The 137,828-nt window shown below is 42.2% G+C and overlaps 2 protein-coding genes, 1 long non-coding RNA gene and 1 pseudogene across 3 annotated transcripts; 2 read left to right on the top strand and 2 right to left on the bottom strand.

The window, feature by feature from the left end:
- The first annotated feature begins 25,202 nt into the window (after window positions 1-25,202).
- Window positions 25,203-26,204, top strand: LOC115101575 (melanocortin receptor 4-like). Its single transcript, XM_029621042.2, has one exon. It carries the CDS (start codon window positions 25,203-25,205, stop codon window positions 26,202-26,204), a length of 1,002 nt encoding a protein of 333 aa, XP_029476902.1.
- Window positions 26,205-39,978: 13,774 nt separating this feature from the next.
- LOC135563111 (UPF0489 protein C5orf22 homolog) lies at window positions 39,979-43,030 on the bottom strand (annotated as a pseudogene).
- Window positions 43,031-53,601: 10,571 nt separating this feature from the next.
- Window positions 53,602-61,916, top strand: LOC135562718 (uncharacterized). Its single transcript, XR_010460069.1, has 3 exons — window positions 53,602-54,210; window positions 55,930-56,079; window positions 61,464-61,916. It is a non-coding gene; the product is annotated as an uncharacterized LOC135562718 (long non-coding RNA).
- Window positions 61,917-95,185: 33,269 nt separating this feature from the next.
- Window positions 95,186-121,552, bottom strand: LOC115103068 (cadherin-10-like). Its single transcript, XM_029623676.2, has 12 exons — window positions 121,424-121,552; window positions 112,924-113,259; window positions 102,825-103,119; window positions 102,500-102,619; window positions 101,431-101,604; window positions 100,306-100,493; window positions 99,867-100,123; window positions 99,025-99,161; window positions 98,728-98,849; window positions 97,933-98,050; window positions 97,165-97,416; window positions 95,186-95,996 (listed from the first exon to the last, which is right to left on the bottom strand). Exons 2-12 carry the CDS (start codon window positions 113,140-113,142, stop codon window positions 95,497-95,499), a joined length of 2,382 nt encoding a protein of 793 aa, XP_029479536.1. The 5' UTR covers window positions 113,143-113,259; window positions 121,424-121,552; the 3' UTR covers window positions 95,186-95,496.
- Between the last annotated feature and the right edge of the window lie 16,276 nt (window positions 121,553-137,828).

Below are 137,828 nucleotides of genomic sequence, written 5' to 3'. Positions count from 1 at the left end.
TATTCACCAAACCCTGATTCATAAAGTGGTCTCAACCCTATTCACCAAACCCAGATTCATAAAGTGGTCTCAACCCTATTCACCAAACCCTGATTCATAAAGTGGTCTCAATCCTTATTCACCAAACCCTGATTCATAAAGTGGTCTCAACCTTATTCACCAAACCCTGATTCATAAAGTGGTCTCAACCTTATTCACCAAACCCTGATTCATAAAGTGGTCTCAACCTTATTCACCAAACCCTGATTTATAAAGTGGTCTCAACCTTATTCACCAAACCCTGATTCATAAAGTGGTCTCAACCTTATTCACCAAACCCTGATTCATAAAGTGGTCTCAACCTTATTCACCAAACCCTGATTCATAAAGTGGTCTCAACCTTATTCACCAAACCCTGATTCATAAAGTGGTCTCAACCTTATTCACCAAACCCTGATTCATAAAGTGGTCTCAACCTTATTCACCAAACCCTGATTCATAAAGTGGTCTCAACCTTATTCACCAAACCCTGATTCATAAAGTGGTCTCAACCTTATTCACCAAACCCTGATTCATAAAGTGGTCTCAATCCTTATTCACCAAACCCTGATTCATAAAGTGGTCTCAACCTTATTCACCAAACCCTGATTCATAAAGTGGTCTCAACCTTATTCACCAAACCCTGATTCATAAAGTGGTCTCAACCCTATTCACCAAACCCAGATTCATAAAGTGGTCTCAACCCTATTCACCAAACCCTGATTCATAAAGTGGTCTCAATCCTTATTCACCAAACCCTGATTCATAAAGTGGTCTCAACCTTATTCACCAAACCCTGATTCATAAAGTGGTCTCAACCTTATTCACCAAACCCTGATTCATAAAGTGGTCTCAACCCTATTCACCAAACCCTGATTCATAAAGTGGTCTCAACCCTATTCACCAAACCCTGATTCATAAAGTGGTCTCAACCTTATTCACCAAACCCTGATTCATAAAGTGGTCTCAATCCTTATTCACCAAACCCTGATTCATAAAGTGGTCTCAATCCTTATTCACCAAACCCTGATTCATAAAGTGGTCTCAATCCTTGTTCACCAAACCCGGATTCATAAATTGGTCTCAATCCTGATGTATATATCATGACCACCACGACCAATCTCCTCCAACAGGTAGTCCACATCCTCTGTCTGAGTGGCTGGATGGAGAAGACATCGGAAGAAGCATCCCCTGCTCCATATTGGCTTTGATATTTGGTGCCACCTTAGAAACCAAACAGTTATTTAGCTATAGCTTTATAGTTTATAGCTTTATAGATGAAGTCATGATGTGTTGCTGCTAGTTATGAGTACAGATGCAGTATCTAATGGATAAAGGACCACTAAGGATGAATTAAGACACAACTAATATATCACATGGTGTTTCCCTTTGTTCATTTAGCAACAGTTCACTGCACTTTTAAAGGGAAAGGGAGATTTAGGCAATTAAGCCCTTTTCTTAGTACCCATAGTCAGGTAAACTTTTGGATACCATTTTTATGTCTCTGCATGCAGTTTGAAGGAAGTTGCTAACTAGCATTAGCACAATTTCTAACTAGCGTTAGCACAAATTCTAACTAGTGTTAGTCATACTAGCTGTTCCTGTAGACTTCCAGTCATTGCGCTAATGCTTGTTAGCAATGTCTAGCAAAACTAAACTTCCTTGCTCATAGAGACAACTGCTCATAGAGACATACTGTATAAATTGTATCCATGAGCTCATCTGACTCTGGGACAGTAGAACATCTTGTACTATCCCTTTAAGGTCAGAGTGAGAAGTTATAACACATATTTGTAGCAAACGGAGCGAGCAGTGGCACAGCGCCACGAGTGCACAGCCACTGCTTGCTCCTCATCATCTCCCTACTGTGCAGTGGCGTGCATCAGTTATATTTCAGATGGTGTCAACGTAATTTACACTCACCCATTATGCAGCTGAACCTCACTCCACTTGAGAACTGTGAACCCACCAAGGAGAGACATGATGATCTTAACCGCTGCTGTAATGAGTACTGTGTGTGGACCAGACCAATGCTGTCCCAACTTCCCTGCCTGGTGTATCTTTTTTTTTTTGATGTACACTCAATCTCCAGAATTCAGCCTATGCCCTCGGTTATCTCCTGCTCCTCATGTGCTGCTTTCACCTGAGGATATACTCACTGCAACGCATGGGTCATTTCCTGACAACATAGACTCCCCCTTTATAGCCAAATCACTCATTTGTGACATTTGAATAACAGCCTCCGGTAATCTGTCTCCCAGATACCAGCTACCAAGCCATGTGGCATGAGTCCTCTTAAACTGATATTCCAACAATGCTACTAAAGTAACCCCTACTACTACTGACAATGCCCATGATGCCTACCTCAAACTCCATAATTTGCGCCTTAGTCCAATTACATGCTTTACTATAGCCTCCTTTAATTACTGTCCCTACAGCGACTGCCGTGAGTAACTACTTCATGGAATCTGTCAAGTGTTCACTGGCTGTTAGAAATTGTTAAAGAGATTAATGAAGTTGGAAGAATATCCAACCTAACAAAAGTCTGAGTCAAAGGTTTCTTGAAGGTTTACCATGGTCTGAAATGCAACCATTACATTTACATTTAAGTCATTTAGCAGACGCTCTTATCCAGAGCGACTTACAAATTGGTGCGTTCACCTTATGACATCTAGTGGAACAGCCACTTTACAATAGTGCATCTAAATCTTTTAAGGGGGGGTGAGAAGGATTACTTTATCCTATCCTAGGTATTCCTTAAAGAGGTGGGGTTTCAGGTGTCTCCGGAAGGTGGTGATTGACTCCGCTGTCCTGGCGTCGTGAGGGAGTTTGTTCCACCATTGGGGGGCCAGAGCAGCGAACAGTTTTGACTGGGCTGAGCGGGAACTGTACTTCCTCAGTGGTAGGGAGGCGAGCAGGCCAGAGGTGGATGAACGCAGTGCCCTTGTTTGGGTGTAGGGCCTGATCAGAGCCTGGAGGTACTGAGGTGCCGTTCCCCTCACAGCTCCGTAGGCAAGCACCATGGTCTTGTAGCGGATGCGAGCTTCAACTGGAAGCCAGTGGAGGGAGCGGAGGAGCGGGGTGACGTGAGAGAACTTGGGAAGGTTGAACACCAGACGGGCTGCGGCGTTCTGGATGAGTTGTAGGGGTTTAATGGCACAGGCAGGGAGCCCAGCCAACAGCGAGTTGCAGTAATCCAGACGGGAGATGACAAGTGCCTGGATTAGGACCTGCGCCGCTTCCTGTGTGAGGCAGGGTCGTACTCTGCGGATGTTGTAGAGCATGAACCTACAGGAACGGGCCACCGCCTTGATGTTAGTTGAGAACGACAGGGTGTTGTCCAGGATCACGCCAAGGTTCTTAGAGCTCTGGGAGGAGGACACAATGGAGTTGTCAACCGTGATGGCGAGATCATGGAACGGGCAGTCCTCCCCCGGGAGGAAGAGCAGCTCCGTCTTGCCGAGGTTCAGCTTGAGGTGGTGATCCGTCATCCACACTGATATGTCTGCCAGACATGCAGAGATGCGATTCGCCACCTGGTCATCAGAAGGGGGAAAGGAGAAGATTAATTGTGTGTCGTCTGCATAGCAATGATAGGAGAGACCATGTGAGGTTATGACAGAGCCAAGTGACTTGGTGTATAGCGAGAATAGGAGAGGGCCTAGAACAGAGCCCTGGGGGACGCCAGTGGTGAGAGCGCGTGGTGAGGAGACAGATTCTCGCCACGCCACCTGGTAGGAGCGACCTGTCAGGTAGGACGCAATCCAAGCGTGGGCCGCGCCGGAGATGCCCAACTCGGAGAGGGTGGAGAGGAGGATCTGATGGTTCACAGTATCGAAGGCAGCCGATAGGTCTAGAAGGATGAGAGCAGCCAGTATCTCTTCTACTCTCACCATGATCTGGGTATGTGTAACGTTCAATTTAACTTCATAATAGTCACTATATTGTGCAGTTAGCTCAGAGGAGAGGGAGGACAGTTGTCTCCTGTAACAATATACATAGTATCTGGGAATGATACCACTCTACCACCACAACCTTAATTTATAAGCCACCACAGATCTCCACCCGTCACATTCCATCCCACTTAACAGCCCTATGTAAACATTCTGTCTCAACCACAGGCCTCATGTGTACCTTGCTTCCTGCTACAGATACATTTGCACATGTATCATTCCATCTAACCCATAACACAATGGTCACTAATCCTAATGCACTCCTACAGTTATAAACGTACTAAAACATTCTCAAATCAATTAGTCAATATACATCGGTCCTTCCTGTCATGTCTTTGGCATCATTAAAGTGAAGACTGTTATTTTATCAAATCAAATTCTCTGTAATTATTATTACGTGATTAAACTAATCATGTAAATGTAATTAACTAGGAAGTCGGGGCACCAAGGAAAATCTTCAGATTACAAAGTTATAATTTTCCTAATATCACTTTTCAGATATTTTAATATCTGACCAATTAGTCTTTTAATTAATGAATTATTCTTTACCTCACGTTAGTCTCATTCCAAATGTCGTAAATTGTTGGTTATCTGCACGAACCCAGTCTTTGCTATGAATCATCCATACATCAATTGTCTTAATCATTTATTTACTAACTAACTAAATAATCACAGAAATGCACAACAAACAAACAAACAGTTGGTATGGTTACAGGGAAATGATAGGGGATGTGCCCTAGTGGGCTAAACTGGTATGGCGGCTTGGTAGACAAAGGGACTGAGAAGGGCGCGAAAGACAAAAGACACTACACAGTTGATAATTATAATAATTGAAATGCTAATCCTTTGCAAATGAACGCTCACTCATTTGAGAATAATTACAATCAATATATATATTTACGCTCAGTGTGTCGTCATGATCTCTACTCAAACCTTAGCCCTCTCGGTAATCGAGGTACGCATGGTCTCTACTCAAACCTTAGCCCTCTCGGTAATCGAGGTACACTTGGTCTGAAGATGATTTCTCCAGGTGGGGGTTTTATGGAAAAGCTGTCCCATGATGCCAGATCGACGTCTGTGCTCATGGGGGCGGGCCAATGACTTAGTAAAACTTTAAACAGAAATACAATTCTCTCACAGTTTAAAATCACATTACACAATTTCACAAATAGTTTAATCTTTACTCATTAATTTTATACAATAATTAGATGCAAGCCTCAGAACGGAGGCTCCTGTATAAACAGAGTTATGGTAATGTGGCTGTATTGTCTATCCTGAGGTCACAATCATAAAACAAAATGGACCGTTTTACACATTCTCCAAAACATGGATATTGTTCAGTTCTCACGTTCTGTGATGTAGAAGAAGTTTGTTTGTTCGACTGTGAACCTCTCTCTCTCTATACTGCATGAGGGAGAGAGTCTCCTCCAGGAATTTACAACCTGGGATAACAGAGCCTGGGTGTAGGGGGAAGAGAGAGGTGGTGAGAGAGAGAGTTGGTGCTTGCTATATCCAAAGAGGGTCACGTCATGACACTCCTCTGGAACAATGATCACTCGTATGTTCCACAAAACCTAGAAACATACTGACTTGGAAAGGAAATTAAAAAATTAAGTTTAATAATTTCACACCACCCTTGATGCGACTAAAACTGGGGAAAGAACCCTCCATCCATGATGTTCTATACCCATGTGATGCTGGTCTCCATGCCCTCTCCTTCATTTTCATCCTTGGGTGTTATTGAAAAACACATACTATGAGCCTTGTATGCAATTAATTGTACCGTATCATCCAGCAATCTCTATGTATCAATGCAATTTAACATGAGAATTCTGATGACATGGTAAGACAAAAGAAAACGAAAAATCTTTGTGGTAGACTCAAGCTATCATCCATTGAGTTCTCTAATATCCTCCCTGTCGGAGGACACTTAAAGAAAAGGTTTCTAGAGCTTCCCTAGACCTAATAAATTTGAGCAGTGCCCCCATCATTTGAAAGCAACTCTCTCTCTCGCTGTATCCAAATCATAATAAAAACATTTGATAAATTATCCAACCCAAATTTAGAATGACAGTCTTTAGTGCTTTACTTTGAGTATGACTCTAATTCAAGTTTCTCAACCTAGCACACATCATCCCGTTTAGAATGTACATTTATAAACGGAACCTTTTCTTGCCCGTAATAACTCTTATTTTTTCAGCCCCCCCCCCCTTGTCCCTGTTTTCCTGTCGCGAGTGGCCTGGTAAGATCGGCATACTTAGTCTAAATTGTTTGCAGTGTGTAGACCCCCCCTCCCGGCACTTATCATTCTAGCGTGTCTTCTACAAATAGCGTTACAGTTCATCTTCCCAACGGCACATGTAACTCGTGCCTGTCACATTTGATGGCCCTTGATCATGTCCCGATTTCAATATCCAAATAGATACATCTGTTTTTCCCACGTACACAAGTCTCTCACCTGAGCCGCTATCACCCTTCTCTATCACCCTTCTCTATCACCATTCTTTCTGGTCCATTTCTCCCACCAGCACCACAGGAACATGAGAGAAATGATATGTTATCTCTCTCCACGCTCACTCCACATGCGTGGTCTCAGGACTCTGGTGCACTCCTGCCGCTGGTACCCAGGTTTGGCTCGGACTCAGAAGTGTTAAAAGTCACTGTCGCATTGAACGCCTTTGTCGCTCTTTCTTCAGCTGGTTAGGGAGGGTTTTGAGGTTCACACACTGTTTGTGGCCAAATGATTCCTTCCGGCATTAAGACACCATCTGACGTCACCTTCTATGATAACCTCAAGAGAGGACAGATCAGAACAACAGTTTAGTTCAAGTAATTTCTGTTTCAGGAAACCCAGACAAGCATTGACTATATGGCAAATTACTACATTCCCAATATCTTAATAACATTATCTCTACGACAACGTCAGAGCATAACAACATGCTGTTACTGTTGAAACTATTTTCAAAATTAGCTCATTTTACTGGCGATGTCTCGGAAGAGCTACCTGATCAGGAAGTTAGTACCCTAGCCCATAGGAGAATCCCACACTCCAGTAGACCCCATCTGGTGAAATTTGTATTGAAACAAAGACAAAAATTAAATCAGCAATACACATATCACAATCCATTTATCAATCCCCTTATTAACATATATTTTTCCTTCTATATGCAGACTGAACAAAATACATTTGTATAGGTACCCAAAGACAAGGACCCCAGGGAACTGATGATTTTCCCTTCGAACACATGACTCACATCGTGATTTAAAGACATGTTAAATAAAAAAGAAACATTCAAATAACCAATCAATTTGGAATTGCAACTCTTGATAACACAATAAGGAGATAATAGTATATCATAAAGTAATGGTAAAATAGAATAGAATCTGGTGTTTCTCATTCATTTTATAATTAAATCCCACCTGTTTCGATCATTTCTAGTGACATTGATCAGGCCTCACCAGAAAGGATACAGGGCATTCGACACCATTAAGTATTTCCTTTCCCTTTTCTTTCCCTGTCTTTCTGAAACCATTTAAAAATATTTTAAACCTTTCCATCATTCTGCATACCCAATTAAAAGCTGAATTGAAAAGACCACAGTATCAACACCACGCATATTCATAACTGTTAAGTTGTGTGTGCGTGCTGGTCTGTGTGTGGTACAACTTAGGTCGAAAAACACACATGAACAGGCCTTACTTATCTGGAAACTCCATTTATGGCCTAATCCAGATACTTTTATACTTAAATCTGCCGAATATCACTAACTGCTCTCCCCAATACCACAGTCTCCAGGAGTATTCCAACGAGAGATAATGACCCCCCCTCCTCTTGGAAAAGAGTGCAATCCACAAGTATTAAACATGACCATGGTAAATCCACTGTCCTTACTGCAATCATTAAACATTTGTTTTAATCCACCACATCATTTATTTATCTTTTATTTAGCATGTATTGCCCTTAGACACTGCGATTTTATCTCGCCACTGAGTCCAACGATTCACTGGTCTCGTTTTCCCATGACTCTCCATAACCACCGCACCACAGTGTTCTGAACTAAAAAAATGAAAAGTTAATTTTAAGTTTAGTAACCCCTTTGCTAATTCCTCATTACCCCTCCACCCTTTCGTCCATTCTATAAATCTATTTCATATTAAAACCACATAAAATGTCTCTGATATCAAAAAACCCCCCAAGGTTTTCTGAGTTTGCAAGGAGTGTTTTGCCAGATAATTTTAATTTGTTACCTCTTGTCATGGAAATTTCCTCTATTTACCAAATCATGAGCGCAAACCACACACAAGTCAGAGTTAGTTATCAATAGTTATCAATAGGTTGCTATAGGTTAAGATAGGGACAACATTAGAGGGAGCATAGAATGATTCCAGACACTGCCATCCTCCTTTCCCCGATGGGAAAAGTAGGGAGTGACTGGCACACAGACACAGTGGAGCAAAATATATGTTTACACATGATGACACTTTGACCTCTCCCCTCTCTGCGGCCCATGCAACTTAGAACACATACTTCAACCCTGCCACAGTATTATACAAAAATAACATTCTTGATAAGAAGTAACTTACAAACATATGATGAATATAAAACATCTTACCTATGTTACCAACCAATTCTGATTATTCCACATCACTCTTCAGAATCCATTCCCCTGGCATTTTGCCTAGATTCTTCAACCCAAAATACTTTTTTCCTGTGGCAAATTTAGCCAATTTCTCATCATAAGGAATCCGCAATATTTGATCCCTGGCCTCTATTAAAAAGTTGTACTTTCGATCGAACTGAGGCCATACACCGATATGTGTAAGTTTCCTGTCCCGCTAACCGTTAGCGGCTAACGCTTCCATGGCAGCATTTCCTATGAATGCAGTAGGCTCCATTCCTACTCTACACTCATTCTTCCAATGTCCGATAGTCCCACATCGAAAACAGAGAGCTATCTCCCTACGCTTTGATGTTTTTCCGCTGTTTCTTTGTCTTACCTTGGCCATTGAAACCACAGTTAGTGAGTTTCACATCTGCGAAGTGAGTGGAGTCGTATTCCACTCTCAAAACATCTTGCTCTATTTCATCCACAACCCCCCACAATTGCCGTTTGGATCACAGGTTTCAAACCTGCCATCAAAGCCGAAGTGCAAATTCTATCAATGCACTCCCGTACCGAGTCTTTCTGTGGCTGAGTACTTCAACTAATTCCGGGTTTATCGGTTTGTACTTTTTGTTGATAGAATGCTGACATCAAATCGCTGGTATATTGAGCTTTTGATTCTGTTTTTATGTAACTGTGCCAGGTCATATATGCCTCCCTGAATTCTTTATTTGATTTCAATTCTCCATCAGCGGGGAAATGTTGCCCAATTCTATCCAGTTTGTTACATTTTTCCGATATTCTGAAAATGTCACCCTATATTACAGCAGGGAACCAGGTCTTACCCAATAGGACTTACCCTTTGCAGATACCAGCCTGCTCGGGCTTACCTTCCGGGACTCACCCAATTCTTATAGTAGTCACATGACCTAACCAACTTGAAATTTACCCCCTAGGAATTACCCTACAGGTACTAGCCTGCTCGATCTTACTTTCCGGGACTTACCCTATACTTTATAGTACTAGAAGGAACCAACCTACTCCCTACCCCCTAGGACTTACACGGAACCCAAACCGGCCGCGATCGTGCTCCATCGTGCATAAATGTATTTTGTACCCCCACACCAAATGCGATCACAACACGCAGGCTAAAATATTTTAAAAAACTGAACCAATTATATTAATTTGGGGACAGGTTGAAAAGGATTAAACATGTATGGCAATTTAGCTAGCTAGCTTCCACTTGCTAGCTAATTTGTCCTATATAGCTAGCTTGCTTTTGCTAGCTACTTTGTCCTGGGATATAAACATTGAGTTGTTATTTTACCTGAAATGCTCAAGGTCCTCTACTCTGACAATTAATCCACACATAAACCGGTCAAACGAATCGTTTCTAGTCATCTCTCCTCCTTCCAGGCTTTTTCTTCTCTTGACTTTATAATGCGAATGAAAACTTTCATAAATCCGGTGCATTACCGCCACTGACCTCATTTGTCTTTCAGTCACCCACGTGGGTATAACGTGGGTATAACCAATGAGGCGATGGCACGTGGGTACCTGCTTCAACAACAACATGAGTCCATGGCTCTTACAGATGTCTACGATGGCATTGAAAGGATCAAAGTCTCAGTATGTACACAGTGGTGCCTGCTGTGGCATTGAGAGGATCAAAGTCTCAGTATGTACACAGTGGTGCCTGCTGTGGCATTGAGAGGATCAAAGTCTCAGTATGTACACAGTGGTGCCTGCTGTGGCATTGAAAGGATCAAAGTCTCAGTATGTACACAGTGGTGCCTGCTGTGGCATTGAGAGGATCAAAGTCTCAGTATGTACACAGTGGTGCCTGCTGTGGCATTGAGAGGATCAAAGTCTCAGTATGTACACAGTGGTGCCTGCTGTGGCATAGGGAGGATCAAAGTCTCAGTATGTACACAGTGGTGCCTGCTGTGGCATTGAAAGGATCAATGTCTCAGTATGTACACAGTGGTGCCTGCTGTGGCATTGAAAGGATCAAAGTCTCAGTATGTACACAGTGGTGCCTGCTGTGGCATTGAGAGGATCAAAGTCTCAGTATGTACACAGTGGTGCCTGCTGTGGCATTGAAAGGATCAAAGTCTCAGTATGTACACAGTGGTGCCTGCTGTGGCATTGAAAGGATCAAAGTCTCAGTATGTACACAGTGGTGCCTGCTGTGGCATTGAGAGGATCAAAGTCTCAGTATGTACACAGTGGTGCCTGCTGTGGCATTGAGAGGATCAAAGTCTCAGTATGTACACAGTGGTGCCTGCTGTGGCATTGAGAGGATCAAAGTCTCAGTATGTACACAGTGGTGCCTGCTGTGGCATTGAGAGGATCAAAGTCTCAGTATGTACACAGTGGTGCCTGCTGTGGCATTGAGAGGATCAAAGGCTCCGTACACAGTGGTGCCTGCTGTGGCATTGAGAGGATCAAAGTCTCAGTATGTACACAGTGGTGCCTGCTGTGGCATTGAGAGGATCAAAGTCTCAGTATGTACACAGTGGTGCCTGCTGTGGCATTGAAAGGATCAAAGTCTCAGTATGTATACAGTGGTGCCTGCTGTGGCATTGAAAGGATCAAAGTCTCAGTATGTACACAGTGGTGCCTGCTGTGGCATTGAGAGGATCAAAGGCTCCGTACACAGTGGTGCCTGCTGTGGCATTGAAAGGATCAAAGTCTCAGTATGTACACAGTGGTGCCTGCTGTGGCATTGAGAGGATCAAAGGCTCCGTACACAGTGGTGCCTGCTGTGGCATTGAAGTAGAATTGGACACAACCCTGAAGAGAGAGAGAGAGAGATGACAGGAATTATGATGAGTGTGTTGACCTTTTCCTGTCAAATAGTCCCTGCCAATGCACTGGAGCTCTAGTATCTCATTTTATGCACCGAACAATGTTAGTGACTTGAAAACAGACATTTTAATTTGAGCTTGTTCTGTTGGGGGTATCTGTTTCTTCCTTATTTGACTAAATCGTTCCCTGGCTGAAAATATATGCTAATTTCATTCACAAAGCCCTCTATCCCTCAGTTTGGCAAGAGCAGACTCATTCAACCATTACCTGATTTTGGCAGGTATGATACTGGACTCCAATTCTGCAGGGATCATCTTTCCCATTGAACAAAAAGAAAACGACATCACTCATCTAGCTCTGATGATATTGTCAACATTCACGATCAGCAAATGCAAATCACTCTGCCCTTTTTGCTCACCGGGCATCACATTTCACCACCGCCACAACATTTTCATTCCCTAGCCCAAAGACAGCTGCAGATTTCTTGACTGAATAATGACTCTAGGGGAGGGGGAATAGTATTTGTCAGTACATGTTTATAGACAATATGAATAATCATGGTCTGAAGTGAATACCTGTAATGCGTACATGTGCTGAGGTGAAAAGGATTAGCCTGGGCAAAGCAGTCATGCATTTGACCTTCACTTCAGGGAAGAAGTGGTATCTGGCCAGAAGTACACTGTACAGATTGGACATGGTCCCTTCTGAGTAAATACATACATATTACGGATGGATTTCTCAGAGATGATCTTGATCTTATAATTGCATTTAGCTTTATAACAACAAAACAATATAGCCAATATTAGGATGACAAAATGACCAAATTCAATGGAATTAACAAGGATAAATGTATCACAGTATACTGTACAGTATGTTTGCCATTGTCTAAATTGTTTGTATTGATAGTAAGGTCAGAATGTAGCTAACACTGTACCGGCACAGAAAACACAGTAACACTTTACTTGACACCCAGGGTCATAACACGGTATGACACAGTCATAACAATGTCATAATATGTCATAGCAGCTGACATAACGTGTCATAACTTGTCATAATATGTTCATAACACTGTCATTACCCATATATTTACACCTGTTGTGACATATATTGCGTTATTTTATGGCTGGTTATGAGACCTACATAAGAGTCACATTTATTCAAATTAGTTTCTTCCCTGCCAAGAAGTTTCATTTTGTTTGTTTCTTAAATCCTTTTTGTTGTTGTAATGGATTCTTTACAGTTATGTTTTTGTCATCATATTTTAAATAACTTATAGAAAATAGTTGTGCACTATATAGGGGAAAGGGTGCCTTATGCATTTTAACCAATGAATAGGCTAGCAGCAATGGCCTTCATCAGCCTCATAATGCATCTTTTGTTGCATACAAAAAAATACAGCCTGTATTTAACAGCTTATCTTGAGATTTTGTGTCACTGGCCTACACACACATTTTTTATTTTTTATAAAAAAATCTTAATTTGAAAAAAGTCAATAAGTGTTCCACCGATTTGTTATGGAAAGACTAAATAAGTTAATGAGTAAAAATGTGCTTAACAAGTCACACATGGACTCACTCTGTGTGCAATAATAGTGTTTAACATGATCGTTGATTGACTACCTTATCTCTGTACCTCACACCTACAATTTTCTGTAAGGTCTCGCAGTCAAGCAGTGAATTTCAACCACAAAGACCAGGGAGGTTTTCCAATGCCTTGCAAAGAAGGGCACCTATTGGTAGATCAATCTGGTCTCATAGACTACACATAACATAGTAAATGTAAATCCGGGCCACTCAAATTAGTATGTTATGTTTGGTATGGTTACATAAGACAGATGGTTACTTAAGACAAAAATGAAAGTAGGGTGGATGGGTCGGTGGGCGTATAACGCAAACGTCTAGCAACTCAAAGGTTTCAACTTTGAATCTCATGACGAACAACTTTGGCATTTTAGTTAATTAGCAACTTTTCAACTACTTACTACTTTTGATCTACTTTGCAACTACTTAGTATGTTAACTATCCCTTCACCTAATCCTAACATTAACTCTTTTAGCCAACCATTCCCCTAACACTAACCGTAACACTGTAAACTAACCCTTCCCCTAAACCTAATCTTAACCCTGTAACCTATCTCCTAAACTCAACCCTAACCTTAATCCTAACCCCTAGCCTAGCTAATATTAGCCAGATAGCTAGAATTCGTAACATATAATATGTTTTGCAAATTCATAACATATAGCATGTTTTGCAAATTCAAAAAATATTGTACATTTTGCAAACTGTGACCGACGGGCTCAAATCGGTCTTACAGTATGTAGCAGTGGATAAAAGTAGAGACTCGGAGCTACAAAATGTTATATAATACACTACAGTTTATGAACAATGGAAAAGTAATTATGTTTGAAAGTTGATAAACTTGTAAACTCACTTTTGAATAAATGGCCTTTGAATGTTTTGGTACTACTACTGGAGAGCCCTTCTTTGTCTATACCCATTCAGCATTATTCACACCCTCTTAAGTTTTAGCTGCACCCATCTTTTTAAGGGTTTATCCAAGCGTTCTGTACTAACAACAGCACTCTAGCATCCAAGCTAACTTGCTAGCTACTTCCAGACACAAATGAGAGAACAGCTCACTGAACATTACTCGCCCTAGCAGAACTGGTTAGGCTGTCAGATTTTCCGTTCGTAAATTCAGAGTGTTTTGCTCTCGGAGCATTCAGAGCGCACACTGGACGTTCTGGCCGATGAGTAGGGTTGATCCGAACGTTCTGACCTGACAACGGAAGTAAAGCACCCAAGCTAACTGGCTAAAGTTGGCTAGCATGCTAGCTACTTCCAGACACAAATGACAGAATACCCCACTCTGACCATTTTACTCGCCCTAGCAGAGCTGGTTAGGCTGTTTTCATGTTATCCAGAGCTTATTCAACTGGTGTTGAGCATTTGTAAATTCATCTGTTTTTTTGTGCTCTGGTACACTCAGACGCGAGCACTCAGAAATCGGAGTGGATGGCCAGAATGAATTTACGAACGTACCCAAAATGGTTACTTGCATAGTGGAGTCTTTAATTAAGACATGTAGCTTGCTAGCTAGGTAAACAATGAAATATAATCCCAACTCATGATGTTACTACCCTGCATGAATATACAGGTAGCTAACCAACCAGGTTCAATGTTAGCTAGCTAACATTAGGCTATAGCTAGCCAAGCAAATGGCTCTGCGATATGAATAATAAGATCATACATGTGCCGTTAGCTAGCGAGTCAGACAGCTAACATTAGCTAGCTAGGTAAACAATGAACCATAATCCCAACTCATGACGTTACTATCCTGTATGAATCTACAAGTAGCTAACCAATCAGGTTCGATGTTAGCTAGCTAACATTAGGCTATAGCTAGCCAAGCAAATGGCTATTTCTGTTAAAATAGCTAGCTAGACTATCTTACCTATATACATCCTGTCTGATACCATGGTTGCCCTTAGTTTAAAGATGTTTTTTCCATCTCTTTAGCTATCATACTCGAATTCCACTGATTTCAAAAGTCCTCCAGAAAGTGAAGAGCAACACTTATGCAGTCTTAAGACACAGTGCATAAAAAGCTGCATTAGACAGGATTACCAAGACATACTGACCAGCTCAAATATACAGAAGCATGCTATATGGCAGACCAATCCAAACTCATCTCTCGGCATGTCCAGCACACTCATTATCTCAGCCAATCATGGCCAGCTGGAAGGTTTCTCGCTTTTTCTGTGGCTAAACCAACTAGGCTTGTAATTTAACAATTTTATTTACATTTACAGATGGCATACAAGTTTGTTATTAAGGAACATAAATGTTCACATGTTCGAGAAGACATTTCTGGCAAAAAACGCATTTTGATTAAAAAAAAGGTTACGTTCAAACGGCTCTACTGTGAAGTAGTGACCCGCGACTTGTGCCTAGTTTCCTGAAACGGGTCACATTTAGTAACATATAATATGAATTGTAAGTCATCATATATAATACTTAATGGGTGATGGACATCCGCAAATTAATACATACCATACAAAATGTAACATATTAAAATGGAGTGTTTCGGATTAACATACAGAATAATATGAAATGCTCTGAGATCAGGTTGGGTAGATGGGTAAAAATAAAGAAAGCAGACATTGAATATCCCTTTGAGTATGATTAAGTTATTAATTACACTTTGGTAGATCTATCACTACACCCAGTCAATACAAAGATACAGGCGTTCTTCATAACTGAGTTGCCGGAGAGGAAGGAAACCACTCAGGGATTTCACCATGAGATCATTCGTGACTTTAAACAATTACAGAGTTTAATGGCTGTGATAGGAGAAACGTGAGGATGGATCAACACCATTGTAGTTACTCCAAAATACTAACCTAAATGACAGAGTGAAAAGAATGAAGCCTGTACATCCTGTTTGCAATTCGGTACAAAAAAAATGTGGCAAAGAAATAATTTTGTCCTGAATACAAAGTGTTTGGGGCAAATCTAACACAACACATCACTGAGTACCACTCTTCATATTTTCAAGCATGGTGGTGACTGCATTGTGTTATGGATATGCTTGTCATTGGCAAAGACCATAGGGACTTTTTTAGGATTCAAAGAAACAAAATAGAGCTAAGCATACCCATAACGTGCCTACAGTAGGAAAACTTGGTTCAGTCTGCTTTCCAACAGACACTGGGAGACAAATGCATCTTTCAGCAGGACAATAACCTAAAACATAAGGCCAAATATACACTGGAGTTGCTTACCAAGACAACATTGCATTTTCCTGAGTGGCCTTGTTCATTGGCGGACAGTGACGTTTAAGTCAAGGGAGGACAATTTTTTTTTAATGAGCATGGCCTTATTTCTATTACAGCATATTGGATGACTCTCATTCATATTCGAATTATACCTATTATATCGGCCAAATTCAGGTATGTTTATCCCTGTTTTGTTCCGTTAGCTTCCGTTTTAGAACGTTTTTCAACAGAATCGGCAGAATGAATACACCCCTGATCACGCATAAACACTTCACTTTCATAGCAGCTACGTTGTATTAATTCTCGCATCTATGCGCTCTCCTCCTCTCACCTCTTTCCTTCGCTTGTGGACTTCACTACAACACATCAACTGTATGTGACCAGGCGAAAAAAAAACATTCCAAGCCAAACCGCTACACACAGCCTACATAAGCGTGTCACCATATTAGCTAAAGTAACGTCATAGTTGGCATAGCTAATAGAACTAACGTGTTAGTATACCCGCTACAATCATGCAGTAACGTTACAGTAATATTTATTTAGTAATACCAAAAGCTTACCTTGACTTGGAAGAGTTCCAGTGTTATGTTGGACAATCATAGCCCTCTAGCTAATATAGCATCCCTCTGTCTGAGCAGGGTTTTTCAGTAGGCTAAACTAGCTAGCTGCATTTGCTAGCTAAGTAAGTGAAACTGAAAAAAAATGACAATCTCTCTTTCTATTTCTCTCTTGCTTCATCCTTCATTTTATACACTGCAGTGGTAGCAAGCTGTAGCTTATGCTTCCAGTACTAGATTAATTATCTGATCCTTTGATTGGGTGGACAACATGACAGTTCATACTGCAAGTGCTCTTAAAGGCTGGAGGACATCCTCCGGAAGTTGTCATAATTACATAATTACTATCACTGAGGAAGTACAGTTCCCGCGCAGCCCAGTCAAAACTATTCGCTGCTCTGGCCCCCCAATGGTGGAACAAACTCCCTCACGACGCCAGGACAGCGGAGTCAATCACCACCTTCCGGAGACACCTGAAACCCCACCTCTTTCAGGAATACCTAGGATAGGATAAAGTAATCCTTCTCACCCCCCTTAAAAGATTTAGATGCACTATTGTAAAGTGGCTGTTCCACTGGATGTCTTAAGGTGAACGCACCAATTTGTAAGTCGCTCTGGATAAGAGCGTCTGCTAAATGACTTAAATGTAATGTAAATGTACTGTGTATGTCTATGGAAGGGGTGAGAACCATGGAGCCTCCTAGGTTTTATATTGAAGTCAATGTACTCACCGGAGGATGGAAGCAAGCTGTACTCCGGCTACACCTTGGTGCTACCCTACAGAGTGCTGTTCAGGCTACTGTAGACCTTCTTTGCAAAATAGTGTGTTTTAATCAATTATTTGGTGACGTGATTATATTTAGTATAGTTATACTAAAATGATCACTCTTTCAATGTTTTACAATAATAAAAAATAAAAGAAATTCACTGAGGATGGTCCTCCTCTGAGGAGCCTCCACTGGCCTAGTTACAGTTTTGACTTAAATCGACTTGAAAATGTCACGGCTGTTGAAGGATGAGGACCAAGGTGCAGTGTGGGGAGCGTACATTTTACTTTATCGGCGACAAAAAAACAATAAACCATACAAAACCAACTGTGAAGCTTAAGGCTATGTGCCATCAAACAAAGTTAACCTCCCACAAACACAGGTGGGAAAAAGGGTACCTAAGTATGGTTCCCAATCAGAGACAACGATAGACAGCTGTCCCTGATTGAGAAGCATACCCGGCCAAAACACAAAATCATAGAAACACAAAACATAGAATGCCCACCTCAACTCACGCCCTGACAAACCAAAATAGAGACATAAAAAGGATCTCTAAGGTCAGGGCGTGACAGAAAATCTATGGCAAGACTTAAAAATAGTTGTCTATCAATGATCAACAATCAACTTGACAGAGCTTAAAGAATTTAAATAATTAAATGTCCTATTATTGTACAATCTAGCTGTGCAAAGCTCTTAGAGACTTACCAAGAAAGACTCACAGCTGTAATCACTGCAAAAGGTATTTATAACATGTATTGGTGTGTAAATACTTATGTAAATAGGATATTTATCTATTTAATTTTCAATAAATTTGCTAACATTTCTAAAAGCATGGTTTCACTTTGTCATTATGGGTTATTGTGTGTAGATGGGTGAGAAAAAACATATATTTAATACATGTTGAATTCAGGCTGTAACACAACAAAATGTGGAATAAGTCAAGGGGTATGAATACTTTCTGAAGGCACTATAGGTGTTATCACTTGCCTGGATCATTGATATTGCCAGAGGAGCTTCTGTTTACTCTCTGCCAAAACCTGCACACCTGGTTTAGAAGTTGCTAGGATGATTTCTGGAACAAATAAACCCAGTGTACATGATGATCCAATACCAATATTGACATGTCTATATTGTCGTGAGGAGATCTTTGAATTTTTAACATTTAAATTCATGCAAAGGCCTGTAAAGTAAAGATTGGAGACTGAAGATTGAAGGAAAGCGTAGTAGTCAAGTGGGAAGTGGGGCGTGAGGGCAGGGTGAGAAGAAGCATAATAGTAATTTATTGTAATCTGCATAAGAATCTAATTGTTACCCGTATATTCAGGCCATGTCATCTGGAGCAAAGTTTTTTTGTGTTACCCAGTCTGCCCATTTGAATAATCAGAACGTAACCAAGGTCCAGGTCAGAGAAATAAGCAGACTGCAAAGAGATGGTGAGACCGGCCTGGAGGGACGTTTGTGTGTGTGTGCAGCTATACAAAAAAAATGTAGAACTGCAAAGTAATTGGTACACATTAAACCAACTAAGAAGTAGAGTTCCCAACAAGATCATGCTGGATTTGCATTTACTTACCGTGGGGACCATGTGAGTCCAAAATGTTGTGCAAATAGATAGATATGCTACAAATAGCATATCTACTATTTCTACTAACTTACAAATAAGTTGTCTTGCTCATCGATATCATAAATGAGAAACCCGAACAAAAAAATAAATAAATACATATGCACATATAGTATACAAAATATGTAATTATGACATAATTCCATAACTCCATACAGATACATCTAAATATTGGATTTCATGCTCATTTGACTCTTACCTGGCAGCTGCAAGTAATCCATAATGAGCCCATATATGATTGAGTTCTGGGAGCTATGTTTGTCCTGTCTCTGCACATCCATGAGATGCACCTGGCATGGTTCTGTCGATTATATAACCCCGTGGAGGATCTACAGTAGGCATGGTGGCGGGCGTATAATGACACAAGGGTTTTCAATCACTAGCCACCCCATCAATTAATTGTCGCCGATTTGGTCCTTTGTTGTTCTTTGTGTGTAATGATTTGGCTCAAAATGTGTTTGTGTGTGCTACTCAACCTGCATAGAGACACTGTGACGTGTCAAAAAGAGACTGTTGGGAAGCTTCCCTTTTTTTGGTCTGAGGACACCATTTCATTATTATATTCAAACTGGCAACTGAGTTCATAGGACAGCAAAATAATTATTGCTTTGTGACATTGCATGTTTAATAAATATAGAGGGGAATTTCTTTCTTGATACACGTTGTTTTACTCAGACGAATGAATCTGTTACTCTTGGAATGTTGGTAATCAAGATTCTCACTGAGAAGAGCATTACAACGTGGTAGCCTCTTGTTAAAGGCTGTAAAACTCACTTGGAGATAGGAAGAGCCATGTAGAAAAATAACATACTGTAATAACTAAATACAGTATATGGCTCTGGAGAATCTGTATGTTTTCTCCACCCAATCCACCCAGGTCTTATCAGGTCTCTCAGAATAGGAGATTGAAAACCTCAAATTATCTCCATGTAGTAATAAAGGTAAGACCGATAAACTCTTTGAAAAAGCTATTCTTCCACCATCGCTTTTGTGATGTATTACCATTGATGTTGCAGCCATGTACAGCTTCTAAGGGCTCTATTAAATCTGTATCGCTGAAGCCGATTCAGCCAACGTATGTAGCGTTTACCGTGAATGTAATCTCCGCCGCTTGAACATTGCGAATAAATTCCAATTGGGCTTTAGTGCTGAACTTCTGAAATAGGGATTGAAGTTGGCCTTGTTCATGAGCACACAAAAGAGAAAGGACAGTGCCTTTCTTTCACCAGCTTTTCCCAGCCCAGAACACAGAAACTAACTCCACCCTTGTATCAAAACAAAGCAGAGAGTCACTGACAAAGCATGAATTAGTCAAATATCAGAGGAAAAACAGAAGGATACTAAGGATTCTAAAAATAGGGATATTTCTGTGTACATGAATGGATGGGTGCTGCTGATGGATTATATGAGTCCCCTGAAATGATCAACCTGTGGATGGTTTAGCAGATTCTTGGAAAGTGCCCACATTGCCCTGCAGCCATGGCAACTGACTGGAACGATGGAGGGTTTCTGTGTTAACCCTTTAACTGTTTTCTAATCCGGCTGGTAGAGCATGTTTTGACAGTGGATATGAAAAAAATTATCACCTGAACTTGATTGATCAACTCACCAGCCCTCCTGCATCAATTTACATCATGTGTACCTTTTGGATTGAGTGTTGTGGCAATCTAACTTTGCCCGCTCAGAGGGCTGTATGAAAACTCAAAATCAGTCACCAAAGATATGGGATAAAAAACAGGAATTCAGTTGGTGAGGGGTAAATATTGCACCATTCCTGTTAGTAGAGACCTTGAAGAGTAGGAATGTGTAAATAAATAGTTAAACATTTGTAAAAAGGCAAAAAAGTATGAATTCTGGATGTGCTGAACCAGGTGGTTGATCAGTCATTATAAGGTACTAACTGTCATTAAAATCTCTTTGGTGAAAAATATGATTGAGTGGTTGACAACACAGTATTATGCAACAAATTGGATAGACAGCATTTCATGACTGAATTAAAAAATAATTCCTATAATAGCAATTCAAAAATGTGGTCTGAATATATCTCGAAAGGTAGTCAGAATATGTGTGAAATATGGTGAAAAAACCTTGATGTTTTCAAATTTAAGAGAACTGTTTTGGGGACATTGTACTATACATGAATATTAATGTTAGGACACACCAAATTACCATTATTTGTTCTAATTTCAAATCTGCCCTCATTTAACAATGCTTACCCTCCTATAAAATCCATTAAAGCATATCTATAGTAATTTATGCAATATTGAGATGAGTACAAATGCTATCCAAATTACCCTTCTAACATGGAATTGCTGGTATGACCCTCTTGACTTCTCAGCAGCTTGGTAGGGCTCTGTAATTTCCAAATGTATTTGAGTTGCAAGTAGTAGGATTTTAAGGTGAAATCAAGAAGAGACATTTACAGAAATATATACTTTTTTGCTTTAACTGAAGCTATCTCTGAAAAATAAACAATTTTTCCAAAATACGTACATTTGTTGGTGAGTGATACTGAGTGATGCTTTATGTACGTGAAGCCAACCTCTCTATTAGAAACCCACTTAAGGTGGCCTTGGATGACGCCTAGTACATACTGTTACAGTTAGGTAATTCTGCAAACCATCCTGACCTCTACAACGATTGACATAAGACAGAGTAGTTATGATTTATGGTAAAAAAAAATACTATACTTTTGTGTCTAGCAGTGTTTAGGCCTCGTTGAATGTGACTCTTGTCTTTTCTCATTTCCATACATTCATGATAATTTGAGGTGACATCAGAATATCTCGAATGGGATCGAAAGATGTTACAAAGCTGTCAGCAAACACTGAATGCAGGATTTAAAGAATATTATATGTAATCTAACCTTGAGCTTCCTGAATTTCAAGTGTGACATACTGTCTTATCCCATTCATACCAAGATGAAAACCAGCCATCTTTACAGTAGCATGCAGTCTTCTTTTTTACCGCCTTTTTATCTGCGAGGTATTGCCGGTATCAAGCCTGTACTTTTATTTTTGCCAGCTGAGGTAATCATCAATGCAGTGTTAAGTTTTAAACTCCCATCAGTGCTTCAGTATAAAACGTCCCCTTTCATCTTACTGGCACGCATGAATATTCTATTGTTGTCCGACATCAAACTTGTTCTTGCTGTTATGAAAAGATATAAACACAAAAATGACAGTCTGCATGACATCGCAGCAATTCATATATGGTAATGAACAGATTCCAAAGACATCAGAAACGATGTGGTATGATGTGGCATTGGCCAGCCAGTAGACAAACACTAGTATCTCCAAGATCTTGCCCCCTCCATTGTCCCCTTCTTCTGGCTGTAACCCTCCCACTAGACTGTCAAATGAATATCGGTTCATCCAAAAATGCGGCTTGACGTCTTTACGGCTCTATTTATCATCCAAATAGAGCCGGGAAAATTGGGGTTCAGGACAATGACCCAATACACCTCCAGGCTGTGTAAGGGCTATTTGACCAAGAAGGAGAGTGATGGAGTGCTGCATTAGATGACCTGGCCTCCACAATCACCCGAACTCAACCCAATTGAGATGGTTTGGGATGAGTTGGACCGGAGAGGGAAGGAAAAGCAGCCAACAAGTGGTCAGCATATGTGGGAAATCCTTCAAGACTGTTGGAAAAAGCATTCCAGGTGTAGCTGGTTGAGAGAATGTCAAGAGTGTGCAAAGCTGTCATCAAGGCAAAGGGTGGCTACTTTGACGAATCTAGAATATATTTTGGTTACTACATGATTCCATATGTGTTTTTTCATAGTTTTGATGTCTCCACTATTATTCTACAGTGTAGAAAATAGTAAAACATAAAGAAAAACCCTTGAATGAGTAGGTGTGTCCAAACTTGTATATGTATATACAGTATATATTTTTTAAACTAGAAAAGATGACACCTGTTCTGTCAATTAGTACAAATCAAATCATTGGCTCATACCAGTTCTCTGACACGCTTTTGGAACACCTGCAGCTTCATTGGCTCATTTACAGACAGTAGCTTTCAAGCTGACTCATTGATTGGCTCACTGACATTTGGTGCGGATCTATCCTCCAATAGTGGGGCTGTACCACAGGGGACTGACGATGGACTTTGGCCATCTCTGTCTATACAGACTACTGGCTAATCATTCAAAACAATGCCAGTGTGAAACAGTGGCAGATTCATTCAAAAAGCTGGAAAGAACACACATTATTAGCCAAAGTGATCCGTTTGTGGCTCGGCTCAGTTTTTCAATTCACGTTCCAGACAATGCTTTGATGTCAAGAATAGCCTGTAGCAATGACTCAATAATCATCTAACCCACTAGATCAGTCTGCCTTATATATTCTTATATCCCTGATCACATGACCACTTGCGTATTCAATTATTTGCTCAGTCATTTGATCTCTATAGATACTGTTTAAAATGTGGACATAAGCTAATTGAGCCTTGTTAGCAAGTGACCTTCCTTCTAGAGGTCTTCACAGGTCTAAAGGTTGGTCCCTTTGCAAAATGGACCAGGGGCTTTCCCACCCAGACCCGATATGCATAAATAAATGTAGAGACCCGTTCCAAACGGACGGAGGACAACTAGAGCCGTTCCGTATAGACCTGGTTGGAACCAGACCCGGTCCGATCCGAGTGAGGGAAGCAGCAGAAAAGTACTTTTTAAGCTATTTTTTAACCAGAGCTGATAAAGCGCGAGATGGAGAGAGTGGTGCTGCTCTAGCAGGCGGGGAGGGGCCATACTGTGAGCGAGTAACGCCTATTCTTCTCCTTTAACTTAATTCTGTAGTTTTAATTCCATCTTCCATTGATTAGATACTTTATCTCCTAACTTTTGCCACAGCTGTGAGTATGCATGTGTGCGTGTGTCCATGCCTGTGTATGTGTCAGACATCAAGGGGTGTAATCGATAGGCCAGAGAGCCAGCCCAAAGCGCTGGAAGGCACTGACTGAGTCAGAGGTGGGATTCATTTTAGGACAGATGAGGAGGCTGCATGACAATGTGATATATTCAGCAACTGGGGATTAATGAGTAGGTTACCAGAGCATTTCCAGTAAAGCTGATTGCTTGAAACATAGTGGCAGTTAGAATACAGTTCCTAAATGTTATTGATACATTTAAATCACCACTGTGAAGGCCTTTTTAAAACACCTTAAAATCAACACTCACATCGCTGGCATTGATAAAACCATAAATTAGATTGATTAATTTGATATATGCTAGAAGGACAACCTGTATGTGCTGTGAGGTGAGGGGCAGCAGGGCAGGGCTAGTCATACCTATCTCCATGTCAGACCAAGAACATCCTCCAGATATGATGCCCACCCTTGTAAACATCCCCACATTGGCTGAGAGACAGGGAAGAGTTAGGGATGAGATTGCTGAGGGGTGTCTGAAGGAAAAGTGAGAATGATTCTGCTAAGTGAAGATCTGGCTGTCTGTGTGTGCTTTAATACCTATTCTTTCAGTTAGTGTCTCAAACTCTCTGGACTTAGCCACACACTCACTCACTCACTCACTCACTCACTCACTCACTCACTCACTCACTCACTCACTCACTCACTCACTCACTCACTCACTCACTCACTCACTCACTCACTCACTCACTCACTCACTCACTCACTCACTCACTCACAGACACACACACTCTTTCCATGTATCTCTCAAACTCTCTGCCTCCCTCTCTCTCTCTCTCTCCCTTTCTCCTTCTCTCTCTATTCTCTCGCTCTCACTTATCCCTCTCTCTCTCTTTCTCTACCCTGCTCTCTTCTCCTCTCTTTCTCAGATACCTCTCTGGCTGAAGCTGTGGTAAATAGATGGCAGCGTGAGTCCAGAGGATGATGAGGCTTTCCTGCCAGTGGAGTCTGAGCTAGAGGCAAACGGCCACCTGCGGTCACGGATCGGACTGCCTCCCAATGTCTCAGACTATATACTTCACTGCCCAGTGTCTGCCTGGCACTCGAAGCTGAAGCGCTTTAAGGTAGCAGCTCCTCGTTAGGCACAGAAACTCTTTGGACATATTAAGGGAATAATGAAGAATGAAGTGTGCTGAAGAGTGCTGACTGAAGAGACCCTACAAAAACAATGAATGCCACACACCAGCATCACCATGGATCATTCCACCTACGGAACCACAGCTCTGGAGCTCTACCTTTCAGCAATCAGCAGCCCCAGGCTATGGCGGAGAGATTCCGTGGTTTGCCTGGGTGTTACGAGCAGCTGCTCATCTCCACTGAGGTCTTCCTCACGCTGGGCATCGTCAGCCTGCTGGAGAACATCCTGGTTATTGCCGCCATCATCAAGAACAAGAATCTTCACTCTCCCATGTACTTCTTCATCTGTTCCCTGGCCGTGGCCGACATGCTGGTCAGCGTCTCCAACGCCACTGAGACCATTGTCATGGCGATGATCACTGATGGCAACTTGGGGATCGGCGGTGGCATGATCAAGAGCATGGACAACGTGTTTGACTCCATGATCTGTAGTTCCCTGCTGGCGTCTATCTGGAGCCTGCTGGCCATCGCTGTTGACCGTTACGTGACTATCTTCTACGCACTACGCTACCACAACATTATGACCGTGCGCCGGGCTGCCGCCATCATCACCAGCATCTGGACCTTCTGCACTGTGTCGGGCGTCCTCTTCATCGTCTACTCGGAGAGCACTACCGTCCTCATCTGCCTCATCATCATGTTCTTCAGCATGCTGGTGCTCATGGCCTCGTTGTACGTCCACATGTTCATGCTGGCGCGTCTGCACATGAAGAGGATCGCCGCTCTGCCGGGCAACGGCCCCATCTGGCAGGCAGCCAACATGAAGGGGGCCATCACCCTCACCATCCTCCTGGGGGTGTTCATAGTGTGCTGGGCGCCCTTCTTCCTCCATCTCATCCTCATGATCTCCTGCCCCAGGAACCCCTACTGTATGTGCTTCATGTCTCACTTCAACATGTACCTCATTCTCATCATGTGTAACTCTGTCATCGACCCGCTAATCTACGCCTTCAGGAGCCAGGAGATGAGGAAGACCTTCAAGGAGATCTTCTGCTGCTGGTATGATATTGCCTCTCTGTGTGTCTCTGTGTGAAATTCCCAGCAGATACTGAACCTTATGGAGATACTGTATGTGAACTGTTCAAAGAAACAGTATTATAATATCTGTAAATAAGGACAACTTTTCATTTTTGCCTCATGAGCCAAATAACAATTGCAATATAGTTGAACATGACTAATGTAACGACATATTGATAGATTTATCTCACTACCACACAAACTATTGAGTCAACACATGTAATGGCTATCATTACATAGAGGTTTGTGACTAGTTTTTTTGCTCGTCTTTCTCAAGGATTCCAATCATTTGGATTCCTATCTTTTTGAGAAAAACATTCCCCCCCCCAATATTGATAAAGATGAGCAAAAAATAAATAAATGAAAAATAATATAAACTCAGCAAAAAAACAAGCGTCTTCTCAATGTCAACTGTGTTTATTTTCAGCTAACTTAACATGTGTAAATATTTGTATGAACATAACAAGGTTCAACAACTGAGACATAGACTGAACAAGTCTCACAGACATGTGACTAACATAAATGGTGTAATGTGTCCCTGAACAAAGGGGGTGTCAAAATCAAAAGTAACAGTCAGTATCTGGTGTGGCCACCAGCTGCATTAAGTACTGCAGTGCATCTCCTCTTCATGGACTGCACCAGATGTGCCAGTTCTTGTTGTGAGATGTTACCCCACTCTTCCACAAAGGCACCTGCAAGTTCCCAGACATTTCTGGGGGGAATGGCCTTAGACCTCTGTAACTGTCCCTGTAACGAACAGCGTTGAGATTACCTGCAATGACAACAAGCTCAGTCCGATGATCCTGTGACACCACGCCCCAGACCATGACGGACCCTCCATCTCCAAATTGATCCCGTTCCGGAGTACAGGCCTCGGTGTAATGCTCATTCCTTCCACGATAAATGCGAATCCGACTATCACCCCTGGTGAGACAAAACCGCAACTCGTCAGAGAAGAGCACTTTTTGCCAGTCCTGTCTGGTCCAGCGACGGTGGGTTTGTGCCCATTGGTGAGGACCTGCCTTACAACAGCCCTAGAATCCCCCAGTCCAGCCTCTCTCAGCCTATTGCGAACAGTCTGAGCACTGATGGAGGGACTGTGCGTTTCTGGTGTAACTCCGGCAGTTGTTGTTGCCATCCTGTACTTGTCCTGCAGGTGTAATGTTCGCATGTACCGATCCTGTGCAGGTATTGTTACACGTGGTCTGCCACTGCGAGGATGATCAGCTGTCCGTCCTGTCTCCCTGTAGCGCTGTCTTAGGCGTCTCACAGTACGGACATTGCAATTTATTGCCCTGGCCACATCTGCAGTCCTCATGCCTCCTTACAGCATGCCTAAGGCACGTTCACACAGATGAGCAGGGACCCTGGGCATCTTTCTTTTGGTGTTTTTCAGAGTCAGTAGAAATGCCTCTTTAGTGTCCTAAATTTTCATAACTGTGACCTTAATTGCCTACCGTCTGTAAGCTGTTAGTGTCTTAACAACCGTTCCACAGGTGCATGTTCATTAATTGTTAATGCTTCATTGAACAAGCATGGGAAACAGTGTTTAAACCCTTTACAATGAAGATCTTACGAATAATCTTTGAAAGACTGGGTCCTGAAAAAGGGACATTTCTTTTTTTGCTGAGTTTAAATAGTAAGCTATATTGTATGCAACCCCCCGAAAATTATATATTTTTACACTAAAACAATGAAAAAAATAAGAGATTTTGTTTAATAATAAATGTTTATCTCAAAAAGATAGGGGTCAATATTATTGGCACCCCTGTTTTCAGTACCTTTCAATACCTCACCTTATGAGGACAATGGCACTGAGCCTTTTTCTATAATGCTTTATGAGATTGGAGAATGCATTGGGAGGATATTAGACATTTACATTTACATTTAAGTCATTTAGCAGACGCTCTTATCCAGAGCGACTTACAAATTGGTGCGTTCACCTTAAGACATCCAGTGGAACAGCCACTTTACAATAGTGCATCTAAATCTTTTAAGGGGGGTGAGAAGGATTACTTTATCCTATCCTAGGTATTCCTGAAAGAGGTGGGGTTTCAGGTGTCTCCGGAAGGTGGTGATTGACTCCGCTGTCCTGGCGTCGTGAGGGAGTTTGTTCCACCATTGGGGGGCCAGAGCAGCGAACAGTTTTGACTGGGCTGCGCGGGAACTGTACTTCCTCAGTGGTAGGGAGGCGAGCAGGCCAGAGGTGGATGAACGCAGTGCCCTTGTTTGGGTGTAGGGCCTGATCAGAGCCTGGAGGTACTGAGGTGCCGTTCCCCTCAGAGCTCCGTAGGCAAGCACCATGGTCTTGTAGCGGATGCGAGCTTCAACTGGAAGCCAGTGGAGAGAGCGGAGGAGCGGGGTGACGTGAGAGAACTTGGGAAGGTTGAACACCAGACGGGCTGCGGCGTTCTGGATGAGTTGTAGGGGTTTAATGGCACAGGCAGGGAGCCCAGCCAACAGCGAGTTGCAGTAATCCAGACGGGAGATGACAAGTGCCTGGATTAGGACCTGCGCTGCTTCCTGTGTGAGGCAGGGTCGTACTCTGCGGATGTTGTAGAGCATGAACCTACAAGAACGGGCCACCGCCTTGATGTTAGTTGAGAACGACAGGGTGTTGTCCAGGATCACGCCAAGGTTCTTAGCGCTCTGGGAGGAGGACACAATGGAGTTGTCAACCGTGATGGCGAGATCATGGAATGGGCAGTCCTTCCCGGGAGGAAGAGCAGCTCCGTCTTGCCGAGGTTCAGCTTGAGGTGGTGATCCGTCATCCACACTGATATGTCTGCCAGACATGCAGAGATGCGATTTGCCACCTGGTCATCAGAAGGGGGAAAGGAGAAGATTAATTGTGTGTCGTCTGCATAGCAATGATAGGAGAGACCATGTGAGGTTATGACAGAGCCAAGTGACTTGGTGTATAGCGAGAATAGGAGAGGGCCTAGAACAGAGCCCTGGGGGACGCCAATGGTGAGAGCGCGTGGTGAGGAGACAGATTCTCGCCACGCCACCTGGTAGGAGCGACCTGTCAGGTAGGACGCAATCCAAGCGTGGCCCGCGCCGGAGATGCCCAACTCGGAGAGGGTGGAGAGGAGGATCTGATGGTTCACAGTATCGAAGGCAGCCGATAGGTCTAGATGGATGAGAGCAGAGGAGAGAGAGTTAGCTTTAGCAGTGCGGAGGGCCTCCGTGATACAGAGAAGAGAAGTCTCAGTTGAATGACTAGTCTTGAAACCTGACTGATTTGGATCAAGAAGGTCATTCTGAGAGAGATAGCGGGAGAGCTGGCCAAGGACGGCACATTCAAGAGTTTTGGAGAGAAAAGAAAGAAGGGATACTGGTCTGTAGTTGTTGACATCGGAGGGATCGAGTGTAGGTTTTTTCAGAAGGGGTGCAACTCTCGCTCTCTTGAAGACAGAAGGGACGTAGCCAGCGGTCAGGGATGAGTTGATGAGCGAGGTGAGGTAAGGGAGAAGGTCTCCGGAAATGGTCTGGAGAAGAGAGGAGGGAATAGGGTCAAGCGGGCAGGTTGTTGGGCGGCCGCCCGTCACAAGACGCGAGATTTCATTTCTTCAAAAGCCTGACCATTCCATAGACCATAGACCATTCCTCCATACAGAATCCTTTCAGATCATTGATATCTTTCGCCTGAGCCCAAATCAGTTCAAACCGTAGGGTTATTGTCTTGCTGGAAGATCCACTTATAGCCACATTTTAGCCTCCTGGCAGATGCAACCAGGTTTTTGGATAACATTTTCTGGTACTGGGTAAAGTTCATGATGCTCTTGACCTTAGCAAGTGCCCCACAACCAGTAGAAGCAAAATAGCCCAATAACATCAAAGATCCACCACCACAACATTTTAGTGTCATGTTATGTCTTGTCCCTGTGCTTTCTCTTCTCTTCGTTTCCCCCTGCTGGTCGTATTAGGTTACTATCTCTCTCTCTCTCTATCGTTCCGTTCCTGCTCCCAGCTGTTCCCCATTCTCCTAACGACCTCGTTTACTCTCTCACACCTGTCTCCTCTTTTGCCCTCTGATTAAGTCTCTATTTCTCTCTCTGTTTCTGCTTCTGTCCTTGTCGGATTCTTGTTTGCTTTGCCCTTGTTCCGTCCTGTCGTAATCTGCCTCTTCATCAGATGCTGCGTGTGAGCAGGTGTCTCTGTCCTCTACGGCCCGCGCCTACCCAGAGGGACCTGCAGTCTGTTGCCGCTAGCCCTGCAATTCTCCTCTACTACTAGAAGGAGGACTCTCCTGCAAAGATAGAGGATTTATGTTTTCCCTGTTTGGACATCTCCTGTAAAGATTGAGGATTTATGTTTTCCCTGTTTGGACATTAAAAGACTCTGTTTCTGTTGAATCGCTGTTGGGTCCTCACTCACCTGCATAACATTTAGAGTAGGTTTGGGGTTATTTTCTGCATATGATTCCTAATTTCGATGCCAACCCCACCACTGATGTGCATGGCCAAAGAGCTCTATTTTCATGTCATTCAAACAAATGTAAAATCCTGGAGTTTGCTAAATGGCATTGACGCTTTGATTGGAGCCTGGGCTATATGTCAGATGACAGGAACATGGAGCTCTTTGACCACACTAGTGGCGGGTTTGGCGTAAAAAATAGGAATCATATATAGAAAAGAACCCCATACCTACTGTAAAATATGGTGGTGGATCGTTGATATTATGGGGCTATTTTGACTCGTATCTTTTTCAGAAAAACATTAATTTTCCCAATTGTTTTTGCATACTATATAGCTCAGTATTTGTATTATTTATTTCAAACCGTCTGTTTTGCTTGTCTTTATCAAGGGTGCCAATAATTTGTATTCTATTCTTTTTCAGAAAAACATGTATTACTTGTTAAAGATGCACTATGCAAAAAATCGCTCCGCTATTTCCGGTTGTTAAAATTTAAATTGTTCACCTAATTTGTGTTTGTGACAAAACAAGCAAGTATAGGGTAGAGAATCATTGTAGCATCTAAACCGCTGTGAAATATATTATCCATAACCAAAAGTGTTTTCAGCTGTTTGAAGCTGGTGTACAAATCCGAAAGTAAAAGAAGCAAAAACAAAACTTAAAACAGGGAAGCATAGAAATAGCCTACATAGAACAGATTCTTAGATTTGCTTTCAACGAGAATGACAGATCTAAAACTCAAATGTCTATGTGAATTTTGTCAGGTTGCCTAAAAAGTTACATATCGCTTTAAACAAAATATTTATATATTTTTCAATTAGGTTAGCATAAAAGCATATCATTTTCAAAATAATTGGGCATACAATATAGCTCTTTTTTGCTCGTCTTTATCAAGGGTGACAATCATTTTGGACCTTACTGTATATGTGATGAAAAAAGGAACTAAACCTACTGCTATACAGAGCCAAGGAAGTGAATGAAAACATGTATTACTTGGCTGTAGGCAATCTGCTACAAGACAAGAGGAGAGCTATTGTTGGGAAAATTATGATTAAATGACTGAACAAATCATTTTAAATGGAACTGTAAATAAGTAAAACTTATACTCTGTTTTATTATATCTGTTTAACAATATGAGTTCATAAGAAGGGATTGTGAGACACGGACAAGGAGTAATTCAAGTTAATGAACACCATTCCAACTGGGAAGAAAGGAATGGTCTGGGGATTAAGTAAACAGATAATGTAGTTAACCTATGGTTGAACCGACCAAACTGAGCTCTGGGGTTTTTAGATAAGGAAGTGAGTGCATTCCTAGGTTTTCTGTTAATTAGAACTGTCAGCTAAGTGGTGATCGGTAATGTTGGGGGGTCAAAAGTTAATTCAGTTATGTTGTGTGACCTGTGAGTGTGTTAGTAAGTTACAATGAACTATTAATCTCACTTTGTCCCGGTCGAGAGGAGGGGATTCTGTTAAGCAATGAAATGACGTCATGTTATTGTATATAAACTGTTGCTCGTGGTAAAGTGGCAGCGCGCTCCGAGAATAAATTCTGCTACCTATTATTGATAAGACTGGTCCCCGTCTATTTTATGCAAACAAGAATCTTACAAATTCTCTTGAAATAGATTAAGGTAATTCAATTAATGAAAACACATTGGTATAATTAAATTACAGTAACACCTATACAATATTGTTTCACTGCTATGTGCAAGTAAAATGCATCAGTGTGCTTTCAATTAAGTAGAATCTGCATGTTATTCAGGATAAACATTTTCCAGATATTTCATTTCCAGATGTAGTTTCCTTCTTTTTATGATGTGACTGGAATATTATGTAGATATGTGATTTCACTTATTCATGAGGCATCTTCTGTGGATTTATTTTGGTGATGATGATTAGCCTATTCATTCCTTGTGGAACATTCTGCCTTCAATGTTTACTATGACTCTAGGCTAAGTGTGCCAAACATGAACAACCGCTGCCAGGGGATGTGATTACGTATCACTTTTTCATTCCTATTTTAGTGTGAAATGAAATGATGTGTTTTGAGGTTTTGAACGTTTTTAGGTTGCAGTTGAAATCTTCTGAACGTTTTGAGGTTCCAAGATTTCTACTTGTTCCCCAGTTTTAAGTTGCTTGCTAGTGGCATAGCATGGTTGCCAGGGAAACTAACCCTTGATAGAAACATACACTTCCCAATATTTTCTTATATTTCATTTTGATTGATGGAATGGATTTAAAACTGGAACTGCAGAGCATTGTTCTAATAGGCTAGTTCCTAATGTCAAACAACAGTTAGCTCTACTGGGAATGATACAGCAAGAGATAGAAAATGACATGCTGATCTGTTCTTATTGACTTTGGTTGTTTAGTTGGTTCCTTGTATTGACAATAGCATATTTCACTGAAAGCTACTAGGGAGCCAGGCAGCCCGCTGTGTTCTAGTTATCAGCCAGGATAAATGAACAGGTGGATCTTGACACAATTCTCTTTGGAGCAGGAGCTGAAAGTTACAGTGTCTAATGATGATGTGGAGTTAAGCACTGGAAGATAAAGTTGCCCATCCTCTGTCTTTGACTTATTAGCCTGTTTTAATTACATTATTATACAGTATTTTATTACATTTTATTAAATTAAATCACCCCCATATACAAATATCTGAGTCTGAAATAAGCTAAACAAAGAAAGTGACCTTGGCTATAATTAGGCTTCTATTAGTGCATTAGTGTGATGTCACCTCAGTTTTATTTTCAGTTTTAACAACAGCTGCCAGACTGCAAAACAGAAAATGAGAAAATGGGAGAAGGTGGGTGTCAGTAAGAAATGTTTTCAAAAGCAGAGAACAATGATGATGCTCTCTCTCTCTTTGTCACCTACTATACCCAGCAGCGTCAGGTTTATTAGAAACAGTTACATAACTTTAATGCTTGAAGGTCGCTGACTCATGTCTGTAGGTTTTCACAGGGCCTACTTCCACATTTACAATTACTAGCTCACCTTGGATCTCACAACCCATGTTTGCACTTAAAGAGGCAATCTGCAGATCAAACAAGAACAAAGCCATCACCTGCCACGGTTTTTGGTAAACAGCTATGGGATGGGGCTGGAGAAATGGAACCACTCTCAAATTCATAGACAGCACTATGGACGCAAGGACTGAGGCTATATGGTGTTGTTTTTATTACATTGTTTACAAACAATGGATTTTGGTTCTGATGGGTTGCAACAGTTAAAACTAAGCTCATGAGGCATTGTAAGTTATATTCCTCAAGAATGAATGGGTTCTTAATGTTTTGTACACTGTGTACAAAACATTAAGAACACCTTTCTAATATTGAGTTCCAACCCCCCCTCCCCTTTCGCCCTCAGAACAACCTCAATTTATTGGGGCATAGACTCAACAAGGTGTCTAAAGTGTTCCACAAGGATGCTGGCCCATGTTGACTGCAATGCTTCCCACAGTTGTGTCAAGTTGGCTGGATGTCCTTTGCGTGGTGGACCATTCTTGATACACACGGGAAACTGTTTAACGTGAAAAACCCAGCAGCGTTGCAGTTCCGTACACACAGTTCGCTCCTCTTCATCTACCCTGATTTGAAGTGGATTTAACAAGTGACATCAATAAGGGATCATAGCTATCAACTGGATTTACCTGGACAGTCTGTGTCATGGAAAGAGCAGGCATTCATGACGTTTTGTACACTCAGTGTACAAAAAAAAACGTATGTAGCAATCACAGATTTCCCCTTTAACTAGTTTTCATGTTTCACTGACTCCGCTCTCCAGACAGTACATTTTTTTCCCAATAGAATATCATAGGATTCTCACAATCCTATAGGATTTTGTGTCACCTGTATCAGAATCATATTGGAATTATATTGGACTGCTTTTTTCCTATTGGGAATCACAATTAATCCTATTGGACCAAGATTCTCACAATCCTGTAGGTTTTTGGTAAATCTTGTTGAAGGATTTTGTCACCCCAATCAGAAACTTATTCAAACTTTTTTTCCTTATTGAACCCAATAAATAATAGTTTTTGTCATAAGTTCCAGTACAATGCAATAACATAAATTACAACATTTTTGTTGATTGGAAACAACAGTTCTATATTAATTCCTGTTTTATTCACCTGTAAGAAAGCCTGTCCCTTTAAGAGTGACTGATGACATCACATCTAGCATGAACTCCCAAGTTCAGCTCAACACCCGTGGCTGTGCAGAGACATTTTTCAAACAGTTTTATTCTAACTGTTTTATCCTTCACTGTGAATGCAAGAACTCTGGGTACAGTATTTGTTTCCTTATGTCTTAGTCATATTTGTGTCATGTTGCAGCATTTTATGCACTTGTTTTTATGCTAGCTAAGAAACTACTTTTAGCCACATTTTGCTGTTAACTGACTAGCTAGCTAAGTTGTAGCCATTTGTATCTATTTTTTTGTCACTGTATTGTTATACTATAATTTACTAAAAATGATTCCATATGTGTTATTTCATAGTTTTGATGTCTTCACTATTATTCTACAATGTATCTTTGCCTACTCACACCAGTGATAATTCCCTGAGGTTCTTAACCTGTTCAACACACCATCACAATATGGGAGTGATTCAGGGCTGCAAGTTCATTTGCAGTATGACCAATAGAAAAATCCTGTCAGATTTTGAAACCAGTCCTATTGGACTCATATGGGATTCTACCTTATAGGATTTTATACTATAAGATCCTATAGGATTCCTGTGCAAGAATGCAATGGAACCAGTCCTATTGGACTCCTATATGATTCTATTAGATTTTTATTTTATTTTAATCCTATAGGATTTTTGGACTAGGGACTTTTTTGCAGGCATCACTAGAGTGTGTCCACCGGGTTGGTCATTCATGCTCATCTAAATGTAATGTGGATGGCGAAGCCTTCCTGATCCCATCCATGGCAGCTAAGACATGCCGGTCAGAGGGGACGGGATCCAACAGCCTTGGTTGGTGCATCAGTAATCTGAGCACACAGGTCCATCTCAATGCTCGGTCCAACACCATCATTTACAATGCACAGGAAGGACCTGGGACACAGCTCAGCATACAGAATACAGGTCTGAGTCCCGTGGAAGGAGGAATCAAGGTTGTCTGTGGTGGACACTTTAGGGAAGGATTGAAATGGTGGGGAATGAGAATGATTCCCTCTGTGTGTAGGTTCATTGCAATGACTGAAGTTGTTGATGTGGTCTTGAATAAGACTGCACACAAAGAATACCATGGTCAGAATCATATAGAGTATATTCGGCTCTGACCATGGTATAAGCAGCTTTCATACGGCTAAGTTGTGTCTATACGTCTATGGTACAAACCTGTTCCTTAATTCACATTGAGTCATCATATAGCAGATATTGTGTACTGAATGTTATTGATGTGTGGAATAGGCTACATCATGCTGGGGTATAAATTCATATTTAAATGGTGAGCTGCAATCAACAAAAATCTGCGTTATGTCTTGAGGAGCATCAATGTCTGCTTAATTGGAGATATCGTATGCATGAAGATATTGTATGCAAAGCCATGAAGATTCTAATTGGACAATTTGTCATGGGTGTACACAAAAATGCATGCGTTTTGTTCAAAAGAACATGGTGAATATCAAAACAGGAGACAAAACAAGTCTATTATACCCACAGAAAATGTAATATATTTCCTGACAGCAGCTATAGTCTACTCTAATGGGCATCCCATCTTCCCTTGGAAGACGTTCAAAATGGGAACAATATTACGGAGAGAATCTGTAAGAATTGCAGAAGAATAACATTCCAATGAAGTATCATGTGTTCATGTACAAGCATTAATAGGTATTCCTGTATACTCAAAATGACAGTGCAGTAGTTGGGACAAATTGTACTCTGCATTGACATCCAAGGCATTGAAGTTGTGGCATAACATGCAATAGCTTTGACTGACTTAGATACAAATCTATTCATTAAGTTTTAAAAACGTTGAGATGAAGATGTCAAAGCACAGAGTTGCTAACGAACTGGAGTGGGTGTGGTAGGATAGGGTCTAATCACAAAAACCTAATACAAATATTAAAAGGGGTCAGCTAAGGTCATAAGTGCTTCCTCAGATTTGATTAAAGTGACACATTGTATTAGGGAAAGGATTTGTGAGTAATTAGCAAAAGGAGATTGTTATGGGCACAAAAACATATTTATTTCATGAATAATTCCTACAGTTGAGCATTTGTCAGTGCCATCACTGCATTTGCTCTAGAAATGGCACCATAGTCATCAAAATGTCACTTTGTGAATTCTGCCTTCATCCAATATTGTCAGGACTGGGCAAAAAATTGGCAAACAATCAATTATACACAAATGATGAAAACTGACTAATGACGACTGAGCTCAGCACATTAAGAAAATTAAGTCCTCATTAAATTGTACAGTATCTGATTAGACAACAATAATGTCAAGTAAACATATATTTTCGATACCTGCTTACCTGAGTAAAACTTAGACAGGGGAGTAGGTAGACATGCTATCTTGATTTCCAACCATTCAACCCATACTTTAAAGCCTTTCAAATAACCTAGTACCTGCGTGTCACCACAGGTACATTTGCAAATAAGAAATACCATCTTCAGGCTGAATCCCCTGACACCAGTAGATGATTTATGGGTCTAAGTCAGAGTTACACGACAGATGCATCTCAAATTGCGATGTGTCCTGTCATCACAGTGATTTGTATCATGATGTCTTGGGCAGATTGTCCTCTGGTGTGGTTTCATGTATGTTATTTATAATGAGGGATACCTGGAGAAAACCGGACCTCTCTGAAATGAAAATTGATGGCCCTCCCTTCAGTAAAACATATTTTTACCCGACCCTCCCCTATACTCAAAATAATAATTAAAACAAAGTGGATAGCAGAGAACAGGCCTACCATTTACCTTCAATCCTAGGACAGACCAGAGCCTTAGATATGCAGTTTTTGTAAGCATTACATGGCAAAGTAGACACAAAGTTGTGGATTCGCAGACCACCGTGGACAAGCGTAGGCGTGAAAAGATACCCATTATAATAACAGCACTGCATTAATCTATCAGATCCTAGAGGAAAACATGGTTCAGTCTGCTTTCCACCAGACACTGGAAGATTAATTCACCTTTCAGCAGGACAATAACTTTAAAAAAAGGCCAAATCTACACTGAAGTTGCTTACCAAGAAAACAGTGAATGTACTTGAGATGCCAAATTACAGTTTTGACTTAAATCTACTTGAGAATCTATTGCAATTTGACACAGGTTGCAGAATTTAAAAATAATGGGCAAATGTTGCACAATCCAAAAGTGGAAAGCTCTTAGAGACTTACCCATAAAGACTCACAGCTGTAATCGCTGCCAGAGGTGCTTCTACCTAGTATTGACTCTGGTGTGTGAATACTTATGTAAATTATGTACATTTCTATATTTCATTTTCAATAAATTCGCAAAAACATTTCTATAAACACATTTTCACTTTCTCATTATGGGCTTTTGTGTGTAGATGGGTGAGGGGGGAAAAAAAGGCTTGAATCCATTTTGAATACAGGCTGTAACAACAAAATGTGGAACAGGTCCAGGGGCATGAATACTCTCTGAAGGCACGATAGCCTAATAAGGCATTTTTTCACATGATTATTTAATTCAAAATAATTATATATTTTTTATTTAATTTTATACAGCCTAAATGCGAAATGTATAGGCATGTTGTTGAGGTGCTGTTGTTGATGTGTTGCTGAGCGCTCATGCCAGCGTGTCACCAATGCTTCACAATTGATTTCTTAAATGGCAGGCTATAGCCTTGAAATAATAATATAGCCTAAATATTTCATTTTCGTTCCTTCTTAGGCTACCTGGCTTGTTTCTGACTGATTTAGAGTTAGTATGTTGTTGAATAGCCTGTTGAAATGTCTAACGTCAATTGATATTGACAGAATCACACATTACCTCCCAAGCAAAGTAAATGTTTTGTCTCTTTGGTTATAGAAGGTTGCGCAGCCTCTGAATGTCATAGAGTCAACCCAGAGACATCCCAGAGTCACATCTTTCTCCTGCATTTTACAGATTGCAAACTTGCATAAATATTGTGGACTAAAGCATTGTTATAGATCGCTTTATATAATCAGGTCCATAATTTTGATTTTAATCTTAAGCTAGCAAAGGGTAGGCCTATGCTTTTAGCCATTTTCTTTCACAAAAGCCACAATACCCTCACATACCCCCTTAATAATAGCAGAGCACATGGTCTCTTGTGCTAGAACAAACTGTGTCTATAGGTGTCAAGACAATTTTTTTCACAGTCACATCTTTGACATATGCCTAAAGCTTCTGTCTTGCTCTCTACATTTTACAAAAAGCAAATTGACGGCTATCAACAACAACAACAACAACAAATGTTTGCTACATATCCAGTGCTACAACGTGTCCCATGTTCCTCCGTTAAGTAAGATGTCTGTTTTCCAGGGAGGGTGAGTGGCGCTGACCAGTGGTTGAAAAAGTATCCAAATGTCATACTTGAGTAAAAGTAAAGATACCTTAATAGAAAATAAGTAAAAGTCACCCAGTAAAATACTGCTTGAGTAAAAGTCTTTGTTTTTACATACACTTAAGTATCAAAAGTAAATGTAATTGCTAAAATACACTTAAGTATCAAAAGTCAAAGTGTAAATCAGTTCAAATTCCTTAAATTTAGCAAGCCAGATGTCATCATTTTCTTGTTTTTATTTTGTTTACGGATAGCCAAGGGCACAATCCAATACTCAGACATCATTTACAAATGAATCATGTGTGTTTAGTGAGTCCGCCAGATCAGAGGCAGTAGGGATGACCGGAGATGTTCTCTTGATAAGTGCATGAATTGGACCATTTTGGGTGTCCGAGAAAATGTCTTTTTTTTTTTTAGGAATGTAGTTAAGTAAAAGTTGTTGAAAATATAAATAGTAAAGTACAGATACCCCCCAAAACAACTTAAGAGGTACGTTAAAGTATTGTTACACAACTGGCACTGACATTCTTGGAGACGGTGATAAGGGTGGGCTGGGTCGGCGCCTCCAGAATGAGCTCCACTGCCAGGACCAGCCTCTCAATCTCCTCCTCACTGCTAATGTGGTGGGGTAGCTCACCGGTCAGCCCCGCGAGTAGTCACTGGTCAGCCCCGCGAGTAGTCACCGGTCAGCCCCGCGAGTAGTCACAGGTCAGCCCCGCCTAGTGCACCTTAATCATCATCACCACCACCATCACAGAGGGAGACACAATCACAGGTCAGCCCCGCCTAGTGCACCTTAATCATCATCATCACCACCATCACAGAGGGAGACACAATCACAGGTCAGCCCCGCCTAGTGCACCTTAATCATCATCATCAACATCCTCATCATCACCCCTATTGGAGAGGGAGAAGCACCAGGAAGGGATATAATAGTATGAGCAATCCACATAATGAAAGCCATCGTTTTATCAGCATTGTGCCTTTAAGAGTAAAAGGTTGAAAAGAAGCAGCAAAGTAAAACCCTTTTAGCTGTTAATGACAGGCTAAATTTAGAGATTGACCTTTTCATCATTAGTGCTACATTATTTTCTTCCTCATTCCATTTTCCTTCCCTTCCCTGGAAATAAATTGAATTAGCAATGTAGCAAGAAAAATGTACCAATGGTTATGACCATATCGGTGAAAAAGCAGTAATTTTACAAGTTCGTAGTCCCGGGCCATGTTATAATTGTGCAAATATTTGATTAGAAAACAAATATGAGATATATTTCCAACATGAACATCACCTCCCCAACCAGGAGACACCCTACAGTACCATGCCTGTATCGTTTTAGCTACAATGATAGCCTTATGACATCCAAATCTAATTCAGACAGTGAGCAGTCAGGTCACCCATGATACAGGTCAGTACTCGATGTCCATCCATGTCGGAGGACGTCAGACGATGATGTGGAAACCGGCCACTCGGGGTAACGGTGAGCTCTGTTACCTTCAAGTTGGTTTCAGGTTTGCTAGGGTGTTGTGGACGGAGATGGCGGATGGGCATAAGCATCTGCCTCTTGCCTCTGATTCCAAAGGTTGTTCAGCTATAGAAAGTAGTTTTGTATATTTTTGTTTTAAGCCTATCCCAAACCTTAACCCTTACCGTAACCATTTGGAGATAATGCCTGAACTTAACCTTAAACATGGATGAACGTCTAATTCTGACATGAGACTATGACAATTGGTTGCAACGAGAGGCAGACAACAGAGAGGTGCTCAACCCCCAAGAAAAACTTGATTACACACAAAATGTATTATATCTGTTCATGGGAGGAATAGCATAGATATTGATGTACGAGGGAAAAATCACCAGACGTAGATATCAATTGAACTTCCTCCCAGTTCTGATATTGTGCTGGTATTATATGACTGAAAAATGTCGAGAGAAGGGTTCTGAAGAAAAAAGTGTCCGACTGAGGATAAGGCCTAGTTGGGGTGATGCAGCAGTATCTGCCTGGCAGCCAGAGCAGATTTATCCTACCCAGGGCTGGCAACAGAGTTACTGTAAGGCAGGTAGAGATTTACCCTACCCAGGGTTGGCAGCCCAGCACCTGACAATCTCCTTACTATCATCCTCCACCAGGTCTTCAAATGCTGTCTCCAGATCCTCCAGCTGCTGGCTATGTCTCTTTACACACTCTGTCAACTCTTCCTAAACACAACACAACATGACACAGTTGTAGTGTACAGTAGAGGAGAAACACCACATGCTTCTGATACAAAGACACCTTCTGAAACACATAACACTTTTGGAAAAGACACAGTATTTTCTCTTATCTCATCTGGGTCTTCGCTAGGTTTAATGAAGCTGTAGAGATAGCGCATGTAGAATAGTGTACTGCTCCTATGGTATAAAGAGGAGGTGGAGTAAAACTGATGGTATCAAATCATGACATGATTTCCAAAGAAAAAGCAACACATCTTACAACACTTTTGCTGATACTAAGTAAGAAATCTGCTTCATCTCAGCGGTATATGTTTCCTTGAGAAGGCTAAGCCTCTCATTTCCAACAGTTACAGATCATTGCCTTTACCTGTGTAGACATCTCCTTGAAGGGATTCTTGCAAGAGGAAAAATCAAGGTCGATGTCAAGCATGTATGGATCAGTTTGCTTAATAACTGAGAGAAGGCTGTGCACAGTGTAGGTCGTTGAGACATCAATGTCAGTCTTTGAACAAGCCTGTTTGCATGGCTCCTTATCCTCTTCCAGGGGAGGAAGGTAGCCTAGCGGTTAGAGTTGGTCCAGTAACCCGAAAGGTTGCTAGATTGAATCCTCGAGTTGACAATATAAAAAACTGTTGTTCTGTCCCTGAGCAAGACAGTTGACCCACTTTTCCTAGGCTGTCATTGTAAATAAGAATTTGTTCTTAACTGACTTGCCTGGTTAAATGACGGTAAAATTATTTGTTGTTGCCATTCCTGCTGCAGCTGCTCCCTGAGGTTCTACTGCCACCTGGTGGCTGAACTTGGTCAGTACAGCTACTAGATCTGCTCTCAAGCTTGGAAGCTGAAGAAGAGGAGGGTTGAGCGTCATTCACATCCAAAACTCCCTTGTTCTCTGTCCTGGGTCTCTTCACAATGTTAAGCTCCCTCTCTTTCCTCTGGCAACACTCCACAGGGTTCACTCGGACAATACTCAGTCCCAGAGGTTTAGGATTCGCCCGCTGATCCTGATGAACATATAGGCCGACACTTAAAAAGTAATCGTCCTTACTTGTAACTCTGAAATAAAACAAAAGAAAGGAGAATAAGAAACGTCTTTGGGTCAAACCACACCTTTCTGTATAAGGCATCCAGAAAGAAAGGAAGTGGCTTGCAAAGAAAACCAGTGTCGAGTCAGGTGGGTTAGTGATCTGATGGTGGTTGTCTTGTCCCACAGATCTGCTGTGCACAGTAGGGATGGAGCCATGCTATGTGAGACACATGCCCAGCATATACCATGGACATGATCCAATTCTTAATGCTCAGCTCACTGCAAACAGAGAACAATACATGATCAGTGAGTGAATGCATGTGATGCAAATCAGTGGTGATCGGTGCCGTTTAAGATGCGGAGGATGATTATTTTGTTCATTAATATTCCATTCATCCAGCTTAATGTAACATCGATAGGATCAAGCTACTACATGCATCTCAAATTTTCCCTGTACCCATCATGAGGTTGCTACAACCTAGCCTATGAATGAAAGTTTACAATGTAGGTACACAGGTTGAGCATGATCACTTTGCTCGTTGTATATATATATAATTCCTTCTCGCAACAATCTACTTCAGTGCACAACACATCAGATGTCTGTCACCAGGTGAAAAACCTTTCCAAGCCAAACCTTCATACCATGACCGCTACTCACAGCCTACATCGTTGTCATGTTATAGTCAACTAGAACTAACGCTTTAGTAAACCCGCTACAATCATGCAATATAGTGTACAGTCATAAAGCAGTTTAGCAGTTAAAAAGCTTAACTTGACTTGGAATAATTCCAGTGTTGGATAGCCATAGCCAGCTAGCTAACATAGCATCCCTCTCTATTTGAGCTGGGTGTTTGTGTAGGCTTAACTAGCTAGCTGCATTTGCTAGCTAAGTGAAAGTTAAAATAAATACAACCAAATATAGCTAGCTAGCTAGCTCTCTCTCTCTCTCTCTCTTGCTGTTGTGCACTTGATCAAACCAAAGTAGATCTGCACTGTTAGTCAAATGTTGTTAAAATGTGGTCATTTTAGATGGAGGAGCTCTCCATCTGGAGAGCTCCTGGGTGTGAAGGCTTAGCTTTTGATCCAGCCCTTCAAATCAAATCAAATTTTATTGGTCACATACACATATTTAGCAGATGTTATTGAGGGTGTAGTGAAATGCTTGTGTTCCTACTTCAACAGTGCAGTAGTATCTAACAATTGCCAACAATACACACAAATCTAAAAGTAAAAGAATGGAATTAAGAAATATTCAAATATTAGGACGAGCAATGTTGGGGTGGCATTGACTAAAATACAGCAGAATACAACACAATATATGCATATGAAATGAATAAAGCTGTAACGGCTCTCCTCTCCTCTTCGTCTTATGATGAGGAATAGGAATCATCGGCCCAACACGCAGCGTGGTAAGTGTTCATTGTAAATTTAATTAAATAAACGGAACACTGAATGACAAAAAACAACAAAGAGAGTGAACGAAACGAAACAGTCCTGTAAGGTGAAAAAACACAAAACAGGAAACAACTACCCACAAACACAGGTGGGAACAGGCTACCTAAGTATGGTTCTCAATCAGAGACAACGATTGACAGCTGCCTCTGATTGGGAACCATACTTAGGTCCCCTTTCACTCCGGAGTCGCCAGAGTCACCCTTCACTCCGGCGCCGCCAGAGTCGCCCTTCACTCCGGCGCCGCCAGAGTCGCCCTTCACTCCGGCGCCGCCAGAGTCTCCGGCCTGTCCTGACCTTAGTTCCTTTTTTATGTCTCTATTTTGGTTTGGTCAGGGCGTGAGTTGGGGTGGGCATTCTATGTTTTCTTCTGTGTGTTGTATTTCTATGTGTTTGGCCTGGTATGGATCCCAATCAGAGGCAGCTGTCAATCGTTGTCTCTGATTGAGAACCATACTTAGGTAGCCTGTTCCCACCTGTGTTTGTGGGTAATTGTTTCCTGTTTTGTGTTTTGGAGGTGTGCCTGGCCATGCAGTCATGGGTGAACAGGGAGTACAGGTGGGAGCTGAGCATGCACCCTTGTGGGAACTCTGTGTTGAGGATCAGCAAAGTGGAGGTGTTGTTTCCTACCTTCACCACCTGGGGGCAGCCTGTCAGGAAGTCCAGGACCCAGTTGCACAGGGTAGGGTTCAGACCCAGGGCCCTGAGCTTAATGATGAGCTGTCAGGTAAGGTAGAGGTGATATGTTCCTTAACCTCTCAAAGCACTTAATGATGACAGAAGCGAGTGCTACGGGGTGATAGTCATTTAGTTCAGTTACCTTCGCTTTCTTGGGTACAGGAACAATGGTGGACATATTGAAGCAAGTAGGGACAGCAGACTGGGATAGGGAGAGATGGAATATGTCCGTAAACGATCCAGCCAGCAGGTCTGCGCATGCTCTGATAACGCGGCTAGGGATGCTGTCTGGGCCGGCAGCCTTGCGAGGGTTAACACGCTTAAATGTCTTACTCACGTCAGCCACTGGGAAGGAGAGCCCACAGTCCTTGGGAGCAGGCCTCGTCAGTGGCACTGGGTTATCCTCAAAGCAGGTGAACAAGGTGTGTAGCTTGACCGGGAGCAAGACGTCGGTGTCCGTGATGTGGCTGGTTTTCCCTTTGTAATTCGTGATTGCCTGTTGACCCTGTCACATATCTGTCTCATGTCTGAGCCGTTGAATTGCGACTCCACTTTGTGTCTGTACTGACGTTTTGCCTGTTTGATTACCTTATGGAGGGAATAACTACACTGTTTGTATTCAACCATATTCCCAGTCACCTTGCATTGGATAAATGCGGTGGTTCGTGCATTCAGTTTTGCACAAATGCTGTCATCTATAAACTATTTCTGGTTTGGGTAGATTTTTAATAGTCACAGTGGGAACAACATCCCCTATACACTTCCTGATGAACTCGGTCAATGTGTCCGTGTATACGTCAATGTTATTCTCAGAGGCTACTTGGAACATATTCCAGTCTGCGTGACCAAAACAATTTTAATGCATGGATTCAAACCAGCGTTGAATAGACCTTAGCCCAGTTACTTCCTGGTTGAGTTTCTGCCTATAAGAAGGGAGGAGCAAAATGGAGTTGTGATCTGATTTGCTGAAGGGACGGTGGGGGTAGTTCTTTGAGGGCCGTCGTGGTATTGGCTTGAGGGAGAATATGCATGGCTGTAACTTGAACCGAAGAGAATTCTCTTGGGAGGTAATACGGTCATTATTTGATTGTGAGGTATTCTAGGTCAGGTGAACAAAATGACTTTAGTTTCTGTACGTTATCACAATCACACCATGAGTAGTTAATCATGAAACATACACTATGCCTTTCTTCTTCTCGGAGAATTCTTTATTCCTGTCTGTGCAATGTACTGAGAACCCAGATGGCTGTATGGACGGGACAGTATATCCGGAGAGAGCCATGATTCCATGAAACAGAGTATGTTACAGTCCCTGATGTCTCTCTGGAAGGAGATCCTCGCCCTGAGCTCATCTACTTTATTGTACAGAGAATGAACATTAACGAGTAATATACGCGGAAGCAGTGGATGGTGTGCATGTGTCCTGAGTCTGACTAGAAGGCCACTCCATATACCTCTTCTTCGGCGGCGGCGTCTTGAAGCAGCCTCTGGGATAAGATAAATTACCCTGGGGTTAACCTCTCTAGCTGGGACGCTAACATCCCACCTGACCAACATCCAGTGAAAATGCAGGGCGCCAAATTCAAATAACAGAAATCTCATAATTAAGATTCCTCAAACATACATGTATTATACACCATTTTAAAGATAAACTTGTTGTTAATCCCACCATAGTGTCCGATTTCAAAAAGGCTTTACGACAAAAGCATACCATGCGATTATATTAGGTCTGCACCTAAACACAAAAAAACACAGCCATTTTTCCAGCCAAAGAGAGGAGTCACAAAAAGCAGAAATAGAGGTCAAATTAATCACTAACCTTTGATGATCTTCATCAGATGGCACTCATACATGTATGTTGCACAATACATGTATGTTTTGTTCGATAAAGTTCATATTTATATCCAAAAATCTATGTTTATATTGGCGCATTATGCTTTGCCTCCAAAACATCCGGTGAAAGTGCAGAGAGCCACGTCAATTTACAGAAATACTCATCATAAATGTTGATGAAAATACAACTGTTATGAATTAAAGATATACTTCTCCTTAATGCAACCGCTGTGTCAGATTTCAAAAAAGCTTTACAGAAAAAGCACACCATGGAATAATCTGAGTACAGCGCTCAGAGACCAAAATAAGCAATACAGATACCCACCATGTTATGGAGTCAACAAAAGTCAGAAATGGCATTATAAATATTCACTTACCTTTGATGATATTCATCAGAATGCACTCCCAGGAATCCCAGTTCCACAATAAATGTTAGTTCTGTTCGATAAAGTCCATCATTTATGTCCAAAGCTGGGACCGAGAGACTAAAAAACAGCTTCTATCTCAAGGCCATCAGACTGTTAAACAGCCACCACTAACATACTGACACAACTCCAGCCACTTTAATAATGGGAATTGATGGGAAATGTTGTAAATATATCACTAGCCACTTTAAACAATGCTACCTTATATAATGTTACTTACCCTACATTATTCATCTCATATGCATACGTATATACTGTACTCTACATCATCGACTGCATCCTTATGTAATACATGTATCACTAGCCACTTTAACTATGCCACTTTGTTTACTTTGTCTACATTCTCATCTCATATGTATATACTGTACTCGATACCATCTACTGTATGCTGCTCTGTACCATCACTCATTCATATATCCTTATGTACATATTCTTTATCCCCTTACACTGTGTATAAGACAGTAGTTTTGGAATTGTTAGTTAGATTACTTGTTGGTTATCACTGCATTGTCGGAACTAGAAGCACAAGCATTTCGCTACACTCGCATTAACATCTGCTAACCATGTGTATGTGACAAATAAAATTTGATTTGATTGGAATACCTCCTTTTTGTTTGTGCATTTAGTACAGTAATCCAAATGCGCAGGCATTAGGTCCAGACAAAGTCAAAAAAGTTATATTACAGTTCGTAGAAACATGTCAAACGATGTATATAATCAATCTTTTAGATATTTTTGTCATAAATCTTCAATAATGTTTCAACCGGAGAATTCCTTTGTCTTTAGAAATGAAAGGGAACAGAGCTAACTCTCACGGGCGCACGCCTGACTGAGCACATGGCCTTCTGGCAGACCCATGACTCAATCAGCTCTCATTCTCTCCCACTTCACAGTAGAAGCCTGAAACAAGGTTCTAAAGACTGTTGACATCTAGTGGAAGCCGTAGGAAGTGCAATATGACCCCACAGACAGTGTATGTTGGTTAGGCTAAGACTTGAAAACCAACAAACCTCAGATTTCCCACTTCCTGGTTGGATTTTTTTTGCCTGCCATATGAATTCTGTTATACTCACATACATCATTCAAACAGTTTTAGAAATGTCAGAGTGTTTTCTATCCAAATCTAATATTATGCATATCCTAGCATCTGGGCCTGAGTAGCAGGCAGTTTACTCTGGGCACGCTTTTCATCCGGACGTGAAAATACTGCCCCCTACCCCAAAGAAGTTTTAAGAACAAAGGCTCCAATTCGGAAATGTTGTATTCCTTGTCATAACGCTGGTGAGTTACCGCTGCTCTGATATCTAAAAGTTATTTCCGGCTGTATGTAATAACACAAAAAACCTTCTGGGTTAATGATGTAAGAAATAACACACAAAAAAAACTAAACACTGCAAAGTTGCTTAGGAGCTAGAAGCAGAGCTGCCATGTCTGTCGGCGCCATCTTATCATGGCCCTGCTGAGCAGCTGATGTTTAGGCTACATTGTGGTTAGACTTGAACAAAAGCCTGCAAACCCATGCAGTAGCAATGCTAGAGGATGGTTGCCTCCCTTGATATAACATATTGTAACATTACAACCAAATTATTTTGTCTTTATTAAATTATTCCCTCATTCAATGAATCAGGGATCAAATGGGTAAGGTAAGCTACTTCTGTGGTAAATATTTGAATCAATAATGAGGAGAGACAAGGTCAATTACCAATCAGGATATTAACTTTATCAAAATAACTTATCGATAAGGGAGATGGTCACAATACCTACACAATTGTGAATAGAGTGAAAGCCCACTGAGTGGAGTGAACCTCTTGGTTAAATACCATCGCAAGATAGGTGCAACCTCAGAGAGCACTCTGCCTCCAGTACAATGAACTTGTTGTTTTGTTCAGTACTAAGAACACAAAAGGACATATTTCGTTACTTAGTGTCCATCTTGCTAAAAAGGGAACCAGGGGAGAGGACAAGCTCCCCCAAGACCCAAAGAGGGGGGGACTGGCACAGACATTGTTTCCATAGGTGAATGTGTATCTAATATGAACCTTGTGAAGTGATGGTGTGAGTAATGGGGAACCAATCACTTGTCTCCACAATGTTCCCTTCTCACCTCCTTTGCCCTATTCTCTTTCTCATATTCTGCATAGCAACAGGGACATGTGATAGACAAGCCTGACTTCTCCCCTCTCTGGGCCCCATGTGACTGAGGCCCATATGAGGGAGGAAGTGCAATCACCAACACCAGAGTATGAAGGGAGACATTCTAATAACAAGAGTTCAACAGTTTAATCCTCTAAACATATTCTGCAGATAAGACATCATAAGACATCTATGTTACGTAGCTAATTCTGATTCTCCCACAACACTTCAAAGTAAAGTACATGTTTATATCTATAACTAGACATGTTTATATCTACTGAACAAAAATATATAGACGTAGCATGCAACAATTGAAAAAATTCTACTGATTTACAGTTCATATGAGGAAATCAGTAAATGTAAATGAATTAATTAGGCTTTACTCTATGGATTTCACATGACTGGGAATACAGATATGCATCTGTTGGTCATAGATACCATAAAATATGGGCCTCACAATGGGCCTCAGGATTTTGTCACAATTGTGTTCGTTGTCCGCAGCTTATGCCTGCCCATACCATAACCCCACCACCACTATGGGGCACTCTGTTCACAACGTTGACATCAGCAAACCCTTCGCCCACATAACGTCACACTAATGGTCTGCGGTTGTGAGGCCGGTTGGACGTACTGCCAAATTCGTTAAAATGAAGTTGGAGGTGACTTATGGTAGAGAATTTAACATTAAATTCTCGGGCAACAGCTCTCTTGGACATTCCTGCAGTTAGCATGCTAATTGCACTCTCCCTCAACACTTGAGACATCTGTGGCATTGTGTGCGTGACAAAACTTCACATTTTAGAGTAGCCTTTTATTTTCCACAGCACACGGTGCACCGGTGTAATGATCATGCTTTTTAATTAGCTTATTGAAATGCCACACCTGTCAGGTGGATGGATTATCGGCAAAGAAGAAATGCTCACTAACAGGTTTTGTCCAACATGTCTCCGGACCTACTCACTGCCACAGTCATACTCTGGACCTAGTTTTGTCCCGTGGAATAAATGTTGTGGATCTTTGTTTTTCCTCATAATCCTGGACTATCGGACCACCATTTTATTATGTTTGTAATTGCAACAAATAATATGCTCCGACCCCAACCAAGGATCATCAAAAGTCGTGCTATAAATTCTCAGACAACCCAAAGATTTCAAGATGCCCTTCCAGACTCCCTTCGCCTAACCAAGGACGTCAGAGTACAAAAATCAGTTAACCACCTAACTGAGGAACTCAATTTAACCTTGAGCAATAGCCTAGATGCAGTCGCATCCCTAAAAACAAAAAACATTTGTCTTAAGAAACTAGCTCCCTGGTGTACAGAAAATACCCGAGCTCTGAAGCTAGCTTCCAGAAAATTGGAACGGAAATGGCGCCACACCAAACTGGAAGTATTCCGACTAGCTTGGAAAGAGTACTGTGCAGTATCGAAGAGCCCTCACTGCTGCTCGATCATCCTATTTTTCCAACTTAATTGAGGAAATTAAGAACAATCCAAAATTTATTTTTGATACTGGCTCAAAGCTAACTAAAAAGCAACACTCCCCACGTGAGGATGGTTTTACTTCAGCAGTGATAAGTTCATGAACTTCTTTGAGGAAAAGATCATGATCATTAGAAAGCAAATTACGGACTCCTCTTTAAATCTGCGTATTCCTCCAAAGCTCAGTTGTCCTGAGTCTGCACAACTCTGCCAGGACCTAGGATCAAGGGAGACACTCAAGTTTTTTAGTACTATATCTCTTGACACAATTATGAAAATAATCATGGCCTCTAACCCTTCAAGCTGCATACCTGATCCTATTCCAACTAAACTACTGAAAGAGCTGCTTCCTGTGCTTGGTCCTCCTATTTTGAACATAATAAATGGTTCTCTATCCACCGGACATGTACCAAAATCACTATAAGTGGCAGTAATAAATCCTCTCTTGAAAAAGCCAAACCTTGACCCAGAAAATCTAAAAAACTATCTGACTATGTCGAATCTCCCATTCCTCTCAACTTTTTTTGAAAAAGCTGCTGTGCAGCAACTGCCTTCCTGAAGACAAACAATGTATACGAAACGCTTCAGTTTGGTTTTAGACCCCATCATAGCACTGAGACTGCACTTGTAAAGGTGGTAAATTACCTTTTAATGGCGCCAGACCGAGGCTGTATCTGTCCTCGTGCTCTTAGACCTTAGTGCTGCTTTTAATACCATTGATCAACACATTGTTTGGGAGAGATTGGAACCCCAAATTGGTCTACACGGACAAGTTCTGGCCTGGTTTAGATCTTAGCTGTCGGAAATATATCAGTTTGTTTCTGTGGATGGTTTGTCCTCTGACAAATCAACTGTAAATTTCCGTGTTCCTCAAGGTTCAGTTTTAGGACCACTATTGTTTTCAATATATATTTTACCTCTTGGTGATGTCATTCGGAAACATAATGTTAACTTTCACTGCTATGCGGATGACACACAGCTGTACATTTTGATGAAACATGGTGAAGCCCCAAAATTGCCCTCCCTGGAAGCCTGTGTTTCAGACATAAGGAAGTGGATGGCTGCAAATGTTCTACTTTTAAACTCGGACAAAGCAGAGATGTTTGTTCTAGGTCCCAAGAAACAAAGAGACCTTCTGTTGAATCTGACAATTAATCTTGACGGTTGTACAGTCGTCTCAAATAAAACTGTGAAGGACCTAGGCATTACTCTGGACCCTGATCTCTCTTTTGACGAACATATCAAGACTGTTTCAATGACAGCTTTTTTCCATCTACGTAACATAGCAAAAATCAGAAACTTTCTGTCCAAAAATTATGCAGAAAAATGTATCCATGCTTTTGTCTCTTCTAGGTTAGACTACTGCAGTGCTCTACTTTCCGGCTACCCGGATAAAGCACAAAATAAACTTCAGTTAGTGCTAAACACGGCTGCTAGAATTTTGACTACAACCCAAAAATGTGATCATATTATTCCAGTGCTAGCCTCTCTACACTGGCTTCCTGTTAACCTCTTCCTTCTACCCTCTACTTTTTTGAACATTCTGTTAAAAATTGCGCAACATTTCATCGCCCTGCTACTCATGCCAGGAATATAGTATATGCATTTGCTTAGTCTGTGTGGATAGAAAACACTCAGACGTTTATAAAACTGGTTAAATCACTGCTGTGGCTTTACCAGAACGGCATTTACATCGAAAAGCACAGGAAAAACTGATCACTGAAAATGGGAAAATATATCCATGCGCTACTTGAACCCATTGATAAAGGTGAACCACAATTAATTGACTGAGGTTGCAGTACCTACAGCTTCCACACGGTGTCTAGAGTCTTGTCATTTCCCTTCGAGTTTTTTCTTGGTCAAACACATGCAGGGCACCGTATTTCCTTAGGTCTAGGACCGGATATTTTCGTTGAGTTTCTAGCCGGACATTTTTCCAGACGGACAGCTAATGATCTTTACATCGCCTCCTGATGAATTTTATCGCTTATTAACGTTTACTAATACCTAAAGTTGCATTACAAACGTATTTCAAAGTGTTTTGTGAAAGTTTATCGTCGACTTTTTGAATTTTAAAAAATGACGTTACGTTTTGAAGCTATGTTTTTTTCGTTTATCACACAGTCTACATATAACGATATCTTGGCTTTATATGGGCCGATTTAATCGAAATAAAGACCCAATAGTGTTTATGGGACATCTAGGAGTGCCAACAAAGAAGATGGTGAAAGGTAATGACTGTTTTCTATTTTATTGTGGGGTTTGTGTAACGCCGAAATGCTAATTATTTTGTTTACGTCCCCTGCGGGTCTTTTGGGGTGTTACATGCTATCAGATAATAGCTTCTCATGCTTTCGCCGAAAAGCATTTTAAAAATCTGACTTGTTGCCTGGATTCACAACGAGTGTAGCTTTAATTCGATACCCTGCATGTGTATTTTAATGAACGTTTGAGTTTGAACTAATACTATTAGCATTTAGCGTAGCGCATTTGCATTTCCAGAGCTCTAGTTGGGACGCAAGCGTCCCGAGTAGAAGCAAGAGGCAAGTACTGATTTCAAGGTTTTACTGCTAACCTACAAAGCATTATATGGGCTTGCTCCTACCTATCTTTCCGATTTGGACCGTATGCTACGGTCACAAGACGAAGGCCTCCTTACTGTCGCTAGAATTTCTAAGCAAACAGCTGGAGACAGGGTTTCTCCTATAGAGCTCAATTTTTATGGAATGGTCTGCCTACCCGTGTGAGAGAAGCAGACTCGGTCTCAACCTATAAGTATTTTTGAAGACTCATCTCTTCAGTAGGTCCTATGATTGAGTGTAGTCTGGCCTAGGAGAAGGTGAAGGTGAACTGAAAGGCACTGGAGCAACGAACCGCCCTTGCTGTCTCTGCCTGGCCGGTTCCCCTCTCTCCACTGGGATTCTCTGCCTCTAACCCTATTACAGAGGCTGAGTCACTGTGCATCACTTGAGTAGGTTGAGTCACTGACGTGATCTTCCTGTCCGGGGTGGCACCCCCCCTTGGGTTGTGCCGTGGCAGAGATCTTTGTGGGCTATACTGCCTTGTCTCAGGATGGTAGGTTGGTGGTTGAAGATATCCCTTTAGTGGTGTGGGGGCTGTGCTTTGGCAAAGTGGGTGGGGTTGTATCCTGCCTGTTTGGCCCTGTCCGGGGGTATCGTCGGATGGGGCCACAGTGTCTCCTGACCCCTCCTGTCTTAAGTATGCTCTCTCTTTTCTTTCTTTCTTTCTTTCTTTCTTTCTCTCTCTCTCTCTCTCTCTCTCTCTCTCTCTCTCTCTCTCTCTCTCTCTCTCTCTCTCTCTCTCTCTCTCTCTCTCTCTCTCTCTCTCTCTCTCTCTCGGAGGACCTAAGCCCTAGGACCATGCCTCAGGACTACCTGGCCTGATGACTCCGTGCTGTCCCCAGTCCACCTGGCTGTGCTGCTGCTCCAGTTTCAACTGTTCTGCCTGCGGCTATGGAACCCTGACCTGTTCACCAGATGTGCTACCTGTCCCAGACCTGCTGTTTTCAACTCTCTAGAGACAGCAGGAGCATTAGAGATACTCTGAATGTTTGGCTATAAAAAGCCAACTGACATTTACTCCTGAGGTGCTGACCTGTGGCACCCTCGACAACCACTGTGATTTTTATTATTTACCCATCTATATATAGCTCAGGGTCCTGGAGAGCTGCTGTACTGGGTGAATGACACCTGTCTCAATCAATGAGATAATTTTTATTTTATTTTAATAATAACTTAGCATTTTCTAAATTCAAAAGGACCCCTTGCAACCTGTCACAGACATTTGATGACACTTCCTTTTCGACAAATCGAGGACAAAGACGCTATCGCTAAGGTTGGTCTAAAATAATTTTTGCTACACTAAACAATATAATGGATAACAAAATGTTTTGGTTAAATCACATGATCTGGTGTTACAATCTGTCACGACTTCCGCCGAAGTTGGTGGCTCTCGTTCAGGCGGAGTTTGGCGCTCGTTGTCACCGGCTTTCTAGCTGCCACCGATCCACATTTCTTTTTCCATTTGTTATGTCGGCGACCCATCCTCATCCATTCGGACCGTCGCGTCAATTTGTGGTAGAGGTGGATGCATCTGATGTTGGAGTGTGGGCCATCCTATCCCAGCGATCTGCCCAAAAGCTTCATTGTGCCTTCCTGTCCCATCGTCTCAATTCTGCAGAGAGGAACTACAACGTATTTTGACCTGACCTGGCGGTCAAGATGGTGTTGGAAGAGTGGAGGCACTGGCTGGAAGGAGCAGAACAGCCATTCTTGGTCTGGACTGACCATAAATATCTGGAATATCTCCCCACAGCCAAGCGCCTTAACTCCCGGCAGGCCTGCTGGGCTGTTTTTTTACCAGATTCAACTTCACCATTTCCTACCACCCAGGGTCCAAAAATGTGAAGCCTGATGCTCTCTCTCGCCTATACAGTTCCTCTGCCAGACCCTTAGTCACCGAAAACATTCTCCCTCATGCCTAGCAGCCACTGTGGATTGCGGTATTGAGACTCTGGTTTGCAAGACACAACGCTCCCAGCCTGGACCTGAAGAGGGCCAGGCTAACCTTCCTTCGACAATGTTTCTGGTGGCCCACAATGGTTCCTGATGTCTCTGCCTTCGTCGCGGCTTGCACGGAGTGAGCCCAGAACAAGACTCCACGGCAAGCTCCTTCTGGCCTTCTTCAGCCACTACCGGTCCCTCATCGTCCCTGGTCCCATATCTCTCTGGACTTTGTCACTGGGCTTCCCCCGTCTGATGGCAACACTGATGGCAACACTGGATCGGTTTTCTAAGGCTGCTCTTTTCATCCTTTTCAATAAACTACCCTTTGCCAAGGAAATGGCCCAGCTCATGGGGCATCACGTCTTTCGGATCCATGGTCTCCCGGTGGATATGGTTTCCGACCGGGGTCCTCAATTTTCATCTCAGTTTTGGAAGGCATTCTGCACCCTTATTGGGGCATCGGCCAGTCTATACTCTGGAATCTATCCCCAATGAACGGCCTGTCGGAGCGAGCTAATCAGGACCTGGGTACCACCTTAAGATGCCTGGTCTCAACCAACCCCACTACCTGGAGCTGTCAACTGGTCTGGGTGGAGTATGCCCGGAACACCCTTCCCTGTTCCGCCACGGGACTCTAACCTTTCGAGTGCTCCATGGGGTATCAGCCTCCACTCTTCCCGGAACAAGAGCAGGAGATCACTGTACCCTCGACCCAGATGTTTGTCCGCCGCTGTCGATATATCTGGAGAAGAGCCAGGGTGGCTATTCTCAAGACCAACTCCACGTATCGTCGACAAGTGGACCGTCGCTGGAGCCCAGCTCCCCGCTACCGCATTGGGCAGAGGGTACGGCTTTCCACTCGGGATCTGCCCCTTCAGGTGGAGTCCCGCAAGCTGTCTCCCCATTTTATTGGTCCTTTTCCCATCTCCAGAGTCCTAAGTTCCACTGCTGTCCGTCTTGTGTTACCCCGTACCTTCCGTATTCACCCTACCTTCCATGTGTCTAGGATCAAGCCTGTGTCTCACTGTCCTTTGTCTTCTGTTTCCAGGCCCATCCCTCCCCCATGTCATCGATGGCCAGACGCCTCCTGAGGGTTTGACCACGGGGCAGGGGTTTCCAGTACCTGGTTGACTGTGAGGGTTATGGCCCAGAGGAGAGGTGCTGGGTCCCTGCTAAAGACAGCCAGATATGCGCCCAGGTAGGATGCCGGGTAGCGCCCCTAGGGGAGGAGGGTACTGTCAAACCCTGATCTGTTTCACCTGTACTTGTTATTGTCTCCACCCCCTCCAGGTGTTTTGCATGTTTTCCCCAGTGTATTGCTGATTGGGTAAAGTATGAAAAGGAATTAGAATTTAAACAGGATTTGGAGCGTGCTGATCAGGTAAAGTATGAAAAGGAATTGGAATTTAAACAGGATTTGGAGCGTGCTAAAATCAAGCTGCAACAAGAGCGGCTAGAGCTGTTTAGGGAAGGAAAGCTTTCAGGGGAGAGTTTGCTCTGGGAAGGTGACCCAGATTTGGTTATGCTAGAGCAATTTAAGAACACAATCCCTGATCATATAGCCACGTACATTAACGAACGAAAAGTAAAGACTACCGCTGAAGCTGTGGTTTTGGAGGACAAGTATGTTTTGACTCACAAGTGTCTTTGCAGAGCCCCGTATTCGGAATGAGTGAGGTTGTTTGGAGAGATTTGGGCCTCGCTCACCTAGATACTTTGGTTCACGGGCAGAGTTTCATCAACTAGTGTTGAGCCTGACTCCTGTGGAAAGCTGACTTTGGTCAAGAGTGCCACTACTGTCAAGGTTCAGGTCATTGGAAAAGTCCGGTTCTCAGGGCTAGGGGTAAATTCAGTACGTGTGCTTACGTTAAATCTAAGCCTACGGTGTAAGCAGCGCCTGTTCCACATCAGTTCACTCCTGACACATTGTCTCATGCTCAGGGTGATGCGAAAGTCCATATTGACCCAGACTATTTACCTTTCATTACGGAGGGTTTTGTGTCTATGTTAGGAAGCAAGGACCTAGTGCCAGTAAAGATCCTGAGAGACACAGGTGCCTCTGAATCATTTGTGTTGGAGTCTGTTACCCTTCTCTGCTGAGACTGACTTGGGGAATAGGTTTGAACACTCTGTCAGTCCCATTGCATAAATTGATGTTGGATTGTGGACTGGTGAAATGTGAGGTTGTTGTGAGGGTGCGTCCTTTGTTGCCTATTGAGGGTATCGACGTTATCCTTGGGAATAACTTGGCTGGTGAGCGTGTATGGCCTGTTGTTTTTCCATCTCTAGTGGTTTCTGCTAAGCCGTCATTTGTAGGGATTCCTGATGAGAGTGCGTAAAGTTTCCCAGAGGTGTTCTCTGCGTATGCAGTGACACGTTCTATGAGCTGTGGCGACCTGGTCACTGTGCCGGCTAACGAGAATGCAACATAGAAATCTGTCACTACTTTCCCTGTTATCCCGTTATCTGTACCCCGCTCCTGTCTAATCAATGCGCAACGGGCTGACCCCACACTAGAAGAGTTGCGTGACCAAATTGTGCCTATGGAACAGTTGGGAGATGTCGCCCTTGGCTATTTTCTGCATGTCCTGATGAGAAAGTGGGTGTCTTATGGTAGTTGTTTTCTGGGGGAGGTGATTAGTCAGGTTGTTGTACCAGTTAACCTCTTACCTCTACCTGGGACGCTTGCGTCCCAACTAGAGCTCTGGAAATGCAAATGCGCTACGCTAAATGCTAATAGTATTAGTTAAAACTCAAAAGTTCATTAAAATACATATGCAGGGTATCAAATTAAAGCTACACTCGTTGTGAATCCAGGCAACAAGTCAGATTTTTAAAATGCTTTTCGGCGACAGCATGAGAAGCTATTATCTGATAGCATGCACCAATACACTACAACAGAAAAGCACAGCAGGGGACGTAAACAAAATAATTAGCATTTCGGCGTTACACAAACCGCACAATAAAATAGAAAACAGTCATTACCTTTCACCATCTTCTTTGTTGGCACTCCTAGATGTCCCATAAACACTATTGGGTCTTTATTTCGATTAAATCGGGCCATATAAAGCCAAGATATCGTTATATGTAGACTGTGTGATAAACGAAAAAAACAGCGATTTCACAACGTAACGTCATTTTTTAAAATTCAAAAAGTAGACGATAAACTTTCACAAAACACTTCGAAATACGTTTGTAATGCTACTTTAGGTATTAGTAAACGTTAATAAGCGATAAAAATCATCCGTAGGCGATGTATATATCATTAGCTGTCGTCTTGGAAAAAATTTCAGGAGAGAGCTCTTCCGGAATGATCTGGGCGGAGACCGGAGGTAAGCGGTGCCCCTCTTTCGGTTCAACCAAGAATCAAAGATGATTAAATTCACAAGATACTCGACTACATGGGGATGCTGTGGGAGTTGAATGCTCGGTCTTATCTAATTCGGCTCACTGTTAACAATTGCTGGAAGTGGCGCAAGGATATTTATTTCCATTTTCTGTGATCAGGTTTTCCTGCGCTTTCCGATGTAACGCACGTTATGTAATAGCCACAGTCGTGATTTAACCAGTTTTAAAAACGTCCGAGGGTTTCCTATACACACATTCTAACCATATGAACGTACTATATTCCTGGCATGAGTAGCAGGGCGCTGAAATGTTGCGCGATTTTTAACAAAATGTTCAAAAAAGTAGAGGGTAGGAGCAACTAGTTAAGCTTTGTGAGTTGGTTTTGACAACTCCCACAACGACGTTGCTGGACATATGGGTGTGAGGAAATCCTACAATCACATATTAAGAATTGTTTTTTGGCCTAGGTTAAAGAGGGATGTTTCTGAGTTCATTAAAACTTGTCACACCTGTCAATTAATTGGTAAACCTAATCAAGCTATTAAGCCGGTACCACTGTGTCCTATTCCTGTACTCAGCCAACCTTTTGAGTATTTGATTATTGACTGTGTTGGTCCTCTGCCTCGTTCTAAAAAGGGTAGTAGTTACCTGTTCACTGTGATGTGTCAGACCACTAGATTTCCTGCTGCCTATCCTCTCCGGTCTATCACGACTAAATCTGTGCTAAAAGCTTTGACTCAGTTTCTCTCACTGTTTGGAATCCCTAAGGTCATTCAGAGTGATCAAGGATCTAATTTCACCTCTAATCTGTTTGGTCAGGTTCTCCAACAGCTCCATATTAAGCACAATTTGTCTAGCGCCTATCACGAGCAAAGTCAAGGGGCGCTGGAACATGTCCATCAAACATTTAAGTCTTTGTTGAGAGCTTATTGTACTGAGATGGATAAGGATTGGGAGGAGGGGTTGCCTTGGTTACTGCTAGCCGCTAGGGAGGTTTCACAGGAGAGCACGGGGTTCAGTCCAAATGACGTTGTGTTTGGACATAGGGTGCGTGTTCTTCTATCTGTTCTCCAGGATGACTGGAAGTCTCCCGAGCCACCTCAGTCCCTGTTATCTTATGTGTGGGATTTCCGGCGCCTGTACGCGCTGTACGCCGCTGGTGAAATGGCTAAAGAGAAGCTATCATTTTCACAGGAGAGGATGAAGAGCATATTTGATTGGCGAACGGAGTCTCGTCACTTTAGTCCAGGTGACCCGGTTCTTACTCTGCTGCCAATTGTTGGATCTCCTTTTCAAGCCAAGTTTCAAGGTCCATATACAGTTGTGCGCCAATGCACTGAGCAAAACTATCTAGTTGCCACTCCAGAACGGAGAAAAGCACACCAACTGTGCCATGTAAATTTGTTAAAACCCTATTATGCACGTTCCTCTGAAGTTGTACAGTGGGAGTCTACAGAGGACTGTAAACCTGTTCTTTTGGCCGATACCGTTATTTTGCTGGGTTCATGTCATGCTAGGTCCATGCATGAGGAGGAAGATGTTCCTGGTCCCGATGATTGCATACTGCAGTGGAGATTGAAAAATTGAAAGACACTGGATATTTTAGATAGCCTTCTCGCTCATCTACCTGTTGATGGGTGGAAAGAGATGGTTGGTCTGATTTGGAGATTTCCAGGTTTGTTTTCTGATACCCCTAAAAACTTAATAGAACACGATATTGACGTTGGTGATACTGACCCCATTCGTCAGCGGTTCTATAGAGTTTCTTCAGAGAAACTGTGTTGTCTGGATGCTGAGGTCAGGTACATGCTGGAGAGTGAGATAGCAGAGCCTTCTTTCTCCAGTTGGGCTTCTCCCTGTATCTTGGTCAGTAAACCGGATGGGACAAACAGATTTTGTACGGACTACAGTAAGGTAAACAGTGTCACTAAGCCAGATTAATTTCCGCTTCCTCGGATGGAGGAAGTCGGCGCAGCTAAGTTTGTGAGCATATTTGACCTGTTAAAGGGCTATTGGCAGGTGCCACTGACGAGTAGGGCAAATCTCTGCCTTTATTACAACCTCTGGTCTGTACTTGTATTCGGTTATGGGTTTTGGCCTGCGTAATGCACCTGCCACTTTTCAGCGACTTATGAACAGGGTTGTCTCCGATCTGGCCGGGTGCGCTGTTTATCTGGACGATGTAGTGATATATGCAGATACTTGGGAGGAACATCTGACCTGTATTCAAGCCTTGTTCGACCGCCTAGCTGCGGGTCACCTCACGATCAATCTGGCTAAATGTCAGTTTGTTCAGGCGACCGTTAGATACCTTGGAAAGGTGGTTGGACAGGGTGAAGTGCATCATGTTTGGGCTAAGGTGGTAGCTATTGATGCTTTTCCACCACCAACTACTAAAAAGGAACTGATGCATTTCTTGAGAATGATTGGTTATTACCGTAGTTTTTGTAGGAACTTCTCTACTGTGGTCACTCCCTTGACAGATTTTCTGAAAGCTAAGGCTGTTTACGAATGGTCTTGTCGTTGTCAACAGGCTTTTGAAGATGCAAAGAGGTTGCTTACCTCAACTCCGGTGCTGGCTGCTCCTTGCGTGGATTTGTCATGTACCTTGCAGGTGGATGCTAGTCATGTGGGGGCAGGTGCAGTTTTGCTGCAAGCAGATGTGTCTGGTGTTGAGAGGCCTGTTAGTTTCTTTTCCAAAAAGTTTAACCATGATCAGTTGAACTACTCGGTCATTGAAAAAGAAGCGCTAGCACTTCGAGGTCTATGTCAGGTCGGGAGTAGTACCTATTGTGGTCTACACCGACCATAACCCTCTCACCTTTTTGAGGTCCATGATGTGTCCTAATCAGAGGATAATGAGATGGTGTTTATTTTTACAAGCATTCCATCTCGATGTGCGGCACATCCGGAGGACTGATAATATCGTTGCTGACGCGCTCTCTCGTGCGCCATGTTCCTGAATGTTCACGTGACTGACCATTGTTAGTTTGAGTTTGGTATTGTCCTGTTCTGTTGCTCCTGTCTTTTCCCTTCTGGTCTCATTTTCTTCTTCCTCTTAAAGGTTGCTTCCTGTTCCCAAAGGTTGCTGAGGTCTGGGGAGGACGAGGTTGGCTGGGGCAAATGGACGCAAAGGCTGGGTCAACTTGTTTTTGTGATTGGTATGGTGTTCCGGGGTCCTTGTTGGTCCCCGGTTTATTTATTCTTTCTCTTTGCTCTTGTTTTCCTTAACAGGATGTCGGTGGGCGGAGCCGGGAGGGTCTTCAGAGAAATGGGACACACCTGGGCTCGGGTGTGTCCCAGGATAAATGCACCTCTTCCCCATTGGGGAGACTCTCTCCATGCAGACACCTTTATAGATTTTGTTGTGGTATTTTTGTGGCCTTTTGGTTGTTTGCTCAACACCCCGCATTATCACATTTATGCATGCAAAACACTCACTTACACCACTGATTACACACACCATTGTTAATTGTATTTAGTTTACTTTATTTAAGAAATATATATATATGTCTCCACATTGTCTCCCTTTTGTTACGAACTTCGAGCCGGTTCGTGACACTTCTGGACTCTTTACCCACCTGCCTGACCATTCTGCCTGCCTTAACCTCAAGCCTGTCTGCCATGCTGCACCTCCTGGCCTCTGAAATGGTTTTGACCTTTTGCGTGTCCACGACAATTCTCTTGCCTACCACTTTTTGGATTATTAAACATCTTAAACTCCAACCATCTGCGTCCTGTGTCTGCATCTGGGTCTCGCCTTGTGTCATGATAGTCCTGCCTTTATCCATCTGATATTTGGTTTACTAGGCCTACTTGATACCGCTGTTTCGTTCTGGTCACATTCTTTCGCATTTGCAGTTATTCTAAGCCAAACATTTTGGTTTGCATGCATGAATAACTGGGCTACTACATTCGGCATTTAATTTGCATTATTTTGGTAAGACAGCTGTGTGTACAGCTGCATTCACATAGTCTGTTTGTAATAGGTGATTTACCCTATTCTTCTTTTAGCCTTTATTTTAGCCCCTTATCAAAATGGCTTTGCTTTAGTGGGAAAGGTGCTGTCCATTGTGCTGATACAGAGCAGCGGAGATAGGTTGGTGCAAAATCTGTAGCCTGTCACTTCATAAGCACTCAATGGTCCTGGAGTCTCGGCATTTGAACTTTGTTTGTGGTAAAGCGTGATATAAGCAGCATTCAATATAATTCCAATGCTAGAACCCCCCCCCCCATAAATTGTTCCCCCTCTGCGATTTCAACTGCCCCCTTAGGCACCTTATCCTGCCATCGGGTCTGAGTCATGATGCTGCCTTGTGGACAGTTTTTATAGGTAAGGCTCCTTGCACGCAGATTATCTGTCAAAGTGCTTTATATGCAGATACATATACGATCCAGGGGGTGAGCTCTATTCCTGGCAGGCTGATCAGATTTAATAGCAGCCTCATATGTAAAGCTCCTTGAAGACAGACTACAAGGCAGCATCCTGACATCAGCCTATGAGGCTGCTATTGAATCTGATCAGCCTGTCAGGAATGGAGCTCAACCAATCTGTAAATTTAAATATGATCCATAAAACAGTGTGTTCTTTAGCTTGCACAACTGATATGTGTATAATTCTAATGGACACTTAAAGTTTTATGGATAATATTTTATACAGAGTGGATGAGCTCAACTCCTGACAGGCTGATCAGATAGAATTTCAGCCTCAGAGCTTGATCAGATTCAATAGCAGCTTCAGAGGCTGATAAATTCTGCATTGTAGGCTGCTTCATAGGTAAAGTTCCTTGCAGGCAGATTAGCAGTCAGTGGGTGGGTGATGCAGAATTGCGGCACGCCACTGATACGGCCACTTACAGGGGGGACAGCTTCACGCACTGGAAAATTAGGCCCACTAACAAAAAATGCTACCATGTGCAACTGCCCTGTAACATCCCCATATGTCTGACTTTGTATTGGATGGTATTTGAAAGCCAGCTTGTAATTGGTGAGATTGTGTCCACTGTCTCTTTCATACTGACTTGAAACACACGGTCGAATAGTTGGACCACATGTCATTCAATAAAAAAAGATTTGAGATTTTACTCTCGACTTATAACTAACTATAAAGGGTTGCAGGACCCTATGCGTCAGCCCACAGTATTAGTAAGCTACGATCAGAAAGATTGAAATATTGTTGGTGCAATTCTGCCCTCTACACAAAAAAAGTGACTGTCAACTTAAGTTTGGCACTGGTGAGGTTTGGATCTATTCTCTACATTAATATTTGCTGCAGATCCTCAAAACAACGTTATCTGCATCATGTTTAGAGATCAGAGAGACAGCAGCCCTGCCCACTCTGGGTTTGATGCTTGTTCAAAGCAAAGCAAAATAATTTATATTTGATGAATTATTGACTTGGCCGCATGTTGTTTAGTTGAGTCTAAAACAAAGATTTCACTTCAAACCTATTCCCACGTACATTTCGATAAAGAATGCTGTAATTTCACAGATCTTTACTCCTCTTGGCTTTGAAACAACGGGGTTCTCCTCTGGTCTGATCAATACTGCCTTATCAATTACTTACTTTAAAAAGACAATAAGAATCAAAATGGGCACAAACATCAGTTCAGCGTCTAGTTTTGAGTTGTCAAATAACGCGAATCCAATGTGAAAATCAACAAAATGTCACCATGTCATTGGATTTAGGTTCAAGTTGGGTGAAAAAAAGACTAAATGCTCGTACGTTGATTACTTTTTGCTTATCCAGTTTTCAATGTTGATTCAACGTCATTGCATAGATGTTTTTGGTTGAAATGATGTGGAAACAACAGTGATTAAACCAGTTTTTGCCCAGTGGCATGGTTTTAGAACAGCAGAAACATTTAGCACTCACTCCATGGAGGGCCGAGTGTATGTCGATTTGTTTTTCCAAAAAATGTTGCCAGTTCTGAAAAATAACATTTTTAGGCTGCAGGAAGGTTCTGAGAACATTTGACTATGGTTCCCTGAATGTTTTATTAACGTTATGAGAACAGAATTTCTAGGTTATTAGATGGGAAATGAAATGACGTTCGAAGAAGGTGTTTCATAAGACTGCTAGCTTAGGTTAACTGTTCTGAACTCCAAGCACAGATAAGACACATGGTGATTAATGCAAACACATTATTATTATATTTTTTTAAATTGTGGCTTATTGTCAGTGAGATTTGAACATATGATCTTTCATCCTCTATCCTTTGTCATCTAGCCATGGAATTTGTCCACTGCACCACCAGGATGGCTCTACCAAAATGTTTTTTACTCATAGAAATGACTTTTAAATAGAACCATGAGGAAACCTGTAGAAAGCGTTGTGCTTAAGTACTGACATTCCCACCTAAGAAACACATGGTTCTTAGAATGTTATGTGCTAGCTGGGTATCCTTACACATTTGCAAAAACTTCTAAAAACCTATTTTTCACTTTGTCTTTATGAGCTATTATGTGTAGATTGATGAGGATTTAAAAATATATATATTTCAAAATAAGCAGTCAAGGGCTCGGAATACTTTCCGAATGCACTGTATACTGGGTGTATCGTATATATTATATATGTAGTTTATTTTTTCACTGCAGCCACTGAAAGACTCAGGAGCACACTTGTAGACAGCTTGCTGCTGCCTGCTGCCTCTGCTAATCATCAGAGGAGGTAGGGAGCCCACGTGGGTAACTGGGGGGCCCTGACTTGATTGGGTAACTGATTAATAAAAAATAAAACATTAACTGCATAATAAATAAAGAAATGTGACTGGTCAATTGTGATTTCTTAGTCCAGCCATGGTTCTTACTGCCTCATCTCATATCAGTGACGCATTCATCATCACCATCCTTTTGTTTCTCTCTCTCTCAATGTTCTACTCAGCAACTCAGCCAGTGATGTGTATGGTTCATATGGCTCATCCCACACAGCCAGTTCATCTGCCCTGGGCCTTTTGGCAGGCTGATTGGTTATGGCTTCAAATGTGAGTGGGTGGCTGGGTAAGTGGAGGCTGCCTGCTTCTCCCTAATGTTGAAAATTAGGAAGTGGTGGGGGTAGACCAACTTAACAAGAAGGACTGATTTGATTTGCCTGAAATTCTCTCCACTCTGATCAGTGCCTCCTGGTTCTCTTCTTTATTTTTTTTTGTCAACTGCCCTGTAAGTTTTCCCTTATATTTTATTCTCTTGCTTGCCATGATTCTCTGTGAGTGCTCAATCAGACCCGGTTATAAAATATACTGAACAAATATATAAACACAATGTGTAAAGTATTGGTCCCATGTGTCATCAGCTGAAATAAACCATTACAGAAATGGCACAAAAAGCTAATTTAGCTCAAATGTGCACAAATTTGTTTACATCCCTGTTAGTGAGCATTTCTCATTTGCAAGATAATTCATCCATCTGACAGGTGTGGCATCAAGAAGCTGATTAAACCGCATGATCATTACACAGGCACACCTTGTGCTGGGAACAATAATAGGACACTCTAAAATGTGCAGTTTCTTCACACAACACAATGCCACAGATTTCTCAAGTTTTGAGAGAGCGTGCAATTGGCATGCTGACTACAGAAATGTCCACCAGAGCTGTTGCCAGAGAATTGGATATTAATTTCTTTACCATAAGTGTCATTTTAGAGAATTTGGCAGTATGTCCAACCGGCCTCACAACCGCAGTACCACGCTGTGTAACCAGCCCAGGACCTTCACATCCGACATCTTCACCTGCAGGATCGTCTGAGACCAGCCACCCAGACAGCAGATGAAAGTGTGGGTTTGCTCAGAAGAATTTCTGCACAAACTGTCAGAAACCGTCTCATGGAAGTTCATCTGAGTGCTTCTCGTCCTCACCAGGGTCTTGACCAGTGTAACGGCCGTTGTTGGTGGAAGAAGAGGAGGACCAATGCGCAGCGTGGTAAGTGTCCATATTGATAATTTTTTATCACGAGAACACTAAACAAAATAACAAAGGAGAATGAATGAAACAAAACAGTCCTGTCTGGTGTAGACACAAAACAGAAAACAATCACCTACAACTCAAGGGTGAAAAACAGGCTACCTAAGTATGGTTCTCAATCAAGGACAACGATTGACAGCTGCCTCTGATTGAGAACCATACCAGGCCAAACACAGAAATACCAAATCATAGAAAAACTAACATAGACAACCCACCCAACTCACGCCCTGACCATACTAAACAAAGACATAACAAAAGAACTAAGGTCAGAACGTGACAACCTGGCTGCAGTTCGGCAGACTTCAGCGGACAAATACTCATCTTTGATTGCCACTGGCACACTGGAGAAGTGTACTCTTCACTGATGAATCCCAGTTTCAACTGTACCGGGCAGATGGCAGACAGTGTGTGGGCGAGCGGTTTGCTGATGTCAACGTTGTGAACAGAGTGCCCCATGGTGGCGGAGGGGTTATGGTGTAGGCAGGTATAAGCTAATGACAACAAACACAATTGCACACAGAGATACCGTGACGAGATCCTGAGGCCCATTGTCGTGCCATTCATCCGCCACCATCACCTCAGGTTTTAGCATGATAATGTACAGCCCCATGTCTACCAACTCTATGCTAAGGAGATGTGTCACGCTGCATGAGTCAAATGGTGAGATACTAGATACTGACTGTTTTTTTATCCACACCGCTAGTGTTGTTTTAGAGGTATCTGTGACCAACAGATGTATAGCTGTATACCCAGTCATGTGAAATCTATAGATTAGAGCCTCATTTATTTATTTCAATTGACCTTATATGAACTGTAAGTCAGTCAAATCTTTTAAATTGTTCCATGTTGCATTTATATTTTTGTTCAGTGTATATTCGTTCTGATGTCAAAATGTCGACATCAGGAAATCCTTATTAAAAAAAATCTGGTTGAGACTCTTGCGTGCTTATATGATCTTCTTACTTAGACATAAATCATTTCTCTGCGGATGTTGACAGTTCTTCGAATGATTGTTGAACTTTGCTACCCTGTTCTTTGCATGTGAGGTTTTATTTCTAGCAAAGTATTTGGGAATCACACAATTCAGCCGCTTATCTGAACAAGCTTTTCTGACACCTATCCCAAGCAAATATAATTTCTGTAGACAGGCACACGAGTGTAATTACTGTAAACAACATTGCAAAAGGAAAAACATTTCCATGATTCCAATGATACAAATTATGTATTTCCTTGCCAACTGCTATAACATATATGTGCATACTTACACATACACGAGTGTGTCTTGTTTAGGTCTATATACAGTACTGTGACTTTCCTAAAGAATTTGAGCCTGTTCCTTGACACACCAGGAGAGGGAGCTATCTATCACAAAATATCACAATGTTAATAAAATAAGCCCTTTTTATGCAAGGAAATGAGTACCCAATAGCAAGGTAGTGCAACACAGGACTGAAATTATGAAGATGTTGGATTAAAGCTTGTGTGGTTGGTTTGTCAACTATTTCAAGAAATGACACACTAAATCAGGTCAAGCCAAGATCTCAATGGCTAGGATGGTGAAGTGATGTGGGTGTGTTCCTCATTCCAGTCACGTTCACGCCAGGATTATGATTGGTGCTTTGCTTCCTCTGGTTTGCTCTGTGTCTCTCATTATGTGCCATGGCCTTTCCACTGTACTGTAGTAATTCTTGTGACAGCTTACCTTGTCACAGCAGAAACAAGACTTCGAACATCTGTCCATCCAACAAGACCAACAAAATAGTGTAATGGGTTCGCACTCAAAAGTGTCGCATAAAGCGGACTTTTTTACTGCATCAGGGATAGCGTACACAGACATTTTGGCTTTATAGCCTTATTCAGTATGTAGGTACAAGTTTATTTAATTCAAAACAGCATTTGGACCAAAAATATCTATTTCTTTATAATTTTTTATGGTTTTTGATGTGTACGATATGACAATGAACCTACAGTACAACACATTGTTAGGTGTTATTGTTAGGAGTATGTATCAGATGGGTATAATTTCAGATTTCAATATGACTTTAGTGTTTGTTGTCCCTGACGCTTAATACTGTGTGCTTGTCTGAAGCATTGCATCTGATCAGTTATTTTTTCACCACTATATTTCTTGGATGGTTAAACCCTTTTCATCACAGTGTGATGGGATGTTTTGTTACATATTCAGCTCCACAGATGCCCTTTCATCACCCCAACCAACCAACAAACCAGGCACGTAGGCAGGACGCTGCAGAAGCTCTGATGCGTCTTATCTCTGCCTTCAGGTTTCATGAATAATAAACAGACACAGAATACTAGAGCTAGCTTAAGGACATGGTCAAAATGGGGCTCCCTCCGGAAGCACAGGGCCCAGTCCCACTGAGCTTTCTGGATCAATGACGTGGAAATAGATGGGCTGTTCTGATATTCCAGCCCTGTGTGGCATGTTTGTAATCTCTCCCCAACCACAAACTATTGGTGACCCATTTCTACATCTCTCCCACAACCTGGGAGCTTGATAATGTAGGTCAAATAAACATGCATTGATACCGTTGAATGTGAACAGCTGGGGTGTTTGATAGTGCCGTGCAATGTACATTGTTTACAATAGTGATGGACATGTTATCATTTTCGGGTCTGGGTGGGTTCACCTTTGGCAAGACCCACTAAAAGGCTCATAGAGCCGCACGCATCAGACTCATGGGGTTTCAGGTTAATAGCACCTTTGACCTTATGGTGTGCTACGAGCCAAGCTTGTTGGACAAGATAAGGAGTCCCTAGTCTGCAACCATAGGAGGGTCATTCCTACTATGCGGTGCCTTTTGGTCATTAAGTGTGAATAACAACAGAATTTTGCCAACATGTTTGATATGTAGTTGAACCCTTCTATCTCTACAGGTTACTACAAAGACGTGCCTAACATTTTATGGTATTGTTAAATTATGATTTTAAAATACCGAACTAACAGGGTGGAATGAAGCAATAACAGGGTGGAAAGCAATAACAGGGTGGAAAGCAATAACAGGGTGGAAGGCAATAACAGGGTGGAACTAACACCAGTAATAAACAAAATATTTAAACAATGAAAAATGTTTTATTAACTTTGAAATCTGTGAAATGGTTAAAAAAAACTTGACATTTATAATTAAAACCACCACTGGAAGAAGGTGAGGACCAAAGCGCAGCGTGGTAAGTGTTCATCTTATTTAATGAAAAAACAGAACACTGAATAACAAACAACAAAGAAACAACCGAAACAGTTCTGTCTGGTGCAGACACACAAAGACTGAAAATAACCACCCACAAAACACAATTGAAAACAGGCTACCTAAATATGGTTCTCAATCAGGGACAACGATTGACAGCTGCCTCTGATTGAGAATTATACCAGGCCAAACACAGAAATAGAAAATCATAGAAAAACTAACATAGACCACCCAGCCAACTCACGCCCTGACCATACTAAAACAAAAGACAAAACAAAGGAACAAAGGTCAGAACGTGACATTTACTTTCTATTTATGTAATTTTCAATGAACTTTTTGGTGTTTTAAAAACATTGTCAACCTGATTCGTAAAACAACATAACGGATTATTCAAACACAAGTATTGCATTAGAACAACATAGCTATATGTAAAACAATTGGATTGTATCTGAAAATCACTATTACTTCAAGTTTGATAATAATAATCAAGCTTTTTATGATAAACCACCCTACTCATTTTGCTCCTAACAATTTTCGGCTCCCGGTTCAAGCTTAATAAAATGGTTATCCAAAAAGTTTTTAACAGCATTTATAAAATATGTCATGCATATAAGAATACATTAACCTCCCCACATCCTCGCCGCTCCTCCACTTCCCTCCCTTCCCTCACCCTCCCCACTCCACCCCTCTCTCACCTCCTCTTCACTCCACTTCACTCCACCGCCAAGTAGATTTTTTCTCTCCATTTGTACAGACCTTTTATGAAGTGCCTGTGGTTTTGAGATCCGGCATACTACCTGGTGATCAGCGTACCAGCTGATGTCATCACGTGGGCTTTATATTACAGTGCACTTGACCTGGATGTTATCTTTCTCAATTCCTTCATGATTCCTGGGTATGGCTCTTTTGACCTAAGATACCACACACCACTGACCAATATGCTGAGAGTGAATGGCCTCTGGTTGCCACAGGGTTTCAACACAGACCTTGGAGCCTCAGCAGCATCTAGAGTTTCTTCTTTTAACTCAAAGCAGGGACAGCCCATGACCCCCTCATCTCTTTGGCAGACATGATATGTCTCTGTACTTGATGTAACCTGGAATCACACTAATTAATGCATCTTCATTGTGCCTTTCACTGCAGTTAGATGGGTTACCTGAGAACAGATGAGACAATATACTGAGATTAAGAAACGTTGAAAACATTCCCCTACTCACACAGCCACTAGACAAGTGCTCCGTCTCGCAGTTTAAAAGTTGACATGCAAAAAAAGCAGTTCTATGTGTGTGTACTCGCACACCTACCTCAAGCATTTCCTGCACCTTTGTGTTGACACTGTTCTCACTGACAAAGAAGAGCTCTACTGATGATTCCAGACTCTTCAGCTTGTTGAACAGTGCCTTCCGCTTCCGGAATGTCTTCTCCAGCCTGTTGGCTGATTTTCTTCAGGGTCCCGTCAACACCGTCTGGAACCCCTTTGCCATGGCTGCCCTCAAAGAAATTCCACCTTATGTCGTGGAAACTGGTGAAGGCTGTGCTCCTGCATATAATGCTCCAGTGTTGAGGGTTGCCTGCTGATGCAATCCACCAAAATGAATCGACTGAACTTCCATGGAGTTTTTGCAGGCGTAATTCTCACTGATGTCCACATGGATCAAACACTTTTTGGGTTTGAGAATCTCTCTCAGCTCTCTGTATGCTGCATACTGTCATCTGATGTTAAAAAGGTAGTGCCTGAATGCGAAGAGCCTGTCCTTGGAACTGGAACAGCAGGCTGTGACAGCCTGGGATCAAACCTGGGTCTGTAGTGACGCCCCAAGCACTGCGATGCAATGCCTTAGACCGCTGCGCCACTCCGGAGGCCGGATTGAAGTTTCTAGACTTCTTTCATGAGCCATTTCTTTGTAATGTCTTTCTTTGACCATGATGTCCTTGCCTAAACACAATAAGCACTATTAGTTTTATCAGTAAACAAATCCAATATTTATTTTTATTATTATTACAATTTTATTAACCTTTGGGGAGCCCCAATAAATCAATCCCCCAATCAGTTAATCAACATGTCAGTTATAAAATGAATCAATCAATAAACCAATCAAACAAACAAACAAATAGCATGCGTATGTTTAGTAATACAGAATAGAGCACAAATATTGTGAAATGTTGTGAACACAACTCAAATAGATCCTGACTAATAAAGCATCAAAGTGCCCTACTTCAAGCTTGCTCTAACCTTGAGGGCCTTGGCATTGGGTCATGTTCAGGAAGTGGGGGACTGATGAGGGAGGGGTAAAAGATGCCCCGGCTGTTGCTCTGGCTTTTTCTTCTCTCTTCGTCTCGCTCCATTTTTTCCTTAGAACACACTTCTCTCTCTCACTGACATCCGCTATCCTCTTCGTTTCCCCTGTCTCTCTGTCTCTCTCACTTTTTCAAGGTACTTTTGTCTTCTCTCTGGGTCTGCATCAAGGCGTGCTCGGTAACATCCCTAACAAATGCATGTAACCATTTAAATGTCTTTGTTTTATTTATATTTGTGTGTGTGTGTGTGTGTGTGTGTGTGTGTGTGTGTGTGTGTGTGTGTGTGTTATGTTATCAGATCTTCAACCAAAACCTAATATTAGATAAAGGGAACCTGAGTTTACAAAAAAATAAAATAAATGGAATCTAATTTGATTGATGTAAGTAACAAAGTTATGCAACACCCAATTCCCTTGTCTGAAAAAGTGTTTGCCCCCTTATACTCAATAAGGAGGAATGTTGGTCCACTCTTGCATGCAGAACTGCTTGGCGACATTTGTGGGTTTTCTATGATGAACTGCTCATTTCAAGTCCTGCCACAACATCTCAATGGGGATTATGTCTGGACTTTGACTGTCCAAAACTTCAAATGTTTTGCTTTTTACCCATTTTCATGTAGACTTGATTGTGTGTTTTGGATCATTGTCTTGCTGTATGACCCAGCTGTGCTTCAGCTTCAGCTCACAGACAGATGGCCTGACATTCTCCTGTAGAACTCTCTGAACTCTCAGCAGAATTATTGGTTCCTTCTTTTATGGCAAATCTTCCAGGTCCTGAGGCAGCAAAGCATCACCAAACCATTACACTACCACCACCATGCTTGACCATTGGTATGAGGTTCTTACTGTGGAATGTGCTTGATTTTCGCCAAACATAAATGGGGCCCATCTCATTCAAAATGTTGTCTCAAGTTTGCCAAAAAACACCTGGAAGCACCTGGATGATCAAATCAAATCAAAGTTTATTTGTCACGCGTGCCGAATACACCAGGCGTAGGTAGACCTTACAGTGAAACGCTTACTTACAGGCTCTAACCAACAGTGCAAAAAAGGTATTAGGTGAACAATAGGTAAGTAAAGAAATAAAAACAACAGTAAAAATAACAGTAGCGAGGCTACATACAGGCAACGTTAGTCGGGCTGATTGAGGTAGTATGTACATGTAGATATGGTTAAAGGACTATGCATATATGATAAACAGAGAGTAGCAGTAGCATAAAAGAGGGGTTGGCGGGTCACAATGCAGATAGCCGGATTAGCCAATGTGTGGAGGCACTGGTTGGTCGGCCCAATTGAGGTAGTATGTACATGAATGTATAGTTAAAGTGACTATGCATATATGATCAACAGAGAGTAGCAGCACCGTAAAAGAGTGGATGGGGAGGCACACAATGCAAATAATCCAGGTAGCCATTTAATTACCTGTTCAGGAATCTTATGGCTTGGGGGTAAAAACGGCTGAGAAGCCTTTTGGTCCTAGAATTGGTACTCTGGTACCGCTTGCCGGTAGTAGAGAGAACAGTCTATGACTGGGGTGGCTAGGGTCTTTGACCATTTTTAGGGCCTTCCTCTGACACTGCCTGGTATAGAGGTCCTGGATGGCAGGCAGCTTAGCCCCAGTGATGTACTGGGCTGTACACACTACTTTCTGTAGTGCCTTGCGGTTGGAGGCCGAGCAATTGCCATACCAGGCAGTGATGCAACCAGTCAGGATGCTCTCGATGTTGCAGCTGTAGAAACTTTTGAGGATCTGAGGACCCAAGCCAAATATTTGTATTTTCCTGAGAGGGAATAGGCTTTGTCGGGCCCTCTTCACGACTTCGGTGTGTTTGGACTGTTCTAGTTTGTTGGTGATGTGGACACCAAGGAACTTGAAGCTCTCAACCTGCTCCACTACAGCCCCGTCGATGACAATGGGGGCGTGCTCGGTCCTCCTTTTCCTGTAGTCCACAATCATCTCCTTAGTCTTGGTTGCGTTGAGGGATAGGTTGTTATTCTGGCACCACCCGGCCAGGTCTCTGACCTCCTCCCTGTAGGCTGTCTCATTATTGATCAGGCCATTGGTGATCAGGCCTAGCACTGTTGTGTCGTCTGCAAACTTAATGATGGTGTTGGAGTCGTTCCTGGCCATGCAGTCATGGGTGAACAGGTAGTACAGGAGGGGACTGAGCATGCACCCCTGAGGGGCTCCAGTGTTGAGGATCAGCGTGGCAGATGTGTTGCTACCTACCCTCACCACCTCGGGCTGGCCCGTCAGGAAGGCCAGGATCCAGTTGCAGAGGGAGGTGTTTAGTCCCAGAATCCTTAGTTTAGTGATGAGCATGAAGACTTGGAAGAATGATCTATGGACAGAGTCAAAAGTATAACTTTTTGTAAACATGGGTCCCATTATGCCTGGCGAAAACCAAAACACTGCATTCCACAGTAAGAACCTTATACCAGCGGTCAAGCATGGTGGTGGTGGTAGTGTGATGGTTTGGGGATGGTTTGCTGCCTCAGGACCTGGACAACTTCTGCTCTGTATCAGAGAATTCTACAGGAGAATGTCAGGCCCACTCAAATGGCTAAAATGCAACAAATGTGAAGTTTTGGAATGGCCTAGTAAAAGCCCAGACCTAATCCCAATTGAGATATTGTGGCAGGAACTGAAACGAGCAGTTCATGCTTGAAAACCCACAAATGTTGCTGAGTTACACGGTTCTGCATGGAAGGCTGGGCCAACATTCCCCCACAACAAAGTGAGAGACAGATCAACAACTCGGGAAGCATTTGGTTGGAGTCATTGCAGCTAAAGGTGGCACACACCAGTTATTGAATGTCATTTTTCACACAGGGGCATTGGGTGATGCATTTTATAAGTTGAATGAAACGGTACAAGTGCTCCCGAGTGGCGCAGCCTTCTAAGAGGTGTCAGCGCAGTCCCGGATTCGAATCCAGGCTGCATCACATCTGGCCATGATTGGGAGTCCCATAGGGCGGCGCACAATTGGCCCAGCATCGTCTGGGTTTGGCCAAAGTAGGCAATCATTGTAAATAACAATTTGTTCTTTTTTAAACATTAAAATAACATCATATTGATCAGAAATACAGTGTAGACATTGTTAATGTTGTAAATGACGACTGTAGCTGGAAACTGATTTTTAATGGAATATCTACACAGGCATACAGAGGCCCATTATCAGCAAACATCACTCCAGGTAGTCACCTGGAAATGTCTTCCAGGTGACTACCTCGTGAAGTTGGTTGAGAGAATGCCAAGAGTTCAAAGCTGTAATCAAGGCAAAGGGTGGCAACTGTAAAGAATCTCAAATATAAAATATATTTTGATTTGTGTAACACTTTTTTGGGTTACTACATGATTCAATGTGTTATTTCACAGTTTTGATGTCTTCACTATTATTCTACAATGTAGAAAATAGTAAAAATAAAGAAAAAACCTGGAATGAGTAGGTATGTCCAAACTTTACTGGTACTGTATATATATACAAACATACATAATGTATATACAGTGCTTTCGGAAGTATTCACACTCTTTAACTTTTTCCACATTTTGTTACATTATAGCCTCAAATGTATTAAATGTTTTTTTCTTCATCAATCTACACACAATTCTCCATAATTACGAGTCATGTTGGTTAAGCCACAGAAAAAGTCAGCAACCTTCCCACTAGCCATGATTGGCAGATATCTTGAGCGGCCTGGACATGCCGAGAGAGGAGTTCGGATTGGTCTGCCATATAGATGGCTTCTGTCTGTTGGAGCTGGTCAGTCAGTGTTAATCCTGTCGAATGCAGCTATTTAAAAAAAACGTGTTGTGTAATGGAACTGCATAAGTTTTGCTCTTCACTTTCTGGGGGATCAATTTTTGAAAATAGAGTATGATCGCTAAAGAGATGGAGAAAACTCCTGTCTCTGGATTACATCTTCAAACTAAGTGCAACGGTAGCATGGCATCAGTGACAGGGAGTCGCGTCCATCATGCATGATGATGTATACGGGTAGGATAGTCTAGCATTAGCTAGCTACATTTTCAGATATTACACATTTCAAATTTTGACAGAAAGTGGTTTCATTTGAAGCTAAAGTGTACTGCTAGTTAGCTGTCTGGCTCCCTAGTTAACGTTATTGTATGTGCATGACATTATTATTCGTATCCCAGAACCATTTGCTTTGCTAGTTAGAGGCTAATATTAGCTAGCTAACATTGAACCTGGTTGGTTAGCTCCCAGCAGATTCATGCAGGGTTGTAAGCAACATGATTTGGCACTATGTTCATTGTTGTTTAACTCGCTGGCTGGCTTGTTAGCCAATGTTACGTGACGTGTGTGATCTTACACATTGTTTACCTAGTTAGGTTCATTGTTTACCTAGCTACATGTCTTAAGCTAAAGTGTACTGTTAGCTAGCTAGCTAACATTAACTGGCTGGCTCCCTAGTATGAGGTCATGTTAGCTAGCTTACATTGAACCTGGTTGGTTAGCTCCCAGTCGATTCATGCAGGGTAGTAACGACATGATTTGGCACTCTGTTCATTGTTGGTTAACTAGCTAATGTTAGTTGGCTGGCTCATTAGCTAACATTACTTGACGTGTGTGATCTTACACCATGTTAACCTAGCTAGGTTCATTGTTTACCTAGCTAGCTACATGTCTTAAGCTAAAGTGTACAACACACGTTGAATATGGCTGCTGTCAGTAAACATAGGCAAAAAATCTTAATGAAATTGTTGCCAGCTCGTTATCTAGAAGTAAACAAATCATTGGCCAGAGCGTCAAGTGTGCGCTCTGAATGCTCCGAGAGTGAAACGAGATGGGTGGGGCTAAAGCTTAGAGGGTGTGACTAAGAAGAGCTCTTCACAAGATACCAAAACATTCAAAGGCCATTTTCTCAAAGTGAGTTCACAAGTTTATCAAGTTTCAAAGCAGAATAACTTTCCCATTGTTTCTCAAATGCAGTGTATGATATACCATTTTCTAGCTCCGTGTCTCTACTTGTATCCAATGTATTTTTGCTACATAAGACCGAATCCGAAACATTGCTGAAGCACCTTTGGCATTGGTTACAGCCTCAAGTCTTGGGTATGATGCAACAAGCTTGGCACACCTGTATTTGGGAAGATTGTCCCATTCTTCTGTGCAGAGCCTCTCAAGCTCTGTCAGGTTGGATGGAGAGAGTCACTGCACAGCTATTTTCAGTTCTCTTCAGAGATTTTCGATCGGGTTCAAGTCCAGGCTCTGGCTGGGCCACTCAAGGACATTCAGAGACTTGTCCCGAAGCTACTCCTGTGTTTTGGCTGTGTGCTTAGAGTCGTTGGAAGGTGAACCTATGCCCCAGTCTCAGGTGCTGAGCGCTCTGGAGCAGGTTTTCATCAAGGATCTCTCTGTACTTTCCTCTGTTCATCTTTCCCTCGATCCTGATTAGTCTTCCAGGCCCTGCCACTGAAAAACATCCCCACTGCATGATGCTGCCACCACCATGCTTCACCGTAGGGATAATGCCAGGTTTCCTTCAGACGTGACACTTTGCATTCAGGCCAAAGAGTTCAATCTTGGTTTCATCAGACCAGAAAATCAAATCAAATTGATTTCAAATCAAATGTATTTATATAGCCCTTCTTACATCAGCTGATATATCAAAGTGCTGTACAGAAACCCAGCCTAAAACCCCAAACAGCAAGCAATGCAGGTGTAGATGCACGGTGGCTAGGAAAAACTTCCTAGAAAGGCAAAAACCTAGGAAAAAACCTAGAGAGGAACCAGGCTATGAGGGGTCCTCTTCTTCTGGCTGTGCCGGGTGGAGATTATAACAGAATATGACCTAGATGTTCAAATGTTCATAAATGACCAGCATGGTCAAATAATAATAATCACAGTAGTTGTCGAGGGTGCAACAAGTCAGCGCCTCAGGAGTAAATGTCAGTTGGCTTTTCATAGCCGATCATTGAGAGTATCTCTACCACTCCTGCGGTCTCTAGAGAGTTGAAAACAATAGGTCTGGGACAGGTAGCACGTCCGGTGAACAGGTCAGGGTTCCATAGCCGCAGGCAGAACAGTTGAAACTGGAGCAGCAGCACAGCCAGGTGGACTGGGGACAGCAAGGAGTCATCAGGCCAGGTAGTGCTGAGGCATGGTCCTAGGGCTCAGGTCCTCCGAGAGAGAGAAAGAAAGAAAGAGAGAAAGAGAGAATTAGAGAGAGCATACTTAAATTCACACATGACACCGGATAAGACAGGAGAAATACTCCAGATTTAACAGACTGGCCCTATCCCCCCGACACAAACTACTGCAGCATAAATACTGGAGGCTGGGACAGGAGGGGTCAGGAGACACTGTGGCCCCATCCGATGATGCCAAACAGGCAGGATACAACCCCACCCATTTTGCCAAAGCACAGCCCCCACACCACTAGAGGGATATCTTCAACCACCAACTTACCATCCTGAGACAAGGCCGAGTATAGCCCACAAAGATCTCCGCCACGGCACAACCCAAGGGGGGCCGCCAACCCAGACAGGAAGACCACGTCAGCGACTCAACCCACTCAAGTGACGCACCCCTCCTAGGAACAGCATGGAAGAACTCCAGTAAGCCAGTGACTCAGCCCCTGTAATAGGGTTAGAGGCAGAGAATCCCAGTGGAGAGAGGGGAACAGGCCAAGCAGAGACAGCAAGGGCAGTTCGTTGCTCCAGAGCCTTCCCGTTCACCTTCACACTCCTGGGCCAGACTACACTCAATCATATGACCTACTGAAGAGATGAGTCTTCAGTAAACACTTAAAGGTTGAGACAGTGTCTGTGTCTCTCACATGGGTAGGCAGAACATTCCATTAAAATTGAGCTCTATAGGAGAAAGCCCTTCCTCCAGCTTTTTGCTTAGAATTTCAAAGGACAATTAGGAGGCCTGCATCTTGTGACCGTAGCGTACGTGTAGGTATGTACGTCAGGACCAAATCAGAAACATAGGTAGGAGCAAGCCCATGTAATGCTTTGTAAGTTAGCAGTAAAACCTTGAAATCAGCCCTTGCTTAAACAGGAAGCCAGTGTAGGGAGGCTAGCACTGGAGTCTTGTTTCCCATGGTCTGAGAGTACTTTAGCTGCCTTTTGGCAAACTCCAAGCAGGCTGTCATGTGCCTTTACTGAGGAGTGGCTTCTGTCTGCGCACTCTACTATAAAGGCCTGACTGGTGGAGTGCTGCAGAGATGGTTGTCCTTATGGAAGGTTCTCCCATCTCCACAGAGGAACTGGAGCTCTGTCAGTGTGACCATCGGCCCTTCTCCCCCGATTGCTCAGTTTGGCCGGCGGCCAGTTTTAGGAAGATTCTTAGTGGTTCCAAACTTCTTCCATTTAAGAATGATGGAGGCCACTGTGGGGACCGTAAATGCTCCAGAAGTTTTTTGGTACCCCTCTCCAGATCTCTGCATCGACACAATCCTGTCTCGGAGCTCTACGGACAATTCCTTCGACCTCATGGCTTGATTTTTGCTCTGGCATGCACTGTCAACAGTGGGACCTTTTATAGACAGATTTGGGCCTTTCCAAATCAGTTCCAATCACTTGAATTTACCACAGGTGGACTCCAATCAAGTAGTAGAAACATCTCAAGGATGATCAATGGAAACAGGATGCACCTGAGTTCAATTTCATGTCTCATAGCAAAGGTTTTAATTTCCTATGTAAATAATGCATTTCTGTTTTTGATTATTAATACATTAGCAAAAATGTCTAAATACCTGTTTTCACTTTGTTATTATGGGCTATTGTGTGTAGATTGAGGGGGAAATAAACAATTCATTCAATATTAGAATACGGCTGTAAAGTAACAAAATTTGGAAAAGGTCAATGGGTCTGAATATTTTCCGAATGCACTGTACTCCTGAAACAGTAGGGCTATAATTAATGTTTGCGGTGCAGCTTGCAATTTCAGCTAGCAGTGGCTAAAGTTAGCTGAAGTTGGTAGTGGCTGTTTTAAGAAAAAAATAACTTTCTCCTGGCCCGTAGACTACTTTCAGGGTGAGGAACCATCTAACATTAATGAGAGTACACGGTCTCTGTACCATTCCTGCTGAAAGGAATAATTTAGTGGCAAATCTAAATGTGAGACAGTGTTCGTCACCCAGCTAGCACATTTGGTTCCTTGGATGTTGTGGGAATGTACATTTTTCATTTCGCATTGGTTCTGGGAACGAAGCCATACATATCCTGACCGGTAAAATGTATATTTTTTAAACGTTCTGAGAACGGAAGCAAAAATGTTGCCTGTTCTAGGAATGTTAATGTTTATATTACAGGGAGGTTCTGAGAACGTTTTAGGATGGTTCCCTGAAAGTTTTCCTGGGAGATTTTATTAACGTTCTGAGAACAGAAAATTATAGGTATTTGGAAGTTATTGAATAAGTTTCTTAACTTTCACTGAATGTTTCAATAACACTTTTAATAACACTGCTATCCCTCTGCCATTTCCTGGTTGCTAAAATTTGAATAATTCGCCTAATACCTCTATGTGACAAAATAAGTAAGTGCAAAGAATCAATATGTTTTCAATATCCCAAAATATTGTATTTTCAGCTGTTTGAAGGATTAAACTGAAAGTAAAAGACGTAAAAACAACACTTAAGACCGGGAATCATAGAAATAGTACACATAAAACAGAACTACAACTTCTTAGACTTCCTTTCAATGAGAATGACAGATCTTTAACTCACATTTCTATGTGAATTTGGTCGAGTCGCCCAAAAAGTTACATATTGCAGCTTTAACTGTTTTGAACTCCAAGCACAGACGGAAATTCAATTTCTTAGGCATTAATCATGCAAACACATTTCTGTTTTGTTGTGGCACACTGTCTCAAACGTATGCTCTTTTGTTGTCTAACCATGAAATTAGTCTGCACCACCAGGATTGAGCTAGCATGTCATGTTTTTTAACTCATACAAAGGTGTTCATTTTAGTCTATTTAAACAAACTCCATTTCAAAGGAAACAAGCACTCATTAACATCAGGTGTGGCCAATTAGTGGGCCATGAGAACCATGAGGAAACCTGCAGAAAATGTTATGCTTCTGTACTGAAATTCCCACAGAAGAACATTGTTTCTTAATGCTCTCTGAAAGTTCTGAGAACATGACTTTAAATAGAACCGTGAAGAAACCTGCAGAAAAAGTTATGCTGAAGTACTGAAATCCTCACCTAAGAAACACATGGTTCTCAGAATATTATGTGCTAGTTTGGTATCCTGTGCGATTCCCACAACATTGTTGGAAGGTTGTATGCAAAAGAACACTAGGACAACCACGCTCTCACCAAGCTCTATGTGCTAGCAGGGCAACTTCGGTGGCATTAAGGAGCTCTCTCTAGGCAGTCCATTTCATCTTATCCTCGCCCAAACACTTTCTTCTCCACACTTGTCTGAACTACTGAACCTTTTATAGACCTTTGTTCTCCACAAAAGCATATTCACTACATTGTACTCTGCTAAGTAATTCATTTCCATTTCTGTCTGGAACATGAAAGTGGGAAAAAGTAAATTCTTGCTGCTTTTTTATGTCCCTAATTTCCATTTGCGGTTGATGTATGGATTATGCTGTGCTATGCGCTCTCATGCAGTAGATGGTGTTGTTCTGTGTGCCATTCTAAGTTTTTCTCTAATAAAGAGAGCAGAAAAAGCATTATTTGATTCAATGAATGTTATTATTTTCAGTGCTCTGTGAACAGCGCTCATGTATCGGATTTGTGGTGGACTATCAGAGTGGATAAAAGGCTTGAGTTCTACAGTGCAGTCATGTGCATTCTCCTGGACTCAGTTGTAGAAATAGCAGCGTATAGAACTGAACTTGGGTCATTCTTGGTGGGCAATTTTGACAAGACACAGCATCACAGAACATTCACTAATCTCTCCACCACAGGACATTCAAATGATCTGCTGAAGGAAATTCTTGGTGAGGACACATCCTGTCAACTGGTTTAATAAACCCTCACAAACACAATGCACCCAACTTCGTCATCATGCTGCATGTTGAATTGACACTTCAATGCTATGAGTATTGGAAATTAATTTAAAGGAACAAATCTATTCGTTACAACCCAACTGCCCTCAATGGTAGTCCAAGTCAAAGCAACAGTAAGCTGTGTGATGGTGGGATATATGACAAAAGTGTGTGTTTGACACAATATTTTCCTGAGATTAACATCATTATAGAAAAATAATCATTGCTAGTTGACCTGTCATGGCTTGATATAATTTCAGAGGAAAAATGTTCCTTAAGATGCTTCTTTCACTGTAGTGCCCAGTATCATCAACAGCAATTGCATCCCTGTTTCATACTACTGTATCAATATGTGTGGAGGATGGGTGATCCTGCAGTCTCAACATAACGTCACCCCCAGGGGTAAGTGCCCCAGGGTAGTCCGCCCCTGTCTTTAAAGCATCGTTAAGTCATGCGGTGGGGAAGATTGGAGACGTCATACCCTTGCAAACAGCTGTTTAGCCTCTGGCTACATCACCCTTGGCTATCTGCTACGGTGGAAGTTATTTCTATTCTCTGTATGTGCAGAGAGCTAAACTGTTGAATTCTCCTCTTCTGCTCTTGCAGTAGTCTAGGCTGCATTATTCATTTTCAAATAGATTCTCAGGGAGACTAGTAAGTGTTTTTAGATGGTAGTGGTGCTATACAAGATGTGTTAGATAGGCTATATTTTTTTACCATAATATGAGCTCTTGTTCAAGATAGTTTAGGCCTATATTGATCAAGTGCTCTCTTGTGATCTCTCTAGCTCAGTGCTTAATATAGACATCTATAGGAAATATTCATATTCAATCATGTTTTCTACAGCTACACAACTGTCCGCAATTGTTATATCAAGTTAATACAGTATCTGTGATAATGTCCTTGAACAAGACATTTTTATCAAGATGGTTGCCCTTCATACATATAGTCTCGGGGATTTGCTGTAGCCTTCCCTCCCTCAACTACACATGAAAGTTCAGACCACAATTTCTCTCATGTCCATGCAGCTAGGCCTGCTGTTTTCATGCTGTGCGTTAGGGTGATGGGATGATCGATTGTAAAAAGATGAAAACAGTGGAGCATGTAGAACTGCCAGTTTGGTCCCTGAGGGACATGGGGTGGCACAGCGAAATGCCACACCTTGACAGGTTGTGATTTATGCCACATTGGAGTGGACGTAGTGTGTGTATGTATGTGTGTTCCTGTGTCTGTCTGTGTCGTTGTGTGTTTCTTAGTCTTTGTGTATGTACTGGATGTGTACAGCAGAACTGTAAAGATTACATTGTCACGCCCTGGTCTTAGTATTTTGTGTTTTCTTTATTATTTTGGTCAGGCCAGGGTGTGACAGGGGTTATTTATGTGGTGTGTTTTGTCTAGGTTTTTTTTGTAGGTAATGGGATTGTGGTATAGTATAGTAGTCTAGGAAAGTCTATGGTTGCCTGGAGTGGTTCTCAATCAGAGGCAGGTGTTTATCGTTGTCTCTGATTGGGAACCATATTTAGGTAGCCATATTCTTTGAGTGTTTTGTGGGTGATTGTTCCTGTCTCTGTGTTTGTTTGCACCAGATAAGGCTGTTGAGGTTTTTACGTTTATTGTTCATGTTTATCTTTTATTAAAGCTGTATAACCACTCTGCATTTTGGTCCTCCTCTTCTTCGACGGATGAAAACCTTAACATAAATTGTATTTTTATTTAACCAGGTAGGCTAGTTGAGAACAAGTTCTCATTTACAACTGCGACCTTGCCAAGATAAAGCAAAGCAGTTCGACACATACAACAACACAGAGTTACACATGGAATAAAAAAACATACAGTAGAAAAAGTCTATATACAGTGTGTGCAAATGAGGTAAGATAAGGGAGGTAAAGACAATAAATAGGCCATGGTGGCGAAGTAACTACAATATACCAATTAAACACTGGAGTGAATATGCATTATCAGCCCCACTCCCTACCCACCTCCCTCCCAACTCACTGAAGATTGATATATACCTAGCTGGCCAGCTGGAGCAGATACACCCCATGCTCTGCTCAGGTGACAGATCCAATCCATAACACACAGGGCATAATTTACACTTACAGTATTGATCCATCAGATCCCCCTCAACAGAAGCATGATTAAGGTGTTCAAAGACCAGGGCAGGGCTCTCACAAGGAACAGCTGGGAGGTCATCTTTGTTTGGTCTCTCTCTCTAACCTAATCTGGTGGACTCTTTCGCTTTCTTTTAAATTTTCTCTCTTTATCTCTCTCTCTCCTCTCTCTCTGTCAGTGCTAGGTTTTGGCCTTTCTAGGGAGTTTTTCCTAGCCAACATGCTTCAACACCTGCATTGCTTGCTGTTTGGGGTTTTAGGCTGGGTTTCTGTACAGCACTTTGAGATATCAGCTGATGTACAAAGGGCCATATAAATACATTTGATTTGATAGATTTGTCCCCCTTATATTTCGCTGTTCCCAACCCCATGTTGTTCACATTTAAGCTCCCTGTGGAGCTCTCTCCTGTATCGTCAATCAAACACTTCACCCTAATCTTTAGACCATGGATGGGCAGGATATGAACACAGACATATCCCCCTGCACCTCTCTGATTCAGAGGGGTTGAGTTAAATGCGGAAGACACATTTCGGTTGAATGCATTCAGTTGTGCAACTGACTAGAAATCTCCTTAACCACCGATCAAGCAACAATATGGACTAAACATTAAAATCATGTTGCTGCAGGATACTTTTGCTGCGAGAAAATAGGTCAAATTAAGGTGCTACACCTATACATACTGCCTCAACGCTCCAGACTCCACTTCAACTCTCCAATCTGCCACCCACTACCCTGTCTCTCTTACTGAGACTGTGTTGAGTGCTGGCACTCACCCATTAAATAACATTTCAATTCATGTTGCAACCATTTCTATTCTAAAGCATATTCAGAACAGTTTCCAGGCAGCCGACCAACCCCATCATCACACATCACATAGAAATCCACCATTTGCATCTAACTGAAGCACATTTCTTGTCAAAGGGGACCCTTAAGTGGACGCTTTACCATTCCAAGCCACTAGACGCGAGAAATGTATTTCTATGTTATATTACAAATATGCAAACAAATGCATGCAACAAATATGACCAATCAGTCTAAACTAATAATGAAAGGCACGGGCACTATGTTGATGGAACGTTCCATCTTGGAGCTCTGGAGTATTTTGTTTATTTCTTTTATTAAAACCTTTATTTCACTAGGCAAGTCAGTTAAGAACAAATTCTTCTTTTACAATGACGGCCTACCCCGGCCAAACACTCCCCTAACCCGGACGACGCTGGGCCAATTGTGTGCCGCCCTATGGGAGCTCAAAACAACATCTTATACTGTGAATTAAACATGCAAATAGAAATGTTAATCAAGATTACCATCCTCTCTCTCGATCTCCCAGTCCTTTATCTCTTCTCCGCTCTGCAGCACTTCTTCTTAGACCAGCAGGTCACACTGGCCTGTAGCAAGTTTGGGATATCATGAACAGCATGCAGTTCAAGACAGCAGAATTCAACTGTTATTCTAAATTCTCAAAAAAATGTGTGATGAGTTCCACTTTGTGAACTAGAATGTGTTGTTTGTGGCACCATGCCTCATGTCCCTCCCTTGGTGTTTGATGGTTGAATGTCCCTCTGTAAGATCAGACCCCCCTTCCTGAAACCTTGATCAGGCTGCCTATCATTCCAGATGAGAATATATCCTGACTTTGATCTGCTTGCTCCTGAGATTCCGTCCACAACTTTGATCTATTCCCTGTTAACGGCACAGACAATTGTAGACGACAGCATCCCTTCCAGGGTAGAGGGAGGAGAAGTGAAGAGACTGAGCCAGCTATGCAGTATAGTAGTATAGAGGGAGGAATGAAAAGAGCAGGAGTAGAATGGAGGTGAATGGTAAACGCTCTCTAGAGTCAGATAAAAGTGAGAAAGGGCTAGGTTGTGGTGATAAATTGGCATTCTGCTTCAGCTCCCCCTCAGGTTGATCTCTCTATATCCCTCACATCCATATTCTTTATGGTTCTTTGTTGTGCTGGAGGAGGAACGGCCTACTCATCTTCACTCGGCCTCCATAGGTGAGAATTAGTGGCTCCTCTGAGAATAGAGGTGCATTTCACAACATTCTCTTTACTCTTACTTTCAACCCCTATGAGTTGGCTTGTTGCTATACAAAATGCCTGAAAATCGGAATTTGTCGTTTTGATATTCAAGGAAACAACATGATCTAATTGACAACATTATCTAAATAGCACATTTAGTGTAAATGATGCTTAGTTGTGTTCACCTACTTGGTGGAAACAACGTAAAGCAATAGTGTTTACTGTACATTCCTAATTAGCAAGCTAGATTATACTACCCCTTTGTAAATGAATAGGCCTACATGTCTCTTTTCATTCATCATTCTGTTGTTAGACCTCTCTCACATCTCTCATTCTATCTTTAATATCCATTAGAAAGACCTGATTAAATGTCTGCATTGTAGATGTTTGAATAGGGTTATTCACCTTTTATTCTCCAAGCAGGTACTCTGTGCTAATCAATCACCTGTCTCTTAAAACTAAACTGAATAGATGTGCAAACGAGAATATAGAGGGCTTTTTCATGGTAAAAGGGCTTTAAATCAGGCAAATCATTTTCAGTCCAACATCTTAGAATTCCCCATATGTGGGACCTGCAGCTGGAAAGCATCATAACATGGAACCTATCCAATAACTCCTACGTCTCCTCTATCCTTTCCTATCCCAGAGGATATGAGAGGTATTCTAGATCAAAGTCACCCAGGAATTAAGACTTTGGTTCCACTTCTCTCCCATTACAACCTTCCAACCCAACCCACACTCCCTTCTGGACCTGGAACTTGCCTCATCCCAAAGATTGGGTTTAGCGTTTGCACCCTTCTCCAAAAACAACAGACAAAAATATATATGTATTTATTTTTTACTATTTTTTTTTTTGTTGCTCTACCTCCCCATAGCTCAGAGAAAAATGTGGTTACTTTTTAAATGCTCAGATTCATACATTTTGGGCTGACATTTTTAATGATATCTCTTTCATCTGGGGAGTTTTCATGTTATGTTTTTTAATCTATTATTCTCTCTGTTGCATCACACGCCTCCTAATGATCTTGTTCGTCTTTGGAGAGGGCAAATTCGAATATACTGCCTTATTCAACTAGATTTCATTAGTGAATATGGGACAGTCATATTGATGAAAGGTTTTAATTCCTTGTTGGTCATGGTGGCAAACCAACTATGTTAAAACAACACCTACAGAGAGGGGTAGAGATAAATTAAAAGTTATATGAATTCATATAAAAGTCATAAAAGTCATCACATGCCATCAGGATTAGCCAGAAAGAAAGAAGTCTAGATTCTGAGGCCCTTCTAACCTTTATATATCATATCCCCCATATTGTCCACAGTTGAAGAGGCGGCCAAAGGATTATGTCCTTGAGAGTTACCCATAATGCCGCTGGTCAGGAAGTACCTGATGGCCTACTCTCGACGGCCCTTAAAGGTAAGAACACAAGCATCTTCAGAAGCAGCTGAATAAAGCCCTCAGCGTCCCACGTTGAGGCCTCCTCAAGGAAGACACTGACTGAAGAGGCCAAGGAGGTCATCAGCTCTCCAGAGTTTTGAGACAGAAAAAAGCTATGTTCGGTATGGGGGTTTGGTTGAAGTACCTGGAAGAATTCTTAAAGGACGGACAAAGAGGGACTTTAGTTTGGTGCCAATAGGTGTTTGCTGCTTTTCAGAGAGTGCACACAGTGAGAGGGAGAAATGTGCTCTGACTTGGGGCCTTGGCATGTAAGTTACCACCATGTGGGCATTTTGCCAAGTTAATTTGAATCCTCCAGTGAATATTTAACTATCCAGATTATACTAGTTTGGTTTGTTTGAATATTTATAACCATGCCAACAATAGAAAACAACATTGCTATGCGACTAGTGTCGTTTACCATTAAATCAGGTGTTGTTTTAATGCAAAAAGGGTCATACCACAGTATGCTAATTATGATCAATTTCCATCTCACATTAAAGCTTATGTCAAATTTATGTTGAGAGTGAGTGACCTTCAGTTGGAATGTATGATTGCTAGTCTATTCATACTGGGTCACGAGTAAGTGTAATACATTCTGCTCCCAACAACTAATCAGGTTAAATTCAGCTTTAACACTAGAAAAGCCGAGATGCTAAACAAATTTAACAAATTAAATGTTGATATATCACCCTTACAGCCAATAGTTGATGGTTGTAGTAAAGATGGCTGTAGTGGATTGCTACATCAAGATTTGCCTCCTTTAACAAATGGAGGATAAATTATAAAATAGGTTGCTAGGCAGGTGAAAAAGGGCCCCTCCAGCTTAATCAATGAAGCTCTTGTCATGAGGATCAGTTAAGTGGCCCTAATGGCCACACATGCTGTAAAAGGGCTGTGTCTCCTGAAAAAGATGAGCAATCCTGTTTGGACCTGGTGTTCAATACGTTTAAAAAAATAATTGTTCTCCCATTGAGAGAGAAGGTTCTATTTGTAGACCAACCATGCAGAAAATGTGACACTTTCTCTCCGTCTTTTCTCCGAGCTGAGAGTCCAATTACAAAATAACTTTGTTCGAGTAAATGGGGGTAAAATGTAACTTTATGTACTTTAAAGATGCTGTGTCTTCCAGTTACACATTAAGCGAGAACAAAAGTAATTCAATCAACAGTGTCTTTCCACGCATTGACTCATTGATTAGCAATTTCATTCATCTGCTAATTGATAAACATGATTTTATCAATGGAACAGAGTCAGGAATAAGTATAAAAAGGAAAGAGCAGCTTCCAACTTGAGAAATAACTAATGGAGATGGAGTCTCTGCTTTTAGATATCCCTCTGGAATACGGAGTGGGCTGCCCGCTATTCGTGTGGATGCCTTTTGAGGCTGTGACCCCTTCCATAGCTCCTCTAAGTACCCTGTGATCTGTGCTCATCCCTTTCTCTTCATTGAATTATACATATAGAGTATTAGTGTGTCATCTGTGCCATTACTGTACTGAGCTAAAATACCAATAGCATTAGTGTTATTTTGACAGGACAGTTAAGACCAAAAATACATTTTACAGTGCCACATTCTGGTTTTGTTTGGCAATATCTCTGTATTATCATAGAGAGAGAATGTTCTATGCAGACTTAAAGGAAACGAAGAGAAAAACAAAGACACGATGATGTATCAATGCTGAGAACACGTTTCTCTTGTATCATCAAATGAACTAATATTTATGACTAAATAGGAAGTCTCAGACTTTGTACTGAGGCCAACAAGGTTACCTTTGTGAAGGATGACCCGTGGCAAACATGCCAATTATTTATTTTATTGGTCTATGTGGAAAGTCCATCTTCCAACCCATTGGACAAAGATGTTAGCACATTTAATGTGTTTAGTTTGATGGAGAACCCTGATCTGCTCAGACAGAAAAGTGTGTTTGCTCAGTGATCTTGAAATAGTTCAAAAGTTGAAGAAGCACCTCCAATGGCACTTCAGTGGTTAGTCCACACACACCAAACTATGTTTATATTGATTTGTCCCCGTTTGACCCATTTATTGTCTGCTCCGGTACACATTCACAACACAATACATGGCCACCAACCTGCTCTCACACACAGATGAACTTCAAAAGGAGCCCAAGATGGAGTGTTTGCTGCTTCTTAAAATGGTGTAGACAAATACAGTCAGTGTCTCAGTGTTCCCTGGATGTTATTAACACACTGCAGTCAGTGGCTGCATGTTCGGGCTAAACAAGTGCTAAGCCTTGACAGTATTCTTGTCATGCCACTACATGTACACAAAGGAGAAGAAAAATAACACTGCAGAGTGGTCGACAACCCATGCCAGACATGATTCTAAGAACCTAAAGCCATGCGTCCAACCCTGGGAGTTTATAATCTTATTCCACAGAGATTTGGGTCCCAGTAACCCTAATCCAGCTTCCCGATGGTTGACTCTATGTCAAAGTTTGAAAGTCTGAAGGTCAACAAAATTGGATTTTTACTACACCTCTCTATCTGGAACTAAATCAGTATGTTATGTTTACCAAAACACAATGGAAATTCATACCAATAAAAGCTGTTTTGTGACTACTTTCAATGATTTGACAGATTCAGTAACACCTAGGAGACCCAATATTTTATCAAATGTGACATGCCATCCCGCTCTTCAATTTGGTGTAATTACCAAACCTTACTTGTTTCATTTAATCAGAATGCACAGACAGATTTGATTTTTATCTCATTTCAAAGCTGAGTAAAATAAAAAGCTGTGTGAAATTGAGGAGAAAGACTGTAGAGACAGTGGTGTTTTAGAGAAAGAAAGGCATAACCGATATTAATTAAAGTAATCCATCAAATGTAGCCAACATGACAGTGCCTAACAATCCCTCTCCTTGGATGAGCTTCCATCCATAAGCTCCTGGCGAGTGATAACTGTGTCAGTCATAGAATTGAAATGCTCGTCTCTCCTCTCCCTGAGTCCTATTTCGATTTATCTTTGCAAAGTCACGTCATTATTTTGCAGCTGTGACAATACAATGCATAATGGATTTCATTGTGAGTTGTTTAAAAGCGAAACTAGTCACAGGCGGCTTAATCTGAGGCTCACTCGGATGAGAGTGAACACCAACAGATATACAGCTTTCTCTGGTCAAAATTGAATGTGAACAAGATCTGTTATAAATGCAAAATAGATCTAAGTTTTTAAAAATGTTTTAGTATTCCTAACAAAGCGCACATATGAGCAGGGCAACCATGCTGAGCACACTTAAAATACATTCTAAATAGCCTTTTGAAGAAATAATAAGCACTTTACCAACAGTCAAAGCACTTTATCACTATTTAAACCCCCCCAAAATAAACCTCCAACTGTGTAAAACCTCACTGTATGGTATTATTCTATGTTTCAGAAGGCCCGTTGGAACCAAAACCTTCTGCCAGTCCTATTGAGACTGGCGATTGATGGAAAACGATGTTGGATCCCATAGTTTGCCACCACACAGAAGTCACTTCAATAGTAGTCTCCTTTCATTCAAGAAAAAATAAAGAATTCGATGGCAAACCATTGACCGTATGTGTGTGAGGATCTGAGGACTTCTGCATAAAGAAATCAAACACCTAAACACTTCACTACTTGGTTAATCAATTTGAAATAAACAATTTAGTGTAAAGTGATGGCTCCTCCTTATAGAGTTCTGATGAGAATTATGCTAAGTGAACTTGCAAAATCTAGTGATCAGACACTTGTTCATATGTTCAGATGTCATGTACCGCCATGTACTGCGATGGCATAGTCACATGGTCCCACCCTCTAGCATCCTATCCAAAGAGAAAGGCATGAACCTGACTATGCTGTCCATATACAAATATATGAATTATTGCACCAAAGCCTCTAATACTTTCATCCTCAAATAAGTATATGGGATTTATTCCATCTATATAGGTATCCAGTTGTCAGGAAAAAACACATCCAAGGTGATTCTTTGCATAAAAAAGAGGTATAGTGCTATAATGCCATTGCGATTAAATGCATTCAGGTCACAAATCAGAGAGATATGAGAGAGAGAGAGAGAGGGAGGGTTCAGCATTTATCCTCACATGACAGTCCCGTTAAAGATGAACAGAAAAGAAATGGCTAGGCCTAATACAAATGGACTGGCAATGCACTGTTCTTTTACTAATGCAAAGTTACATCTCTTAGCACTAATGCTGGTGCTAATGTGATACGGTGGCCAGAGTTGATGTGCTTTTGGCCAGCTCATTGTGTTGCATGATATTTAGCTGGTTTAAACTGATGTGGGTCTCTCTCTCCTTTTAGTTACTGGCAGGTTGCAAATGCCTTGAGCTCCTATGGACAGTAGGGAAATGGGTTTAAAACATTTCTATTAATGCATCACTCAACATGTATGATGACTATGGTTGGCTTCTTTGTAGAGTTGACATGCCACGTTATCTTCTGCTTTTTTAGATGTCTGAACTTGAACACACTTCCTGAATGACAACTAGCGACAATAATTAAAACATGAGCAGCACATGAACAACATATGGTTCTCGGCTGACTAAAATGATGCTTTTATCCATTGTGTTATTTCCAACAATGGAACTGGCAGACTAACTTCCAATGGTAACATTTTCAGCATTGGATTTTCATCTACAATTGGATGAGGCAAATTTAGCAAATACCATCATATTTTTTTATATTTTTTTATTTTACCTTTATTTTACTAGGCAAGTCAGTTAAGAACAAATTCTTATTTTCAATGACGGCCTAGGAACAGTGGGTTAACTACCTGTTCAGGGGCAGAACAACAGATTTGTACCTTGTCAGCTCGGGGATTTGAACTTGCAACCTTTCGGTTGCCAGTCCAACGCTCTAACCCTGCCGCCCTTGCTATCACAAGTATTTACCGAGTGGGAGAGAGATGGTTGGTACAATTCAATGAACAAAGGCATTGTCTTAAATGTCATCAGATCTGCTGAACCTAGATCCATTTAGAAATGAATCCCTTCTCTCTAAATCAGGTTTCCAGTCCTGCGATGTCTCCAGATCTCAATCACAGATTGGCCTAACTAGGTAATGCTGGGAGGGAGCCAGAGTGAGTCATTTGGCATAAGTACAGTAGAGTAGGCCATCGGTACTGAAATGTAGCCAGACTGAGAAAGATGTCAGTGAGCAGCTTGTGTGATGATACAGTAGTATTGTTAGCATGGTGGAACCAGCCTGATGCTGCATTCACCATTCTACACTGCGCTTATCATTCTGTTTAATTTTATGTGCAGTAAGAGCTGAATTCAATCCATAGTGTTGAACATCTGCGTTGTAGCACGGTTAAAAGGTAACAGTCCTTTTCGATTGAGCCGACATATGCCGCGTTTACCCTGAATGCAGTCTATGCGAACGCGGAAACATTACCTTTAAATTTCAATCACGCTATAACACTGTTCTTCGGCTCTACTGATTTGAATCCAGCGCTAAAACAGAATTGTGAAAGCGATCCGGCTGGTTCCATCAGGCTATATATAGCGCTGTAGCTGGGTTACCCCTTAAATGTAGCTACATGTCATCTAAAATGTAATCTACGTAATCCACCAAAGTCTTTGTTTATCATGAGAGGACGTAGACAATAACTAGTAATGCTGCATACTACAAGAAAGGCTAATATCTCACCTTTCTGTGAAAAATTGTTATGCATTACTGAGGTGTAGTCACTTTCGAGGAGACAAGCTCAAGTACACAGTACAAATATAATACAAATATGAAATATCCTTATACCTGTAAAATACATATTTGTATGTTTAGTGTTAGAGACAATTTGCATATTTTATGGTCTCTCTTGATCAAAACATCTGCCCCCCATCATATTAATCTTGTCCATCTATGACAAACAGAAACAGTGCTTTTTGTTTAAAATCAATGAATTATTTTAGATGAATGGCTATAAATCGATCTCTGTACTACAGTGACGAAACCACTCTCTCCTGCTGCGCTACGATGTAAGGATTGCAGGCATGTGCTTTGTCAGTGGCTGTGATGTAGGGTTCAGCCAGGAGTTGATTGACAGTCGGAAGAGCGAATGAAATGGTAGGAGGGACATCACAGCTTCAAGTGGTTACAGATTTCCCATCCTACATTACACAGGCACAACAAATAGACTACTGTGTCCGTGGGAAGCATGGCTATCAATTTCGATCTACGGTGTCCACAGATCAATTTACAAGCAAAAATATTAGTCGAAACCCGGACCAGAACCCCATGCAGGGGACTTTACAGCTAAGAGGTGATAATGAAATAAAACCATTTATTTTGTAGTTTACTGGAAAAGTTTATTATGATAAAATTGGACAATTGTTAATACATCATAATATAACATGTACTGTAGCCGTAGTATCAACATACAATTGTACACCTCCAAAAGACATCAAAAACAGTGATATTGGCTGGACGCTTGTGATTCAAGAATATTAATTCAGCATGTGTCCTATAAATATATATATATATATATATTTTTAAATCACAATATAAAAAGCAAAGTAATACATCATGAACATCCGCTACGGTCCCAAATCACTGTAACAAAGCACTGTTTCAACCACAGTATTTACCATTATTTAGTCAAACAATTTTACTGAGAAAAGTCCTGATGTCAAATCAGAATGATGTACCCCAAACAAAGCACATCGTTATCCGCCAAACGTTTAATGTTGAAGCACAGATCAGCTTTAATTGATCCTTTGGATCCCGTCTTTGCTCCTTTAAAGTTTAAGTTGTTTTGGAGTGACTGCTTATGTTCGCTTAGCTATTTAGTGTGATGAGTTCAGAGAGTGAAAAGCATTTACCATCCAATATTGGCACAGAGAGAACAGAACAATTAGCCAACACATTATGGCTAAATGAAATATTTACTTCAGATGCTATTTATAGTTTTGGTTCAGTTCAAAGGTGTTAGTTAATTTCTTAATGTAAACGCTTTCTCTCTGTAGGTATAAACTGTATTATGAACACAGAAAGGTAGACTATCTGTTTTTCATTGCCAATCAATCTCCTTCTCTGCAGTTGCTTCAAAATGACCTTTTCAAGGGCTTTTTAAGATCCATATTTAATAATAACATGACGTAATCTCTCCCCACCGACAGATACAACTCCCTGTACTTTGTGACAGCACTTCCTATCCAATGCTGAATCTACGTACATGTTGTTTTAGCTAATTAAATGCATGACTCAGATATTGTGTTTAAGAATGATTTGTTTTCCTTGGTAAGTACTATTATGTAAGATAATATGAATGACATGTTCATTCACCTTGAGGGCTTTTCGTGCTAACTTGATGTAAGTAAAGCCACGTGTGTGTACATTGTTGGAACAATCACGTCTAATATGACAATGATTGATTGATGATGATTGACTAATGATGGATTATGCTAATGTTGTCAGATGATGCTGAAATTCACTGTAAATCTTGGTGCATGGTTCCTCATTTCCCTCCATTTCTGCAGTTATCATCATGTACAGAGATAGATACACACAGTTCTTGTGTCAAATCACATCTTCAGAGAGTTGCTCTTAGATAGTGAACTGTCTGTGTAACAGAAGGCTTGATAGAGGAATAGAGCATATGTACAGAGTGGTTGTCCATTCTTCAGTTCCGTAAACATTCATGAAGCAATGTTTTATTTTGGTGCTGGGCTTTCCTTCCTTTTTAAGAACTTTTCAAAAAAGGTATGAAGAATATCTTAAGATATGTTCAATTCCAGTTCCTTGTTCCTGGAAAAGCAAAGTTCCATTTCACTAAAACACACAAATATACCAAGTACAACATACTGCACTTCAGTAACAGTACAGAGGAACTAAAGGAGATATCACTTAAGAATACACAGAAGTATTCAGAGAAATGTGTAATCAGTGTTGTATTTCCTTCCAATGCAGCATAGAGTGACAGACGTAAACAGAAATGAAAAATAAATGTATCTTTTTATTGTTTTTTTTTTGACACTGAACTCCGGCTCTTAACTTCAACTGAGGGACTGAAGTTCATCCTCTCTTCAAAGGTCGGCCTTGCAGTAAAACAAATCCACACAGCTGCACAGTCTCTGTCTGGTCTGGCCGTCAGAAGGAACTATGGCCTACTGAGTTGGAAGGAATAAAAGGGCACTTTGTAAAAAAACTTGGGCTGCAACATGTATCTTCTTTTCTGAGAAGACAGATTACAGTCAGTCATAAGTCATCCTCCTAGCTCCCACCCACAAACAGTTCAGGTGGTGTGTTAGGATTCACGGTCGCTGTCCTCAGCACCGTACATGTCAGCCAGTTTCCTGAAGCGGGGCCCCCAGTCACTGAGGTAGTTGTAGTCCTGGTCCCCTTCAGAGGATGCTGACTCCAAGGAGCTCAGAGACTCAGCCACTGAGCTGGTTCCCTCGTAGGCATATGTGGCCAGAGAGTCATAAGGGGGGGCGGTGGGGTTACTGTCGTTATCCTGCACCCGCTGGTTTATGAAGTCCCGGACGTCTGCGTTGTTCCGCGACGGGATGGCTGTCCGTCTGATAGGGGGGTACAGAGTGCCCGACGGGATAATGTCCCGCCTCTGCTTGCTCTCCTCGATGGCCTCGGGGTTACGCAGAGCCCCGATGTCGAAAGCCTGGGTGTCCTCCTCTCCGCCCCCCTCGTCATTGTAGCTGACCACGTTGTCTCGCACGTCCTCTTTAGAGATGATCAGAGGCTCCTTCTTCTTCTGCCTCTTCAGAGCAGCAAACAGCACTATGATCACTGAGAGATAAACAGGGAGAAAGAGACAGACAGGGACAGAGAGACAGAGATGGACACAAAGAAAGAGATGGAGAGTCAGCGTTAGAGAGAGGTTTGCTGTTCAGGGCTTGGTGATTTCATATTATCTTGCTGCTCATGCTGCAGTGAACACTGCATTAGAACACAGCCTGCATCATGCATCCACAGCCCAGTAACAATTTAGAAACGACTGCAGTAGAGATGCTGAAAAATGTTTTAATTCCAACATCGCAATGAGATTGCAACTACTAACTTATAAATAACCAAGAATGGTGCCACATTTTAAAGCTGCTATATGTAACTTTTTAGGCGATCCGACCAAATATAGAAATGTAAGTAATGGATGTCATTCTCATTGAATGCAAGTCTAAGAAGTAATAGATCTGATCTATGTGTGCTATTTCTATGCTTCCCGTTCTCAAGTTTAGTTTTTGCGTCTTTTACTTTTGTTTTTGTAGACCAGCTTCAAACAGCTGAAAATACAATATTGTTGGTTATTGTAAATATATTTATTTAGATTGTACAATGATTCTCTATACTATACATTGCTTATTTTGTCACATAAACTGAAATGAGGCTAACTTTTAGTATTTTAGAAACTACGAAATGTTGGAGAGATTTCTGCATATTGCACCTTTAAATAAATGCATTTCCATTACACTGTATATGTAGTTAATAGTGCTGATGTAATATATTGGGGTAATTGCATTCCATGTTGTATTAAAGTAACTCCTGGTGTATAAAAGGTTAATTTTACTGCCAGTCCTGTTGAATTACTATCCTGTCCACAATCTCAATCCCCTCAGACTTGTTTTGATCCTCTATATATAACACTTTTACTGTAGACAGCCAAGAGTGAAATAGGCTATCTACTGGGAAATGTAGGGCTTTTCTTATAAGCACCTGTGTGTGTGTGTGTGTGTGTGTATGTGTGTGTGTGTGTGTGTGTGTGTGTGTGTGTGTGTGTGTGTGTGTGTGTGTGCGTTATGCAGAAGGGGCAAATTGAACTACACTATAACCTGTGAAATTTCTTATTAAAGACATATTTGCATACATTAATATGAATGACTAAATTGGAGATGGAGATGCGTCAGAGACTGACGGACCGACGGACGGACGGACGGACCGACAGACAGACAGCTATACTCACTGAGGAGGATGATGACACACAGCAGGATAGCCACCAGGGCCCCGGTGCTAAGTCCAGCTGAGCTGGTCTGGGCCTCGGCGTTGCACAGCTCCATGTTGCCTTCACGGTCGCAGGTGCACACGCGCACCGTCAGCGTCCCCGTGCTGCTCTGCATGGGGAAGTCCCCGTCCGTGATCACCACAGGAACCAGGTAGCTGCTCTTGTGCAGTTGGCTGTAGCTGGAGCGCCGGGTTAGGACGCCAGCTGTGTTATCTAGGGAGAGAAACAACATACAGTACCAGTCAAAAGTTTGGACACACCTACTCATTCAAGGGTTTTTCTTTATTTTTTATTATTTTCTACATTGTAGAATAATAGTGAAGACAGCAAAACTATGAAATAACACATATGGAACCATGTAGTAACCCAAAAAGTGTTAAACAAATCAAAATATATTTTATATTTGAGATTCTTCAAAGTAGCCACCCTTTGCCTTGATGACAGCTTTGCACACTCTCGGCATACTCTCAACCAGCTTCACCTGGAATGCTTTTCTAAAATGTCTTGAAAGAGTTCCCACATATGTTGAGCACTTGTTGGCTGCTTTTCCTTCACTCTGCAGTCCAACTCATCCCAAGCCATCTCAATTGGGTTGAGGTCAGGTAATTGTGGAGGCCTGGTCATCTGATGCAGCACTTCATCACTCTCCTTCTTGTTCTTCTTCACTATAATATCAGGTGATGACTGGTGTGATAGAGACCCCAAAATATCCTACAGTACAGTACTCACCGCCATTGTCTTTGACTGTGAAGTTGCCTCTGTAAGCCCCCTCCATAGCCAGACTGAAAAAGAACTTGTGTCCACCCACCGGGTCATCTGCATCCACAGCACTCACCGTCTGGATCTTCTGTTTACGGGATAAACAAACAGATTGATAAAAAACAAACAATCTGTGTGCTCTCAGATAGCAAGAATAGTTGTAAGGTGCTCTTTGGTTCCCCCGGTTTGTGACATCAGAGGAAAAATTGGAGGCTAAACTTCTAGGATATAGACCATCTATATAGACCAAACAGATTGATATGTTTATTTAATCGGTGGCAATAATAACCATTGTGGAAGATATATTATGGATGATTTTATTGAGTCCTCTCAAGGGACCTTGCTTGGTAAACAGGAGCACAGCAAACACAAACACCTCAGTGAATTTATGATTATGAATAATGACAGAGGGATGAAGGAGGGATGAAAGGCGAGGGAGTAGAAGAGGAGGCGTGTGCTGGGCACCTATTTAAACATGCCCTTGATGTGTGACAGCTACTGTCACCTGCCTTGTGCTGCCATGATAGATTATCTCATCAGCCGCCTCACAAAGTAGACCCTGGAGACTAATCACTACCCCAGAGGACTGCAGTACTCATCACAATGCTTTATCACCATTTACATACAGGAGTATTCCTGGGCATATACTGTACCTATTGTAGCACCTCTAGATGTCACTAGGATATGGACGTAATTATAGCAGCGAGAATAATAAAATCATGTCAATCTATCATGGGATGTAAGTGGAGGATCCGTGTTCTGTACCTGTCCAGCCTTAGTCTTTTCACAAACAAATGTCTCGTAGAAAGAGGCGAACTTGGGTGCGTTGTCGTTGACATCTAGAAGACGGACATAGACTGGCACCCAACTGGTCTGCAGAGGTTTGTCTGTGTGTGGGAAAACATACACATCACAACAATGTATAATAATTGTAATAAATAATTCGGTATGATTTTAGTTTTTTTAATGTTTCAACAAAGGACAGAATATAATCATTGAACTCCATAGACTTGGTAGAATAGTTTGTATTGTGAATTCATGATAAAGCTGAGAAAGACTTACTGAACTCTGTTGCGATAACAGAAATGTTGTGCCAGGCAGCTTCTTCTCGGTCAAGAGGTCTTATGGTAAATATGGACCCATTCCCAGAATGCACGTTGAAAAGCCTGTCTAGATCAGTACGACGATCAATGGAGTACCTGTAAAATAGGCATACAAATATTGATCCAAGAACAAATAAAAGCATGGACTATTTTCTTCCATTCCCCTACAACCTCTTTTGCTGAACTTGACAATCCTTTTGCAAGGAATTAGTCTTTCCTGCCCTCTCTGTGCATTCACAAAATTATTCTGAATACTGCACACCCTGGGGATCTCTCCTAAACAGCCAATGGGACTTAAATCACTCTATTTTCCTCCCTTTCTTCTTTACCCTTTACTGGCCTGGAAGGAAAACAGCCCTGAACAGAGGCCCAGAACAGACCAGCCCTATCAGTTTGATCATCCAGCGGATTACGCAATGATCTAATTAAATGTATCCTGGAATGCCCTTTCAGTATATTTCCATGAGGAGTGGTAATTAAGGGACTTTGGACATTGATAAGAACTCACTAAAAAAGTGTGTGCGCGTGTGTGGAGATGAGCAAAACACACAGCTTGTCCTTCACTCATTAGTCTTTCTATGGACACAACGTATTCTCGACTCCAAATTTAATGAGACGGACGATTCAACTCTAATCATTCTACATTTAAAAAAAATACTGTAACACAACCTTTAACACTCATCAAATGACCCCTGATACAAATGATTATAACCAATCTCCCCATGACCTTGGTGTGGGTGGTACATACAGGAGAACTGAATGGGTGGGCTGGAGGGAAAACAAAGCAGTGCTCTAACTAACCTGACTGGACTGTTGTATCCATCCGGGTCCATAGCCCTGACAGACCCTACTGCAGTACCCACGGCTGCATCCTCCTTCACCTCCATCATGTAGCTGGCTTTCTCAAACAGAGGAGGCTCATCCACATCTTCTATGCCGATCCTGACTGTGGCCATGTCCTTGGTGGGTAGGTACCCCAGGAAGCGAGTGTCCAAGGTCTGAGTGTTCTGTACCTGGATCTCCAGTGTGTAGGATCGGGTCTTTTCATAGTCCAACGGCTACAGGGACGGGGACACAATAGAACAAAGTAGATGACTCATGTTTTGTAATGATGCAGTACAAATGCATTTTGATAATAGCGTTTCTGATGGTCTAATGGCCTCAGGCCTATCCAGGGCTGATAATAGGGTATATATGCCCTATAGTTGTGGCTGACTATCTTTGTCATAACAGATATTACCTTTAGAACAGTAATGATGCCTTCCTGTGAGTCTTTGTCCGTGATGACATCGAACATGTCCAAACCATCCCCACTGACAACACTGTAGTACATCTCCGCATTCTTCCCAAGGTCTTTATCTACTGCGTTGATTCTCCCAACTGGGATTCCAGTTTTTATAGACTCTGGAACGCTGAACTGATATATACCTGGAATCACAAACAGACACACATACTGTACGTAAATCAACAGATGTTATAACAAATTAACTTTGAGATACTTCATATTAGACTATTTGTATTTGTAGCATTCACTCCCATTTCACCATTTGTGTCACTAATTAGGTTGGAGAGTATAAGGAAAGTGTCTCATGAAACGGAGCCAAGAGAGCCTGGAACCATGAACAGAATTGCATAAGCTTGTCACAAATAGAAGAGGTTGTTGGTCTTCCTTTGGCATGGTGAGTGAGTGTTCTTTTTGTGCCAGCTTCTCCTCAATACTTCCATGTTTCTGATGCTAACACATTTAACAATTCAGATTGTTAGGGAGCCTGTGAGCCTGTATCACAGCCCTGCAGCAGTGTTAGTGGTGAATTAAACTTGTGCTCATGGTGACCAATTACACAGTTTCTGTTTCTCCCCAGCATGGTGCTGACTGGGGGTGTAAGCCTCCTGCTGCAAGGTGTCATCAACGGACAAGGTGGAGAGAGAGATGTGAGAAGGCATATCTCACACCGTGTTTGTGGAGTGTATCAGAAGTGTTTTTCCCTTTTAGTTTCCACCATCCAACCACTGGACTTTAACAGAATAGTAATGACAAAAGCAATCTGTCAAAGTCAAACAGATTCCGGAATGTTTCTCATTTGTGCGTGTGTGTGTGTGTGTGTGTGTGTGTGTGTGTGTGTGTGAGAGAGAGAGAGAGAGAGCATGAGAGAGGGAGACACTCAGTATTACGCTGCTCATCTAATCAGGATTATCAAGCTGATTCACTTCGTGGGACCCGGCATTGCAATTTAATCACCGCTAACCCTGTATAAGATGGACACACTTACACACACACAGCACACTGACACTACCACTTTTATACTAGGACTACTATGAATATTTCAACCACCAGTATAATTCCAGTCATTGTGCCTCTACTCACTCTGAGAGAAGCGTGGGGGGTTGTCGTTGACGTCGGTCAGGGTGATGTTGACTGTGGTGGTACCAGTTAAGCCTCCCCTTTGGCCCGCCATGTCCTTGGCCTCAATCACCACCTGGTAGTGCTCCCGCTTCTCCCGGTCCATCTCTCCAGGCCCCAGGGCTGTCCTGATGATACCTGAGGACAAACCAGAAGAATACAATATTCATGTGTCACATAATATAACCATGTATTGTTAATGAGTTAGCTAAGAACATTTATCCTTCTCTGGTCCTGTAGGGATTAGTCATGGTGCCACCATGCCAAACAGATGTAAGTGATGCGGGTATAGTTAGAGTGAACTCATTTATGTGCATGTCCTTTATTTAAATACTGTATCGGCAACTACTATAGTTACAACTACCAATGGGAATAATGTAACTAATAACTGTTCTGAGAAAGAAGCACCTCTTGCAAAGAAATGGTCACCACAACCGTTTCACATTGCTAAGACCTTGTGCTTGGATTTAATGAGAAACATTTAATACGGGTATGTAACCTAATTATTTTTATGGAACAGTAAAAAATGGCAAACGCCCCGACCTTCCATTAGATAGCACCCAAGACCATCTGGCCTGGCTTGTTTTGTTTCTGTGAATGGGTTCTATCATCTGCAATATAACTGTTTTCAGATAAACCCTCAGAAACACTATTTTTTTTCTCCAAAGCTCTTAGGATTTCATGTCCTCTGGTGTGATGGGGACATCATCTTCCATGTCACATCAGGGATAAACCATATCGTTGTTAAGCCACACAATAATCTGCCAGTTGGAGGCTTTTATTGTTTCCATTTGTTTAAACACAGAACGAGCGACAGGATGTTCCAGAGTGCACATTAGAAATGATTAAATGTTTCAGTGTACTTTGGAAAATGCACAGGGGGCTGAGAGAATAGCAATGGCCCTGGCAGTCTGACTCTGAACATTACATTACCGTATCTCTCTCTCTCTCTCTTCATTGTAGTAATAATTGGTTTAAGGAATAAAAGAGCTTTGCTGGTGGTTCAAACAAACAAACAGACGGACAGACAGACCTGTGTTTGGGTCCACAGAGAAGTATGGGTGCCCCTGGCTGATGCTGTATCGTAGTTTAGCGCTGTTCCCGTACATGCTGTCATCTGCATCCGTGGCTGTTACCTGGGTGACTGAAGTACCTGAGAACGGAAGATGATAGCTGAGGATGAATATGAACTCACATCAACTGTCAAAACCATTCATGCTTCAAAGAAAAGCAAACAAAATATTTGACACTTTAAGGCACCATTGACCTTGAAATGTTACTGATCTTTAATCATCCAAGGTTAAAACATAAATTGAAAGGTCATGTCAAAAGTCAAATTAAAGTGAAAGAGCACATACCTATATTAGACCTCTCAGGTGCACTGGCAATGTAAAGTTCCTTTGCGAATTTAGGCTCATTGTCATTGATATCGTGAAGTTTAACGATGAACTCTGTCTCAGGCTCCAGTTTCAGGCCTGTGTTCTTGTTGACTACGGTGGCTCGGAGGGTATAGAAGGCCTTCTCCTCTCTGTCCAGTCTCTTATTGGCATGGAGGTCACCATTGTTTTCATCAATAGTAAATATGTCTCCAGCCCCATCCCCAGTTAGAATGTACTTCAGGGTTCCATCCCCCTTGTCCATGTCAGATTGAAGCTGCCATAGAAAATAAAAAGCACAGTCAACATATTTGTCTCCTTGGAGAAATGGGGCCTGAAGTCAGCAAGGCAAATACCATATGTATACTACAGATGTAGGATCTTAATTTCATCACTCTTTTGATGCTGAGAATTTTCCAGCACCGCAGGAAATGCAAACTTGTAGTGTATTCAAGGCTTAAAAAGTCTTCTAAAATCTCATTTCCACTTTAAAATGTGAGACTTCATTTGCCCTAATGGAAAATCTATCAATCCCTACAAATAATCAACGAACGAAGATCTGTTTCGGATCGAAACGTTGTCACTAAATCGGTGAATTGGGAGCCTTAACAGTGTGCGGGGCTTCATGTTCTATACTATTAATTATAATCTACATAAAACTTTTTTTTTAACCTTTATTTAACTATGCAAGTCAGTAAAGAACAAATTCTTATTTTCCATGACAGCCTAGGAACAGTGGGTTAACTTGCATGTTCAGGGAAAGAACGACAGATTTTTTACCTTGTCAGCTCAGGGATTTGATCTTGCGACCTTTCAGTTACAAGTCAAATGCTCTAAAAACTAGGCTACCTGACGCCCCATAATAATAAACATTTCCTGTTGCTGTCGGATTATTTTACTACTTTAGCAAACTGGCTTAAATTAAGGTCCTACATCTATCTGTATATACTATTCAACAACTGCTTTTAACAGACCTAGGGTTTATTCCATATAAATATTCCAGTCCATTTAGGGATTGGACTAGCATGCCAATGGGGAAACTCCCTATCTAATTTAACTGACAGGAATAAACATGGTATTGACCCCAACTCTGGAGGTCAGCTTGTAAAACACCAACAGATTTACAGTTTGCATTAGATGGTGTGACAGTTGATGGGTTGTGAGGAGGAGTGTGAGTGACAGGTAGGGTAGGTGACGGGTGCTGATGGTGAGTGACTCATTCTGTCTTTCCTTAATACGGTCTTGCTTTGCAGACAACGTCTTGATTTGTATTTGAACTAAAAATGTAAAAGGTAACGCTCCGGTTTCTCTATACCAGCATACCTGGCTTATAAAGGATATATGTTATTTAGTACACACATTTAATACCTACCCATTTATCTGTCAAACAGTATATTATATACCTCTCCAGGTCCTTTTGTCTATCTAAAATGCTAGACATTATACAGTAGTACACCAATCCAAACAGAGGTTCACTGAATTAATTAGTGAACATCCCAGTGCACTCTCAATGCCCTCTTATCACTGTCATTAAAAACACACAGCAAGTCAGGTAATTGTCAAAGTACAAGGCAGTCTCAGAACATGCACACTTGAATGAAACAGGAGTTGACAATGATCGAGGGAAAGAAAGGAGAGAATGTTTGAAAATGAAGAAAGCCAAGATGGTACGAAGCCTAGATATGACAAAGGATGAATGATTGACGCCTCCCACAGATGTCTTAGAAAATCACCTAAATCCAGCATGTAACACATAATACCTGCAATTCCCCTCTGAGCACATATGTCCCTGTCTCATCTCATCTCTTATTCCCATGCCTCTAAGTAGACATTATGCAAATTTGAGCAATGGGCATAGAATGGGGCTTTATCCTCTACCATACTCAGTGTGTGTCCCATCTTTACTGCATCACACTTATATGCATTTCAACAGTGCTATAATTATGTTTGTGGTACACCTAAGCACATAGGCGGTGTTCCATAAGGCTAAGGGAAGCTAAGTTTCTCCTGAAATAACCTAAATTAAATGACAAGTTTAATAAACAAGTTTTTCAATTAAAATTATTATACAAAATTATTGCAACCAATGGAATGTTATATATATATGGGGGAAACAATCATCCCAGCTCTGCAGATTTGGCTGCGAAGAGAGAATCATTAGATCACTTGTTTTGGTACTGCCCATATGTAGCTTGTTTTTGGTCACAGGTTCAGGAATGGCTGAAAAAAAATGCAACATTTACTTGGAGTTAACTCTGTTGGGTGATTTGAAAAGTCATAGTAAATTGATCAATGTAATAATACTCTTAGCAAATGTGTTTATCTTTAACCATTGTGTGGTGATCGGGTCTGTGGGACCCATTTTCAGTGTTTACGAAAATAAAAATGATACAATGAATTATATTTTAAACCTGAGACTCACTGGCCTTGGTTACTTTTCTGTGAAGAACATGTAAAATAACATACTTTCATTGAGTTCACACTGTGCAGCCCCCTACACATTTATATTACAGAAGTGGTTTTCGGTTTCACTGGACCCGAGGGTAATAAAAGTGTGGAAAAGTGTGTGTGTAGGTGAAAACAAGTAAAAATTCAACAAAAAGGTTTGCTTTGTACCTTCACTCTGTCTTCCTCCTCACTGGGCCTGCTGTTTTTAACACAGCACCAATAACCTGTCTGTCTCCCTGCCTGTCTGCCTGTCTCCCACTTTTCTCGCACTCTTTACCCTTTGTAGTGTGTGAAACTACACAATGTCTTGCGGGAACCTGCACAATGTTATTACAATACATTATTTTGATACATTGTAAATAATTGAGTATTTTCCCACACTCTACCAAAGCCAGGTGCAAATTGGGGGAGGGACACAACAAATAAATAGCTTTGTATGGCTCTTTACCTCTTTACCACAATCAATCAGTATGGCAAAAATCCTCTCTGCTCAGAGGGCCTTAGACATTATTTTGCAGAGAGAAAAACTAGTGTGGAAGGAGCATCTTCCACTTTGGAAGATTAAGATTTTTCCAAATATGAGGATCATGTCTCTGTGAATTTGGAGTCTGACAGTGAGTTGGAAGAAGAGGATGAGATTGACCCTCAGCCAGCCCCAGGACCAGCCGTCAGCAGCCAGCCCCAGGACCAGCCCGTCAGCAACCCGCTAATCAGCAGCCTGCAGGAGGAGAAATATGGATGTCAACAAAATGGTGAAATTGAATGGTCTTGTTGCCCAAGGAATGAGCCACCCCCCGCATGGCTGCCAATGTGATGAGGATGCAACCAGGGCCGACGCTGATGGCAGTTACTCATGTTACTCATGTTACTCATGTGCAGAACATAAAGTCTTCTTTTGAACTGTTCATCCTAGACACCATCCAGAAAATCATTATGAAATTTGTGTCATACGTGCCAAAGAAAGTAAAAAATGTGGTACTCATGCTGCATAGGGATGAGAGAATCTGTGGCCAGAAACATCAGAAAACAGAAATCACAATGGATTACAATGCCACAAAAGGAGGGGTGGACAATTTAGACAAGCTGGTGACTGGCTACACCAGCAAAAGAAGAACCCTACACTAGCCACTTGTGATATTCTTCAACATCTTGGACAACTCGGCGTACAATGCAATGCGTTTACCAACTGGATGGCATTGAACCTAGATTGGAACAGAGGGAAGCTCCAGAAAAGAGGGCTCTTTCTAGAGGAGCTGGACAAGGCATTGGTAAGACCTCAAATCCAGAGGAGGCAACATATCCCAAGGACCCCAGCTTCTGCAGCAATCGTGATGAGGATTCAGGAGGAAGATGCTGGTGCCGTAACCGTCCGACCCACAGAACCAACAACTCCAATACCAGAAGTAAGTGTGAGTGATGTTGTTGCATGCGTATGTGTCTGACTCTCCTACCTTGGCCTGCTATAACTATATATGTGAATGAGTGAGTGAGTGAGTGAGTGAGTGAGTGAGTGAGTGAGTGAGTGAGTGAGTGAGTGAGTGAGTGAGTGAGTGAGTGAGTGAGTGAGTGAGTGAGTGAGTGAGTGAGATGTTAGTAAAATTCCTGAACTAAGTGTTTCCATCATTCTAGATTGCAGCCGGTAGCAACAAGAAGAAGCACTGCGATGTGTGTGGACCCAAGAAGGACAGGAAGACACAGTACACATGCATCAAGTGCAAGAAATACATTTGCAACACACACACACACAGTAAAACTATGTCCCTCATGTGGTGTGTAGACCAGCCTTAATTTGTTTTCAATGGGGCTCATTGATCATTTCCACAAAATACTGTATGTACTGTAAAATTTGTTCTTCCACTTTGTTCCGTAAAAAGCAGTAAACATCAATAGTGATAAACCTTGTTTCATGTATATTTGTTCAAGATAAACAGGATTTATTCTATCCATTTATTTTTGTTTACAAAAATCAAATTTGATCAAATAAAATGAATAGCGCTTTTATTGATAAATGTGATCTAGCAGAGGTAAAATGGCAAATATGAACCATGTATTCTGTCTATATTTCTTGTAATTGATATAAGTCAACATCTAAGTATTAAATATTAAGTATTTTTTACATAAATTGTTATGGCTGTATTGTTTTAAAACCGCAATAATATTGTGGGTCCATCAGACCTGTGAACATTGGGTGAATAACAAAAACATGAACACCACACAACGGTTAATTTACAATCTGTAGAAACTATGAGAATAGAAAGGTTCAGAACTTTTGTGAAACATCACAGCTCAGTGGAAAAAATATATGGCAGCTAGAAATCAATACTGGATGGTCTTCAGAGATACAGTTGAAGTTGGAAGTTTACATACTCTTAGGTTGGAGTCAATAAAACTAGGTTTTTAACCACTCCACAAAATTATTGTTAACAAACTATAGTTTTGGAAAGTCATTTAGGACATCTACTTTGTGCATGACACAAGCAATGTTTCTAACAATTGTTTCCAGACAGATTATTTCACTTATAATTCACTATATCACAATTCCAGTGGGTCAGAAGTTTACATACACTAAGTTGACTGTGCCTTTAAACAGCTTGGAACATTTCAGAAAATTATGTCATGGCTTTAGAAGCTTCTGATAGGCTAATTGACATCATTTGAGTCAATTGGAGGTGTACCTGTGGATGTATTACAAGGCCTACCTTCAAACCCAGTGCCTCTTTGCTTGACATCATGGGAAAATCAAAACAAATCAGCCAAGACCTCAGAAAAAAATGTAGACCTCCACAAGTCTGGTTCATCCTTGGGAGCAATTTCCAAACGCCTGAAGGTACCACGTTCATCTGTACAAACAATAGTACGCAATAGGACCACGCAGCCGCCATACCGCTCAGGAAGGAGGCACGTTCTGTCTCCTAGAGATGAACGTACTTTGGTGGGAAAAGTGCAATTAAATCCCAGAACAACAGCAACGGACCTTGTGAAGATGCTGGAGGAAACAGGTACAAACGTATCTATATCCACAGTAAAACGAGTCCTATATTGACATAACATGAAAGGCCGCTTTCCATAAAAAAGCCAGACTACAGTTTGCAACTGAACATGGGGACCAAGATCGTACTTTTTGGAGAAATGTCCTCTGGTCTGATGAAACAAAAATAGAACAGTTTGGCCATAATAACCATCGTTATGTTTGGAGGAAAAAGGGAGAGCCTTGCAAGCCAAAGAACACCATCCCAACAGTGAAGCACGGGGTGGCAGCATTATGTTGTGGGGGTCATTGGCTGCAGGAGGGACTGGTGCACTTCACAAAATAGATGGCTACATGAGGATGGAAAATTATGTGGATATATTGAAGCAACATTTCAAGACATCAGTCGGGAAGTTAAAGCTTGGTCGCAAATGGGTCTTCCAAATGGACAATGACCCCAAGCATACTTCCAAAGTTGTGGCAAAATGGCTTAAGGACAACAAAGTCAAGGTATTGGAGTGGCCACCACAAAGCCCTGACCTCAATCTTATAGAACATTTGTGGGCAGAACTGAAAAAGCTTGTGCGAGCAAGAAGGCCTACAAACCTGACTCAGTTACACCAGCTCAGTCAGGAATGTCAGGAATGTGCCAAAATTCACCCAACTTATTGTGGGAAGCTTGTGGAAGGCTATCCAAAACGTTTGACCCAAGTTAAACAATTTAAAGGCAATTCTACCAAATACTAATTGAGTGTATGTAAACTTCTGACCCACTGGGAATGTGATGAAAGAAATAAAAGCTGAAATAAATCATTCTCTCTACTATTATTCTGACATTTCACATTCTTAAAGTAAAGTGGTGATCCTAACTGACCTAAGACAGGAACTTTTACTACGATTAAATGTCAGGAATTGTGAAAAACTGAGTTTAAATGTATTTGGCTAAGGTGTATGTAAACTTCCGACTTCAACTGTAGATGGGAGGGGTTGAGGGTAGCTGAAGGTTTGGACTAAAAACAAACAAAAGATAACTCATTTTAAATATACTATCCGTGAAATGTATGTAGTATGTATAAACTCGAACTCGAAGTCGAAGCCAAAGTATTGTTGTCCAATAGTTTACTCCAATTAGGGGAGGATTGGCAGGGTCATGGGAAAATAATAACGAAGCAATATATATTTTAAAATAAAATATTAAAATATAATATTTATAAAAAAATATATATGGGGGGGTTGGAATTTATGCAGACAATAACATTGATAGAAGCCACAATCTATCTAGATTAAAGCTGATCTACCCCCCCCCCAAAAGATGGCTTCTATGCCAAAAAGATATATCCTAATTAGCCTACTCCTGTCTATACAGAAATAAATGGATTCATTCAAAATATGCTACTACACCATAAAGTATGATTTTGAGAATCAGAGGAAGGGCCGTAAGCCTATTAGATAGTTGCAGACAACGTTGTGTTTATTGATCTGTTTGTCAGTTTCAGCAGAGTAGAGGCTACCCTGTAATTAAAAATATTCTGCTAATGTCTCCAGTCATATACTTTTGATTTAACCTTTATTTTGATAGAGAGTCAATACTGACACCAAGGTCTCTGATATACTGTGCATTTGGAAAGTATTCAGGCTCCTTAACTTTTTCCACATTTTGTTACGTTACCTTATTCTAAAATTGATTATTAAATTATTTTTTTCCCTCAGCAATCTACACTCAATACCCCACAATGACAAAGCAAAAACAGGTTTTTAGAAATGTTGTCAAATTTATAAAGACTACAAAACTTAAATATCACATTTACATAAGTATTCAGACCCTTTACTCAGTACTTTGTTGAAGCACCTTTGACAGCGATCACAGCCTCAAGTCTTCTTGGGTATGATGCTACAAGCTTGGCACACCTGTATTTGGGGAGTTTTCCCATTCTTCTCTGCAGATCCTCTCGAGCTCTGTCATGTTGAATGGGGAATGTCGCTGCACAGCTATTTTCAGGTCCGGGCTCTGGCTGGGCCACTCAAGGACATTCGGAGACTTGTCCTGAAGCCACTCCTGCATTGTCTTGCCTGTGTACTTAGGGTCGTTGTCCTGTTGGAAGGTGAACCTTCGCCCCAGTCTGAGGTCCTTAGCGCTCTGCAGCAGGTTTTCGTTAAGGATCTCTCTGTACTTTGCTCCGTTCATCTTTCCCTCGATCCTGACTAGTCTCCCAGTCCCTGCCGCTGAAAAACATCCCCACTGCATGATGCTGCCACCACCAATCTTCCCCGTAGGGATCGGGCAAGGTTTCCTCCAGATGTGACACTAGGCATTCAGGCTAAAGAGTTCAATCTTGGATTCATCAGACCAGATAATTTTGTTTCTCATGGTTTGAGAGTCCTTTAGGTGCCTTTTGGCAAACTCCAAGCGGGCTGTCATGTGTCTTTTACTGAGGAATGGCTTCCGTCTGGCCACTCTACCATAAAGACCTGATTGGTGGAGTACTGCAGATATGGTTGTCCATCTGGAACTGTGGCGCTCTGTCAGAGTGACCATCGGGTTCTTGGTCACCTCCTTGACCATGGCCCTTCTCCCACGATTGCTCAGTTTGGCCGGGTGGCCAGCGCTAGGAAGAGTCTTGGTGGTTCCAAACTTCGTCCATTTAAGAATGATGGAGGCCACTGTCTTCTTGGGGACCTTCAATGCTGCAGAAACTTTTGGTACCCTTCCCCAGATTTGTTCCTCGAAAGAATCCTGTCTCGGAGCTCTATGGACAATTTCTTTGACCTCATTGCTTGATTTTTGCTCTGACATGCACTGTCAACTGTGTGACCTTATATAGACAGGTGTGTGCCTCCCAAATCATGTCCAATCAATAGAATTTACCACAGGTGGACCTGTTTTTTCTTTGTTATTATGCGGTATTATTGATGAGGAAAAATTTGTATTTAATCCATTTTAGAATAAGGCTGTAGTGTAACAAACTATGGAAAAAGGGGTCTGAATACTTTCCAAATGCACTGTAGCCTAGGCCTACTCCACTATGCACTGCATCGAACAGTATTTTTTGCAAACAGTGATTGAGTTATATTATTAGTCTAAATTATGACTATCCAATTTACTCATCACTTTAGAAATAGTAAGATATCTTACTTACAAGTCTGGAAATGTGATGATGCATGGAATGCTTTATTATAAAGGAAAATTTTTATGGCGACACACGCGCGGTCTTAGCCTGAACATCTATAACACACAACAAGGCTGTTCAGTTCCATCAGAGAGGACAGAACAGTCAACATCACATGTGACAGAAAACATCTTATTATATTCATGGCAGCACAGAGCCAGGCTTGGTGGAGAAAAAAAAGAGGGACCTGACAAGGTGAATCATTTTCTACAAGGCATATGGAAATAATCCACCACACAGCGTTGCTCCACTCCCCAGGGCTCCACAGAGTAACCTAACGCAAGACTAGTGGTGGTGGCTCCAGAATAACTTTCTCTCCTACTCTTTCTCTCTTCTCTTCCTCTCTCTCTCTCGCTCTCTTTCTAGTTCTCTCTCCCACTCTGCGTTTGCCCCTTTTCCTCTCCATCCTTGATCATCTCCCTACATGCTCTGTGGAGCTGGGTCTCGCTGTAAGAGCCTGGAGGGTTACAGGGTACAACAGGGTACTACAGGGTACATGGCCTCAGTAGCTCCAGTATTTCTTCTATCTCTAGCCTTCTAAAACAGGCCCCCTGCAGTGCTGCAGGCATCTCCACATCTAGCTACTCCACAATACTACTTCTGATTCATGGCTCTATCTGTTGTCTTCTGAGATCTAAGGTAAAGGTGGCAATGCATGCTGTTTTTGTACATCAGGATATCCCAATCCTTGTGGGGGGATATAGTCTTAGGTTTATCTGGCCAGAGACATTGATATTAGGGTTGGGTGGTCTCCAGATTTTCATACTGTTCCTGTACCATACCAGGGTATATGGTATTTCCGGCAGTGCTATATTAATATGTTGTTTTTTTACGCACAAAACAAATGTAGGCAGCAGGGATCTTGATCCAGGAGGGGATTGATTGTCTCTGCTGTAACCAAGAAGCTTGATCTTGCAAGCTAGCCACTTATCTAGCAAGTTAGCAAACCAAATGCATAGCAGAAGCCCTGAGCATAGATAGTTAACTTGGTCAAACTGTATGTGGATAGTCTGGATTTTCCATCTCTAGATGCTCTACAGATGGTCATACTATCAAAAAACTATCTATTAATTAGCAACTAAAGTTAGGGTAAGGGGTAAGTAGATAGTTAATTAAAATGTTACTGATAGTCTGTAGAGCATCTACAGATGTTCGATCCAAATAAAGTGTTACCGTTACTTATAGCTATAAGCAGTGGTGTAGCACGCACCCCCGCAGCCGAGCTTTAGTGGGCCCCCAACCCCCCAAAAATGTCAAATAAATTGACCATTTTTGTACGGTTTTGAAAATCTTACTAACTGTATTTCAAAATACTCCAGTATACATTATATACGGTAAACCGCCCAAGCCTAATTGGCATTTGATGCTCTGGGAGATTTCTCAATATTCATATTATCTTTGTGTCAAGGCCGGAATTCAACAGTTGCAGACAGTGGAGTTTTCCTCACACATTTAAGTGCATGGCAACAATAAAACAAAAGAAGGCTAATGGACATACCTTGCCAATGTACTGCTTATCACTCCCAGTGTACTCTTCCTGTAGAAAGAACTGGTTCCACATCCATCCTCGTTTGAAACGTTTCAGTGTCTTCCCTCCCTTTGCTCCATCTCTGTCCTCCTCTCCTCCCATCTCTAACACAGTCTTTCTGCTAATAGATGTGGAGTTCACATAAAGGGACAAGCACGCCCATATCATGGTCAGCAAGCAAGTCCTCATGGTGGAATTGTGGTATTTGCACAGAACGCCAATCCTCTATCTGCACTGGTTTTTACGTCCTTTAAGGGAGCTGGGCTTCACCCTCATAGTCCTCTTCCTTGATGGCTGTGTAGAAACCTTGTGGAGGGGAAGATGAGAAACAATTATAGGGACATACTTTCACTCTGGAGATAATTTTGTTTCCCATTGCGGGGTATCATGATGTGAATACAGAAACTACAAACAATGCATGAAAACAAAAAGACAATCGAATAATGCTATTGAAAACCTTAATTGAAAAAACTGGAATGCCATTGATTTTTAATCAATGAATCGATAGTCCACATCCCCATGAACTGCTTTATTTTAGAGAACAGAACACTTACAGAGCCAATATGTCACTTATGGTAATGTCCTTTTCTGTATCTACTGTGAACACTAACTGCATTGCTGTTATACAACCTAATAACATGCCATGCTGACCAGATGAAATATAAACCACACACAGACAGACGCATCCTGCTACCAACATCATCTCCAGCAATCATCAGCTGCTTCACTCATCAAGCCATGCCTCGGCCCCTTTTCCACTTATCAAGGAAATGTGATTGCAGTGGAAAGGGGAGGGTAGTGCAGATGTATTTTCTATTCAGTGAACTTCTGTTTCCCCCCCATCTACGACTTGCGGTCTACAGTGTCGGGGCTGGCATTAAGTGTGTGACTACTCATCAGCATAGAAAGCTAAGGGTCAACACTGCTTCACTGACGGTGACAGGGATGGATGCAGAGGCCACGAATCAGTTAAAAGACATAATTAAAGATGGGTGGATTAACTCCTGCAATCATGTCGTTGCTTTTCTACTGCTGCCATTCAACCTTTCAACCTCTCTTCCATTAGGGCCATTATGCCTGCTTTATGAATTAGACTAATTGAATAAGGTACCAACAGATACTAAAATGTATTGATTTGCTGTCAGAATCAGTCTGGTTTAAAGGACCCCAGGGGTTTGTAATTGTGTGCTAGGGTACTGGGGACCGTGGGCTGGGGGTTCTTACTACATGTTCAGTTGATGGGATTAATCCCTGTGTATATCAGTGTGGAAGTGAGGCCTAGAAAACTGCAAAGTAGAGTAGTGGGACTAGCCTAGTGAAGCACATTAGTCAAGGCTCCAGCCCAGCCGGGAGCCATTTGCCTCAGCTTTGTGACCTGTTAAATCCCTTGACAGTCTCTCGCTGGGGGAAGACACCTGGATCTAGAGTGTTTGTTTTTTTACATACTATATCAGAGGACACAGACACATAGCTTCCCATACATTCCCTCTACAAAATGTCTGCTAATTCATTGACAGGTCCTGCTGAGAGACAAGGGTCCATGCAGTGCAGCCTGAATATCAACTTGTGTGAGATGAACGAACAAGCCAGTGGTTAAGATTCACTGGAGCCTACCTCTGTACGTTAATAAAATAACACATTAAAACCACCCAAAGTCTGCTCAATATTATTATATTATATTAATAACACATCATATTTATTTCAGAGTCTGTATTCTGGATGTGATACATACAATATCTGTCTAAATGCATCCAATATACAGTACCATATAAATGAGTATTACATTCATAATACAGACTCAGAAACACACAATCTTCTATTTTGGACAACATGCCATCTCATGCCACTGCAACACAAACCTATTAGACCATCTAGTATGACCTTCAGGTGACACGACACTCGTAGTCTCCCTGCTGCCTTTAAAGCCTTGCATTTCATGGCAGGGAGATTTAAAGGGGAGGAGGGCTGTGCTGTAGGCTGTTGAAGAGTAGTGCGGGGTAGGGGGGTTAGAGGGGGTCTGACAGGCTGTGGGGAGTCAGCGGGGAGGAGGGTGGAGAGCGAGGACCAATAGACTAGCAACACCTGTGGGGGTGACAGGAGTGAAGAGCTGGGCTTAAGATTGTGTCATGTGGTGGGGGTGAGAACCCAGCGCAGCAGCTCAGCCCCTTCTGTTCTGCCACCCTGCAGACAGCCTCAGCTACTGCCTTAGCCTCAGCCACAGCGAGCCTTATGAGACTGCCTCAGCCACTGCCACAGCGAGCCTGATGAGACTGCCTCAGCCACTGCCTCAGCCACAGTGGGCCTAATGAGTCGCACAGGAGCAATTAAAGGTGAAGAAAGGAGAATGTCTGCCCTGGGCTGCCTGTGTGTGAGAAGGGAGAGGAGGTAGGCGGTCAACAGGTGAAAGAACTGCTATAACAACAGGGCAGAGCAGCCTTATAAAGGCACCTAATGGGTGTTCCTAATGGGTGTTCCTAATGGGTGTTCCTAATGGGTGTTCCTAATGGGTGTTCCTAATGGGTGTTCCTAATGGGTGTTCCTGTGTCACAGAAACATACACACTGTCTGCAGACTGCTAATGAATGAAGTCCTGGAGGTGGAACTATCAGCTGTTGACTAACTTTTGGAACAGTTTTAATGTGTACTGTATTACAAAAAAAGCATATGAATTTGGTATGGTACAGCAGCTAAGGCTGATATAAAATAATAGAAGCACACTAAAAGCACCCAAGGCCAGAAAAACATGTTTTTATATATCTATTCCACAGTATCCAACTTCCCTATAAAAAAAGGTATGTCTAGAAGGTAAATTGCATTTGGGTGGTGGATGTTAGGAGGGGGGCTGCTATCAGGTTGCCACCACTCGGAGCGATAGGCAGCCAAGCAGCTGACTGTCATTCCCTAGGGACCAGTAGGCCATCAATACCTATTGATCTGTCTGTTTAGGGAGGGGAGTCTGTCTAGACTATAGACTTCATGATGCCATATTATCTATCACTTTGCTTGGCTCTGCTTGCAACACTCTTTGACTTGTCTGCTCTAAGTGATAAATATTTCCTCCTCTCGTGTAACATCTGTTATTTCTTTTACTTGTACCATTGAAAACAAAACAATGACTGAGGTCAGATGATTAATGATAACCTGACATATCTTATTCAATATAGCAATCCTCCCTTCAGAAAAAACAAACATATTTGCATTGAGCAGTCTGATTGAGCTTGTACAACTATCATAGTGCATTCTCTGAGTAGAGAAGACTGTCACACAACATGGGTGCTAATCCCTACTCCCATCTCCCCCTCTCATCTCCCATCACTTACAAGGGTCCCAGTCCCTCCCCACACCCACTATAATCTCCCCAGCTAAATGTGTGTACTAATCTTAACTAGAGGAGATAATAGATGTTGAGTGTGTGCGTTTTCCTGAATGGAACTGCCATGTGCACCAACACAATTACTGTCAAGGAGCGTCGGTCGCCGTCATGCTCATACCAGATGGGACCTCTTAATTAGGTAACCAGAAACTAGGCATGAAGTGATTTGGAGGCAATGCTCATTACATTGTGCCACCTCTGATTCTGTATGTATTGGTCCTGTTTCCATCATTGTCTTTGAATGGCGGGACACATGTCAGTTCCACACCATTGCACCTACAGAAGCTCTTCTTACATGATTGCATTTTGAGGACAAATAAATTCCACCCCAACATAGATGTCGGTTAACAGTTTTCCGGATAAATACATGTGTGTGTGTTTGTGTTGTTTAGACCTCCCAAAGCTGTTTTGTTTCCTCAATTATCCATGCCTGTGTAGTGGTTCATTGCTTTACTGTTGGATACTAAAGAAGATGACACCTTCTTAACCTGTGTGTCTTTTATTTATGGCGTCGTCGTCAATGGGGCTTCCTGTGTAACCCAGTGTCTCCCAGTGTGTGTTGTGGGTGGCTGTTTGGGTTCCTCCTTGGAGGAGAAAGTGTGAGAACAGAAGCTTTATGGTCTGCTTGTGCAAAGACCCAGCAGGAGTCTTCAAGTCAGAGCTTTTCCTCCACCATTGTGGCCAGGAACTGGAATGTGGCTACCTCTCTATTACAATGCAAATGTGCCAGCGTCTGGTGGAGCTACTGTTTATGTGTGTGTGTGTGTGTGTGTGTGTGTGTGTGTGTGTGTGTGTGTGTGTGTGTGTGTGTGTGTGTGTGTGTGAGAGAGAGTGAGTGAGTGAGAGGGCCTCCCACTGCGCACACACTGGTTGAATCAACATTGTTTCCACGTCGTTTCACTGTTTCAAATTACATTGAACCAACATGGAATAGACACTGAATTGATGTCTGTGCCCTGTAGGCTTGTTCTATGGCCGTGTTCCAGCTTCTCTAATGAACCATGAAGGAATCATGACACTGCTAGCCATTGCCAAAACCATAGGAAAAGAATTACATAATATTATCTTATTCAAAACCACTGTCCATATTCAACCAACTCCTACTGTCCTCATGCTAAAGAAGAATTTGTCTGGGAGTTGGGCCGAAGAGATTCAATTCAATATTTAAAGTCTAAAATGTTTGACCTTCCACTCCCTGTTCCATGTTAACAGTAAACACCCACACATGTCAGAAGGGGGAGCAGCATTAAGACGAATCCCCTGGGAGAAAGCAGTGCAGTGGGAAGAGGGCAGGGTCAAGCACTGGATGACCCCCAGAGGTCAACATGTGTCATCATGGTTAAGATGTATGTGAAAGAAGCACTGGCCATCTTGAGTTATGCCACAGGTTTGGTCAATAAACTACTTGATGTTAGGCCTTACTGTATACACAGCTACAGTAAATGTCTTGCAAATGGTCCATAGGAGAGCAAATACCTCTATTGCCTCAGTTAACACATTGCAGCTGATGGATACAATGGTTAAACTATAGCACAAAATAAACATTTAAACATTGCTTTTCATGTTTACCAACAAATGTTCATTCTTTCCCACACTTCTTAAATTCAATAATTGAAATGGCAGATACAAAGAGTGTTTCTGAAAACTTAGCTGCCGTTCTCATAGAGTGACTGGGTCCATTAGCAATTATGTTTCAAACTAGCTTTCCTACATCAATGCCCTCTTTTCAAATCTCTTTCTGTGAAGTATTTTCACCTTCAATTAAGCTTGACAAAGCCTGAGAACTAACCAAACAAATAAAGCTAACATTTATAATGGAAAGAAAAGATTGTGTGTGGGTATGACACCAGTGTGCGTGTTAGCCTCAGGGTGGGGATTCTGCGCTGGGGAGAAATAAACAATCTATTAGCTTTAACAGGGAAAGAGCTCCTCTCTATTTCAAACACCAAACTCACATTTACAGCCAATCCTTCAATGATACAAAATAAGGCCTGTGGCAAAGAACACTTGTACTAGAGGTTACAACTCTCAATCAATAACAAATCGATGGGCTTGTTTTCATAGTTGGTAGTACACCAGCCTATCTGAAAATAATACATTCATTCCCATCCATCCACTGATCTTTGAAGACTATTTGTTGTATTTTTTGTGTGTTAAATGTACAGTAGTGTTTCAGTCCATTGATAGATTATCATGGGAATGTAAGTTGTTATTTTAGACTCTTTTTGTCCTTCTTATTCCAGGTACAGTAGTGTTAAAAATCAAAGAGAGATTTAATGACAACATTAGGCCCTGTTATAGACATGCTGACTGCTGATAAGGCTCCCTCTCAAGTAAGCTATAATTGCCATGGCTGTCAAACAGTGCATGAAAATGTTTGAAAAGGGGCATAAGTTGTCTTTCGAAAGACAATTTAATACTTCTATTCCAGGCAGAAGAGCCGATTTGTTGTCAAAAGTAATTGTTCATTTGAATATAACAATTCAACAACTCATTATAGCTCTGCCTATGCTATTCAATGGCTTGGATATAGTACATTGTTCTCAGAAGATCAGTATTCGTGGTGTCATCCCAAATGTCAGGAGTTGGATCTATACAAATATCACAAACACCTTTATAGGTAAGTTCCTGTGCAACTGATAACAGACCTGTGCTAGTCAATGCAATCCAACCTCTCGCTAGCTTGACAAACACATGGGACAATGGCCCATTGTCAAATGAGGTGACACACAAGCTAAACGGCATGGGAAACTATTTACAAACTCAAGGTACATTTGCATACAGACCTCAAATCTTTTCAGTTCGATTATACTGTTTGACAAATGTGAGTGCACTCGGATTACGTTGTGGTAAAATGAAACTGCTGACGGATGATGTGAATAAAGAATAGGTATTCTGAGAATACAGCAGATGGCATGTACTATTCACACTCACTCACAATAACACGTTTAGACATGTAATATGTAAGTAGTTAAGAAAAAGGCTATTCAAAGAGACACATAGGTGTGAAAACATGACTGTGTGATCAATATACCCATATGGGAACATCCATTCCTGTGTGATCAATATGCCCATATGGGAACATCCATTCCTGTGTGATCAATAAACCCATATGGGAACATCCATTCCTGTGTGATCAATAAACCCATTTGGGAACATCCATTACTGTGTGATCAATAAACCCATATGGGAACATCCATTACTGTGTGATCAATATACCCATATGGGAACATCCATTACTGTGTGATCAATATGCCCATATGGGAACATCCATTCCTGTGTGATCAATAAACCCATAAGGGAACATCCATATGGGAACATCCATATGGGAACATCCATTCCTGTGTGATCAATAAACCCATAAGGGAACATCCATATGGGAACATCCATATGGGAACATCCATATGGGAACATCCATTCCTGTGTGATCAATATACCCATATGGGAACATCCATTACTGTGTGATCAATATACCCATATGGGAACATCCATATGGGAACATCCATTCCTGTGTGCATGTTCCTCTGCGACCACATGAGGGCACAATTAAAGAGATGTGTGAATTTTCCAAATGAGACTCAATTGGAACACCTCACATAGTGGACATAGAAATTAATCATAATTCCCTATAGTGAAGGGTCACATAATTGTTTTAATTTAGGTTTAAGACAGTGGGATAACCAATCCTTTTCTACTGAAGTAATCCGTGGAAAGCAGTTTGATCCAAAGGTCACAGTGACCTGGGTGGCTAGTGGGAAACTAGCGTAGAGCTGGGCTTTCTATAGTTCTGGAGACACTCAGAATGTTGAATGTTGGGTATATTTACAACATCCACACAACAGGTCATTTATAAGATAATCATCATCAACCAATAGTATTGCACGCTTCTTACAACAGCATTTCAGTATTTCAGGCTTGTAACATTCAGAGAAATGGTTTTAGACCCCTGTCTTGGTACAGTCGGCTATGCAGTACGATGTGCTCAAGAAAGTGTGTTAACAATCAGTCATGCTTTACCAAAAGAAACACCTATTTATTCATGAATACACACCACAAAAAAAATGTTTTGACTAATTGGAGCAGGCTAATTGGTCTTTAACACAATTATTTATTTATCTTAGTCATTAAAAATGCTATTTGGCAACCGCCTGGAATTCATGGGTTAAATAGATTCTAATTATTGAGGTGGAAAATGAAGGGCAATGTTTTGCCTTGTATTTTCATTTTTTACATCATTTATCATTCACAAACTCCTGGGGCATGCTCTGCACATAGGACATAGCAGTCTGAGAACGGTAAGATACAGGTGTCTTGCCTCAGCTCTGACTAACGGGTAGACTAGACTTGGATTTAGGGTAGCACCCACATCTACATTAGAGTATGTCCAGGTCCACAGCAATAGAGCGCCAGTGTCTAAACAATAAATAAAACAGTACACACCAAGCATTTCTAATAGGACATACACAAGGTTTACACTGTTGGCTATGAGTGCTTTACCACTAATACAATGCCAGTAACAGTAACCTACAGTAGTCTACTATATCATGAGACTTCCCATTACAATTCAACAAACATGGCCATCATAATCCATTTCATCCAAAAAAAACGACGATATTTTACAAGGGAGCCTTGATTTAATTCCCTGACATGTAATATGAAACAGGAACCCACACCTGGAGCCACCGGTGCCAAACAACACTAAAGACATAACTTCCACTAAGAATAAAAAATAAAATAGATAACTTTAAATCGGATTAAATTAAGGGGTCTGATTGGATCATGACAGACTATACCGGGAACACGAAAATATGCAGCTTTTTCCAAACATAGCAAGTGCATTTTTATTTTCGAGAAAACATTCTGGTGTTAGCCTGATAAGATCAATTAGACCAATTTATGATATAGTTTCATTCTAAATGATCAAATGAAAGCAACTTTGTTGAAGTTATAAGCACATTTTTTTAACAAACAGGAGGAAGCGCAGCCTACCGAACAATTGAACACATTAAAGTGCTACTGTAAAGGACCGTCAAAAAGACAATATTTCACGACCTCTATTTCAGCATCCACAGTTAAATAAAACACATTGGCACTTACCACGGTTTGATGTAGCAGAAAGTTTAATCAAGGTGCGCCTGTGTGAATCCGTTGTATGCGACCGACACACTGAACACGGAGTGGTCTCTCTCTCTCTCTCTCTCTCTCACTCTCTTTCTCTCTCTCACAATGAGCATCTCTCCCTCTGGAAGTTGTCGGACCTTAGCTGCTTCTGATTGGGTGTCACGCGCTGGTCCACGATTAAAGGGACAGGCTGAGGTGAAAATTACGAATTCATCACCGATATTTATGAGGGGTTTTTCCAACCTATTTTCGACAGGGGCACATATTTTCCCTCTGAGCCATTCTAACAGGATACTGTTCTTCTCCTGCCTTTCAAAGCTGATTAACATCTGAAAATAAGTTAATATTCCACAACCACTGAAACAATTAAAGATTCTAAGATAGCTTGACAATGCTTTGAAAATGTTTCGAGAGCATTTTAATAAGGAAGTTTGTTGTTGCATTGGACAAAATGTCCCTCTGTGCCTATATCTATACACCTGCTACCACTAAGTTTAGCCACTTATTGTCAGATATCCCATACTATGCACTATTTTCCACTTGCCCTAAATCAAGCTGTCTTGATTCACATAGACTGGGGTTGTTGGTTATGAAATGTTGTAATGAGAGGAAAATGTCAGCATTTGTGAGGCACTGGGAGGGTGGTTGAGGAAGGCACCTGAGCACTGTCACTGTCTGACGGTTAGAATGGCTAAAGGGTCATAGGGATGTGCTTCACACTCTGACAGCGGCTTCATCACAGCTTCCACGTGATGTCCGGTGAAGTCTCATCTGTGTGTTGTTTGCTCTCTGGGGCTCTGGGCTTTGACAGCCATTGTTTTAGAGAGGGGCATCACCTGTTTGAAAAAGGGGTATCAAGCTCTGTAACTCTGTTAATATTTGAGGAGGAAGGATTCCCTCTGGTGACCTAGACACACATTCCTGTTGTCACAATTATCTTTTCTCTGAAGCATTTGATTAATATATCATTATACACACACCAAACAATCTAGATGTAACTACTTGGTAATACAATGTTACTTTTGTTATAACTTTGTTACTACACAGGTACGAGAACAACGGAATGTAGTGTTACCTAAGAAAATGGGAATATGGGCTCCCGATTGGCGCAGCGGTCTAAGGCACTGCATCTCTACAGTCCCTGGTTCGAATCCAGGCTGTATCACATCCAGACGTGATTGGAAGTCCCATAGGGTTGCGCACAATTGGCCCAGTGGGTTTGGCCAGGGTAGGCCGTCATTGTAAATAAGAATTTGTTCTTAACTGACTTGCCTAGTTAAATAAAAGTTAAATAAAATAATAAATATGTTACCTAGTGTTATCTGAGAATATGCCCCCATAAAGAAAATTAGAATTAAAAACAGGTTCAGCACCTGGTTCGACCGTGATCTTTGAACCAGGGCCTCGGGACACGCATACTCAGGCTGACTTGCTATTGTTCAGGCAAATGAGAAATAAGTGCACTCAGGCTATCAGGTAAGGCCAAAGTTAGTTACTTTAAGGAGCAGTTCTCTCTCTGTGGGTCTAACCCCAAGAAGTTCTGGAAAACGGTTAAAGACCTGGAGAATAAATCCTCCTCCTCACAGCTGCCCATGTCCCTTAATGTTGATGATGTGGTTGTTAATGACAAGAACCACATGGCTGAGCTCTTTAATCACCACTTCATTAAGTCAGGATTCCTATTTGACTCAGCCATGCCTCCTTGCCCATTCAACATTTCCTCATATCCCACCCCTTCTAATGTGACTATCCCCCGATGCTTTTCCCTCTTTGTCCCCTGCCCCACTACAACGTTTCTTCCTGCAGGCAGTCACTGAGTCCGAGGTGCTAAAGGAGCTCCTTAAACTTGACGCCAAAAAAACATCTGGGTCAGATGGTTTAGACCCTTTCTTCTTTAAGGTTGCTGCCCCTATCATCGCCAAACCTATCTCTGACCTTTCAAACCTGTCTCTCCTTTCTGGGCAGGTTCCTATTGCTTAGAAGGGAGCCACGGCTTGTCCTTTATTTAAATGGGGAGATCAATCTGATCCTAACTGTTATAGGCCTATTTCTATTTTGCCCAGTTTATCAAAAGTGTTGGGAAATCTTGTCAGCATTCAACTGACTGGGTTTCTTGATGTCCATAGTATTCTCTCGGCTATGCAATCTGGTTTCCGCCCAGGTTAAGGATGTGTCACTGCAACCTTAAAGGTCCTCAATGATGTCACCATTGCCCTTGATTCTAAGCAATATTGTGCTGCTATTTTCATTGACTTGGCCAAAGCTTTTGACACAGTAGAACATTCCATTCTTGTGGGCCTGCTATTGGGTATTGGTGTTGTCACGCCCTGACCTTAGAGATCCTTTATTCTCTATTTTGGGTTAGGTCGGGGTGTGACTAGGGTGGGCATTCTAGTTTTGTTATTTCTATTTTGGCCTGGTATAGTTCCCAATCAGAGGCAGCTGTCTATCGTTGTCTCTGGTTGGGGATCATATTTAGGCAGCATTTTCCCACCTGTTTGTTGTGGGATCTTGTTTTTGTGTAGTTGCTGTTGAGCACTGCATTTACTTCACGTTTCATTTGTTCTGTATTGTTTTGGTGAGTTTCATTTATTAAACATGTGGAACTCTACGCACGCTGCGCCTTGGTCCGTTTATTCATCCAACGATCGTGACAGAAGATCCCACCACCCCAAGACCAAGCAGCGTGCCCAGGAGGAGCAGGTATCCTGGGCTTGGGAGGAGATCCAGGAGTTAAGGACATCCTGGACTTGGGAGGAAGTAATGGCAGGAGACGAAAGCCTGCCATGGAAGCAGGCGGAAGCAGCGAAGGAAGGTCAGCGACGACACCGGGGTTTGCGGTCACGACGTAGGCCCAAGAAGCATCCTCCAAATAATTTTTTGGGGGGGACACGGGGTGGTCGGTGGAGCCGAGGTGTGAACCAGAGCCAGTCCACACGGGGTGGTCGGCGGAGCCAAGGGGTGAACCAGAGCCAGTCTGGGAGAGGAAGGTGAACTTGGAGTGGAGTGAAGTAAGAGAATCAGAGACAGTCAGTGACTTGATGGGGAAATTGGAGGAGAGAGTTATGAGAGAGCTGTAGTGTTGGTGCATGAGGCATGACATTTGCCCTAAGGAGCGTGTCCTCAGTTTAATGCCACCTGAGTCAGCTCTCCTTACTCGTCCTGAGGAGCGTGTCATCTGTTCGGTACCATGTGTGCCGGTTCTATGCACCGTGTCTCTAGTGCACCTCCACAGCCCAGTACGTCCTGTGCCAGCTACCCGCACTTGCCGTGCTAAGGTTGTCATCTGTCCAGGACACGTTGTGCCAGCTCTACGCTCCAGACCTCCAGTGTGCATCCACAGCCCAGTACGCCCTGTGCCAGCTCCACCCACCAGGCCTCCAGTGTGTCTCCCCAGCCTGGTACGCCCTGTGCCAGCTCCACGCACCAGGCCTCCAGCGACGGTCTGCAGTCCGGAGCCTCCTGCGACGTTCTGCAGTCCGGAGTCTCCAGCGACGGTTCCCAGTCCGGAGCCTCCAGCGACGGTTCATGGCCCGGACCCTCCTGTGTTGATCCATGGCCCAGAGCCTCCAGTGATGATCCATGGCCCGGAGCCTCCAGTGATGATCCACGTTGATTGTTTATTTGTTTTTGTCTTTGCTTAGTTTAATTTTCTATTAAATAATGTGGAACCCAACATCCGCTGCGCCTTGGTCCGACATTTATTCTAGCGAACGTGACAGAATACCCCATCACAACAGGACCAAGCAGCGTGCCCAGGAGGAGAGGGTAACATGGGCTTGGGAGGAGATTCTGGATGGGAAGGGATCCACAAGGAAAGCTCAAAAGACAGCCCAAAACTTTTTTGGGGGGGGCACACGGGGTGGTCAGCGGAGCTGAGGTGTGAACCAGTGACAACATGGGAGTTGGTAGAGAGGTGGTCGGTCAACCCAAGGAGAGAGCCAGAACTCACCTGGGAGTCAATGGAACAGTGCGAGGAGGGATACCGGAGAATGTAGTATGCGGTAACGCAGGCGTTTGGAGGAGCGTGTTACCAGTCTGGTGAAATCTGTGCTGGTCCTAAGCATCAGGCCTCCAGTGCGCCTCCCCAGTCCGGTACGTCCTGTGTCTGCTCCTCGCACTTGCCCAGATGTACGCCTCCACAGCCCAGTACGTCCTATGCTAGCTCCTCGCACTCGCCATGCGAAGTGTGTCATCGTTCCGGTACAATTTGTGCCGCCTGTATGCACCAGGTCTCCAGTGCGCCTCCACAGCCCAGTGCGTCCTGTGCTAGCTCCTCAGACTTGCCGTGCAAGGTGTGTCATCAAACCGGTACCATTGATGCAGGCTATACGCACCAGGTCTCCGGTGTGCCTTCACAGCCCAGTACGTCTTTTTCCTTCTCCCCTTTTCCCCGTGTCATCAGTGCCGGCCCCACGCACCAGGCTTCCTGTGACGATCCCCAGTCCAGAGCTTCCGGTGACGGTTCCCAGTCCAGAGCTCCTGGCGACAGTTCCCAGTCCGGAACCTCCTGAGAGGGTCAACAATCCGGAACCTCCAGCTCCATGGCCAGAGCCTTCCCCTGCGCCGATGCCCATTCTGAGCACGGTGTCCAGTTCAGCTCCAAGGCCAGAGTCTTCTTCCATGCACAGCGTCCAGTCCCGCTCCATGGCGGGAGCCCTCCTCTGCGCAGATGCCCAGTCCAGACACGGCGTCCAGTCCTGCTCCATGTCAGGAGTCTTCCTCTGCACCGATGTCCAGGCCAGGGCCGTTGTCCAGTTTTGCTCCATGGCAGGAGCTATTCCTCGGCATCTAGGTCCAGTCCAGGCACAGTGTTCAGCCTGGGTCCATGGCTGAATCCGCAGGATGAGCGGGTTCTTCGGCCCGCACCAGAGCCACCACCAAAGATGGTGGATCTGCAAGTTGAGCGGGTTCTTCGTCCCGCACCACCCCTATGCTGGCGGATCCGCGGAATGAGTGTGTTCTTTGTCCCGCACCAGAGCCGCCTCCGATGCTGGCGTTATCTGAGAATATGTTAGAAGTGTGACATGTGAGGTGAATGCAGAGATAGGAGGCATGCCTGGATAACTTGTAAAATAAATCCATCTAAAACAAAGTAAACATTTTATTGTTTAATAGTTTCAACAGTCACACTTGTACTCAATGATCATGTAGCAGATCGATAATACACATATCCCAGTTGATATAACAATTCCCTTCCAGCTAGCTTACCCAATGGCGGAGTCCCAAATGGCAACGTATTCCCTATGTTAGTGCATTACTTATGACCAGAGCCCTATTTGGCCCTGGCCAAAAGTATTGCACTATATAAGGAATAGGGTGCTATTTGAAACGCATCAATGTCTTTCTAATTAGGATGCCTACCACAGGCTCTGGCAGAGCCAGGCTAATATATTACAATGTTGAATGGTAGTCTGAAGTCAGAGCACACCCCTACTGATCCCTACCCCCAGGCTCACAGACTGGCTCTTCAAAACCCCTCTCTGGTCCATGCCCCAGCGCACTGTGGAGAATCTACAGTTATCGCCTCAACAGGAAATGGCAGTGCCATTAGATTGCAAATAGTGGGACCATCCTTGGGAACATTAGAAACAGTTTAAGTCTTAGTTTAAGTTTAGCATCAGTCAACTAAAATTGTTGAGATATTTGCACGTGATCAAAAGCTACATGTTAGCTGTTTTCATTACATAACCTGGCACATTAAGCTTATATACTAACTTCTTCAGCTTATTAAAATAGTTGACATAGTTGGACATGATCCAACACTTGTTCATGGAAGTGTCCTTAATAGAAGTCAAATGGCACGATCTGCTATCCAAAGTTACTTATGAAATGTCAACTGGATCATTAGCAGTGTAGGCAGCCTGTCTCCTGGTACAATTCACTGTTTGTAGCAAGTTTCAATCCCAGGTGAGATATAGTTTTTTCCTTTGAAATGTAGAATTACATTTATTGTGATGTTCTGAAAGGAAGTGCAACCAAAACCGTGTAAATGAAGATTAAAAATCTATTTAATGAGTTTCTAGGCGTCCCTCTTGCGGACCGACACATAGGCTACTGCTATACAGGGGTGTAATGCTGCAGATGCCAGAGCAACGCTCCACCGCTTCTCAGAATGGTGCTCGTTTAATAAAGTTTGGATTAAAGCTGAATCATTTTCTCGCAAGATCACTTATTGATGAATTACTATTTTACTAACATACCAAATATAATAGCCTACTGTAGTATAATGTTACTGTTTGACCAAAAACACCACTTAATTTCTTATGTGGACTACAATTACATGTACAACGTTTTAAGGTGAAGGTGTTTTCACATATAGTCCTCTTTAAAGTGAACTCTGGGGTAAAAAAAAGCTAGATAACTCAGTTCTCTTTTTAAAACACCCTTATATGCATTATTATAACCATCCATTTCGTCACATATGCATCATTTTAATCGAGCATCCGTATTGACAACCGGCAGTGAACAGTTCCTTAACAAAATAGTTTGACAGGAGGGGGGCTCGAAGGCACAGCTAAAGTACACATGAAACGAATAAGCAAAAACTTTCGGATTTTGTCCTATATGCGAAAACAAGTTTTGTCTAATGTAACGTTAGTAAGTAGCCTAGTCAAGGATGTAACGATCATGCAATGTTGGTACTCTACACTTGAAACAGACCAAGTGAATGGAAACAAAAGTCAACTTGAATTTGGACGTTTAAAGATATCTTTCTGGTGGCCAAGTTGACCATAAAAAACTGCCATTTGTTTGTGGATGAAGTTTAAAATCATTGATAATATGATGCTAAATTTGTTACAGGAAATAATCGCTGCCACCTGGTGAGATTAGCATAGGGCTAAATGTGCCAAGTTATAAACGTAGCAAAAAAAGAAATGTCCTCTCACTGTCAACTGCGTATATTTTCAGCAAACTTAACATGCATAAATATTTGTATGAACATAACAAGACTCAACAACTGAGACATGAACTGAACAAATTCCACAGACATGTGACTAACAGAAATGTAATAATGTGTCCCTGAACAAAGGGGAGGTCAAAATCTAAAGAAAAAGTCAGTATCTGCTTTGGCAACCAACTGCATTAAGTACTGCAGTGCATCTCCTCCTCATGGACTGCACCAGATTCGCTAGTTCTTGCTGTGAGATGTTACCCCACTCTTCCACCAAGGCACCTGTAAGTTCCCGGACATTTCTGGGTGGGATGGCCCTAGCCCTAGCCCTCACCCTCCAATCCAACAGGTCTCAGACGTGCTCAATGGGATTGAGATCCGGGTTCTTCGCTGGCCTTGGCAGAACACTGACATTCCTGTCTTGCAGGAAATCACACACAGAACGAGCAGTATGGCTGGTGGCATTGTCATGCTGGAGGGTCATGCCAGGATGAGCCTGCAGGAAGGGTACCACATGAGGGAGGAGGATGTCTTCCCTGTAACGCACAACATTGAGATTGCCTGCAATGACAACAAGCTCAGTCCGATGGTGCTGTGACACACCGTCCCAGACCATGACGGACCCTCCACCTCCAAATCGATCCAGCCTCTCTCAACCTATTGCAGACAGTCTGAGCACTGATGGATGGATTGTGCGTACCTGGTGTAACACGGGCAGTTGTTGTTGCCATCCTGTACCTGTCCCGCAGGTGTGATGTTCGGATGTACCGATCCTGTGCTGATGTTGTTAGGACAATCAGCTGTCCATCCTGTCTCCCTGTCTTAGGCGTCTCACAGTACGGACATTGCAATTTATTACCCTGGCCACATCTGCAGTCCTCAAGCCTCCTTGCAGCATGGCTAAGGCACGTTCACGCAGATGAGCAGGGACCTTGGGCATTTTTCTTCCAGAGTCAGTAGAAAGTCCTCTTTAGTGTCCTAAGTTTTCATATCTGTGACCTTAATTGCCTACCGTCTGTAAGCTGTTAGTGTCTTAACGACCGTTCCACAGGTGCATGTTCATTAATTGTTTATGGTTCATTGAACAAGCATTGGAAACAGTGTTTAAACCCTTTACAATGAAGGTCTGTGAAGTTATATACTTTTTAAGAATTATCTTTCAAAGACAGGGTCCTGAAAAAGGGCAGTTTCTTTTTTTGCTGAGGTTATAATGGATACAGCTAACATCAAATCAAATCAAATCAAATCAAATCTTATTTGTCACATACACATGGTTAGCAGATGTTAATGCGAGTGTAGCGAAATGCTTGTGCTTCTAGTTCCGACAATGCAGTGATAACCAACAAGTAATCTAAGTAACTATTCCAAAACTACTGTCTTGTACACAGTGTAAGGGGATAAGGAATATGTACATAAGGATATATGAATGAGTGATGGTACAGAGCAGCATACAGTAGATGGTATTGAGTACAGTATATACATATGAGATGAGTATGTAGACAAAGTAAACAAAGTGGCATAGTTAAAGTGGCTAGTGACATAAGAATGCAGTCGATGATCTAGAGTACAGTATATACATATGCATATGAGATGAATAATGTAGGGTAAGTAACATTATATAAGGTAGCATTGTTTAAAGTGGCTAGTGATATATTTACATCATTTCCCATCAATTCCCATTATTAAAGTGGCTGGAGTTGGGTCAGTGTCAATGACAGTGTGTTGGCAGCAGCCACTCAATGTTAGTGATTGCTGTTTAACAGTCTGATGGCCTTGAGATAGAAGCTGTTTTTCAGTCTCTCGGTCCCAGCTTTGATGCACCTGTACTGACCTCGCCTTCTGGATGATAGCGGGGTGAACAGGCAGTGGTTCGGGTGGTTGATGTCCTTGATGATCTTTATGGCCTTCCTGTAACATCGGGTGGTGTAGGTGTCCTGGAGGGCAGGTAGTTTGCCCCGGTGATGCGTTGTGCAGACCTCACTACCCTCTGGAGAGCCTTACGGTTGAGGGCGGAGCAGTTGCCTTACCAGGCGGTGATACAGCCCGCCAGGATGCTCTCGATTGTGCATCTGTAGAAGTTTGTGAGTGCTTTTGGTGACAAGCCGAATTTCTTCAGCCTCCTGAGGTTGAAGAGGCGCTGCTGCGCCTTCTTCACGACGCTGTCAGTGTGAGTGGACCAATTCAGTTTGTCTGTGATGTGTATGCCGAGGAACTTAAAACTTGCTACCCTCTCCACTACTGATCCATCGATGTGGATAGGGGGTGTTCCCTCTGCTGTTTCCTGAAGTCCACAATCATCTCCTTAGTTTTGTTGACGTTGAGTGTGAGGTTATTTTCCTGACACCACACTCCGAGGGCCCTCACCTCCTCCCTGTAGGCCGTCTCGTCGTTGTTGGTAATCAAGCCTACCACTGTTGTGTCGTCCGCAAACTTGATGATTGAGTTGGAGGCGTGCATGGCCACGCAGTCGTGGGTGAACAGGGAGTACAGGAGAGGGCTCAGAACGCACCCTTGTGGGGCCCCGTGTTGAGGATCAGCGGGGAGGAGATGTTGTTGCCTACCCTCACCACCTGTGGGCGGCCCGTCAGGAAGTCCAGTACCCAGTTGCACAGGGCGGGGTCGAGACCCAGGGTCTCGAGCTTGATGACGAGCTTGGAGGGTACTATGGTATTGAATGCCGAGCTGTAGTCGATGAACAGCATTCTCACATAGGTATTCCTCTTGTCCAGGTGGGTTAGGGCAGTGTGCAGTGTGGTTGAGATTGCATCGTCTGTGGACCTATTTGGGCGGTAAGCAAATTGGAGTGGGTCTAGGGTGTCAGGTAGGGTGGAGGTGATATGGTCCTTGACTAGTCTCTCAAAGCACTTCATGATGACGGAAGTGAGTGCTACGGGCGGTAGTCGTTTAGCTCAGTTACCTTAGCTTTCTTGGGAACAGGAACAATGGTGGCCCTCTTGAAGCATGTGGGAACAGCAGACTGGTATAGGGATTGATTGAATATGTCCGTAAACACACCGGCCAGCTGGTCTGCGCATGCTCTGAGGGCGCGGCTGGGGATGCCGTCTGGGCCTGCAGCCTTGCGAGGGTTAACACGTTTAAATGTCTTACTCACCTCGGCTGCAGTGAAGGAGAGACCGCATGTTTTCGTTGCAGGCCGTGTCAGTGGCACTGTATTGTCCTCAAAGCGGGCAAAAAAGTGATTTAGTCTGCCTGGGAGCAAGACATCCTGGTCCGTGACTGGGCTGGGTTTCTTCTTGTAGTCCGTGATTGACTGTAGACCCTGCCACATGCCTCTTGTGTCTGAGCCATTGAATTGAGATTCCACTTTGTCTCTGTACTGACGCTTAGCTTGTTTAATAGCCTTGCGGAGGGAATAGCTGCATTGTTTATATTCGGACATATTACCAGACACCTTGCCCTTATTAAAAGCAGTGGTTCGCGCTTTCAGTTTCACGCGAATGCTGCCATCAATCCACGGTTTCTGGTTTGGGAATGTTTTTATCGTTGCTATGGGAACGACATCTTCGACGCACGTTCTAATGAACTCGCACACCGAATCAACGTATTCGTCAATATTTTTATCTGACGCAATACGAAACATGTCCCAGTCCACGTGATGGAAGCAGTCTTGGAGTGTGGAGTCAGCTTGGTCTGACCAGCGTTGGACAGACCTCAGCGTGGGAGCCTCTTGTTTTAGTTTCTGCCTGTAGGCAGGGATCAGCAAAATGGAGTCGTGGTCAGCTTTTCCGAAAGGGGGGCGGGGCAGGGCCTTATATGCGTCGCGGAAGTTAGAGTAACAATGATCCAAGGTTTTACCACCCCTGGTTGCGCAATCGATATGCTGGTAAAATTTAGGGAGTCTTGTTTTCAGATTAGCTTTGTTAAAATCCCCAGCTACAATGAATGCAGCCTCCGGATAAATGGTTTCCAGTTTGCAAAGAGTTAAATAAAGTTCGTTCAGAGCCATCGATGTGTCTGCTTGGGGGGATATATACGGCTGTGATTATAATCGAGGAGAATTCTCTTGGAAGATAATGCGGTCTACATTTGATTGTGAGGAATTCTAAATCAGGTGAACAGAAGGATTTGAGTTCCTGTATGTTTCCTTCATCACACCATGTCTCGTTAGTCATGAGGCATACGCCCCCGCCACTCTTCTTACCAGAAAGATGTTTGTTTCTGTCGGCGCGATGCGTGGAGAAACCCGTTGGCTGCACCGCCTCGGATAGCGTCTTCCCAGTAAGCCATGTTTCTGTGAAGCAGAGAACGTTGCAGTCTCTGATGTCCCTCTGGAATGCTACCCTTGCTCGGATTTCGTCAACCTTGTTGTCAAGAGACTGGACATTGGCAAGAAGAATGCTGGGGAGTGGTGCGCGATGTGCCCTTTTTCGGAGTCTGACCAGAACACCGCCTCGTTTCCCTCTTTTTCGGAGTCGTTTCCTTGGGTCGCTGCATGCGATCCATTCCGTTGTCCTGTTTGTAAGGCAGAACACCGGATCCGCGTCGCAGAAAACATATTCTTGGTCGTACTGATGGTGAGTTGGCGCTGATCTTATATTCAGTAGTTCTTCTCGACTGTATGTAATGAAACCTAAGATGACCTGGGGTACTAATGTAAGAAATAACACGTAAAAAAACAAAAAACTGCATAGTTTCCTAGGAACGCGAAGCGAGGCGGCCATCTCAGTCGGCGCCGGAAGTAGAGGTCTAGTCTTTGATCAGGTGTACTACTTTTAATTGACTGATGCTTGAACTTAAACTAATATTTAGTCAATGTTTTGTATCTGATTTAATCCTGATGTGACCTAAATGCATTATTTGACATGCCTGAGGCACATTCTACTCCGCTGCTTATGGTGACGCAGAATTTCTCAAATCACTGTCGTTGTTGTTGTGGGTGAGTTCAGAAAAGCTGCATGTACCAAAATATATGTTTTTTAAGCCCTACAAGTGGGAGTCACTGGCTCTTGAACTGTTACACCACACACACACACACACACACACACACACACACACACACACACACACACACACACACACACACACACACACACACACACACACAGGCATACGGATGGCTGAACAACAGTTGGGCTGGTGGAAAGTTAATAGATGCATACACCACAGTATTAACATACCGGCTAGGCCAGAGCCTTCTCATGCATTTATAAACTCGAGAAAGTATGTTGAATGGCTTGAGTTCATTTAAAATGTTTATCAATGAATTCACAAAGCAGCATATTACAGTCTCAATTAAGCCATCAGCCAGTATATCCAGACTAATTAAGGATATACACATTACACAGGTAATTATTAAGTAATCACAGATATGTATCTCCACTAAGTTGTGTCCTAAATACACTACATGACCAAAAGTATGTGGACATCTGCTCGTTGAACATCTCATTCCAAAATCATCGGCATTAATATGGAGTTGGTTCCCCCTTTGCTGCAATAACATCCTCCACTCTTCTGGGAAGGCTTTCCACTAGATGTTGGAACATTGCTGCAGGGACTTGCTTCAATTCAGCCACAAGAGCATTAGTCAGGTCAGGCACTGATGTTGGACGATTGGGCCTGGCTTGCAGATGGCAGTCCAATTCATCCCAAAAGTGTTCGATGGGGTTGAGGTCAGGGCTCTGTGCAGGCCAGTCAAGTTCTTCCACACCAATCTCGACAAACAATTTCTCTATGGACCTCGTTTTGTTAACGGGGCATTGTCATGGTGAATCAGGAAAGGGCCTTTCTCAAACTGTTGCCACAAAGAAGCACAGAAACATCTAGAATGTCATTGTATGCTGTAGCGTTAAGATTTCCCTTCACTTGAACTAAGGGGCTTAGTCTGAACCATGAAAAATTGCCCCAGACCATTATTCCTCCTCCACCTAGCTTTACAGTTGGCACTATGCATTTGGGTAGGTAGTGTTCTCATGGCATCCACCAAAACCAGATTCACCTGTTGGACTGCCAGATGGTGAAGCATGATTCCTCACTCCTAAGAACGTGTTTCTACTGCTCCAGTGTCGAATGGCGGCGAGATCTCCTCCTCTCCAACCGACGCTTGGTATTGCGCATGGTTAGGCTTGTGTGCAGTTGTTCTTGTATAGTTATTGTGCCGGTGTTGCTTCCAGAGGCAGTTTGGAACTCTGTAGTGAGTGTTGCAACTGAGGACAGATGATTTTTACATGCTTCAGCACCTGGCGGTCCCATTCTATGGGCTTGTGTGGCCAACCACTTTGTGTGGCCAACCGCGGCTGAGCTGTTGTTGCTCCTAGATGTTTCTACTTAAGTGAAAATGTCCGAGAAGCCGGTGTTTGGAGGATATATTGGCATGGGTGTTGTTAGGCCCGAGACGGGTTACCGACATATTTAAATAATGATTGACATATTTTAATTAAAAACATTATTTTGATGAATTTATTCATACTATTTCATCCTGCCGCAAGATATAGTCCCGACACAAATCTACGGTTGTTACCCAAGCTGGATGGTCGTTCGTTCTATCCGTTCGGTTGCCAGAGATGCAACCCATACGTTCAGTCTTTCTGATCTGTATCTATGGACGTGACTCAGTCTTTCGTTCTAAATGTTCCATTGCCATACTGGCTGCCAACATTCTTATCCCTTGCTTGCTAGCCTGCCAACTACGGCTAACTTACAGTCACGTTCAACAGTGCAGCCAGAATAACAACAGTAGCTGCATTTGCATTTGTTTAATCTTTTTTATAGTGACATTTACTTGGATACATCCATAACAATGAGCTAATAAGGTGCGATTTATCCTGGCATAGAAAATGTGCTCTCGTCAGGACACTGTTGTTCAGAGGAGCTAGCCAACAACACAGCTAACACAATCACTTCAAACTGAAGCTGGAAAGACTGCAAACTAGCTGCACTTCATTTTGTAACAAAAAATGTTTTATTGACATTTCTTTGTATATATCTATAAAAATGATGCCAGCTGATTCATGATTTCGACTGGCTGAGAAACGTTGCCTACCTTTCTGCCTCGTCCCGACTCCCGCACGTTCATTACTATGGGACACCAGGAGGTTGAATTTGAATATTGAAACAATGTTGCAAATGTCAGACAGATAGACAGCAAGGTTTACACGCATCTCGTCTGTTGAAAACTAAATGTTAGTCTAAAAGAAATGTGAGATAATGTCTAGATGCTTTTTATAGTGGAGATCAAGTTTATTAATTGCCTGGCTGGGCTGGTGAGACAGTGGATTGCGGACTCAGATGGAACAGGGTGAATAGGCATTTTAACGTAATAGATTTAGCCAGTGGTAACTTGTGGAATAGACACCAGCTGGAATGCAGTTTTAACCAATGAGCATTCAGGATTAGACCCACCCGTTGTATAATTCCCAATAACAGCACTTACAGTTGACCGGGACATTTCAAGCATTGCTGACATTTGATGAACTGACTTGTTGGAAAGGTGGCATCTTATAACGGTCTCACGTTGAAAGTCACTGAGTTCTTCAGTAAGGCCATTCTACTGCCAATGTTTGTCTATGGAGATTTCATGGCTGTGTGCTCGATTTTATATACCTGTCAGCAATTGGTGTGGCTGGAATAGCTAAATCCACTCATTTTAAAGGGTGTCCACATACGTTTGTGTATATAGCATATATTTAAGTGACCACCATGTTGACCTACTTATTAACCAAAGCCTGATGGTTTTAACTTAGATTACTGTGCTGATAGGGATACAATGGTAAACATGCAGTTATGGAGAAGTGTTTGATAGTTCACATGGGTCTTTCTATGAACTAGGGTACCAGTGAGGATTTCCTATTCTGGACAACTTGTTACAGCTCTTGATAAGTCATTGATAATAATCTGCACATTCTTTTCATGTAATTACGTTAAGATATAAAGGAGGATCATAGCTATTTTCAATCAAATTTACGAGTTGATTTATAACCTATGGATCTGTCCAAAACCGCTAAATTAACGTAGCAATCAAAAAAGAATGATTGCTGACATGAGACTATCAGTGACTGACAAAACAAGAGAAAAACTTCTGATGAACCAAATTTCAAAATTGCACCTTGTGTATTCTGCTCTTCTAACTCGCAACAGTAAACTGAGACCCAGACAGAGATCTTAGTCAGTCTCACTCAGATATCATATTTAAACTGCAAACATTTCTCTCCACCCTATGTGAGTATGTAGACCCGATAGCAACTGCGGCCCCTCATGATGAGGTCAGATTTTTTTGTGGCCCCCACCCCCATCAATGTTCCCCATCCCTGATGTTGGTCATCTGTTATGGTCTGCTTGATATACACCAGGATCTCGTTTAGATTTAACAGAGATAGCATCAAGGTAATGGGTTTATGTTTTTGGGCCTCGGAGTGGACACCTGAGTCTACTGTGCGCAATTGTATAGGACAGACTATTCCCTTGAATTATTCTGGATATAATGACAACAAATTACATAGCCTAGAACCCTTATTCACAATATCAAAAATAAGAATATTTTTATTTAACCTTTATTTAAATAGGCAAGTCAGTTAAGAACTAATTCTTATTTACAATGACGGCCTACCCCGGTCAAACCCAAACGACGTTGGGCCAATTGTGCACCTCCCAATGGGACTCCCAATCACGGCTGGATGTGATACAGCCTGGATTCAAACCAGGGACTGTAGTGACACCTCTTGCATTGAGATGCAGTGCCATAGACCCCTGCACCACTCGGGAGTATTTTTTAAATGTTTAATTTAACCTTTATTTATACAGGTTTTTCTCATTGAGGTATCTCTTTTTCAAGAGAGACCTACTCCAATAGCAGCAGGGGGAACAAAGTTTCAGACAAAACAGCGTAAATACACTAACACAACGTTAGACAAAACTATAGACACACATACAGTACAACAATGGCATATTACATCAAAAAAAACATGAATGTCTTGATTAGAAAACAGCTGTCCTAAAGACAATTACACTCTTCTCTGATATTGACATCAATCAAGTGTTTAAACAGGAGAGAATTCCAGGACCAAGGAGCTGAGTAAATAAAAAATATTTATACCATGACCTGTACTAATTTGTGGTACTGTTAAAAGCAAATGAGAATGGGACTGTAATTGATCTGGTAATGATATAAAATGACACATTTTGTTTTCCATGTTACACCTGCACATTTAAACAATACAAGGGGCTTGAAGTAGCCTACTTTAACTTGAATTTGGAGCTCAGATATTCAAGTACTGGAATAGGCCTACATTTGCTCAATTTGGTGCTTGAAATGTCCTTGTAATTATTGGAGCCAATTTAAAGGTTCCACTGCTCCCTTAAAATTATCTGTGATTTCATTTTTGATCAGTTTTTGTGAGAGATGTGGCCACTTTTGTCACGTTCTGATCTTTATTTCCTTTGTTTTTGTATTTATTTAGTATGGTCAGGGCGTGAGTTGGGTGGGCAGTCTATGTTTGTTTTTCTATGTTTTGGGGTATTTCTATGTTTTCG

Source organism: Oncorhynchus nerka, linkage group LG20 (assembly GCF_034236695.1).
Source record: "Oncorhynchus nerka isolate Pitt River linkage group LG20, Oner_Uvic_2.0, whole genome shotgun sequence".
NCBI lineage: Eukaryota > Metazoa > Chordata > Actinopteri > Salmoniformes > Salmonidae > Oncorhynchus > Oncorhynchus nerka.
This window is presented reverse-complemented; position numbering and strand designations above follow the sequence as displayed.

Coding starts and splice junctions, on each gene's coding strand:
- LOC115101575 (XM_029621042.2), top strand. CDS start 25,203: ATGAATGCCACACACCAGCATCACCATGGATCATTCCACCTACGGAAC.
- LOC115103068 (XM_029623676.2), bottom strand. CDS start 113,142: ATGAGGACTTGCTTGCTGACCATGATATGGGCGTGCTTGTCCCTTTAT. Junction 100,494..101,430: donor CCCCCCACGCTTCTCTCAGA/GTGAGTAGAGGC, acceptor TTGTGATTCCAG/GTATATATCAGTTCAGCGTT. Junction 98,850..99,024: donor TGTTATCGCAACAGAGTTCA/GTAAGTCTTTCT, acceptor TCCCACACACAG/ACAAACCTCTGCAGACCAGT.